Below are 140,407 nucleotides of genomic sequence, written 5' to 3'. Positions count from 1 at the left end.
ACGTGTATATTGTTTCCCACAGTGGCTGCCAGTTGACATTCCCACCAGTAGTCCTTGATGGTCCCATTTTCTCCACATCCTCGCCAACACTTGTTACTCCTTGTGTTGCCGTGTCTTCCCTCCCCTGGCTCGACCCTGGGTCATCAGCTCTGACCTAGACTGTCTGCCTCTTATTTCCTCTCCTTTCAACCAGGCGTCAGCTTGGTCACAGCAAGTCTTTCCCTATTCACCCTTCCCTGGTTCCTGATCCCTAAACACAAACCCCAAAGTCCTCCCTGCCTTCCCAGGCAGGCTGATCCCCACCAGTGCCCCGCCTGTCCTTCCTGGCTGGCCTCCCTGAACACCACACACTGTGTTCTGGCTTTTCTGGAGGTGCAATTCACAGGACATCAGCTCAGTCACGTGCAGAGCATTTAGGATGTACAGGATGTTGTGCACCTGTCACTGCTATCTAGTTGCAGAATGCTGTCATCACCCCAAAAGGAAACCCTCTACCCATGATGCAGTCACTCCCCATCCCCTCTTCCCCAGCCCCTGGCAACCAGCAATCGGTTTCTGTCTCTATGAATTCGCTTGTCGTGGAAAGTTCATCTACACGGGATCCTACAGTATGTGAGTTTGGGTCCCTGGCTCCTTTGGAGATTCAGGCACACAGTGGCGCGTGTGAGTGCTTCATTCTGCTCCGTGGCTGAGTGGCATTCCATCCTAACTGGCCTCCTTCTGTTCCAGGAGGGCACCAAACCTTTTCTTGCCTCCAGGCTTTCACACTCCCGGGCTCTTCCCTCTGCCTGAAAGTCTTCTTCCCTTAGTATCACCTGATAAACTCCTATGCCTTCTCCAGGTTTCTTTCTTGCCCCCTGGGGTCAACAAGACCCCTCTCCCAGGCGCCCTTCACAGCCCCTAAGTGATCTTTCATTTGTGCATGCATGAGGTTGTTGTTCAGGTCTGCCGCTCCCACTTTATCGGGAGCCCGGTGTTGGCAGGAGGTTATTCCTTCTTGTTCAGCCCCGTGACTTCAGTGACTGTAGTACAGTCCCTGGCCCTTGGTAGGTGCTCCATCACATCTCTGGATTAAATGATTGAGTGAATGGTTTTATTAAGCCCCGACTAGGGACTAAAAGTTGTATATCCATCAAGTTCTCTGAGAGTCAGGTGCAGTGGTGGTCAGAGTTGGCATCCAATAACTTGCGGGTCCCTGCTGCCCAATTCTGCACCCTCCTGAGCCTTATCTGAGTTTGGTGGGTCTGGGGGGCCCCTCCCTAGGGCTGCGGTGGCAGCCAGAGAAAATAGCTTAGCCTCCTAATGGGGGCACTTCGGGCATCATGCCTGTGGACAGCGGTATAAGGTCACTTTTGCACCAGCCTGGCTCTTCCTAGCCCCCTGTCCCAGTTCCTCGGGCATCTGGCTGGGTGCGGGGCTTCAGAAGATTGGAAGCAGTTTCCCAGGGGTTAGTGCATTGAACGTTGCGCTCTTCTGTCATCTTGTGGTCATTTCCAGGATAGCAAGCGCCGGTTTCCTTGCCTCCCTGATGCTATGCTAGCCTTGGCCACCAGGGGGCAGGGTTCTCCACACTAGGCCACCAGATAAGCTTCCCCTGTAAAACCCCAGGTTTATAAAGGTTGGTTGAAAAAAAAAAAAAACAGAATAGAGGTATAATTTTTTATTAATTATTTTAAAAATTTCGTTGTTCCGCACATCCTGTGGCATCTTAGTTCCTGACCAGGGATCGAACTTGTGCCCCCTTGCCGTATGAGCACAGAGTCTTAACATCTGGACCACCAGGGAAGTCCCCCTATAATTTTTTTTTTTACTTTTTTTTTTTTTTTTTTGCGGTACGCGGGCCTCTCACTGTTGTGGCCTCTCCCGTTGCGGAGCACAGGCTCCAGATGCACAGGCTCAGCGGCCATGGCTCACAGGCCCAGCCGCTCCATGGCATGTGGGATCTTCCGGGACCGGGGCACGAACCCGCATCCCCTGCATCGGCAGGCGGACTCTCAACCGCTGCACCACCAGGGAAGCCCTAGAATTTTTGTTTTTTAATTGAAGTATAATCGACTTACAATATTATTGAGTTTCAGATGTATAATATAGTGATTTTATACATTGCAAAATGATCACTAGTTGTAGTCTAGTTCCCATCTGTCACCATACACAGTTATTACAGTACTTTTACTCTATTCCCTATGCTGTACATTACATCCCATGACCTATTTATTTTATAACTGGCAGTTTATACCTTTTAATCTCCCTCAGGTGTTCTCCTCACTCCCCACCCCCAACCCCCACCCCGTGGCAATCACCAGGTTTTTTCTCTATATGTATGATTCTGTTTCGGTTGTTTATGTTCATTTGTGATTTTTTTTAGATTCCATATTTGAGTGAAATTAGACGTTATGTTTCTTTCTCTGTCTATCTCATTTTACTTAGCATTATACACTCTAGATCCATCCATGAGGTTGCAAATGGCAAGATACCCTGTTTTTTTGTAATTGAGTCATATTGAATTGTGTATATATACCACATCTTCTTTATCTATACACCTATGGATTGACACTCAGGTTTCTTCCATATCTGTGTTATTGGGAATAATGCTGCAATGAACATAGGGGTGCATCTATCTTTTAAAATAGTGGTTTTGTAAATTTGGTAGGTGGTGCTGTCCCCTAGCCCAACAGCTGCAAGGCCCTTGTATTGAGGCCCTGTTTGTAGGTGGGGATTCGTCACTGTGTGGCTGGCCGTATGGCCTGGGGCTCCAGGGGCTGGTGCTGGCCTGCTTGTGGGTGGGTAAGCTCCTGGCACTAATAGCCTAGTGGGAGGATTCCAAAATGGCACTTGCCAGCACAGTGTCCTTGAGATAGGAGTACTCAAAAATGGCTTTTGCCAGTGTCTACATCCCTAGTTGCCAAGATTAACAAGTGGTCTGATCCAGCCTCCTTTCAAATTACTGCCTGTGGGCTGAAACCACAGCATGTGAGATTTTCCATGTGCCTTTTTTTTTTTTTTTGGCTGTGCCACATACGGGATCTTAGTTTCAGACGGGGGACCAAGGACTGAACCTGTGCCCCCTGCAATGGAAGCACAGAGTCTTAACCACTGGACCACCAGGGAAGTCCCTTGCATGTGCCTTTAAGAGCAGAGTCTCTGGGCTTCCCTGGTGGCGCAGTGGTTAAGAATCCGCCTGCCAGTTCAGGGGACATGGGTTCGAGCCCTGGTCTGGGAAGATCCCACATGCCGCAGAACAGTTAAGCCCGTGAGCCACAACTACTAAGCCTGTGTTCTAGAACCCTCGAGCCACAACTACTGAGCCCATGTGCTACAACTTCTGAAGCCCGCGTTCCTAGAGCCTGTACTCTGCAACAAGAGAAGCCACCACAATGAGAAACCCGCACACCGCAACGAAGAGTAGCCCCTGCTCGCCGCAACTAGAGAAAGCCCACACGCAGCAACGAAGACCCAATGCAGCCAAAAATAAAATAAATAAACTTATTTTTAAAAAAAGTGCAGAGTCTCTGTTTCCTACTGCCCTCTGGCTCTTCAGTACCCACACCCTGCTGGCCTTCAAAGCCAGACATCCTGGGGGCTTGTCTTCCAAGTGCAGTATCCCAGGTCTGAGGACCCTGATGTGGGTCTCAGACCCCTTGCTCCTTGGGGAGAACCTCTGCAATTGTGATTATCCTCCCGTCTGTGAGCACCTACCCTGGGATTTGGGTCTTGCCTGTACTCTGTCTCTATCCCTCCTATCTCATTGTGGTTCTTTGTTTATATCTTTAGTTGTGGAAAATCTTTTCTGCTAGTCTTCAGTCTCTTTCTTAGGTAGTTGCCTGGTAAAAAGTTGTAGTTTTAGCGTACCCATTGGAGGAGGTGAGCTCAGGGTCTTCCTACTCCACCATCTTGGACACTCCTTGAATTATAATTCTTTTTTTTTTTTTTTTTTTTTTGGCGGTACGTGGGCCTCTCACTGTTGTGGCCTCTCCCGTTGCAGAGCACAGGCTCCGGACGCGCGGGCTCAGCGGCCATGGCTCACGGGCCCAGCCGCTCCGCGGCATGTGGGACCCTCCCAGATCGGGGCACGAACCCGTGTCCCCTGCATCGGCAGGCGGACTCCCAACCACTGCGCCACCAGGGGAGCCCTATAATTCTTATATTGTACACTTCACCCGTTCAAAGTGTACGATTCAATATTTTTTAGTATATTCACAGAGTTGTGCAACCATCACCACAATCTAATTTTAGAACATTTCATGACTGCAGAAAGAAATTACCCTCCATTAGCTGTTATCCCTCAATTCCCACCCCCAGCCCCCAGCCCTAGGAAACCACTAATCTCCTTTCTATCTCTATAGATTTATCTGTTCTGGACATTTTACATAAATTGAATCATACAATATATGGTCTTTTGTGATTGGCTTCTGTTATTTATCACAGTGTTTTCAAGGTTCATCCAGGCTACAGTATGAACTGGTACTTTATTCCTTTTTATTGTAAAATCATATTCCATTGTGTAGAATTACCACATTTTGTTTATGCATTCATGAGTTGATGGGTATTTGGGCAGATTCTACTTTTGTCTATTGTGAATAATGCTGCTATGAACATTTGTGTACATATTTTTATGTTGGATGTATATCTTTATTTCTCTTGGGTATATATACTTAAGAGTGGAATTGCTTAACTCTATGTTTAACAATTCAAGTAACTGCCAGACATTTTTTCCATTGCCGCTGCACCATTTTACATTCCTAACCACAGTGTAAGAGAGTTCCAATTTCTCCACATCCTTGCCAGCACTTGTTACTGTCTTTTTTTTTCTTTGTTTTATTTCTCTCTTTTTTTCTGTCATTTTTATTATAGCCATCCTAGTGGGTGTGAAGTGGTAGCCCAATACATCCTTTCTCAAAGAAAAACTTTTTCTTGAAATGCTCCTATTTTCAAATTAGATGCATAAGTTAGCAGTTCTCAGTGTAGTGGCATTGTTCTACACTTTTGCAAATCTCTTTAATGATTGTCTTTTTTAAAATTAATTAATTAATTAATTTGGCTGCACCTGGTCTTAGTTGCAGACGGCGGGATCTTTGTTGCCACGTGCGGGATCTTTAGTTGCAGTATGCATGTGAGATCTCGTTCCCTGACCAGGGATCAAACCCGGGCCCCCTGCATTGGTAGCTCGGAGTCTTAGCCACTGGATCAGCAGGGAAGTCCCTTTAATGATTGTCTTAATAGACTGTTAGATCCTCATATCTGCCTTGGTATTAAGTCTGTTGTGACATGTTAAAAAATTTTTTTTTATTGAAGTAAAGTTGATTTACAATATTATATTAGTTTCCGGTATACAATATAGTGATTCAAACTTTTTATAGATTATACTCCATTTAAAGTTACAGAAATAGGGCTTCCCTGGTGGTGCAGTTGTTGAGAGTCCGCCTGCCGATGCAGGGGACACGGGTTCGTGCCCCGGTCCGGGAAGATCCCACATGCTGCGGAGAGGCTGGGCCCGTGAGCCACGGCCGCTGAGCCTGCGTGTCCAGAGCCTGTGCTCCGCAACGGGAGAGGCCACAACAGTGAGAGGCCCACGCACCACAAAAAAAAATAATAAAATAAAAAAATAATAAAATATTGGCTGTATTTCCTGTGCTGTACAATATATCCCTGTTGCTTAGTCATTTTATACATAGTAGTCTGTATCTCTTAATCCCCTACCCCTGTCTTGCCCCTCCCTCTCTCTCCCCACTGGTAACCACTAGTGTTCTCTGTATCTGTGAATCTATTTCTGTCTTGTTATATGCATTCGTTTGTTTTATTTTCTAGATTCCATATATAAATGATGACTTTTTTTCACTTAACATAATACTCTCCAGGTCCATCCATGTTGTTGCAAATGGCAAATTTTCATTCTTCTTTATGGCTGAGTAATATTCAATTACCTATCTATCTATCTATCTATCTCACATCTTCTCCATTCATTTATCTATTAATAGACAGTTTGCTTCCATGTCTTGGCTATTGTAAATAGTGCTGCTATGAACATGGGAAGCATGTATCTTTTTTTTTTTTTTTTTTGGAGCAGAGAAAGGTTTATTGAAGGGCCATGCAAGGAGAACGTGTGGATCGTGCTCAAAAAATCCGAACTCCAGCATGTATCTTTTTGAATTAGTGTTTTCATTTTCTTTGAGTCTATACCCAGGAATAGAATTGCTGGGTCATATGGTAGTTCTATTTTTAGCTTTTTGAGGAACCTCCATCCTGTTTTCCATAGTGGCTGCACCCATTTACATTCTCACCAACCGTGTATAAGCATTCCTTTTCTCCGTATCTTTGCCAGTGTTTGTTATGTGTGGTCTTTTTGATGATAGCCGTTCTGACAGGTGTGAGGTGTGATATGTTTTTTTTTTTTTTTGTGGTACGCGGGCCTCTTGCTGTTGTGGCCTCTCCAGTTGGGGAGCACAGGCTCTGGATGCACAGGCTCAGCGGCCATGGCTCACGGGCCCAGCCGCTCCACGGCATGTGGGATCTTCCCGGACCGGGGCACGAACCCGTGTCCCCTGCAACGGCAGGCGGACTCTCAACCACTGCGCCACCAGGGAAGCCCCAGATATGTTGTTTTGACTGAAGAAAATCTAGCCTCACACAGTATTTAGCTGGAAAAGAGAGGAGGGTTTTAATAGCCTTTGCAGATAATTTGTGGATTTTCTTCTTTGATGCTACACAGAATTCAACAAGTGGTAGTTTCTTAAAGATTAGTACAATGTGGAATCTGAAACCATACCAATGAACATTTCATACACTCTTACTTTATTAATTTTATTAAAAATATTTATTTATTTATTTATTTATTTTGGCTGTGCTGGGTCTTAGTTGCGGAATGCATGTGGAATCTAGTTCCCCGACCAGGGATCGAACCCGGGCCCCCTACATCGGGAGCACGGAGTCTTACCCACTGGACCACCAGGGAAGTCCCCATACTCTCTTATTTTAATGTTTGGGTCTATTTTGTACTCTAGGTGGATCTTTTACCCAGGTGTACCCTGCATTGGTCATTTGGAAAATTTCTGTTGACTGAATAGTTCAGACCTTCCAAAAGATGACACAGGTCATTAAACAATGTGAAAAATAGCATTTGTTAACGTCACCACTCATCTTATCAGTATAATTTTTGAATATTGGGAAACTGTCAAGCTCATAGTGGTGGATACAGGTTTTCCAAAATTCTGATATCTGCTTGAAAGCTCAAACTTCATCATTAATGACAAATGTGGTCAACTATTTTTCCTTGAAATGACAGGCTCACTTCGCTCATTTTTGAAAAACTGCCAAATAGCCAAGTCTGAATACCCACAGTGTGTCTGTTGGTTGTTCTTTCAAGTAAAAATGGCGTTCCATGGACACAGAGACAAGTCAACTCCAATTCTAACAAGCTCACAAGTGCTTTTCCTCCACAGCCATGTACCTGCCAATCTCATCACACAGAATATTAAAGGTCATATACTCAAGGGCTGACAGTCAATGAAATTTATTATTTGTACTGCTTCATCAAGGGTGCTTTTAAGTGACACTGGCCTATTTTGTCACTGTGAGTGTGTGTCTATGTAGGACACAGCCCAGTTTAGGGCTACTTTCTTGCTTCCTGCTGGGGCGCCAGCAGTTTCACCCACTGTGGCTTTTTCATCATCAAATGTCATCATGGTGACATTAGTACTGCTTTGAAAGAGTCTCAGGAACTCCGGGGGTCCATGGACCTCACTGTAAAATCATCAACAGATAATAAAACTTGCCTACACATATAATTTTTAAAAAACAGTATAACGTCCTAATATTTAAAGGACAAAGAAAGTCATAATAAGCTTATGTGCATCTCAATAGGTACACGTCCACTGACAATTCCACCAGCAGGCACAAGGTGACACAAGGTGGCCAGACGCTCACAGCACATTAGAGTGTCACACGTGCCTGGCTGCAAATGCGGAGGGCCTTACAGATACTGTTTTGGGGACTTGCATCCCGGGAGAGATGTGGCTGTCAGAGCTGTGATTTTCTGAAATGGCTAAAACTCTTGGTAGAGTTTCATACAAAACAAACTGTAGTTTTCCATTAATTTGCATTCTCAGAGTGTGTTTTAAAATATGCAAACTCTCTTGTGTTTAAGTGTGAAATGGAGTCTGGTTTTTTCACTGACTTAAATATCTGAAGGGACATATGAGAATCAGGAGAGGACACGCACAATTTTTCTGTCCTGAGGGACAGCCGTGAGCACTGCAGGATCGGCATCCTCAGCCTCTGCCCCAAATGCCAGCGGCGCCCCTCCCACATCACTGCAGTAACCAAATGTGCCTCCTTGGGTACTGTCAACAAACAGTGACCAATAGTCAAATAAGAAAGAAGTGGAAAATTTTATCTGTGTCAACCTGAGGATTATAACCTGGGAGACAGTCTCTCAGAGAGCTCTGAGAACTGTTCTGAGCAGGTGAGGGGGGAGGCGAGTATACATGTGATTTTGATGAAGGGGCACGTGCAGTCAAGCATACCCCTTCGTAGAAGGTGCTAATTTGTGAGGAACAGCTGTCTTAGTTAATGGTTTTAGTGCTTTTCTAAGTATGGGACGATGCAATTAACTGGGTTCACAATTTTCTCCTGAAAGTATCTAACTACCTGAGGGCCAGTTCTGTCAGGATGAGCACAAAGTCCCTCCTGCTCTTGGCCCTGAACTCCTTTCCGGGTGTACTGTAGGTCAGTGGCTGCAGTGGCTAATGACTGGATGGCGAGCAACATTCTTCCGTTTTACAGATGTCAGAACACAGACCCCCTCCCAGGGAGGGATGAGGCCCAGCGTTCCCACGCTTGGCTCCTGGCCAGTGTGAAGAAAGAGGCGCAGCCGCCTCCAAGCGAGGACAGAACAAGAAGCTGTCACACATGAAGTGCATAGGTCCTAAAATGTCTAAAGTGCTGGGTCCACAGGGACTCTTTATCTAGCCTGCTCGACCATCGTACAGATGGAAAAACCGAGGCCTAGAGTCCAGTGTGACATTTCCTGGGGCAAGGCCAGCCTTTGCCTTCATAGAATTTCTCATCTGTAGAAGATGAGAGCTCCTGACTCCAAAATCCTCCCTCTGTTGTGCTCACCAATGCTCCACTGCTATGCATTTCTTTAGCTTCAAGCAGAAATCTTGGTTTCAAAGGCCCAGAGGAGCTCAGTGGGGCTAGGTGTGGACGCGTCAAAGCCCTCATCTGAATGACTGTGACCCTACAGGAAACTGGCCCAAATTTGACATGTAATCTCTTTATCTTGATTGTTGGCAACTAAATGAAATTATGTTTACAAACCAAACATAATTCCTTCAAGACTGTGCAGGTCAGGGCTTCCCTGGTGGTACAGTGGTTAAGAATCCGCCTGCCTATGCGGGGGACACGGGTTTGAGCCCTGGTCCGGGAAGATCCCACATGCCGTGGAGCAACTAAGCCCATGTGCCACAACTACTGAGCCTGCGCTCTAGAGCCCGCGAGCCACAACTACTATTCCCGCATGTCACAACTACTGAAGCCTGCACGCCTAGAGCCCCTAGAGCCTCTTGTGCTCCGCAGCAAGAGAAGCCTGCACACCGCAACGAAGAGTAGCCCCCGCCCGCCACAACTAGAGAAATGCCACGTGCAGCAACGAGGACACAACGCAGCCAAAAATAAATATATTAAAAAAATAAAAAGACTGTGCAGGTCAAACACATCCTTCAGGGGATGGACTCAGTGGCCACCTGTCTGGAGCTCCTGCTTAGGGACTGACTTCCTCCCTGAAGTGGAAATCCCCCCTGGTCATCCACACCACGGGGACTGTGCTTGGAGATGTTTCCCAATAGGAGGCCTGGATGGGGGCCAGGAGAGGTTGAGGAGGAGGGGGGTTGACAGGGAAGCAGGAGAGGGGGCACAGAACAGAGGGGAAGCTGGGGCTGGGAAGCAAAGATACTTCCTTCAAATGTGGTCAGAGCTGCTGCACAGGCCTCATCATTATTGTTTACATGATAATACTCAATTCCTGAGCTTCTCCAACTCCATTTTAGACTCAGGAAATGAGAGCCTATGAAAGGGTAAACCAGCAGGTCAGTGGCAGGGCCTGAGCCAAGGGAAAGTGGGGTGGAGGTGGGATTCAGGCGTCCAGGCTCTTTCCTCTCCCAGGTGGAGGGCGCGCTACCCCCCCTCGCACCCACCCCATCCTCACTTGGCAGACCAGGAGCCTGCGGCACGAGGACAGGGAGCACTTTCCCAAGAATCCACAGGCAGCGGAAGCCTATAGCAGGGCCGATACCAGCTCCGGCAGGAGAAGCACGGGGGACGGAGAATTCCTGATGAGCTGGGAGAGAAAGGCAGCTTCTTGGAGGAGGTGGTTGAGCCCAAAGGACGGACCGGAGCGGGGGAGTGTGTATTCTTAAAATTAATCAATAAGCATTCGGAAAACTGAGCCCTCCAATTGACTCCCTTCCTAGTTGGACTCCCAGCCCCAACTCCAAGGGCCCACTCGCAGCGCTTTCCGCGCGTCCCTCCAGGACCGGTTTGCGCCGCTGTGTGGATGGATGGATGTCTGCAGGTAGGTACGGGGATGCTGCTAGGCCGTCCGAGCGCCTCGGCTTGGCAAGCGCGGACCTGCTGAGCCCCGCGCCAGATCTGCAGGCGGGGGCGGCGGCCCGGCCGCTTCACCGCCCGCCCCACTGGTCCGGGGCCTCCCCTCCGCGTGGTGCGCGACCCCGCCGCCTTCCTGATGGACCGCTCTGAACCTGAAATCACTCAGCGCGCGGTGTCTGATCCTCTTTCGCTTCTCTTTTTCCGTAAACCTGAAGCTCTGTCCGCTAGGGTTGCATAAAATTGTATTTCGAAAGCGGATGAGCGTTGCGGAGCCCGCCACATGGATCCGTGGGGTCAGGCGGGTCTTGCACAAGCTGCTGGGGCGGAGCGGTTTCTGCAGAGGGAACTGAGCCCTGACGCCGGAGGAACCTTTAAACCCCAACCCCACCCCGACCCCGACGGCCGACTTGAGCTTAAAGTGCAATCACTGCGCCCTATAAAAGTCAGGATAGCGGTTACTGCTTCTGGAGGAGGGAGGGGTGGTGCTTGGGGATGGGCGCGTGGAGGGGTTTGCGGGCGGGCTGGCCACCTTCTTTTTCTTGATCTCGGTGGCATTAACCTTGTAGTAATTGGTTAAGCCATGTATTGGAACCATAGGATTTTCTGTATCTGTTGTTTTATTTTACAATGAAAACATTTAAAAGATATTCAGCCAATTAAAGTTGTAGAAGTAAAATTCCAGTCCTAATTTTCTCCCTCCCTCCCTCCCTCTCTCCATCTCTCCATCTCTTTTTCCCCCTCCCTCCCTCCCTCCCTTCCTTCCTTTTCTTTTTCTTTCCGTCTTCCTGTCTTTCAACAAGTTTTTCTTTTTTGTTTCTCTCTCCATTTTTCTTTCTTTTTTCTCTCTTTCTCTATCGGCCTTTAACAGATATTCTTCTGAGGACCCACCGTGTTCCAGGGAATGGTCTGGGCTCTAGAGATCCAGTGGTGAATAGACATGGTTCCTGCCTCCTAAGAGCTTACTGTCTGGGGAAGGGAGGTTGACAAATACATGGGAGAACAAATACTGCATCACTACACATTGGGTTAAGGATTCTGCAGGTATGGTGTATATCAAAGTTTTTGCATGCATGTGCAAACATACAGACAATTTTGTATATTACATAGATGTAGACTTTTTTAAAGCATAAGGATCATATATAATACATGCTGTTCAGTAAATAGTCTTTCTCACTATAAAACAAAGAATATTGCCCACCATCCAGTTCTACAAGGATCAAGTCATTAATCACCGCAGTCGCCGAGGTACAGAACCCCTGGAAGGAATTCAGGATGAAAAACAGGATGAGGTGCTCTGTGCTCTGGAAAAACAGCCTCCCCTTAGTTAGCGATATCTCAGGGGAAAAAATCATTACATTTTTTCAGATTAAATATCAGATTCTTTTTTTTTGTTTGTTTGTTTGCAGTATGCGGGCCTCTCACTGCTGTGGCCTCTCCCATTGCAGAGCACAGGCTCCAGACGCGCAGGCTCAGCGGCCATGGCTCACGGGCCCAGCCGCTCCGCGGCATGTGGGATCTTCCCGGACTGGGGCATGAACCTGGGTCCCCTGCATCGGCAGGCGGACTCTCAACCACTGCACCACCAGGGAAGCCCCTAAATATCAGATTCTTGAATCTGAAATTAAATTAATCTGAAATTAAATTTCAGATTCTTGAATCTTCCCATACATAGAAGAGTAACCCTTATGCTTGACTGCACTTATTATTCTCTCACTGAAATCATATATATACTGGCTTCTCCCCCTGCCTCTTCAGAGCAGTCCCCTCAGAGATTCTGAGAGGCTGTTTCTCAGGCTATAGTCTCCAGCAGGGTCCCTGAATAAAACTGAAACCCACAGGGACTTCCCTGGCAGTCCACTTAGTCTTAGTGGCTAAGACTCTGTGCTTCCAATGCAGGGGGCACAGCTTCGAACCCTGGTTGGGGAACTGAGATCCCACATGCTGTGCAGCGCGGCCAAAAAAACAAAAAACCCTGAAACCCACAACTCTTATGTCGTACATTTTTCTTTCAGTCGACATCAATGCATTGTGGGAAATTTTCCCAATTGGTACATGCAGGCTACCTTATTTTTGCGGCATAGTATTCCATGCTACACTTATGGTGTTGCTGCATCAGTGACTCTCCACAGATTCTTGAAGTCTGCATGGTCCCGGGAGCAGCCTCAAGGCTGGTTGAGAAGGGGATCGAGTGGGGTTTGTGGCTCTGCCTCGTTTTAGCTGGAGCAGCCCTTGCTTTAATGTGTGTCTTCAACCCTGTCTGCATACAGGAGCCACCTGGAAGGTTTTCAAAACATGGAATCAGGATTTCTACGGTGGTCACTGGGAGTGTGTGTATTTTTAAAAAGTTCTCAACCAAAAAAAAAATAAGTTCTCAGATTTCTCTAGAGTACAGTCAGGATTGAGAAGCATTGTGTTATGGGCTGGCGGGGGATGGGGAGTTTGCATTAAGATTTTGAAAGCTGATGACCTCACCTCAAAGGAGGATGCACAACCCTCACAGCAGGTTAGGAGAAAAACTGGACCAGAGCCGGAACTTTTTTTTTTAATTGAAGTGTAGTTGATTTACAATGTTGCGTTAAATTCTGCTCTACAGCAAAGTGATTCAGTTATACATATGTACATTCTTTCTCTAAAAATCTTTATTTATTTATTTATTTTGGCTGTGCTGGGTCTTAGGTGCGGCACACGGGATCTTCATTGCGGCATGCGAACTTTTAGTTGCTGCATGCAAACTCTTAGTTGCCACATGCATGCAGGATCCAGTTCCCTGACCAGGGTTCGAACCTGGGCCCCCTGCATTGGGAAGGAACGTGGAGTCCTACCCTCTGTACCACCAGGGAAGCCCCTATACATTCTTTTTTATATTCTTTTCTATTATGGTTTATCTCAGGATATTGAATATGGTTCCCTGTGCTATACAGTAGATCCTTGTTGTTTATCTGTTCTATATGTAATAGTCTGAGTCTGTTTCTGTTTCATAGATAGGCTCATTTGTGTCATATATTAGATTCCACATATAAGTGATATCATATGGTATTTGTCTTTCTCTTTCTGACTTACTTCACTTGGTATGATAATCTCCAGTTGCATCCATGTTGCTGCAAATGGCATTATTACATTCTTTTTATGGCTGAGTAGTATTCCATTGTATATATGTACCACATCTTCTTTATCCATTCCTCTGTCAAGGGAGATTTAGGTTGTTTCCATGTCTTGGCTATTGTGAATAGTGTTGCTATAAACATAGGGTTGCATGTATCTTTTTTTTTAATTAATTAATTTGTTTATTTTTGTCTGCGTTGGGTCTTCGTTGCTGCGTGCGGGCTTTCTGTAGTTGCGGCGAGTGGGGGCTACTCCTCATTGTGATGTGCGGGCTTCTCATTGCAGTGACTTCTCTTGTTGCGGAGCTCGGGCTCTGGGTGTGCGGGCTTCAGTAGCTGTGGCTCGCGGGCTCTAGAGCACAGGCTCAGTAGTTGTGGCACACGGGCTTAGTTGCTCCGTGGCATGTGGGATCTTCCCGGACCAGGGCTTGAACCCATGTCCCCTGCATTGGCAGGCAGATTCTTAACCACTGCGCCACCAGGGAAGTCCCTGCATGTATCTTTTTGAATTATAGTTTTGTCCGGATATATGCCCAGGAGTGGGATTGCTGGATCATATGGTAATTCTATTTTTAGTTTTCTGAGGAACCGTCATACTGTTTTCCATAGTGCAGAACTGGAACTTTTGCTGCATCCCACAGTGGAGCATTAAGCAGCCATCAAAAAAAAAAAATGAGACCAATCTACACTCACATGGAGAAATGAATACATTATATTACATGGAAGAAAGCAAGTTCCAGGACTTCCCCAGCGCTCCAGTAGTTAAGACTCCGTGCTTCTACTGCAGGGGGCACGGGTTCAATCCCTGGTCGGGGAACTAGATCCCACCTGCCCCTTGGATTCTTAACCACTCCGCCACCAGGGAAGTCCCACCTACGTGTTAATGTAAGCATTTCCCCCCACCATGAAAAAGCCCTCTCAAACAACACTGTAATTGGCTGTGTGATATTCTATGACTGTCTCAATTTTCTTAATAATTTTCTTATCGTCAGATATTTGGATCATCTCCAACCTGCTACTATTATGACTAATGCTGTGTAAGCATCTTTGTACGTAATGCTTTCTTGCACTTGTGCTTTAGGATCCATTCCCAGTAGTTGCATTCCTGGGCTAAATGGAAAGAACACTTTTAAGTCCCTGGCACTTCTTGCCAAATTGTCTATGAAGGGGAGGAGACTGTCTCCACTACCCCAGCCCTGTAGCAGCCCACCCTAAGGAGGTAATTTTCCATTTCATTTTCTAAGAAGCCCAGTTCCTTTTCTGAATCTTCTCCCTGCAAAGGGACTCAGTTTTCCCCACTCCTGTCCTCCCTCCCCGTGCTTTAGTGGACACAGCAGGGGACTGTAGGTTTTGAAATCATGGCTGGCCCTATGACCAACTGTGTGACTTGAGGAAAATCACTTGACCTCCCTGGGCCTCCATTTTCCTCTTTATTTCCTCCCTTCCTTCCCACCTGGCTTGAAAGCTAAAGTACCTGTCCTTGCTTTCCAGAGGTCAGGCGGGGTTGGAGAGTATTCTTCTCTTTCTTCTCCGGGACAGGATCAAACCTCCAGGGATCTGGCTGGGAATTGTGTCCTCCAGGGATCTGGCTGGGAATTCTCTCTTGCTTTGTAAGGGGCGTGTCCTGGTGTCTTCCTGGCACCACAGCAATTACCTCATACTGAGAGGAAGGTGCCCTATCTTCCTTTCCTTAGTGCTTCTGCCCAAGGTCATCCTCTCCCAGGCGCAGGGACTTGTTGGCTTGTTGGCTCACTGACAGTTCTGTTTTCCCCCTTCTTTCTTTCTTTTTTAAAAAATTAATTTAATTTTATTATTATTATTATTTTTAGGCTGCGCTGGGTCTTCGTTGCTGTGCATGGTCTTTCTCTAGTTGTGTCGAGCGGGGGCTACTCTTCCTTGTGGTGCGCAGGCTTCTCATTGCAGTGGCTTCTCTTGTTGCGGAGCACGGGCTCTAGGCGCACGGGCTTCAGTAGTTGTGGCCCATGGGCTCTAGAGCGCAGGCTCAGTAGTTGTGGCGCACAGGCTTAGTGGCTCTGCAGCATGTGGGATCTTCCTGGACCAGGGCTCGAACCCGTGTCCCCTGCATTGGCAGGCGGATCCTTAACCACTGTGCCACCAGGGAAGTCCCACTGTTTTCTCCTTTCTTGCAAGCCAGTATAGAGACACTGCAAGTGGTGTGAAATATGGTGGACCCATCTGGAGACTAGGGACCAAATCAGCCTGGAGACCTGGGTTCAAATCCCGTCTCTGCCACTTTCTGGCCAGGCAAATCTTTTTAACTTCTCCAAGACTCATTTATTCAACAAAAGGTGTTGAGCACCTCGTGCCAGACACCTCTGAACCCTGGATATTCAGTGACCATCATGGTGGACCCAGGCCCTGTTCTCATAGATTCTTCCTGTTTTTCATAAGCATATAATCTGCAGGGAAGACTATGCCCTGAATGTGGATTATGACTCATAGAATTCTGTTACTTAATGTTCGTTTAAAAAAAAGATGACACATTTAGGCTGTATGGTCTTTGTGAAGACCATCAGAAGGGATGGCCTATATAAAGCCATCTGTGGTGGCAGTGGAGGTGACAATGAAGATGACAGTGATATCTGAGATTTAGGAGGTCCCTAGAGATGGGAGAATGTGGAGGAACGTCATCTCTTGATCTGTGTGGGCTGGAAATATTATTCACAACCTAAAAGTTGAGAGTTATGTTTTATTCGGTGGGAACTTTTAGGATTTCAAGCCTGGGAGGCAGCATGGCAAGTAACCCTGAGAGAACTGCTCTGAGGAAAGGGGGTGGGGAGCCAGGCTATATAGACGTACCGCAAGGGCAGGTGGTCGGGACATCAAAAGATTATTGTTAATTAAAGAAAACCAAATAGCTCAAGTTAAGGAATATAGCACTTTTCTATGTATGGGAAGATGCAAGAGTGTGGGCTCACTGAAATCATTCCTTCGATATGCACCTCGGCTATCTGGGGCCGGTAGCCTGTATTTTCACATCCTGAGTTTCCAGTGGGCTCACGTTGGAGGGCTGCAACTGCTGATGACTGACATCCTTTGTTTACTGACATGACAGGAAATATTCCATTTCTCATTTGCATGGGGCCTCGATGGCCCCCTTCAGAATCTCTTGAGGACAGGGCTCTGCTGTACCCTCCTCTCAGTACGCAGCAGCCGGGCTCAGCCAGGGTGGTAGAGGACATGACGGTCTGCATCCCCATCAGCTGGTCCCTTGCCCAGGGAGAAGGCCTGTCTTGTCTCCCAGTGAGTCCCGTGTCCCTAAACCCAGATAAAGTGGCCTAGGGATAGTGAGAGAACAATGAAGGTTGTTGCAGACTGAAGCACAGCCCCGGGCAGGGATTGGCCTCCCTCTGGCCTCAGGTACCATGCCTGAGTCCCCTTCCAGAACTTCACTGGGCTGAGGCCATCGGGCTTCTCAGGGAGTCAACCACCCCAAGGCCTCTCAGGACCTGATAACACTTATCTGCTGCCCAAGCTGGCAATACTGTGTTATCAGCGGACCCGTGGAGGTCATTCCATGCATCATGGGGGATGCGCTCCCCTAAGGAACTGCGGAAGATTGCAGCAAATCACATAATACTGGAGCTGGATCAGGAAGGACAGAGAGGAGTTTGTCAGCCTGGGAACAGTGCAGGCTCTCACATCCACATTCCTCTGCTCCTTCATTTATTCACTCAGTCATTCCTCAAATACAGTCAGCCCTCGGTAGCCACCGGGGATTGGTTCCAGGACCCACATGGATACCAGGACATGAGGATGCTCACCTCCCTTACATTAGGTGGTGTAGTACAGTTGACCTTTGAGCAACACGGCTTTGAACTGCATGAGTCCTCTTATACGCGGATTTTTTCAATAATAAATACTGCAGGACTACATGATCCAGGGTTGGTTGAATCCTCGGAAGTGGAAACACAGATATGGAGGAACCGCATACCCGGAGGGCCGACTAAAAGTTATATGCAGATTTTCAACTGTGCAGAAGGTTGGTGCCCCTAACCCCCTCCTTGTTCAAGGGTCAACTGTGTTTGCAGATAACCTATGCGCATCCTCCCGTATACTCTAAATCATCTCTACTTATAATACCTAATACAATATAAATGCTATGTGTATAGTTGCTGGTGTGCAGCGAATTCAAGTTTTGCTTTTTGGAACTTTCTAGAATTTTTTTTTTTTTTTAACATTTGATCCTCAGTTTGTTGAATCTGTGGATTTGAAAACTACAGATAGGGAGGGCCAACTGCAATGATTATCTGTGGCCCACACTGGAACCAAACTGACCCCACTTCATCTAGAGAATGCTCTGGAGCATGTTTCCAGAGCACTTACTATGTGCCAGGCCCTGACCTAGTGGCTGGAGATACAGCAAGATGAACTCTCCTGGGCTTCCCTGGTGGTGCAGTGGTTGAGACTGCCTGCCAATGCAGGGGACACGCTGAGCCTGCCGGATACGCAGGCTCAGTGGCCATGGCTCACGGGCCCAGCCGCTCCGCGGCATGTGGGATCTTCCCGGACCGGGGCACGAACCCGCGTCCCCTGCATTGGCAGGCGGACTCTCAACCACTGCGCCACCAGGGAAGCCCCTTGAAGTCTTTTAAATCATAAATTTAAACTTGCAAATGATGCATTTTGTGGCTTTCTGTATGTTGTCAGTGTTTTAAAAATATTTTTTTCACCCAAACTTGGGGCTACAGCTTTAGTGCCTTTGATTTAAGAGGAATGTCTGTCACATCAAGTTCTGTCACCACAGTCAGCCAAGCAGAACTGCTTATTGTCAGAACACATCTGACTTCACTTTTTAAGTTCCAATAAGCATGCGTCCCTACGACAACCTTTTTGTTTCCAAGCTCTGACTGCTGGGAGATGGCAGGAAGTGGAGCCTTGTTGGGACCTGCCTCACGGGTGTGCTCCCCCTGGGGCCTGGGCCTGCCACGGTTCCCTCTTAAACTGCCCCTTCACTGGGTTCCAGGAGGTTGTCATGGGGGTGTCCCACAGAGGACTGGGGTTGGAGGTGTGCCTCTCCTGTGTGGAGTGGGAGAATGACACCCAGGAACAGGGACATGGGAAAGCTAGACGGGTGGACCTCAGCCGTGCTGACATCTTGTGTATCCCAGGGACATTCGTGGGCACGGATGGCTTTAAGGGGGAGTTTTGTCAGATCTGCACTGTTTCACCACACCCACATTCCTGGCACGGAGGATGGAGAACAGGGGGACAAGGGAGGGAAACAGGAGACCCACAGAGGCCACCCTGTGAGGTGGGGAGTGGTCTGGCCTAGGCTGGTAGCAGTGAAGGTGGTGAGAGGTGGTTTTGTTCAGGAAGTATTTGGCTGTCCCCGTGTTCTGGAGCCTGCCACACTTCTTTGGAAAGGTGACTGATCCTGGGCCTAGTATTAAAAGCAAAGGAACTTAAAGCCTAATCCCGCCACTATGCAGCTGTGTGACCTTGATAAGTCACTTAATTTCTCTAGGGCTTATTTGTCACATAGGAAAAGTTAGCCGGGCCTTGCCTGACTCTCAGGGAGTGTAAAGGTGAGCTGGTGAGGGGCTTCGGGAGGTCCAGTGTGCCAGGCTCCTGCGAGACTCCAGACTCAGCCTCAGGCTCACCTTGCTTTGTGCCTCCGGGGATTAGGATCCCAGAGATTCAAGGTTTTTTTTTTTAACCTTTTTTTTAAAAGATTTTTAAAATTTATTTTATTTTTGGCTGCGTTGGGTCTTCGTTGCTGCGTGCAGGCTTTCTCTAGTTGTGGCGAGTGGGGGCTACTCTTTGTTGTGGTGCACAGGCTTCTCATTGCGGTGGCTTTTCTTGTTGCGGAGCACCGGCTCTAGGTGCACGAGCTTCAGTAGTTGTGGCGCGCAGGCTCAGTAGTTGTGGCTCGCGTGCTCTAGAACGCAGGCTCAGTAGTTGTGGCGCACAGGCTTAGTTGCTCCGTGGCATGTGGGATCTTCCCGGACCAGGGCTCAAACCCATGTCCCCTGCAGTGGCAGGCACACTCTCAGGTACTGCACCACCAGGGAAGCCCCCGAGACTCAAGGTTGTTTTTTTTTTTAAATAAATTTATTTATTTTTATTTATGGCTGCATTGGGTCTTCGTTGCTGCATGTGGTGTTTCTCTAGTTGTGGTGAGCAGGGACTACTCTTTGTTGCAGTGCACGGGCTTCTCATTGTGGTAGCTTCTCTTGTTGCTGAGCACTGGCTCTAGGTGCACGAGCTTCAGTAGTTGTGGTGTGTGGGCTCAGTAATTGTGGCTCGTGTGCTCTAGAGCCCAGGCTCAGTAGTTGTGGTGCACGGGCTTAGTTGCTCCGTGGCATGTGGGATCTTCCCGGACCAGGGCTTGAACCCATGTCCCCTGCACTGGTAGGCGGATTCTTAACCACTGCGCCACCAGGGAAGTCCTCCGAGACTCATGGCTTTGAGGGTCAGTGACTCAGGAACCTAGCTGGGCTCTTGTCTTGGCACTGTCTGAGCCTTCTCAGCCCACGCTCACCTCTCAGGGGCATTTCCTTAATTAGTAACGTTGTTCATTACGATCTGAATGGCCCAATTCATAGATCAGAGGAGAGGCAGAAAGGAAAGATTTTCCAATAGGCACCAGGAGCCCTGGCCCAGCCCTGCACAACCTGTTTCCCCCTCGAAGTAACACCTCTGACCTGAGTTTCCCCTCTTGAGACTCCGCTGCGTGCCAGGCTGACCTCTGAAAGTGCAGCTTGGAGTTTCTAATGGTGAGAGTTTAGACCTACTAGGTACCTAAAGCCCTACTATGTGCAGAGCCTGCCTGCCGGTAAAGGGTCTCCTGATCTCCTGGGGAGTGATCTTGAGCCAGGCCGTTGGCCTCGCCAAGCTGCTGGTTTCCCAGTCCTACAATAAGGGCAATAAACTAGACCAGTCTAGAGCTCTCAAAGGGCGCTTTCAGCCTTGATGCTTTCAGTTCTACTTTCCCAGGCTGTGCGCTACTATCTCTTGGGACTGAGGTTTGGCAGGACAGGAACTTCAGCTTCTATTTCCCATCAGGTGTGGAACCCCATGCCCAGTGGGTCCTTAACCCCTGTGTTGATTGACCCTCTAACCCACCATGAAGCTCAGGATGCTAGGTGGGTGGTGTGACCAGAGGACTCTGAAAAGTATCCTAGTCAGGATGATAGATTAGATGGTGCTTCCACTGTAGGCTGTGGGACCCACCCACACCTCACCTTTGAAGGCTTCCAGAAGGCCAGAGTCCAGCGCCATCCCGAATGGGGAAGGGAAATTGAGGGAGGAATGCCAGATCCACTGACTCCTGGGGCACCCAGCCCCCAACACGCCTGTGGGCTCTGACTTCCTGCAAATTAAGCCTTTTCTTACCAGCTGCTCCTGGCCAAGGACGCGGGTGGCTCATATCTTTCTCAGCCCTGTAGAGGCCTAGTCCCTGTCACTTCCAGAATCAAGTTTGATAACCAGTCCTCCTCTTTCCTTGGGCAGGGTTCCTTATGCCTTAGAGATTAAGTGAACTTCCAAATTGATGTATTTAGCAGATTATTTCTAGGGCAAAAAGGCCAAAGCTGTAGAAAAAGCATTGTCCAGGGAGTCTGGAAACTTGGGATTAGCCCCAGCTCTTGCTTTTCTCTGGGTGACCTTGGAGGAATTTCTTGTTTCTGGGTCTCAGTTTCGCTTTCTGCAGAAAGAAAATTTTGGCCTAGAGAGCTCTTTGAGGGACTGAAAATTCTATCTTAACTGGTGTTGGTACCTCAGGGTCAGGGTCTCAGCCCTAGACTGCAGGACTCCACTGTGGCCTTTGCTCATGGCCTGAGGCCAGGAACCAAGGAGGAAGGGAGTTTTGATTGTCACTCATTTTCTGAAAGTGATGACATTTGGTTTGGAGACTTTGGTCCATCTGTGGCTCAGCATATGACCACAGGCCTTCTCAGCCACCCAGGTGGTTCTATGGAGGGATGATCCTGTGGCTGCTGTGACCAGGCAGCTGAGGGCTCTGGCTGGCAGTGAACTTCCTCAAGGCTGTGACTCCAGGTAGGGGTGGAAGAGGGCCCATGAGGGTAGGTGCTGGTCACAGCTCCTTCTGGGCCCCTCTGAGTAAGGCCTTGCTTAAGGTGAATGAAGGTCCTCTCCCTTTTTACTGTCCTCAGGTGATAAGGTTTACAGAAAGCCCTAGAGGGGAAACAACTTTTCCCTCCCTCTTTGTGCTTTCCTGAATTTTCTTAATTGTAGGCAGTGAACATACGTGCTTTGGTAATCAGGAAAAAAAAGCCTGTTATTATTATTTTTTTAATTTTTAAAATTATTTTTTAAAATTAATTTTTATTGGAGTACAGTTGCCTTACAAGCCTGTTATTATTTTTAAATGCCATTCCTAAAGCTATCAGCAGCCTTTCCTCTCACTCCTCCCAGGGTCAGAGAGAGCCATCAGAAACACACACACCCCTGGAGCACTGGGCTTCTGAGCCACTGTGTCACCATGGGGATGAGAACTGGATGGGGCCTGATAGCCTGTGCCCCAGCCTCTCACCGTCCCATTGGTGATGGGGACAACACAGCTGGAGAGGTGCAGTGCCTTGCCCAAGGTTCTGCAGCTGTTGCAATGAGTGGGCAACAGGAACCAGGTCTCCTGACTCTTATCAGGGCCCTCTCTGTGGGGCACAACCTCCTGGACCAGAGAAAGCTCTTTGGGGAAGTAGAAGGCAGGCTCTCACCATCTTGAGTCAGAAGGTCATCAGACATTCTCTTAGCACCTGCCAGCCAGGCTGTGCGTGAGGGTGTGGGCGGCTGTGGGAGCCCCTGAGGGTTGAGGGCAGACCAGAGGAAGCAAGAGCTCCAGCCCACAGCCAGCAGAGCAAGCTCTCAGGCCGCTGGGCGGGGAGGGTTGGTGGCAGCGGGCCAGGGATCTCTCTCCCTCCCCAGCATCGACATCACTGCCACTCCAGCCATCGCAGGCCCCCAGGTTGAGGTGCCCATGGTGCCGTAGGGTGGTTATCCTTGGGGGGACTGTGGCTTTAGGTCCTGGGAGAATCCAAAACTGTGGAGCAGATATAGGCCCACAGAGGGGGTAGGTGTGGGGCGGGTTGGAGAACAACTGTTCCCTGGGACATGCAGCCTCTGGGGCAGTTTCCCTACTTTCTTTGTCCACTTGAGGAAAACTTCTCCTTCTGCTCTTAATAAATGAGAAGGAAGCAAAACCCTCCCACCACCCCTCACCTATAACATCCTCTTGCTCAGGGTTCCCGTTTATGCAGTGCCGACTAACACATGCCAGACCTGTCTGTGTTGGGCTCTTTGAATACCTTGATCTCATCCAATTCTCACAGCAGTCCTATGATAGGTAGGTGCAGCGTTCTCCCCATTTTCTGGATGAGGACACTGAGGCTCGGTAACTTGCCCAGGATTTCACAGTTGGTACAGCAGGTGACAGAGCTGAGATGTGGACCCTGGCGTCTCTTCTCTAGACAGTTTAGGGCCTAGATTAAGTCTTTCTCCCTTCCTTCCTTCCTCCCTCCCTCCCTCCCTCCCCCTCCCTCCCCCGCCCTCCCTTCCTTCCGAAAATATTTTCCGAAAATATTTTTTTAAAAACAGCTTTATTGGGCTTCCCTGGTGGCGCAGTGGTTGAGAGTCCGCCTGCCGATGCAGGGGATGCGGGTTCGTGCCCCGGCCCGGGAAGATCCCACATGCTGCGGAGTGGCTGGGCCCGTGAGCCATGGCCGCTGAGCCTGCGTGTCCGGAGCCTGTGTTCCGCAACGGGAGAGGCCACAACAGTGAGAGGCCCGCGTACCGCAAAAAAAAAAACCAACAAAAAAAACAGCTTTATTAAGATATAATTCACACATCATATGATTTACATATTTACAGTGTATAATACCCTGGCTTTTAGTTCATTCACAGAGTTGTGCAACCATCACCACAATCAACTTTAGAACAATTTTAGAACATCATTAACCCCCAAAAGAAACCCTGTACTCCTTAGCTGTCACCCCCAATTTTCCCATCCCCTTTAGCCTCTGGCAACCGCTCATCTCTATGGGTTTGCCTATTTTGGACATTCCATATAAATGAAAACATGCAATATGTGGCCTTTTGTGACTGGCTTCTTTCACTTAGTGTAATGTTTTCAGAGTTGACCCATGTCGTAGCATGTGTCTGTATTTCATTCCTTTTTATCACTGAATAATATTGCATTTTATGGAGATACCACATTTTGTTTATCCATTCATCAGGTAATGGACATTTGGATTGTTTCATTTTGGGGCCATTATGAATAATCCTGCTCTGAATATTCACGTACAAGTTTTTGTGTTTTTGCGTGGACATTTTGTATATACCTAGGATCATACGATAACTGTATTTTTAACCTTTTGTGAGACTGCCAGACTGTTTTCCACAATGGCTGCACCATTTTACATTCCCACCAGCATTGTAAAAGGGTTCCAATTTCTCCACATCCTCATCAACGTTTGTTATTATCTGTCTTTTTGATAATAGCCATCTTAGTGTGTATGAAGGGGTATCTCGTTGTGGTTTTGATTTCCACTTCCTTCATGACTAATGACGTTGAGCTTCTTTTCTAATAATTAACGATATTGGCCATTTCTTTTTAAAATAGATTTAATCGTCTTTACTTTTTTAAAGTGGGTAATGCCTTTACATGGTTTCTAAATGAATTCTAAAGGCCGTTTGGTAAAAAGTTTCCCTTCCACCTGCCCTAAATTCTTCCAGAGATATTCTATGCAAATATGATAAAATATGTACAAATGTTCTTTTTTTAAACACAAATGGAGCATATTAAACAACTTTTCTGTGCTTTGACTTTCTACTTTAAATCATTACATATTTCAGCGTTGCTCTATAAGAGCCACCGGAGGTCCCAGTGTGTCTGCAGGGTCACGACCCTTTAATTTACCTCTGGAGCAAATCAGGCAGAATCTGGGAGGGCTTTTAAGGTCTGGTCTCTTTGGCAGGGTGTTTTTGCTTGTCTGTTGTGTTTTGTTTTAAATTAATAGACTTTATTTTTTAGAGCAGTTGTGGGTTTACAGAAAATTGAACAACTAACAGAGTTCTCAAATGCTCCTTCTTTCCCCTCCCCAGTTTCCCCTATTACAATCATCTTGCATTGTTGTACATTTGTTACAATTAATGAACCAATATTGATGCACTATTATTAACTAAAGTCCATACTTTACATCAGGGTCCACTCCTGGTGTTACGGTTTTGACAGATGCATAATGTCATGTATCCACCATTTCAGTATCACACAGAATAGTTTCAAATCCCCTGTGTTCCACCTATTCATCCCCTCACTACTTCCCCACCCCAAGCCACAACTTACCTTTTTACTGTTTCTCTAGTTTTGTGTGACAGGGTTTTGAAGGGCAAGTCTGCCCTCTTCCCGGGTGATGGGTGATGCTCCCAGCTCCAGGGAGGGGCTGGAGGCCACTCGAAGGCTAGGGACAGGGGTCTGTTGAGAACTGTCAAATGACAAAACAAAAACAGTTTAGTCATGTTTGATGTCCTTTATTCAAGGGGAAAACGATCCATGGATTAGGGGGACACAGTACCTCACAAGCAGGGGAGCACTCTTCCTGAGGGATTTGAGACAAGAAGGAGTTTTATAGAGCATTAGAAGAGGCGATTTGGGAACAGGACAAGATTGGCTAGGAGGTCAGGGATTTCCTTATAATAAGGCTGGTGGGGCCCATTTTCTAGGGTCAGGTGAGCTAGCTAAACTGAATTGGAGGATTGTGATTGGTGTGTGGTAAGTTTCCTTGACAGGTGTTTCCTATAAGTAAGTAAGTAAGGCTGACTTCAGTGTAGGTTTGTGAAGTGGCGGGGGCAGCCTTCATTTTGCGTGTCTCGATATACACGTGAACTTCACCAGAACTGACCCTGTTGTGCCCTAGGAGAGCCTACGAAGGAGTCAGGTGCTGCATGGGTCTCCTGGGCAAAGGATTTGGGTCATGAGGGGCATAGCTTCCTAATCCCCCATGGAGAGGAGGGGAGAAGAGATCCCTCAGAACTCGGCAGCCATAGTCTCCTCTCAGAAAACGGGGTGTTCACCCATCTGCATCCCCACCCAGACTGCCACCGCCTGAGGACAGGAAGACATCTCTGCCCTTGTATACCCGGTGTCTGGCCCAGGGCTGGCCAGGAATATGCATTAGCTGAATTTGGGGCTGAATGGGCAAGTCTGACCTTGAAACAGGCTTCCGCTTCCCAGGGTTACAACAATCCCTTCTGTGGGCTCAGCTTTTTTCAGTTGGTTTTATAGGGTGTAACAATTTTGATGAAATTACTGCGGTCCAAGTGTCTTAGTCCACCCCACCCAGTGAGAAGTTTAATGTTTTCAGGGCCCAGAGTTAATGAGGCTCACAAACAAACTCACAAGTTCAGTACGAAAGCTAGACCAACAGTCTTTACTGCAAGGAATAGCCCTGTCACCTGAACAGAATTATCTGCCCAGACAAGCAGCATTCTCCCACCGCGATCAGGACCGTCAAGGCAAGGTACAGAGCCTGTTCTGGGCATGTGGAACCTGAACATGGAAAGGTGGTTGTATGATGGCATCAGGCCCTGATGACCCCCATGCCTCGGGCACTAAGGTAAGTGTCCCAGCCGTGTCACCCCTGGGCAATTCTGGGCATTCTCAATGAAGGCTGTGTGGCATAGGCCTCGGCCCCAAACTGTCTTGGGCTTGAATCCTGTTTTGCCAGGATCAGGGATATCCTAGGTAAGTCAGCCTCCCGAGACTCAGTTTCTCTATCTGTAAAATGGGCATAATCCTTGATTTAAAGATTTGAGCCCATGTATGTAGAGGGATCACGAGGGAGCCTGGCATATAACAGGCAATCAGTTAATGCCAGCTGTGGTTGTGGTTGTTGTTGCTGTTGGATAATGCCAGTTTGCCTTTTTGATTCTTCTCTTCCACTTCTAAATTTCAAGTTCATTAGGAAGCTTCATTTGTTAAAGGTATGCTAATGTAGTCAATTTGATTAGAGCCCAGTTCTTGCTCTCCTTTCAGGCTCAGGAACTAACTATTCAGTCTAATCTCATCTTTGTTGTTGTTCACCCTCCAAGCTTGGCCCAGAGCAAGGGCTTGAGGGTGCTCTAGAAGTCAGAGGAAGAGAAACTTGCCTGAGGCTGGAGGGAGGGAGCAGGGAGGCTTCCCAGGAGGGAAAGGGCAGGTGCTTGGGACGGAGATTAAACTGCTAAACCAGGAGGACTGGTCCCAGTTCTGTTCCCTCCTGGCCTTGTGATGTGTTCTGTCCCTTCCCCTCTTTGGGTTGACTGCAGTTCTCATTCTGACATTCACAGATGGACAGCGGAGGTCTGAGAATCTCCTGAAACCAGTGCAGAATGTTGTGTCTGAGCACTTTTTGGCAGAGTGTCCCCAGCTTTCAGCAGATTCTCAAAAGGGCTTTGACCTCACGGACTGGCAGACTTCCTTGCAGTGACTCAGCTGTTTCCTATGGGCTCCGTTGCCCACAGCTGACTCACCAACACGAGCTCTCAGCAGCCCCCGGGGCCAGCTCCCCACAGAGCACCTGATTGGCTCAGCGAGGCACAGTCCACTGTGACTACACCTGGGAGCAGAGCTCTGGGGCCAGGCCACATCGTGGGGGTGGCCAGCTTCCAGAATAGACCGGCTGCCTGAGACTGTGCTCGTCGTCCCCAGCCCAGAAGGTGGCCGGGCCCAAGGTACCAACTGGGACCTGTGCACCAGGAGCCTCAAGGGAGCTGTGGACCTGGTGGGGCACTCTGGCTTCCCTGGAGGGGGTGAGGTAACATCAGAGCTCATGTGTGGCTTTTCTATTAGCCTGTGTCTTTCAATTCAGTGTCCACAGCCTTTGGTACAGGATTTGGCATATATAATACTAGGTGCTCAATAACAGTATTGCTGAAAATAACCAGACAGCTACTTGAGCAGTGAGTAGAGTACAGTAGGGACAAGAGGGAGCCTTGACCATCTCCTAAAACATTGAAAAGGCTTCCCTCTGGGAGGATCATTTTAACTGGGTTTTGAAGGTTGAATAAAAGTTCACCAGGGAAAGAGGTAGAAAAGGGAATTTGAGGTGGGGAAGTGGGTATTTACAGGACACACATGTGAAAACACACAGGTTATTCAGACAACCATAGCGGGTGTGGGGCAGAGTGGCTGGGACCATGAGATGGAGGGGTAAGGCTGGGAGTTCAAGGGAACAGATTGCAGCGTTGGGTTAGGGCCAAGGCCTTGTGTTCTGAGAAGAAATGTCAGAGAAGAAGGAGGACAACTCAGAGCAGAGGTGTTAGAGTGGTGCTGTGCACCCCCAGATCTCCCTGTCAAGATCAAGGAACTGTTAAACACAGGACAGTAGGTCCCAAATGGAATCACCTGTGTTAAGTCCCATGGCCCCAAACTGAGAATTATAGTGTTGGCTCTCCCAGAAATGGATTCTTAAACCAGTCATTCAGGAATTACCTAGTCAGGACTTCCCTGTTGGCGCAGTGGTTAAGAATCTGCCTGTCAATGCAGGGGACATGGTTCGAGCCCCGGTCTGGGAAGATCCCATGTGCCGCGGAGCAACTAAGCCCGTGAGCCACAACTACTGAGCCCACGTGCCACAACTACTGAAGCCCACGTGCCTAGAGCCCGTGCTTCGCAACAAGAGAAGCCACTGCAATGAGAAGCCTGCGTACCGCAATGAAGAGTAGTCCCTGCTTGCCGCAACTAGAGAAAACTTGCACGCAGCAATGAAGACCCAACGCCAAATTAAAAAAATAAATAAATTAAAAAAAAAAAAAGAATTACCTAGTCAGCAATCAGCATTAGTTAGGTTATCTGGCTGACACCTGATATCTGTCTGACCTATGACATCCCTTAAAGGAAAGTGACCTTGCCATTACCGAGCTGCTTGTCTTGGCCTAGTTTTTTTGTTCCTTCTCCCTTCTGTCCATAAAAATGTTTCATTTTGTACAGCTCCTCAGAGCTCTGTTCTATCTGCCAGATTGGATGCTGCCTGATTCATGAATTGTTTGTTTTTGGCCACGTGGCATGTGGAATCCTAGTTCCCCAACCAGGGATCAAACCCGCGCCCCCTGCATTGGAAGCACAGAGTCTTAACCACCTGACCGCCAGCAAAGCCCTCATGAATTGTTGAGTAGAGCCAATAAGATCTTAAAAATTGACTCAGCTGAATTTTGTTTTTTAACAGAACTCATTTCCCTGCTGCCTGGAGGGCAGCCTGCTGAGGACTCACAGCTGTGCACTTGTCCTAGTCAGCTTGGGCTGCCATAGTAAAATACCATAGACTAGGGGGCTTAAACAACAGACATTTATTTTCTCACAGTTCTGGAGGCTGGAAGTCTAAGATCAAGGTTTCTGCTAATTTGCTTTTTGGTGAGGGCTCTCTTCCTGGCTTGCAGATGGCTGCCTTCTCGATATGTCCTCACATGGCCTTTCCTGGGTGTGTGCAGTTGGGGTTGGGGGGCGGGGTGCAGGGAGAGAACAAGCTCTCTGGTGTCTCTTTTTATAAGGACATTAATCCTATGAGATCAGAGGTCCACCCTTAATTACTTCCTTAGGGGCCCCACCTCCACATATAGTCACAGGGGGGATTAAGCTTCAGTGTATGAATTTTGGAGCAGGATACAAACATTCAGTCCATACTAGCCCCCATTCAGGAATTGCCCTCAGCCAAAGGGAGCCCTTGGCCCAAGGTTATGCCCCTCCCCGGGGCACTATTATGTTGCCTCAACTGAGGACAGTTTGGCAGGGCTATCCCTGCAGCATGGGGTGGGCTGAAGCCTCAGTGGCAACTTTACTGCAGTTCAATTTCCCCCTCTGCCCTATCTTGCTACCCTCACTGCCTCACAGGTGTGATCCTGCGAGCATGCGCTAAAAACTTCTGCCTACACATCTCAGTCTCAGAGCATGTTTCCCAGAGAACCTCACCACTTGACAGGTGGCAAATATGTGTCAATCCAAGAGCCAACTTTGATCAGTTGGTCCTAGCAGCTGGAGTACTGAGTGAGGAGGCTTTGAAGTCACGTTCTAGTAGTGATGTCTATCATGGGTGAGGAAGTGGGCATGGGGACTTCGGTGCTGGATGTCCAGCATCCTGCAGAGTGGTGCTGTGTCATGGATACCAAGTGGGAGAGTTGTAGGAAGGAGGAGCAGACCAACAGTATCAGAGGCTAAAGGGAATGAGAAGGTGCTGGTGGACATTCCAAGTAGGAATTTACTATTTACTTTCAAAAAGCTATTCAGTGGAGCTGTGGGCTGGGTTGGGGTGTCTGAAGGGAGAGTAGTAAATATGGTGAGTGTAGGTGACTGTTTCAAGGAGCAGGGCAGTGAAGGGAAGGTACGAGAAAGTAGCTGAAGTGAAAGTCAGGGGTGAGAAGATTTCTTTTAGGATAAGAGAGCCTTGTGTGTGTTTATAATCTGAGGGGGGAAGAGTCAGCAGTGAGGGGGGAGACTGAAGATATGAAAAAGGAAAGGACAATGGATGGAGCAAAGTGCTAGAGGGATGATAATAAAAATATTTAACAACTGGTAAGGCATGGGGAACGAACAAAAAGAATGGACACACCTAAAACTAATATAATATTGTGAATCAACTATACTCTAATTTTTAAAAAAGGAAAAAACATATTAAAAATAAAAAGAATAAAAAAGGGAAAAAACATACTAAAAATAAAAAGAATAAAAAAATAAAAATAAAAAGACCTAGAGGTCACAGGAGCTGATCTACAAAAGCACAGGAGGGTTTAGCAGCTACAGTTTGGCCTCATAAAGAGAAGAAAAGGCATTTCCTCCTCAGAGATGGAAGGGAAGAGGTAAAATAGGAAATGAGCATGAAGAAGACAGAGATGAGGTCGGGGCTTGAGCATTGTTGAGAAGATCTGGAAAGTAACAAAAACTCAAGATAATGAAACCTTAAACAAGATATGGCTGTGTTTACATAAATAGTCTGGAGGTGGACAATATAGGGCAAATAAAATCATCAGGGATCCAGGTTCTTGTTGCTTTGTCATCCTTAACAAGGCTCCTACCTCATGGCCCAGAATGGATGCTTAAGCTCCTGCCATTATGTCTGCAATCCAGCATAAAGAAGAAAAGAGTTTGCAGCCTTAGATGATGTTTAGCTGGTACAAATCAGTAGTGTTGTTCAGCAGTAAAATTATTGAACTACTTCTGTACCACCTGCTGGTAAATAGCTGCTGACTCCCTGGTGCCCATCCCCTGGGACCACCCACCCCTCCAAGACAACAACTTGTCTCAGTTGGGACCTTCCAGGACATACCCCTAACACTATGGTCAGTGTCCTGGCAGTACCATTTGTTAAATATTTGCACTGGCTGTGTCTCTTCCTTTTAAGAGCAGTACCTTAAAGTCACAAAATAGGCACTTGTTCTTTTATTTCATTGGCCAGAATGAAGTCCTATGGCTGCAAGGCAGGTTGTGAAATGTAGTCCTTTTTCTGGGTGGCCATGTACGCAGCCAGAAATAGGGGTTTGATTACTAATTATCAAGATCAAGGGAAAAGAGGTGAAGGATATTAGGAGACTCGGTCACCTGGGAGGGCCAAATGCATGCCAAGTAGCACAGAGGGCTTTGTGAGCCTAGCTGGGATGGTTGATTTCTCCAGCAGCCCAGGGCTGCTGGGAAGAGAGGAAAAGACGGCAGAGGCCAGGAATTGGCAGGTGAGTGACTAAAGTTTGATGGAGAGAGTGGTCCTTGGGAGGGGCTTACTAGAGTGGTTGCCTGAGGGTCCAGACTAGGCAGAAAGGCAAATTGCAGGCAGAAGAGACTGGAGGCTGGAGGTCTTGATGAGGGAGATGCTGGCGGGAGAGGAACCTGAGCTTCCTTCTCTGAGACGCAGTGTGTGTGTTATGGGGGGAGGGGGTGCTTCCAGGGTGGTACCAGGGCGGCTGTTGGGGGAGCCAGAGTGGAGCTTTGGGGCCAGGCATGTGGGCTGGGCCTTCACAGTGGAGGCCTCTGTTCTATCAGCTGTCTTGGCCCAGTGCTCTTTCAGTTGCACAATAGAAGCAGTAACAGATGGAAGCCCTCTGGGGCCAGAAGGGTAATTATTCATCTGACAGGTGGGAGTCTCACAAGATCTCAGGCACTAGAAGTGGGGCCTCGTGAGGAACTGGGACCCTGAAGTGGAAAGTCATCAAGAACCCCGCCAGGGTCTCCAGTATGGCTCACATTTCCAAGGAAAAATATCTTTGCAGTTCCCTGAAAACTTGAGCTCATAGTAGGGAGGAAAAGAAGGGGATTTTCTTATCTTTTAAAATTTTTCCTATAATTTTTTCTTTAAGAAGTATGAAGTAAAATGTGGACATTGCAATGAGTGAAATAATGCAATGACGGGTAAACCCAAAGTCAGAAGACTCTTCTCACTTCCAATTCTTTGTTCCTCTTCTGAAAATCCTGCCACTTCTGAGAGAGAAGGGCACCTTCTGCCTCATGCTTCAAAGCTGCTTCAAGTAATGTTGTTTTGTCCCGGCGCATTTCCTTAACTAGCCCATCATTGTTCAGCATTTGAAATCTTTCCAGTTTCCACTGTTACAAAGGGCTATTCTGTGAACACTTTGGATAAAGGACTTCTTAGCTCTGGATTATTTCTTTGGGGAGGTATATAGCTAGGAATGGTATTATAGGGTCAAAGGGTCCAAATAGATTCATAGCTCTTGTTGCCTACACACAGATGGTTAGGAAGGTATTTAAAGAGGATTGAAGCATCTACTGACTTGGTAAAAAATTATAATAACCCACTTACTGCTTTTATATTCTTTATTAAAATTCTGTCCTTACAGGGAAGGGGTTGGTTGAAGGAACATATTACTCTTGTGTTCCAGGTGTGCAAATAAAAGGTAGCAAAAGTTCATCTCAAAAACACGGACATATCCCTCTAGTTGTGGGGGAGGGTATTAAAGAGTCGCGGTGGGTTCAGGCTCTGTTGTTAAGTAGCTCTGAGAGCTCAGTTACTCCAGCCAAGTGAGAGCCTGTGATCTGAAGGTCTCCAAGTTTCCTTTTGGCTTGGGGTCTTGTAACCTCTGCGTGGGATGCTTTGCCTCCTTCATCGGCTAGGAGCTGGGAACCAGGCTGTGTCCTAGAACCCCACCTCCCTTGCATTTATCTGGCTGTTGGGGTAATCTGCCCCATGCTGTGCCTGGACTTAGGAAGCCTGCAGATAGGGCAGCCATGCAGCCTCTGTCTCACCGTTGAGGCCAACCAGTGAGGCATCCAGTTTAGACCAAATCTTGTTCCAACTTTACTCAGCTCTTTCGCATCACCCGCTGCGGTGCACACTTCCCCATCCAGCTCCCCAGTGGGAAGTAAGAGCCTCACTGTGAGGGTGGTGGTGGAGGAGCTGAGCCAAAGGTGCTGAGACCTCTTTCTGTGGGCTGTTCCTCAGGGAGGATTATAGATTGTCACAAATGGATGGGACCCTGGGTTTGCCCCTCCCTGGTCAGGTGTAACCTTGGATAAATGTCCCTCCCATTCCAGGCCTCAATTTCCCAATTGGTACAATGATGGAATGGGACTAAATGACCTTTAAGGGCCTGCCCTAAAAGTCTGAGGTTTCCTTCCTTTCCTTCCCTTTGGCTTGTAGGTACTTGGCCCTTGGGGGACAGCAAGGTTGGGGTCATCCCTCTGCTTAGAACCAGAGGGTCAACCACAGGTAGAAGGCAAGTGGTTTTGTAGGCCACCCAGGCCTTTCTTATTCTGGAGTAAGATGAGGATTGAGGGCTAGACAGGGTGGGGCAGCTTCCTTCTCCATAAAGACCCCTGGCTGATTTTTAGCCTGATTCTCAAATTCGGGCTTCACTCTTTGTTTCCTTCTCCAATGGCTCAATGGCTCGTTGACTTATGTTTTTTTTTTTTTTTTTTTTTTTTCGGTACGCGGGCCTCTCACTGTTGTGGCCTCTCCCGCTGCGGAGCTCCGGACGCGCAGGCTCATGGGCCCAGCCGCTCTACGGCATAAGGGATCCCCCCGGACCGGGCGCCCCGGACCGGGCGCCCCGGACCGGGCCACGAACCCGTGTCCCCGGCATCGGCAGGCGGGCTCTGAACCACTGCGCCACCAGGGAAGCCCCATTTATGTAATCTTTGATGACCTCTCCATTCCCTTCCGTCTCCTTATTCTCTTCCCATGGTCCTTCAATCCTTTCGGCCTCCACATTCCTCCCTCCTCCCAGCCTTCCTTTTGCGCAGGCGCCCTGTGCGGCGCTGAGTCAGGCTGCAGGAAGAATTCGGGCCGCCCGGCCGGGATGGAGCTTGCGCCTGCGCGGTGGGCGGCTTTGGGGCGGGGCAGGTTTATATTCGCTGAGGATCAGCTGACGCTCTGCATTGCAGACTGCGGAGTCAGGACGCGCCATGTACTCCTTCTTGGTTCTGGCCAGCCTCCTGGGCGCGGGTAAGCCCTGGGACCCCCAGCCTGGGGAAGGGGACCCCGCAGGACGCAGCCCGCTAGTCCCGGAGCTGGCTGTACCTGGCCTCGCCCCTTCGCTCCTCATAGGGATTAGTGAGGGGCGCGCACTGCGCAGGCGCGTGCGCAGAGCCGGGTACCTGCTGGGCGGCGGAGGGGCTGCTGGAGGCGGGGGGCGGTTGGGAGCCTGGCTGCCTAGGGGCTGGGGTCGGGCGTGTGTGCGAGGCGGGCGGGGCCGGGGAAGTAGCGTCTCCCTCACGGCCTGAGTTGGCGGACTGGGGCTCCCTTAAGCTGCCGGTCCAGCTCTCGGGGTGGGCCTGTAGGGTGACCCCTCCTGCAGCTGTGTCGTGCTTGTGCTGGACGCACGTCATGGAGATGGACTGGAGCCCCAACTTCTGGACAGACTTTGGCCCTTGGCCTCACTTGCCCCAGTTTTTAAGAGTATTGAAGTTGCAGAAAGCACATAAGTATATCTTCTGTATTGATGTTTATCTTTGCATATATATTTACTCTTGATCCTACATCTTGAAGATGATGTGGGGTTTTTGTGGTCCTGTTGAGTTTGCAATGGAGCCCTCATTTCATCTTGCACGGCCATTGGCTGGTTTTGGCAGTGGCCTTTATTTTGGGGAAAATCTAAGTACCTGAGAAGTTGTTGTACATAGTATTCTTACCCACTAATTGTCCTGAAATAGTACTGATGGTTGTTAAAATCATCGCAGGTTATGTAGCCAGTGCTTGGGAGCCAGCTGTACTGCCTTCCTGGAATTAGAAGGGGTCCCGTGCCCTTCCCATGTCATCGAGACTAACTCTCCACCCTCAGCTCTTGTCTTCATAGTCTTAACCTCATCTAAATCATCATGGTAAAGGGAAAGGAGTGAGGTTGATAGACTTGGAGCCAGATTTTAATTTAAGTACACAGAGGACCCCAAATCTGGATGTTTTCAGATAATAGCCTACTGAGGGCAATAAACCTGATCTTCAGGCCCATCCTCAATTTCTGTTTCTAGTTAACTGTAATCTAAGGGCTAGCTTCCATTCTAACTCATGCAGCAATCCAAATTTTAATAGACAGTAATGTAATGGATGACAGAGTTGATGGGAATCAAATACGATATTTATAGATGAGATAGATTTAAGGTGTTTTTCTCATGTTAGCTTTCAGCAACTTCCACGAATGTGTCTTAACCTTAAACCAGGCTCCTAAACTTGCTTTACTTGTGGATTATGAAAGGCAATCAACTTGTAAAGAAAGATTTTTGGTTTTATAGTCACCAAAGAAACTTTCTTGCTGGGGTTGATACTGCTTTTATTCCATAGTCAGTATGGTAAACTAATGCTAGTCTCTAAATTTTCTATACTGATTGAAAACGATTTTTTTGTTTTTCACTATCAAACTGTTCTTACTGGCAGTGAGTCACTCCTCACGAGACCCATAAGAGTTCTGAATCACTCAACCCACACAAAAAGGACTTAATTGTTTGTTTGGAAATGTAAAGTCCTCCTCTGGTATATATGGGAGTATGGCTAACCCGACTGTTAAATTAAACTAGATACCCTTTTCCCTGAACACCTGGGTGAATAGGAGTGTGTAATAATGGCCTTGTTCTAATCTTGCTGCCCAGCCTTTAGGATTATGCCAAGGTCATGCTCTGAACACAATGTATGAATGCCTGCTTGCCTTGACAGCTCTGGCCCCAGTGTAGCTTTTTGGAAATGTATTCCTAAAATTTTTAATATTGATAGTGAGCTTGTTAATGAAGGTGCCTAGTGACGGCAGCCATCATCTGCTCCGAGAGCTTAGAACTTGCTGTTCCAGTGTGGCGCCAGAGAGTGTCATCCTGAATCTGGAGAGGCTTTATGCTTTGTGTTTTAATGATGTCCTGGTGGTAGAGACTTTTGCTCTCGAGTTATTTTCCTACTCATCCAGTGTCCCCTCCTTTTTCTCCACCTGGAAAAGAAATGGCAGTGATGGTATACTGAGAGAATTGGAGAGTATCTCCTCTAACCTGTTAGGAGTGAAGACACTGAGGCCCCCCAGAAATGACTCCCCCAAATCGTAGGCCATTTACTGGGGAAGCCAGAATCAGAACCCAGGACTTCTGACAGTGCTTGCTCTTTATCCTTCCGTCAACACCAAGCGCTTAACTTTACAAGCTTATTGGGCTGTAATTTACATACAGAAAACATGCACCTTTTAAGTGTACAAATTGAGGTATTACTGCAGAGTGAACGAGCCCACTGTAAGCAGCCCCCAAGGTAAAGGAGTAGCATCCAGAAGCCCCTGTGCCTCCCCATCCACTTACCCTATCTAACTTGCCCCAAAGGAAACCACTTTGTTAGCTTCTAGCACTGTAAATGTAAAAACCTAATTACTGTTTTTGAGCTTTTTATAAATGGGATCATATAGTAAGGACATACTGTTGGGTGATTCCTCTAGTGGGAAAAGGCAGGCCCAGTGTTAATGAGGTGGTAAGTATAAAACAAGTGGCTTGGTGCCTGGGATGTGGTACCTATTCCTTGAAACTTAGCTGCCCCTGTTACTGCCACTTGTATAGAGGCTAACCAGCTGAATAGTGTTTACCTGCCACTGAGGCAGGTAGCTCTCTAGGGATGCTAGAATGTATTATGTACAAATATATGTATTCATTTGATAGCTTATTTTTATTACGACGCAAGACATAAACTTATAGCACAGCCTGCTGAATGTCAACAACTCCAGTTCTCACCTGCCAGGAATTTGGATAATTCCCCTGTTTATCAATTGTTAGTCAATAATCAACTTTACTCTGAAAATAACAAGGATTTGGTAAGTGGTTTAATTGCATTTAACAAGGTGTATCCAATACCTCCTACGATAGTTGAAGCGTATTAGATCAGGTGGTCTGGATTTTTCTAGATGGGGAAGGAGAACTTGCTCCTCCATTTTCTTGGGCTCTGAAGCTGGAATGGCTAGGCTGTGGCTTAACTGGATGGGGACGAGGAAGGGCGACAGGGTGTTGCTGGTGGGGGAAAGCACCTAATAAGGCATGGGAAGCTCTCAAGGCCAAGACCATGCCACTTGGGCAAGTGTGCACTGCAGCTTCTGGAAGCAGTCTTCTAGCATGGGCATTCTAGGTCACTCTAAGCCTTGCTTCCAGCACCAGTTATTTGGTTCTGCTTCCTGGAAGGAGGGTCTGGATTTTCCTGCCCTGCCTGTTTTGTTTTTTGTTTTTGTTTTTTTAAATCATTTTAAAACTGATGGTAAATACAGTGGGATGAACAGTTTGACTGTTGGCGAAAGCGCTCATTGCTTTACTTTTGTTCCGTGAAGTTCCAGAAAATAACCTGAATTATGGCCTTGGGTAATGGTCTATGCACTGAAAAATAACCTGTCAAAATTCCATGCTTTCTTGTGGAATTTATAATTCTTTATGATGGGAGTGAGATGATACTGTAGAATAGAAGTTTAACTTATCACATCATTGACTGACCTTGGGCAATTTTCTTAAACTGTGCTTCCTCATCTGTACAATGGGATTAATAATGTAGTGATGTAGTGATGCTTTAATAACTTACTGTACGACAAGGCTTAGGTAAATAAGTACTATAGGGTTTGTTGTAAAACCACAAAAAAAAACAATACCATGTTTGTTAATGTTCTTGTCCCACCAGCACAAGGACAAAATCAGTCTGCCCTTGATTTTGTCATGTCTCCTGCCTTCTTTCATTTCATTGGATGTTGTAAATTTAACAACAAACAAAATTAAATTGACTTGTAAATATGTTATGTTGGACATAATTACCAGATCAGAAAACAAACTAGGGGAGGTAGTCAGCCATTAGGAGGGAGGTGGGAAAGAATTTGGCTAGGCAGCCAAACTCTTGGTTTATACATCAGTTTTTAACAGAACAGCCCAGCAGATCAGGGCTGGTTCCCGGTAACCTGACTACTCAGATTCTAGGCTGGTTGTCCCTAACCATGGTACCTGGGATAAGTCTGTTCTCCACTCCCCGCCCCAGTCTGGTTTCCCCATCCCTTAATGGCAGTGAACTGTTCAGATAATAACTGCACACAGTAAACAAGTTCCATCAGTGTATAGTGCATAGAGTAAAAAGTATGTTTCCCTCCCACCACTGTCCCCTGGGCCTTTCCCAGAGGCAGCCTGGTACCAGTTCCTTTAGGAGCCTTCTGGACCTACCTGTAGGCGGCTGTGTGTATGATTTCCCCTTCTGTTTCTCTTTTTAACACAAACACATATTACACTGTTTCACTCCTTGCTCTTTTTTAAAATTGTGGAACATTCTGGACATCCGGAAAAGTGGAAGAGTAATGATAACACCTATGTATATAACACTCTAGTTAAGATATAGAACAGCCCGCCTCCTTCCATAGATAACCACCTTCCTGGCCTTGGTGTTTATCATCCCCCTACAGGTCTGTCTTTATACTTTCATACGTATATGTGTAATCTTCAGCGGTATGTGTAGTATTGTTTCGGATTTTTTCTTTTTTCTTTTTTTAACCTTTTTGGCCACACTGCACGGCATGCAGAACTTCCCCGACCAGGGGTTGAACCCCTGCCCGCTGTGGTGGAAGCGACAGTCTTAACCACTAGACCACCAGGGAAGTCCTGTTTTGGATATTTTAAACATTTTATGAATAATATATATTCTTGGGTTAGTAATTTTTTTTTAAATTTTGCTAGTGAGGTTCATTCATTTTGAAAATGTTTAGATCTGTTTCATTCATTTTCACTACAGTATTACATTTATATCATACTTATTCTCCATTCTGTTGATAGACATTTAGATTATTTCCAGTTGTTTTATTGTTCTGTTACAAACTGCTTCTATAAATACTCTTGTGCACATGAACAGACATTTCCTTAGAGGATATACCTAGGAACAGAATTGCTGAGTTGTGGAGTATATCTGTTTTCACCTTAATTAGAAATTGCTGAATTACTCTCTAAAATGATTTTAGGAAGTTCTGTTCCCACAGACTATGCGGTTTTTAGTTGCTATATTAACGTTTGATGTCAGACTTGAAATTTTGCCATGATAAAAGGGTGAGATGGTTTTCATTTGCATTTCTCCTTTTATTTGTATCTTTAGAGGTTATTTCATGCTAATACAGATAGATCTATACTACTGCCTTTCTAAAAAACATAAATTTTGGAATAATCTTAGATTTACAGAAAAGTTACAAAGCTAGTACAGTGAGTTTCTATACACCCTGCACCCAAACTTCCCTTACTGTTAACATCTTAGATAACCGCTGTACATTTGTCAAAAGTAAGAAATTAACCTTACTGTTAACTAGACTGCATACTTTATTTGGATTTTACCAATTTTCCCACTAATCTCTTGTTTCTGTTCCAGGAGTGGATCCAGAGTACCACATTGCACTTAAGTTGTCCTGTCTTCTTTTTTTTTTTTTTTTTTTTTTTTGCAGTACGCGGGCCTCTCACTGTTGTGGCCTCTCCCGTTGCGGAGCACAGGCTCCGGACGCACAGGCTTAGCGGCCATGGCTCACGGGCCCAGCCGCTCCGCGGCATATGGGATCCTCCCAGACCGGGGCACGAACCCGCATCCCCTGCATCGGCAGGCGGACTCTCAACCACTGCGCCACCAGGGAGGCCCTGTCCTGTCTTCTTAATCACCTTCTACCTCCCAGCTGTTAAAAAAAAAAAAATAGCTGCAGAGTATTTTATTGTATGGATGTGTCAATTTAGTTAAACCTATTGATGGACATCTGTGTCACAGGAAAAGTGAGATGGATTCTAATGACACTTCCAAATTTTCAAATTAAATTTTGGCCACATTTGGATAGATACTGCTTTTGAAAAGAAATTCTTTACATGACAGGAAACTACGTAAATAAGATTGAAGGAGATGTTTTGTTAGAAAGTTCTTTTGGCCAGTCTTAGTGGTGTCACTTATTATAGTAAAAAAACAAAACAACTCCTTTAACAGCTGTGCTGGAATGCTGTCTCCATGTGCAGGCGCTGATGCCAGAGGGTCATGTGGCTTTTCCTGTCTCACTAGGAGTAAAACCTAAAGTTTATTCTGCAAGGTCATGTCATCTGGCCCTCGGCTGCTGTTCAAAGTTCTTCCTCTCCCATCAGGTCAGGGCTGCTTACTTACTGTTGCCCATTTTGTGTTCTACCTGTCTGGGTCATCTTCCTTTCCAGGTAATCATGTAGTTTACTCTCTGCCTAGGTGTTGCCTTACCAGAGTTGCACCCTGCTCTGTCTGAAATGTCCATGCCATTCTGCCCTAGTCTTGCTCTTCCTTGGCTTCATTTTTCTTCGTAGCACTTGGCGCTGCCTGGCATCATATGATGTGTTTTTATTTGTTGTCGTGGTCACTGACTGGATCTGCAGCACGTACAACAGTGTTTGGCCTGTAATAGGTGCTCAGTCCTGCTGAACCGTGGTGTGAGCTGTAGCAAGAGGACTTAATTAAGCTCAGTAACTGCTGGTGGGTCGGTGTGCATGAAACTTAAATGCTGGTAGTGCCAGATCTTTATCACGATTAAACAAAGCATTTTCTTTTATTAACTGAAACGAATTTTAAGAAATTGTGTTTAGGAGCTTGCAAATCAAGAGTGACTTTGGACTCAGGTGAAGTGTTGGCTTTTAATAACAGTTCGTGTCTGGGCTTCCCTGGTGGTGCAGTGGTTGAGAGTCCGCCTGCCGATGCAGGGGACATGGGTTCGTGCCCCGGTCCGGGAAGATCCCACATGCCGCGGAGCGGCTGGGCCCGTGAGCCATGGCCGCTGAGCCTGCATGTCCGGAGCCTGTGCTCCGCAACGGGAGACGCCACAGCAGTGAGAGCCCTGCGTACCGCAAAAAAAAAAAAAAAAAAAAAAAAATCGTGTCCAGGTTAGAGCCAATCCCCCCCCCCCACCCTGAGCCTTTTGGAGAGGATTTTATATAGGGGTTAGGGACACAGGACCCTAACATAACTAAGATACCCCTGGTGGCCCTGATTTGAGGTAAATCTGAAAAGGGAACCAGCTATAATTTGAGGAGTTGTTTCCCCTCTTTTTATTTTATTTATTTATTTATTTATTTATTTATTTATTTATTTTTTGATTTACAACTAAATCAGAATGCTGGGGATTCTAATATCCTGCCCTAATCCATGCTGTGGTCTGAATTTTAGATTTCAGCATTTCCAATGAAGGTGGTATTCCTTTTAAGTATTAAGCACTCAAAAGTGACATTTATAGTAGACACACTTGCATGTATCTGAAACTTTTTACTTAGTAAACAATCATGTGTGACGAGCCCAGAACACTGAATTTCCTTATTAGTGGGTTTGCATGAAATCTTTTTTTTTTTTTTTTTTTTTAATATTATTGTCTTCTTCAAGGGTGCAGAGACCACCCAGCCAGTTAGCAGGGATGGGATAGAGCCTGGGCCGGCTTCTGGCTGGCTGGCTGGCTGAATTGATTCCTGGGCTGTATCCTGGGCCGAGTGTAGAACCATACAGATATGCCTTTGACCTCTGCCTGTACCCATTCACCTGGCTGGACCTTGGGCATTTCTGTCAGGGGCTTCTTCATGGTCCAGTTGTGGAGTAATATTATCTAAGGTGATTTAAGTTTATGTCTGATCATCACCCGATAGGTTGACACTTTGGAAGAAGAGCTTTGCTGACAGGAGTTTATATTGGACTGGAGTGCTCCTTTTTTCTTTTTTTAATTATTTTTTTTTATTGGAGTATAGTTGATTTACAGTATTGTGTTAGGACTAGAGTGCTCTTTTTTAAAAAAAATTTATTTATTTTATTTTTGGGTCTTCGTGGCTGTGTGTAGGCTTTCTCTAGTTGTGGCAAGCGGGGGCTACTCTTCGTTGCAATGCGCGGGCTTCTCATTGCAGTGGCTTCTCTTGTTGTGGAGCACAGGCTCTAGGCACACGGGCTTGCGTAGTTGTGGCATGCGGGCTCAGTAGCTGTGGTACGCGGGCTCTAGAGTGCAGGCTCAGCAGTTGTGGTGCATGGGCTTAGTTGCTCCGCGGCATGTGGGATCTTCCCGGACCAGGGATCAAACCTGTGTCCTCTGCATTGGCAGGTGGATTCTTTTTGGCTGTACGCGGGCCTCTCACTGTTGTGGCCTCTCCCATTGCAGAGCACGGGCTCTGGACGCGCAGGCTTAGCGGCCATGGCTCATGGGCCCAGCCGCTCCGCGGCATGCGGGATCTTCCCGGACCGGGGCACGAACCCGTGTCCCCTGCATCGGCAGGCGGACTCTCAACCACTGCGCCACCAGGAAAGCCCGGCAGGCGGATTCTTAACCACTGCACCACCAGGGAACCCTGGGAGTGCTCTTGAATGAACTAGATAGGAATTTCTCTTCCCCAAATTAATTATGCCAAATTGAATCGTTCTTTTACAATCTAAGAAGATCACACAGCCTTGCCCCTCAGTGTGTGTTATCACACAAGGCAGTGTACCTGAGGATTCTGTTGCTTTCTTCATGTGGATTGATTTCTTGTCCTAGAATGATCTGGCTTGTGAGGAAAATTAAAAAGCAAGGGGGCAGTGCGAGAGGAGAAGCAGGGAAGAAAGAACCTTTGTCTTAAGTAACAGAAATAATAGCTTATCTGAGCCAGAGGTGATGGGATGTCAGCCTAGCAGCTTGAAAGCTTTATTGCCACAGATTCCTTTTGTGATAAGAGGACTGTTTGGACCTTACTTCCTCCAGATCAAGGCAGGCTGCCTCTAAGCGTATGCCATTCAGAATGATTAAATGGGCAGTATTTTTATTCTGCTCTGCAGAATGTTTTCCAAAAGCAAGATCCTCTAAAGAAGGGACAAGTGCTCTTTGTCATCGAAGGTATTTGTGACACCAGCTGTTTCATCGAGTAGTCAGTGTTGAGTGCATTGTGTTATCTCCTGCTCTTAGGGAATCTAAGTGCACAAATTCTCCTGAGAAATGTCTGAATGCGGGGGACCTGAGGTAGATACTGCCTCTCCTGGGGTTCCTGTCTCTTGGTTTCCTAGCAACCTGCTTGTTGCCATGGCAATGCATTACCCAGGCAGCAGATCCACTGCCCTGTGGAATGTGTGCTCTGATTGTTGAGATTGGGAGGCTGCTTGCATTTTCTGTTACCCTTTTTTTTTTTTTTATGATTAGACTCGAACAGTATTTAGCATATGTTACCTGAAATATTTAAAAGGAATAAAAAAGATTTTATATGGCTAAAATAATAAGACTGATTGTTTTAACAAATAGGGCATAAAACACATTCTAGGAATGATTATCCCTTTCATTCTGAGGTTGTTTTTGAAAAGCTTTGTTAATTATATGGTGTACATGGACTTTTAAATATCCGCAGTGGAGGTAAGCCTTAGTACAGACTTGTCATTTGGAGACTATTTTGGTGAATGAGGTAGATGATTAAGCTGGTATTATAGTTAGGCTTAGGTTTGACTGCAGACAACAGAGACCTAGAATAATGGTGTCTTAATTATGATTGAACTGTTCCCATCTATCACAGCGAGTTCAGGAGCCAGGCAATCTAGGGCTAGCATAGTGGTTCTACTTCCAAAAGAATTCGGAGACCCAGGCTCTTCTAGCTCAGTGTTCTGCATCATTGAGGTCTAGGCCCTTTCTTCATGGCCCATCGTGGCTGCCAAAGTTCCAGCCATCACTTGTCTTTAAAAATGCAGTAATGTCTACTAACATCCCATCAGCCGGAATGTGGTTTCATGGCCAGACCCTGCTACAAGGGGGACTGGGAAATGTGGTTTTTAATTTTGGCAGCCATGTGTGTAGCTAAGAATTTGTGGTTCTGTTCCTTTGAAAGGAGTGGAGAATAGATACAGGGAGCAACTTGTGGTCTGTGCCACACTGGGCAATAATTGTTCCCTGAAACAGGTTGTAAGGTTTAACTGTTTTTTTCTGATTTTAAAAGTAACATGAGAAAAAATTAATTTATGCCAGTATACAAAAATTAGAAAGTGAACACCTCCCTTTGTCATCCTTTCCCTCAAGTCCACCATTAACAAGCCAGTGTACAATTAACTGAGCTTCATAAGTACCAGGCACTCTCAGTGCTTTCTGTGCCTTCTTATTAATCTTCACAGAATTCCTGAGAAGAGGGCACTCTTTTTTTTTAAAGGAAGTTAATTAATTAATTAATTAATTTATGGCTGCGTTGGGTCTTCGTTGCTACGCAGGCTTTCTCTAGTTGTGTTGAGCGGGGGCTACTCTTCGTTGCGGTGCACGGGCTTCTCATTGCAGCAGCTTCTCTTGTTGCGGACCATGGGCTCTTGTCACGCGGGCTTCAGTAGTTGTGGCTCGCGAGCTCTAGAGCGCAGGCTCGGTAGCTATGGCACATGGGCTTAGTTGCTGTGCGGCATGTGGGATCTTCCCAGACCAGGGCTCGAACCTGTGTCCCCTGCGTTGGCAGGCGGATTCTTAACCACTGAGCCACCAGGGAAGCCCCAAGGGCACTCTTATTTTCCATATTTTGCAGATAATTGCGGCGTTAGTAAGTTGTCTGAGGCTTGGCTTTAGTAGACAGCAGAGCAGGAGTTTCGTCAGGTCTGTCTACCCCCAACACTCAGGGCAGTGATCATGTTGCCGTACTGCCTCTGTGCCCTTCCAGAGAAGGAGAGGTTTTTGAGGGGGCTTTTCTAAAAGGTGGGTTCCAAACATATTTTGAACAGTGGAGACTTTCTTGGGATTGGAGGGCAATCAGCCTGTAGCTCCAATTACATGAATCACTGAAAGCTTTTCACTGGTGGTGGTACCGGTGCTTCGCTGGGCACCTCTCATGTTTTGCCCACGCAGGGCTTCTTGTTCAGCTCCTAGCTACACAGTATCAACTCCTGGGCTCATGACAGTGGGGCCTGTGCTTCACTCTCCTCGTGATTTCCGGGTCTTGAATTTAGTAACCAACAACTCCTGAGGTTGCTGGGAAACAGCTCTCTAGGTCTTTGAGCTGCCAGTTAATGACCTGATTAAATGTAGAGAAAGCAAATAGAACATCCTTGATTCAGCTATTTGTGGAACACCTGTTCTGGGCAAGATAGCAGACGTGAAAAAGGTCTTCCGGTTGCTGCTGTGGATAATAATAGTAGTACTGCTCACTGGACGTTGGTAGCATGCCAGCACTGCACTGTGTTTTACAGTCGGTTAATTTTTACAAATCCCTTGGAGTGGGTACTAGTAATAGGCCCATTTTGCAAATTGGAAGACCAGAGTCTGAAGGTCACATGACTAGAAGTGGTAGAGCCATGATCTGAACCTTCACTGTCTGATTTCAGAGCCAGTCTGGTAGGGGCGTCGAGATAATGGGGTAGATGAAGATACCAGACAGATAGATGATGATGGTTGAGAGAGTAATACTTTGGCAGTTGAAAGTGCATAATTATGTCATCTCTTTTCTCAAAACAATCCAGTGATCAATGGCTTCATCCTCATTTTACAGATGAAAAACAAGCTCAGAAGGATGGTGATTTGTTTAGGGTCATTTGGACAGGACTTGCAGGCAGATCTTATTTTCTTTTCAGTATACCGTGTTTGAAAAACATTTAACTTGTTAGATGGTGGGTAAGTTGCCTTAGAAGCCTCACTCTAAACTTGGGGTTTAGCTCCTTCTCACTTAAGAAGTCATCGTAAGAGCACCTAAAACACACACGGCTATGGTGAGCTCTCCCTCCTTCCCTCCCTCCCAGGCTCACTGAGGATTTTTGGTAAGAGTCTAGAGCTGCCACAAAGCCCGTGACTGATCCGGCTCATGGCAGCTGTTCTCAAGACAGTAAAATTCCACTACAGCCTATCTATGATAAGTGACCTACATGTGGAGTGGTTTAGAGCACATCTGCTTATTTTCTTCTAAGCCTAGGAGTAAGAAGGGATCAGAGCACCCACCCCTTTCCTAAGGAAATAACCACTGAAGTCTTAAAAAAACAAACAACAAACCTGAAACCCTGTCCTAATAAAATGAAACTTGGTTGTGGGGTTTTAGTGTCTCTGAAGTGATCATTTCTCTGACTCCAGCCCGCCAGCATTTGTCACTGAGGGCTCGAATGCCAGGCCCTTGAACTAAGAAGTGTAGTGCTTGCCTTACCCTGAGCAGTGATCCTTCTTAATAGGACAGATTTAATCAGAAATCTCCAGGGTGTCAGGCAGACATTCTAAGAACTGTCTTAGAGTTCAGCCTGTTGCCTCAGGGAAGAAAGTTGGTTTTTGGGGGCAGTGTGGAAAGATGAAAATAGAGATGAAAGCTTTGCTGGGAAGATGTTTTGAGAAGTAACTCATAAGAAAGTAGGTTAGGGTAATTTTAATATTGGTTATGTGTAAATACTGAAAATGTCATTTGCCTCATTATTATAAGAGCGAAGACTTTTGTAGCCCCTAGAGGTCTTCTAGGCCCGCTCACCACTCAGGATCCCTCTTACACAGAATCCCTCTAGGTTGGGCATTTCGTTTCTGCTTGGTTGCTCCCACTCTTGTAGAGGTCATCACATAACAAGCCAACTCATTCCCTTTTTTTTTTTTTTTTTTTTAAAGCATCAGTTTATTGGTTAGAGGACAGTTCAGGCTTCAGAGTGAGAACTCTGACTTCAAGTTGAGACTCTGCACTTATTAATTAGAACTTGCTTAATCTCACAGGTTTCCTTTATTTTTTTCTTTCTTCTGGCTGTGCTGTGTGGCATGTGGGATCCTAATTCCCCACCAGGGATCAAACCCCACGCCCCCTGCAGTGGGAACGTGGGGTCTTAACCACTGGACCACCAGGGAAGTCTGCGATTCCCCTTTTATAGCCTGTGGGTGTTAAGTATGTTCCTTACCTTGAGCTGTGGTCTGCTTCCCTTCACCTCTACCCACCACTCTGAGGTCTGGGATCTGAAGCCACCACCCAGAGCAGATCCACCCCCATGTCAGAGGTGGAAGGTGTCCTTCACCTGTGAAGATGACTGTGCTTATCCCAGAAACCTTCTCTCTCCCAGCTAAACACCTGCAGTCTCCTAAGGGCCTCCCCTTCCGACCTGCTGCCTTCCCCCGTGCTTGTCCCTGTCCCACGGGAAGCAGGATGCGCAGGTGTGCTCTGCCTACCTGTGTCCACTCACGCCACAGCCTCTGAGCCCCACCTCTGTCCTTGTGCCGTTGGCTCTGGCTGCCCTGCTTTTTCTTGCAGCCCAACAGGCATCACATTTAAATTTAACCCGGAGAGTTTCATTTTCCCAGCTGTCGTCTTCAGCCCTTGCTGCCCCTGCTCCCTGCTCAGCCTTTTTGGGATGAGCCTTCCACTCCATTTAGGTGCCCGTCATCTGGATCTCCCCACCTCCCCCTCGTTTCTGCCACATCACAACTGGGTGACGCTAACACGAGCTGTCGCCCACAGCGTGGACCATGGGCAACACTCATCACAAGGGATGAGTGCCTGGTGGGGTCCTTCCCAGTGGGCCTGAGGTCTGCTGGAGCCCTGCCCCTGAGAAGATAAAAGTGTTCTTTCCCGTCAGCAAAGATGACTGCTCTCCCTCTGAATGTTCAGGAATCCCCCTCCCCCCGCCCCCGAGAGCTTTCAGTCCCCAGCTGGAGTCCCTGGACCAGTGTTGAGAACCCCCTGAAGTGGTGTGAGGGTTTTGTGTATTAGTACGTTTTCTGAGGAAGGGATCTATGTTCCAAACTTGTTCTGACCCACTGTTTGATTCCCTCTCAGGAGACCGGCTCCTGAAATAAGCCCCTGAACCTCTCAGCAGATTCAGGATGATGCGCACTCTCAGCAGATGCGCACTTGGCATCACCAGGCTTGTTAAACGCCTCATTACCAACCCTGAGGACACGCAGTTGCTTCGGGTCATCTTAGGAAATTGCACCACAGACCATTTTAATAACATGCACCTTTATAAATTTGGCTTTAGTTTGGAGGTAAATGAGGAGGTCTTGGTAAGGACTGAATTTCTGGGAGCTGGGACTTCAGTTTTCATTTCTTAGTGTCCCTGAAATCTGTTTTAGGCTTGGGTTGGGTGACCTCTTAGGTCTGCCAGATTGGCCACCAGGCATATATTTTACCTCTAGTTCTGAGGTGGGGGCTTGTTACTATTCAGCAACTGTTAGGATTGGGAAATGACCTTGGGTTCTGCAGTAGCTGGACCAATTTCAGACAGAAGGGGCTACTTTTTTAGTCCAGAATAGCCTGGCCAAAACAAGTAACAAGTCTTTATAGCAGGTGATTACTATTTCAAGTTGCTAGGGGGAGTAAACAAGTTACAAAGTATTCTTGCTGCTTGGGCCTGTGATAGTGCATTGTGTTCCGGAAACCTGGTAGATTTTGGTCAGTTACAGCCAGTTCCTGGCTGGAAGGTTGGAGAAAATCCCTAGACTGAGTATTTGTAAGGATGGAGAGTGGTGGTCAGGCCTTGTGCAGGGAGCCCTGCTTTTATCTGCTGAGGTCCATCCTTCCGGCTTCACTGTGTATCTCTGTATGTTCCTTTGCCTAGAGACTCATTTTGTAGCCTCCTGTTCATAATTCGAGCTCCTAATTCAGATGTAGAAGCAGGCGATGTACTTAGTGGGTACTTAGGTCAGGAGAACTGGGAGGCCAGTGCCTGGGAGGAGCGTGGGAAGTGCTGGTGGGAGCTGCCAGGGCTGGGGCTGTCTCTGCGACCCCCTCACTCCTCAGAGCCCTTACCCTCGTGATGTGACTTCTGCTCCCCTCTGACCTCCCGGGACCTACGGCTGAAGGCCCCAGCCTAGCTTGGCTACGTTATGGTTAACCATCTGGGGAGCGTAGAACTGTTTCGAATCTGGCACATGTTTTCCCACAGAGACCAGACCAAACCAACAGCTTTTGAAATGAGGCCACTTCTGTTGAGTTCATGAACTGGTTGTGAGTTGTGATTTTTTGCTCCCCAAAGGGCAGAGAAGGCTGTAATCTGGGCAGATTAAGAATTCGTTTGGTGGTGTCTGAAGGGGCGCAGATCATCTGGCTTGAGCTTTCTGGGGACCTGTGACTCCGTGTCTGCATGAACAGGTTGTAGAACTATAGCTAGGCTTGAATAGCTAGTAAAGTAATAACAGTATTTCCTTTCCTCCCTTCTCCTAGAGAGAGAACACCCACGGCCCTCCATGTGTTGTAGCCCGTGGTGTGTGTGTGTGTGTGTGTGTGAGAGAGAGAGAGACAGACAGACAGACAGACAGACAGACAGACATGTCCATAGGATTACTGTGTCCTCTCTTGGTTTACAAGGTGACGTAACATGCAGCATGACTCCTGAGGTTCTAAATCTGTTTCTTACGTGGCTGTGGGGTTTTCTTCTCAGACCCAAGCCAAATGTTTTCTGCTTACAGTAGAAGTTAGTTCAACCTTCCTGTGATAGCTGCTGGAGTTTGACCCCTGTGCAGTCATACGTCTGCATGTGGCCTGATGTAATCTGTTGTTTCCTAGTGAAGTGTGAATGTGAGAGTTTTCTTCCCAGTTTTTAGTTCCAGAATCAAGGAATACCATAGTTCTCTCAGGGCAGTTTATAAAATATTCTTTAAAATTACACACAAACAACATGACATGGGGAATTTAAAAAAGTAATTTAGCCAACCACCTTGTTTTGTTTATTTTCTGATTTTTGTACAACCCCAATTTCATATTCTTGAATATTTTTCTGTTTGACATACATCATTTTTATAAGTATATTTAGCAACTGTATAATATTTTGGTAAGAATATCACTAGTTTTTTCCCTCTAGTTTTGACCATTCAGGTTACATCTGCCTTTTTTTTAGTATCGTGAATTTAATTTAATATATATATATACTTAGGCATATTGTATTTTACCTCTTGAATTACTGAATTTCCCTAAAATGTTTTATTAGAAGTGGATTTTTGAAGAGGGATTTTTTTCCCTCAGTTCTTGAAATATATTAATATATTTTGAGAAGTACTTACTAGTCACACTGCTGTCAGCCTTATAAGAATGCATCTTTTTCCACAAATTTATCACTATTTGGTGATAAGGTTTTTTGTTTTTGTTTTCCACTGGCTATTATTTTAATTTTAAAAATATGGTACCTTCTTGCTTTAACCTGCATTTCTTTGGTTCCAGGTGACTTGAACCTTTCTTCTGTTTTTTTTTTCCTAATCCCATTTCTGTGGTTGTGACTTCCACCCGAGTCCTTTCCTTGTTACACCGTAGATGAAACTCCGTGTGTGCAATTGGTTTCGAGTGGACATACCTACACTTTTTGATATCCAGGCTATATAGTTTTGTTTTTTGCTAGCAAACTTGTTTATGTGCAGAAACTCACCCAGTTGATTATAAAAGGTCTCTTCTACTAGAACAACGTTAAAAGCCATTGTTTTATGTAATAAGGATATGACTCTTTGGGTTCTCATTACAATTTTTTTTAACTTTGGCTATTTTTCATTTCTACAGAAGTTAAAATCTTCTATTTTTAAACCTGCCAGTCTTTTGTCTTGTGATTTCTTTCATTACTTCATGGAAATGTAAGATGGTAAAGATTAAAAGGACTGATCTGTCTGATACTGTTTAAAAATAGTGTGAGAGGAAAACGATGAACCAGGTAGATTAGTCCCTCTCAGCCCTGTGACATATGTGACAACGCAGCTCCTTGGCTCTGTGGCTCGTGTCTCATACAGCTGGTGAGGGGCCAGCCTAGTGTCCCGCAAAATGCCAAGGCCCCTGATGCTGGGGAAGCAAGTGAGGGGGGCCTGGTGTGTGGGAATGGGCCGCATCCTCACACTGATTCTGCTTGCAGCTCTCGCCAGCCCCGTCCTGGGCCTGAGAGAATGTACCAGAGGCTCGGCCGTGTGGTGCCAGAATGTGAAGACGGCGTCTGACTGCGGGGCCGTGCAGCACTGCCTGCAGACCGTCTGGAACAAGCCGGCCGTGGTGAGTGCCTCCGACTGCTGGGCCTCTGTGTCATCTGTACCTGCTGCCCTTTACGGAGCGCTCTCTCGTGCTTCCTTTTGTTTGTTCTTCCTGGTGAACCTGAGTCCTGTTTGTGGGTGGGGGTACCCACGCGGAGGAGTGGCGGGCTGGAGTGGGGAGGCTCCATTCCCCCAATGCCGCCCAGTGTCCTGGTGGCATAGATAGGGTGAGGTCCTGCCTGTCCTCCACCGCGTGCCCCATGCTGCCCTCCAGATGCAGCTCCCACCTCTCTACCCCACATAAGGGACCGGCAGGTGCAGCTCCCATTCCCAGGACAGGGCACACGGGTACAGCTCTGTCCTTGGTCACTCACTCAAAGTAGATGCTAAGCTTTTGAAATCCTTTCCCCCTTTTTTGGTATTTTTGTCTTTTAAACAGGCAAATCACTGATTCAGACCCTAGAGCTTGATCGCTATCTAAAATTTTATTTCCAACTATAGCCAAACTGGAAAAGATGCCACTGATTTTTCATCTAAACAGTGATAAATATAGCACATTAATATGGGGAATACTCTTAAGATGACAAACCTCACGTGCATACTCCACGCAACCTGAGTCCTCTCAGGAGACACCCAAGCTCTGCTGGCTGGGCCAGCCGACTACAGGAAGTGCTCTTTGTTTGCTCTGGGATGTGCTTCAGCCTGTGGTACAAGGCAGGTTTGATTGTGTGGAACTTGAGGTCTAAAACTTGTCGGTGGCCACTAGTACTCCTTCAGTAAGAGAAGAAGAATTAATTCAGTAACACTGCTCTTTTAGTTTTCCGAATTCACTGTCTTAAACCACTCTCTGTGGCCAAAATTACTTTCAGATTTGGTTTCTAATTTGCTTCTGATCTTGTTTGTAATCCTGCTTCCTCTTTTGAAGTTTAATGTATCATGGGGGAAGTTTAGATCTTTCTCTCTTGACAGGACAGTCTTATGGATACCTGAACCTCTCGGGCATCATGCACAAATTCAGGATATCATAAATTCACGATACTGAAAGAAAGGCATATGTGACCTGAGTGGCCCCACGCACAGTATTAGCCTGATTAGGTCCAAAGGTTCAAGGCGGTTTCTCTAAATGCAGCTAAATTCACAGGTGTTCCTTAATCTCACCCAGATGTGTTAGTTCCTTCTTCATGGGTTGAAAATTGGTTGACATAAAGAAGGGAGCGCCCCAAGAGCTCTGAGGACTGCCTAGAATTTCCGTGGTCCTGGGCCACGTAGGGATGCCAGGCTTGTCTAGAAGACTCGTGTCAGGTCTCTGAGCTCTGCAGTGGTGGCGTGTGGCCTTCACTGGCACACAGCACTGCCCAGGAGGTGGAAGGCAGACAGAGCGCCGGCAGCACTGCTGGTGGGAATGCGCGGAGGTCTGACTGGGCCTCGCTTCACTGCCCGCACCCTCTTACTCTGTGATGTCCCGTCACATTACCGATCTTCTCTGATTTCTGCTGCCCTGAGTTCCAGCTGATTTTTGAGCCTCAGTTTCTTCACAGAGCTGTTGTGAGCATGAATGCGAAATGTAGCCTGTGCCGTGTGCACTGAGCAAGGCGCTGAGGGGTAGAGGGTACAGGAAAAGGGTTTCTATCCTGTAGAAGCACAGAGTAGTGTGATCAGTCACATCTAAGCCTCCCCCGCGGTGTCCAGTGCTTCTCATCTAGGTTGGGGGACCAGGATGTGCCAGTGTGTCAGCGATGGCCACGGTTAGATGAAACAGGAAAAAGGCCACGGCAGTTTTCAGCTGTGTGCGGTGTGAGTTATGTCCTACAAATACAGATCTCTCTCCCTCGTGTTCCTTCCTCTTAGAAATCCCTTCCCTGCGACATATGCAAAGACGTCATCACTGCAGCCGGTGACATGTTGAAAGACAACGCCACTGAGGTGAGCCGCCACCAGGGTGTGTGACTGCGTGTGAGCGGTGGCCGTGTGGCCACGTGCATCGGTTCCGTACAGAGCTGTGACTGGGGACGTCCAGCGAGGAGTGGTCTAGGCTCAGGTTGGAAATAACTGTCCTGTGGGCCACAGACTGCTTCTGTCATGTAATGTCCCCCACCCCATCCTTTAAAAGTGTAAGAAACATTCTTAGCCACAGGCTGTACAAAAACAGGCCGCGGGCCCTAGTTTGCTGACTCCTGGGCTAGGCGTCAAATGCCCGAGGTTGATTGGGATTTTGTATCCCATGCCGTTAACCTTTAGGTCCATTTTTGGTGATTTCTGCTCAGAATCCCCTGTGCCAGTGAGACCGCAGGTCAGAGGATTTTCGTTTTGAATAGTGCTCGCACTGCTTTTTGCCTCACTGACCTGGCAGGGCCACGGCTCCACACTAGCCCTCTCCCAGGTCCTCTTCCCCGAGGGCCACTGTTTCTAGCCTTCACGTTTCTGGAGTTGTGGAGGGCCTCTTGCTTTCAGCCCGTTTGTGGAGAAGAAGTCCATCCTGGTCCGACCCTTGCCTCTGTCCTCTCTAGCAGGAGATCCTTGTGTACTTGGAGAGGACCTGTGACTGGCTGCCTAAGCCGAACATGTCTGCCTCCTGCAAGGAGATCGTCGACTCCTACCTCCCGGTCATCCTGGACATGATTAAAGGACAAATGGTACGTGATGGAGAATAGATAGACTCTTCCTTCAAGGCACCTCTGGGGCCCAGGGGAGGTTCCAGACCAGATTACACTGACTAAAATGGAAAGTCCGTTCATAGACTGAGATTTCGTCAACAGATCTTTTGTACAGTTTTCGTCCAAAATGGCTTTGGCACAGCAGACCACTCTGCTTGTGACGTTCAAGGGTTGGTTGGGGAGGGTACGGGAAATGGGAACTCAGAGAATTAACGAAGGAATGTAAACTGGTATAACAGTTATAGATGCTGACTTGATAACTCATGTCAGCTACAAGGATGCTGGACTTTCATTCAGTAAGTATCTGTTACGCATAAACCATGTGCCAGAGGTTGGGTTTTCAGCAAGGAACAAGGAGCCAGGCTTGTGGAATTTGGAAGGACCCTAAAAACCTCCAGTGGGGCAGGAGTGTCCTGAGATGGGACCAAGGTTTTGGTGAGGAAAGCAGGGGTCACATCACGCAAGACCTTTCAGGCTGTGTTTCAGGATTGCCAGTGCAATGGGGAGGTCTTGGAGGGTTTCACGGGGAGAGGTGAGATGATCCCTTTTCAAAGGGATTGGTCTGGTCTGGGTCCCACCAACTGGGAGTTGCAAGAGGGGAAGCTGGCAGGATGGTCAGGTGTGAGATCTGATGGGGACAGTGGAGGTGGACAGCTGCACGTGGTCTTAGTGGATAAACGGACTGGACTTGCTGGTGGAGGGGAGGAGTTAGGCATGTCTTCCAGGTTTGTGGCTGGCACCTCCGGGAGGACGGTGGTGGAACCATTTGTTATAATGGAGCCGTGGGGCCGGCCAAGCAGGTTGGGCGGTTTGGTTTGAGATGTGCCTGTTAGCTGGGCGTGCGCACGTGAGTCAAGCCAGGACATGAAGAAAGGGAGAATTTGAAGGCGCCAGGTGGCCTGTTTCCTTCTGGGGAGAGGATTTCCACTTGTGCCTCTTCCCCCACCAGAGCCATCCCGGGGAGGTGTGCTCCGCTCTCAACCTCTGCGAGTCTCTTCAGAAGCACCTGGCAGAGCTGAATCACCAGAATCAGCTCGAGTCCAATCAGATCCCGGACCTGGATATGGCTGAGGTGGTGGCTCCCTTCATGGCCAACGTGCCCCTCCTCCTCTACCCTCAGGACGGGCCCCACAGCAAGCCCCAGCACAAGGTGAGGCAGTGGGCCTGGCCGCCCAGGGCCCCGTCTTTGGTTGGGTTTGAGCCGTGACACAAAAGGGGGCGGCGTGTGCGTACAGCTAGCTCTCAGACTGGGGCCTTATTCCTTTACTTGATTCTGCAGTTCCACAGCCCACCCTTCAGATGGTTGTGCCATGGAGGTTCTGAAGAACCGGGATATCTAACAGACGCAGAGATGGTTCCCCCTTCCCTTTAAGCTTTACTATAATCAATGCCCACTTGATTTTAAACCTGTCAGTCCCTTTAGAGCCTGTAAAAACACATTAGGAACAGTTCAGGGACTCACCCCTGGTGCTGCAGTTACGAGCATGTTGGAATCTGAACACTCTTAGCTGTTTTTAGGAATATGCAGTGTTTACAGACCAACTGCCCCTGTGTCTCTAGGCTAACGGGGACGTTTGCCAGGACTGCATTCAGATGGTGACTGACGTCCAGAATGCTGTGAAGACCAACTCCACCTTTGTCGAGGCCTTGGTGGACCACGCCAAGGAGGAGTGCGACCGCCTGGGGCCTGGCATGGCCGACATGGTGAGCCCTACCTCAGGCATCGGAGGATGTTCTGGGCCAGGGAGCTGGGCTGTGGAGACAGCAGTGGGGGAGCCAAGAAAAGTTCACTTCCTGGGGTGCCATTTTAAGTTCCAGCCTGAGGGCTTTGAGGAAGAGATGTTCAAACAATTCCCAGTTCCCACAAAGCAGCCAGATATGTGGTGGGTACTTAAATACTTGGTTGGTTAATTGAGTTTAGATATGTAACAGAACTCCTGGGACAAAATAGTGGAAGGAGAAGGAGACCACTTTTTTTTTTTTTAATAGTGTTTATTTATTTTTACTTGTTGACAGTTTGCTTTATTTATTTATTTATTTATGGCTGTGTTGGGTCTTCGTTTCTGTGCGAGGGCTTTCTCTAGTTGTGGCAAGTGGGGGCCACTCTTCATCGCGGTGCGCGGGCCTCTCGCTATTGCGGCCTCTCTTGTTGCGGAGCACAGGCTCCAGACGCGCAGGCTCAGTAATTGTGGCTCACGGGCCCAGTTGCTCCGTGGCATGTGGGATCTTCCCAGACCAGGGCTTGAACCCGTGTCCCCTGCATTGGCAGGCAGATTCTCAACCACTGCGCCACCAGGGAAGCCCGAGAGACCACTTTTGTGAAGACTTTTTTTTTTCTCCTCGCAGTTACCACAACTTTAAGAAACAACAGTAGAACCACTTAGAACCCTGTTCCGGTTCTAAGGCCTGGCTGTTGTCTATTCGTAATTCTAGGTGTGCTGTCCCCGCCACCAGCAGGGTGGTTGCCCAGGGAAAGCCACGCGCCTGGCTTGTAAGAGGCTCACCCGGGATGCCTTCCTTATTTTGGTGAATGTTGGTCCTCCAGGCTCAGAAACTCTTCGTTAGCCCCGTGGGGGTTTATGTCTTGGACCCTGTTCCCATTACTCACACTCATGAGATTGATTTCTAAAACCAAAATGCCATTTAGTACCCGACCACTAATAAACCTCTGCAAGACTGGATGTGGGGAGGCCAGCTGTAAGAAGTCCGTGGGTCTGGGATCTAGAGCAACCTTTCTGGGTGGGAATGGCTGGCTCTGGGAGCTAAGGGTTCCTTTCTGTTAACTTTCTTTAAAGCCTGTGAATCTTTTAGCCTCATTGAAGTATCTTGGTATATTTGCTATGTCAGTTGGCTTCCCCAGGTTAACCTCTCTGAGGGCTGTCATATCACCCTCAGTTTTCTCACATGTAGAGGCTCCCCAGTCATGACCAGATAGGGTCTGCAGGAAATACCTAGATTTTTATGAAAATCATTATAACTTAACTGGATTATACTGGATTTAAACTTTATAATCCTGTCCAAGACTGTGTGAACAGATTTGAAAAGTAATCTCGGTTAGATCAGCAGTGTATCTTGTAGCCACACTCACTCTAAATTACCACTGAGTAGTTGCCGTGTGACCTCGGGGAAAGTATGGGCCATAGAAGGAGATTGGAGGACCTCATCTCTAAGGGCCTTTGGAAAACATTTTCAAAACACTTTTGCACACATGTTTTCCTGTAAGGTATGGAGTAACGAAATTGCCTTTTTTTTTTTTTTTTTTTTTTTTTTGCGGTATGCGGGCCTCTCACTGTTGTGGTCTCTCCCGTTGCGGAGCACAGGCTCCGGACGCGCAGGCTCGGCGGCCATGGCTCAGGGGCCCAGCCACTCCGTGGCACGTGGGATCTTGCCGGACCGGGGCACGAATCCGTGTCCCCTGCATCGGCAGGCAGACTCTGAACCACTGCGCCACCAGGGAAGCCCAAATTGCCATTTTTTATCTTATTGAGACTTGCCCAGAGCAGGCATTGATGATTCCACTCTTGGAAACTTGCTTGATACTCACCTGTTGACACTGTTGGAAAGGGTGGGGTTTTGGTATGTTGTTGTAGCAATGAGTTTCACTAACAGTCTGTTTCTCTCTCCCCAGTGCAAGAACTATATCAACCAGTATTCGGAAATCGCCATCCAAATGGTGATGCATATGGTAGGTGGCAGGGGAAGCTCCTTGTTAGCATTTTTCTTTGTCTCAAACTGATTTCTAGGATTTTGAAAATTATATGGTTTCGTTTCCCTTTTACCTTTGAGTACTGAATTGGGCCAAAATGAGCCCTCTTTGACCCTCAGACTGTCCACCTGCAACTCAGTACCTCCCCCTTGCCTTCCCCAGGTAGGGGAAAGGCTGAAGCAGCCTGACCCCCGGGACTGCCCTGCTGGCTTACTGGCGGTTTGTTTGCCAGTGCATATGTGAGCTGGCCATCAGATTTCTAGTATCTGGCTTTCATTATGGGACCCTTGGGAATAAATAGTCTGCTCTGTAGCTAGGCCAGGCCTGAGGATTGCTCTCTTCCAGCCTGAGTTCTGATGGGGGGAGCATCCGCCTCCCAGAGTTGGTCCTGCACTCCGCAGCAGTGTTAGCTGTAGCTCCTGCTTGAGCCCGTAACTCGTGCACTTGCTTCTCATGCATCCAGGTGGTAGGGGCATTCCTTCATTGTTAGAGGTAGAAAATATCCAGAAAGCACAGTGAAGCCAGCTGGATCCATGCAGCAAACTGTACAGGTCAGGGAGGTCTGAAGGCATCCTCACATGGGGAAGATGCACTGGCCTCCTGAGATCTAATCTGCAGTGGGTGAGGGGTGAGTTGTCCTTTTTTCCTCTGTCATGCTGACTTCCTAACTATGTTGAGACTGGCCTACAGTCCTTGAGTTTTTTCTCCTTAGGGCCAAATAGCTACACATGCACATCCCTGTTTTTTCCCTTAAGATAGGTAACTAAGACAGGAATTGCTGAGTCAAAGGGCAGGGCTTTTAATAACACAGACTTACCTCGAAGATACTGCAGGTTTGGTTTCAGACCACTGCAGTGCAGTGAATATCACAATAAAGTGAGTCAAACGAATTTTTTGGCTTCCCAGTCATATAAAAGTTATGTGTATACCACACTGTAGTCTGTTACGTGTGCAGTAGCATTAGGTCTAAAGAAACAATGTACACACCTTAATTAAAAAATACTCTATTGCTAAAAACCATTAACCATCATCTAAGCCTTCAGTGAGTCATAGTAGTAAAAAGTTGCAATATTGTGAGAATTACCAAAATGTGACACACAAACAGGCAGTGAGGAAGTGCTATTTATTGGAACAATGGGGGCCAATAGACGTGCTTGAAGCAGGGTTGTGACAGACCTTCAATTTGTAAAATCTGTGAAGCTCAGTAAAATGAGGTATGCCTGCATTGTCAAACCAGCCTTCCAGGCTGGCATTTGGCCACCTGGGCGCAGATTGCCCTGAGACCTGGGCTGGGGATCCCTGACCCCCCCGCCCCGGGTGTATTTGATATTCTGACACACACCCCTGATTTGAGCAGCCCTGTGTGTTGTTCCCGGCTGCTCATCACCAGCCTGAGGTGAGGGCCTTGCAGGCGTGGTGGGCTTGGCTTCTGAGCCAGGAAAGCCCCTCCTAACATGTTTTCTGGGGACCTGCTGCTCAGTGTTTTGCCGTGGTGTGTTAAGGACATGGGGATGGTGCACCAACAGGCTGGGGGCAGCGTGATCTAACCCTTGAAGGAGAGAGTAGCTTTCAGGGTCCCCATGTGCATGCAATAGTAGGAACAAGGTAGGTTGCTGATAGGTGACTGGAAGGGCATTTCACCTAAACTTCTGGTGACAGACATCCTTATACCTGGTTAACTGCTTGATTATTGTTGTTTTAATTTTTTCTTAACTGTTGTGTCCTTTCCTTTCTCTTATTTTTTTCATCTCCGATTTCCTGTTTTTTTGTTCAACAGCAGGATCAGGTATGTGCTGGGAATTTGCTTGTAGTAGTGGTCTGCTGCTGCTTGTTGTTAATATTGCTCATCTTTTTTTATACGGCATCGTCAGCTCTGACAGATACAAGGAAAGATTGGGAAAGGCAGGCTCCCTCTCTGTGTGAATAACTTGGCTGGCAAGGGGGCTTCCGCATCTCTCCCGTGTGATTCAGCACTGGGAGGGGCCAGGGGCCTCACTTCCCCTTCGGGGGGCCCAGCAGACGAAGCCCACAGAGCCTTGCACTCTGGCCGGAATCAGCGCCCAGCCAGCCACGTGCAGGCCCCCAGTGTGGTGGGGAACCATCGGTGGCCTCAGCTTCCTTCAGTGCAGGCCCAACTTCAGTGGGGACACCTTGTTTCTGTCATGATTCAGGAGAGCGTTGCATGTCATTGGTCGTGTTTTTCATCGCCCCAGAAATGCTTCTGCTGCATGAGCAAGTCATTTGCAGATAGCGAGCAGACTGTTCCCCTGTCTGTTGGATCCAGAGAACTGGAAACAGTCTCTTGATTATGGCTTCTGCCCCTCTGGGTGACGGGGTCCTTTGGGTTCTGGAGCCACACGAGACAACTCAAGAGCCAGGCCATTGGTGGCAAAACATGGGGACCGAGCCCCCAGACTAGACTTACCGAGCTAGTGCCCTTTCGGGGTTGTACTGAGCACTGCCCTCCTTGGAGCACTGCCCTCCATTTTTAGAATTAAAGATTTTCAAAGGTATTTTGAAGTCTAATAGGAGAGGACTTTGGTTGAAATATCTGAATTTTCACCTAGGTCTCCTCAAGGAGTTAGTACAGCAAAGCCGATCTGAGACAAAGCAGCCACACCTCCTGATCTTTGTCCTTTTTCTAAAAAGCTTGCTATATCTTTAACCCCTTTCTGACTTTTGCCCGTTCTTAAAGCCCGCCAGAGATAGGATACTTCTAGGATATACTTTTCAGAATTCTCCAGCCTTATTTAATTTTAGAGGCTTCTGCATATTAAAACAAGATGAACCATGGCCATGAGCTACTCTTTCCCCTTAACAGGGCCCGTTTTAGCAATCCTGTTCCCGCTGCTTTATGGTTTGCCAGTGGGAGCAAATGCCATCAGGCCAGAGCTAGTTGCATTTGTTTACAAAGTATACCAAGTGTGTATACTTCACTTGCTCTTGGCCATTGTCGTAGTGAAATGGTCAAGATGTTGTCCAAACTATCTAGTTCTTCTGTGGTTTGGTGTCTGGAGGGGAAAGGGGATCTGGAGACCTTGTGACTTGAAAAGATTCATGACGTGGGGAGACTGGGTTTTCATGTGTCGTGTGTGTGTGCAGCTGTGAATGTAGAATGTGGCTTTTTAAAAAGCCATTATTTCCCCTTAATGCATCATTTTAAATGGTCCTTCTACTGAAAGATCCGGTGTGGTTTTATTTCTAACACATTTGGCTTTCTGTTAGTTTATGGGCATCGTAGTTCTTCCTCTAGAAAGAACGTGTAGCTTATTACTTCCTCCTCCTGAGGGCGAGCCAGCTCAACTGAAAAACAGGTTCTAGAACAGACCAGGTGTCCTTGGAGTTGATTCGATTGCCCTTGAAAGGTGCCAGGAGTTTTGCTTCCCTGGGTGCTCCCTGGCTGGAGCAGATAGTGGTTCTGTCTGATCACTCTTCAAAGCTTTGCATGGCCGCCTTCCCCATGTGAAACTGGTACATCTGCATTTGCACAAGCCCCTTTAGATTTCATGTGGAATCTTTGCCTGTCTGGGGGGCAGTCAGCTTTGACACTGGGTCTAGGATGTTCCTCCAGCACCCCAACTTAGTGTGTAGAGCGTGGGACAGGGGGTGGTGGGTTTGGACCTGCCTCTCACTGCTGCTTCTGTGCTCTTTTTAGCAACCCAAGGAGATTTGTGGGCTGGTTGGGTTCTGTGACGAGGTGAAGGAGATGCCCATGAAGACTCTGGTGCCTGCCAAGGTGGTCTCGGAGAACGTCATCCCTGCCCTGGAGCTGGTGGAGCCCATAAAGGTACCTGGTGCCATTGGTTTTATGATGCCCCGCCACTCCACATTGTCACACCCTACACGGCACACACTCTTTTGGTTCCCTGCTTGGCTTTTAAAGGTATTTGAGTTTGAGACCATTAGTTTACAGTATCCCCTAAATTGATGCAGCGCCCCTACCCTCGTACATTTATCTCCTTGGTTATAAACCCTAATGCTCATGGGATCAAGTCTACGTTTTTAGCACACCATTCGAAATCATTTTTCAGTGCCCGGCTCCAACCGAACCTTTCCGATGTGCTCTCTGTGGCCTTGCCCACCTCCTTCCCCATGCTGTAGCTGTGGTACAAACTTGATGTTCCCGGAACAGGCGCCCAGCCATGTGATATCTTATCACATGGCACTTGTGTGCACTTCTTGTTCCAGAACTTTCCATGTCCGTGTCACTTGACCTTTAGCTGTCTCGTCTCCTCCTATTGTCTTCCCTCGGCACGTGTACTACGTGGACCACACAAGGGTTGTGTCTGGCAGAGTCGGAAGTGCTGCTGCTGCCCCTCCTGTCCAGTCGAGACGCTCAGAGGCTCTGGCCCATCTTGCTGACTGAATTAGTGGCTGGAGAAGATGGAGAGTTATAGCTTGTACTCTAGCCACATGTGATGCTTCAATTAAAAAAAAAATTCGGTTCCTTGGTTACACTAGCCACATTTCAGGTGCTTAGTAGTAGACTCATGTGGCTAGCGGCTGCTGTATTGCGTGGCACGGCCAGAGAATGTTGCCACTATCACAGAAAATTATGTTCAACAGTATTGTTTTATCAAAGGTAGGCTCTGAGACTTGAAACGCAAGAGCAGACCTGAAACATGTTTAAAACGCTGTCTTCTAAACAGTAGACTAATAGTGAATCCTCTCTCTGTTCCTTCTCCCCCATTCGCCTCCCCAAAATGAATGCTGAAAGATGAGGTGATTGCAACCAAACGGACATTGAATGGACAGCTCTTTGGGGTTGGGGGACAGTTTCACTGCTTCTGTTCCTGGTTTTGGGGTGGTGGTAGAGGATTGGGGAAAGGGATGGGTTTCCCACCGTTTAGGAGCAGCAGGGACTGGGGCTTGGACACTGGGAGGGAGCCACACCCCATTCTGAATGCAGCAGGAAGTGGCCTTTGTGTGACGCTAGCCCGTCCTGGCCTCTGCCCCACTCCTTTAGAGGAGCAGGACCAAGGAGTGAGGCGAGGCCCTCAGTGTTAGGATTCTTCTGCTCTTTCAACAGAAGGATCCGGTCCCGGCAAAGGCTGATATTTACTGTGAGGTGTGCGAGTACGTGGTGAAGGAGGTGGTCAAGCTGATTGACAACAACAGGACCGAGGTACGTGGATTTTGGGAAATGATGCCATTGCAGAGGGAAGCGCTCCTGGCCCTGGAGGCAGAATGGCCTGGTGGGAGGACCCAGCCCGAGAGCTGGGTTTGGCCCTTGTGGGTATGGGACACCAGCCCGGGAGTCGGAACCACCACTTCCCAGCAGCCGATCCCTCTGGGCTGGGGCCGGAGGCGGCCTCTTTGCCCTGCTCGGTAGGTCTAGCCTTTGGGGGAGAAAAGAGCACCTTGCTGTTGGCTCCCCGGTCACAGCCTGTTCAGAGTCTCTCCCACACAGCCTCCCGTCTTCTCACGTGAGCCTCTCTTCTTGTGTGTCAGGAAGAAATAATTCATGCTTTGGACAGCGTGTGCTCGAAGCTGCCCACATCCTTATCCGAGGAGTGCCAGGAGGTGGTGGACACTTACGGCAGCTCCATCCTGTCGATCCTCCTGCAGGAGGCGAGCCCTGAGCTGGTGTGCAGCCTGCTCCATCTCTGCTCCAGCCGGGGGCTGCCTGCACTGACCGGTGAGCCCAGCGCGCGTGAGGCTGGCTGGCCCCTCTCGGGTTAGGGAGGGCCTTGCCAGCACTGAGCCTGTGCTCTCTTGCGTAGCACACGTGATGCCGCGGAAGGACGGTGGCTTCTGTGAGGTGTGCAAGAAGCTGGTGGCCTATTTGGAAACAAACCTGGAGAAAAACAGCACAAAGGAGGAGATCCTTGCTGCCTTGGAGAAAGGCTGCAGATTCTTGCCTGACCCGTACCAGAAGCAGGTACGCTGTGGGCTGCTTTCGGCCCGAATGTCAGAACTTGCTTGGGACACGCAGGAGCTGGGTAGCTCACTGAGTGTACTGCTGGTTGAAGCTTTGAGGGAGAAGCAGCCATTTCCGCCTCTGGCATGGAGTCCACTCAGATTTTCTTAAAGGTGCTCGGTTGGCTCAAGTGGAGCCACTAGGGGGAAAAGAACATGAGCAGGTGTGGGTAAGTGTGTCACCTGGGCAGGCAGGGAGGCCCTGGGCCCATTGGGCTGGTAGAAGAGCATGGCCAGCACCCTGCGCCCTGCTTGGGCCCACCTAGACCCACATTGCTGTTTCCCTGACAGTGTGATGAGTTTGTGACGGCGTACGAGCCCGTGCTGATAGAAATCCTGGTGGACATGATGGACCCTTCCTTTGTGTGCCTGGTAAGTGGCATTGGGCCGGTGTGGGTTCCTGGGCAGTGTGACCTGGGAGGTGCTGCATGGACCCTGGAAGGGTTCCTCTGAGATTTGGGGCCGGGGTCAGAGTCTGGGGATGGTGTGTGGGAGAACCAGGCGTCCAGGCCCCACCCCTTGACTCAGCAACCCTGCCTTTTCTGGAAAGTGCTTATTAGAGCTCTGATTCTAGCTGCTTCTAGAAGCTGATAGTCATCTCAGTTTTGAAAAAGATTAGCTGGGGAAATCTAATTCTTCCCCCTTCTTTTGACCTTATAGGAAATTGGAGCCTGTCCCTCAGCCCGTAAGCCTCTTTTGGGAACTGAAAAGTGTGTCTGGGGCCCGAGCTACTGGTGCCAGAACATGGAGTCGGCAGCCCTGTGCAACGTGAGTAGCTCAGTAACTGCTCCCCAGGCCCCCCGCCAGGCAGGCAGCTCGAGGGAGAATCTGCTCTAACAGGCTCCTCGGCAATCAGCTGTACCCTGTCTTTGGTGGGGAGCTGGGTGGGGAGGGGACACTGAGGCCCAGGGGGGCAGTTAGGCTTACTTATGGCCACCAGCAAAAGCAGGGCTCACTGCATTCTTGTCTTTGAGGAGAGAGCGGTGGCAGTGGATGTTCTTCAGTGTTCTTTGCTTCCACTTTCTTGCTCCTGCCTTCAGTCCCCTGGTGACAGGGTCAGATATGCATGAGGTCACCCGAGGGATTGCACAAAGCCCATCGGATTCTTGCACAAGGCCTCATGCCTCTTGGGTCACTCTTGCCCTGGCTGGCGCCCGGCCTGAATCTTCACCCAGGGCCTAGCGGAGCTCTGCTTGAACGGCCTGGGAGTTGGCTCCTGGCTGGGGGCCACTACCGGGTGACCCATGCTGCTTTCCTGGGTGGGGACGTTTCGGCTCAGCCTCTGTTACTTAATGTTCCTTTTTGTGCAACTTCTGCGTCCTCGTGGGGGTTCTTCGTGACCAATAAGCCAGCATCAGGGCTGCTGCAGGGAGGATGGTGAGGCCCACCCTGCCGAGCCCCTTGCCCCAGCACCCTCACCCTGTAGCATGGTCAGTGGTGGAGTGGATTTCTGTAGCTCTCCTGGGTACCTGGGCCCGTTTCTGAGCTGGCCTGAGCTGGTGTATACCTCTGACTCTTGGGTGAGGAGTTCTGCCTTGGGGGCCTCGATGCAGGGGCTCGGGTGTGTAACCAGAGGAAGGGGGTCCTGGGTCCTACCTGCAGGGGTGCTGTTCATCCACTGCTCTGGACGCTTGCCTTATGAGTCCCCAAAACTCATAGCCACCTACTGTCCCCGAGTTTAAATGAGATGCTGTCCCGGGTCTTTAGCATCTGGTGCCATCCCGGCTGATCTGGGACAGGATAGCGGGTCCCAGTTTTGGGTGCCGGCTGATGCACTAATGGGCCAGGGATAGGGTTTGTCACCTGCAGACTAAACTGTTTCCTCTCCTCTCTCAGGCTGTCGAGCATTGCAAGCGTCACGTGTGGAACTAGAAGGCACGGTCTGTCTTAGAGGGACTGCAGTATCTTTTCCTGCTTGTGTGTCTGGGGGAACGAACACACAGATCTGTTGGCTTTGTTGTAATAAAAATAATAGGAGCCCTCTCCCTCAGCCCCTTTCTTCTCACCCTCATCTTAGCATTGCTGTCAGCATGCCGCTGGCGTAGCTGCTTCAGTGTCCCTTTCCTGTCTGCTAGATGGATGCCGACATGCCGTACACTGGAGGTCTTTTGAGTCTGTCCCTGCATGGTGGTTACCCGGAGGAGGAGAGGAGGCTCTGGCTGTGGGCATGAGCCAGAGCCTCTTGACTGAGGTCCGTCCTCCTGGATGGGCCTTGGGTGCTGAGGCCTCCGGAGGCCTGCTCTGAGGAGGGACCTTCCTGCCTCGTGGGCCTGCTGACTGCCAGACAAAGGCAGTTTTATATGAAAGATAAGAGGCTCAGAATAATTATTAGGCTTTTTAAACAAACAAACAATGTGGTTCTCACTGTAATAGAGCCGCTGGAAGCAGCTGCTCAGGAGACCTGGTGGGGCCGGGCTTGCTACCCTTGGGTCAGCCTTTGATTCGGCTTTCCTGTCTTTCCTGGTTGATGCCCTGTTTGTTTGGAGTTCTGTGGTTTGGGGTGGGAGGGGAAAAAGTCTGCCTGAATGTAACCTGCTAGCTCTTTGTGGAGGTCCTGAGGGCCTGCTTTTGTGCGTGTGGACAGTGGTGACTGTGTCATGCCTGCTCTTGTGTCCACCCTGCTGCCCAGTGCCCCCGTTGCTCTGGGCAGTACAGCTCCCTCCCCTCTGACCCCCTCCTTGTAGATGGTCTTTTTGACCTGCAAATAAATGGATGACAAGCTCCTAAGCCTCTGGCTTCCAGGTAGAGGGGCTGTTGGCCTGGGGCCTCAGCCGTTGCCCTGCCTTCTCTCCTGTTTGGCTGCATCTTCTCCTCCACTTCCAGTTGCCAGGAGACAGCAAGACGTGCAGTTGCTATTAAATGAACTTACCGATTTTGTTTGTTTTACACTAAAATTTCTGTGATTTAACAATAAAGTCTGTCAACCAGAGGCTGAGTGTTTCTGTGGCACCTCAGCCAGAAGAGTTTGGCTGCTGATGAGCTCCGAGGCCGTGAACCTGTAAGTGCCCAGCAGTCCTATGGCCCCATTTGGCCAGAGAAAGAAAATGCCATCTGGTCCTCCCTGACACACCTGGGGCCAGCAGTGGGCAAGTGGTCAGGGGAGTGCCCCCAAAGGTGGGTCCAGAGCTGCCCTGTCCTTAGCCCCCAACCCGCCGGCCCAGCCCCACAGGTAGTTTACCAGAGCCAGAGTGAATTGCCGGTTCCTTGTGACTTGCTTTTTTTTTAAAATTCAGACCGTTCCAGAAACGTTCAGTGCGTAGCAGTTGAACAAAACCAAGGGGAGAATATGGAGGGAATAACTTAATTTAAAAAAGGAATACACACGAACACTCTATATTCAAAACCCAAGGGAACATCAGTCGTTTTATGAGCCCGGCACGTTTGGAAAGCCAGTGAAATGGAGAGAATGCCGTTGGCTGACATTGACCATGTCTGCGTGGGGAAGCAGGTTACTCACTGCCCCCACCTGGATGTCTGGCCAGGGATGTGGCAGAAATGCACTGGGACTTGAACTGGAGTCAGAGAGTCAAGGCCAGGCAGGGTATGCCTGCCGTGGGCTCCTTCCCCAGTGCTGGACTCCTGTGCCGGTGCTGGACTCCTGTGCTGTGAGGCGGGGTGGGAGGGGAAGAGGGCCGGTTTGGCCTCTTTCAGCTCAGCCTGGGCTGAGATCATCCTCAGACTCCTGGGCTCTCAGTGACCCTCCTTACCTCGTTCTTAGATACTCACCCTTTCTGTTTGGTTTTCTTAAAAAAATAACAAATTTTATGAAGGTAGAGGTCAGATGCCGAATGAACGTCTGGCAAAAGTGGAATCTGAGCAGCTGACGTGGGCCCTGCTGCTGGGCCAACCCAAGGCTGCGCGCCCAGAGTTGCCTGGGGAGGCCCCAACCCCGCCCGGAGGTCCTGCCCCTGCTCTTGCCCCGGGAGGGGTGGGGTTGGGCTGCTCATACCCGTCGGGCTCCCCCCATCTAGTCATAGCTCTGTGATCTCCAGGGGGCTCTCCATGATCACGTCGCGAAGCTTGTGTAGGGGCGTGGATTTGGCGGACTCGGTGCGGGCGTTGCGCTCGAAGGCGCTGGCCTCGGCGGTGGTCAGTGTCTCCACTGAGCGGCCCAGACCCTTCTGGTCATCCTCGGGCAGGCTGTTGAGGTCGGTAGCCAGCAGCGTGCCCGTGCTGCCGTGCATCACGTGGATCCCATCTGGCCCTTTGAGCTCCGTAGGCGGCTTGTGGCAGAAGTGCAGGCTGCCCTGGCCGGGGCTGCGCTCCCCTGGCTCCTCTTCCAGCTCAGTCTGGATCAGCTGCAAGAGGCCGGGACCCCCACGTATTCAGGGCAGGGCCAAGCCCTGAGCAGGTGGAAGGCCCTGAGCCCCACCTGCTATGGGCCTGTTGCCTCCCTGCTGCACATGAGGAGCCCTGAGCTCGTGCAGCAGCAGGCCTGTGCGGCCTGTGGCGGTGTTTCTCAAACTGGGTACAAAGGGGAGCCATGGATACTTCTGGTGCTACAGATGTGTTCTCCGGAGCATGGGCTTCCTATGAGAATCTTTCAAATCTCCTGTATTCACTTTGATCTATAAAGACCCTGTGACTGCAGTTGTGGAATCTGGATTTATTACCACGTTGGCCTTAAGCAGGATCAACTCCTAACTGTGGCCAGCCGGAAAGTGTCCACAGTTGAAGCTGGAGGGGATTAATAAGGTAGAGCAGAGACTCACAAATGGCGCTTTTGTCCTTTGTGGAGCTGTTCAGTTTTAGCTACTCCAGTTGGGAATATTGGCCCAGCTGGAAATCTGGGTTTTTAGATATAGTCTGACTTGCTAAGGTGTTGACACATCACTGCAGGCAAATAAATATGTATATCTATTTGACCCTACAGCCAATTTCTTAAAATGACATCACCTCTCAAAGGTATCTTCTTGGGGCTCCTGAAATCTAAGAAACACTGCCTCAACACCCACCCACCCACCCCTGGGGAAGCCCGCTGTGGAGCCCAGAGAGCAGAAGCAGAGCCCGCTGTCTGACTCTCTGAACCCCCACCCAGTGCAGTCTTGGGCCCTAGCTCCTGATCTCCAGAGACTCCGAGGAGGGTGAACAAGAGAGAGAGAGAGAGAGCACCCCCAGGGCTGGGGCACAGCACACAGCTCCCGGCCCACCCGCTACCTCGGAGATGGAGGAGTGGCAGGAGGAGGCTTTTTGCACCATCCGCTGTGCAAAGAGCTTTTTGAGCCGCAGGTAATCCTCCAGGACCACCTTCAGTAGCGAGCCCTGGGGGAGGGAAAGGGTTAACCCCCAACCGAGGCCCTCCCATGCCTGCCCCTCCCATCACTCACTCCCATAACTAACTCAGGTCGGGGTGACGGAAGGCACTCTGGGAGTGTAGGATGTACAGGCCTCTGATCCTAGGGTAGAGGACTGAGCAGAGCCTGGTGACAGCGGCCAGCCAGGACCCACGTGGGCTTGTATCTCAGAGTCCCGGCCTCCAGGACACTGCAGGCTGAAGCAGCTCCTTACCAGCCCGGGGCCCTGGCCCCTCTCTGCCTTGGTGTTCTTGCCCCGTGGAGGGCAGGTCTAGCTGAGTCCCTAGAGGTGGAGAAAGCTGTTTCCCAGGATCCTCCCCACTCCCTGCATCCTCTGGAGTAAGTCTGAGCTCAGCCAGGGGTCTGGGTGCAGGAGCTGCAAGGAGGGCTCACCTTGATGGGCCCCTCCCGAATGATCTGGCCCAGCTTGGCAATGTTGTCATACTCCTGGATGGCCGCCCGCAGGTACCGGTCATCATCAGGCTTGACTGCTGCTGGTTCACGCCCAAAAGTTCCCTGGGGAGAGGGGGTGCATTAGCTGGAGGTGAGGTAGACCGTGTGTGCGCGCACGCACGTGCAGGGCAGTGGACCGGTTTCCCCCCAGCCGCCCAGCTCCTTGGCCAGTGATGGCAAAGAGTGTACGCTACCTCTACCCTGTCCCTCCTGACTGTCCACACCCCATCCCTGCCCCAGCCCAGGCCTGGGCTCACGTGGGTGCGGGTAGGGCTGCTCCACAGGTCGGCAATCTCACTCAGGTTCTCTGGCAGGTCATCCTCGTGCTCTGCCTGGGCAGCCAGCTCCAGGTTCCGGCAGAAAGGATCCAGCCACACGGGGTTGGCCCTGCAGGTGGGGAGTGGGGTTGGCGGGAGGGTGAGGAAGGCAGGCTCGAGTGGACAGATGGCCTTGGAGCCTCGCCCCTAACCCCCCCCCCCCCACCGTTTCCCGGGCCGTAGTTGTGCTTTTCACAGGACTGGGGCTTCAGGGCCGTGAGAAGCAGGGCCCTTGCCTGTGGTACCCGTGGGTGCGTCCTCCCGCCTCAGGATCCTGCTAGAACCAGGACAACATGTCCAGCTGGATCAGCTTTGGTGCAGAGTCCTCACCCTGTATCCGATGCCCAAAGCCTACGCCCCCTGGAACTTGGGACCCAGTCAGGGTGGGGAGCCCAACTCGGTGGAGAGAGAGGGGTACCCGGCCCAGCAGGGGGCGCCCACACCCCAGGTTTCAGCCAGTCCATGATGCCCTCAGTGCTTGAGAGGCAGCGGGGACTTCACCGCAGCTGGGTCCTGGGTGGGTCTCTCCAAAGTGCACCTGGCAGGGTTCAGGGACACCACTTCTCACTCACCCGTCAAAGGAATACTTGTTGGTGTTGGGCATGTCCATGATGTCAACGAAGCCGCGATTCCCTGCAGGAGAAGGGTTGGGGTGTGGGGGGAGGGGTAGACCCTGCTGGGGCTGGGGAGCTGGGCCTGAGCCAGCCCTATGGGGCCCGGGCTGTCACCCTAGGCCCTCAGGGGCCCCTCCTGCCCTCCCACCTCCCCACCCATCACAGCCCTCTGACCTGCCGAGCCAGCCACGATGGCTTTGAGCTTCCTCTTGTGTCTGGAAAGAAGCAGAGGGGCCGGTGAAGGAGGCTGCGGCTGGGCTGGCGTCTCGGCCTTGACGGCCCTGCCTGCCTCTGTGACTGTCCCAGCCGCGTTCTGGTCAGCCCATCTCAAAAGGCAGGGCACGTAGGGGTCACTCACACGGTCCTGTAGTACCAGTTCATGAGGATGAAGAGCATGGCAGCCAGGAAGAGGAGAATGGCCAGGACGATGATCGCCATCTAGGGCAGGAGGGCCAGGCATGAGTGGCTGAGAGCACCCAGGGCAACAAGGGGACGGTGGGGGTGGTGTCACCAGGGGTACCTGCAGGGCGGACATGTCATCGGGCAGCTGGACAGAGATGGCGGGCTGCACGTCTAGGACGTTGTAGTTCCGGAATAGATTCCTCAGCTGCTCCTTGTTTTCATCGATCATCTGGATCACCCTGCGCGAGGGGCAGGGGCCTCAGCTCCCATCCTCAGCCATTCCTCGAGAGCCCGTCCACTCAGGCCAGCCTGCCCCCACATTCACCCCCGACCAAGCCTTGCAAGATTAAGGCCCACCCAGCTCGGATAGCTTTGTATCTTACATGGTTCACCATCCCTTCACACAAGCTCCTGTCTGATGCTCACAATTGCTGTAATACTCCCATTTCACACATGGGGAGAGTAAGGCTCAGGCGGGTGGAGCTCTGCTCATACACCCAGATCGTGTTCTCTCTACCCGCCCTGCCCACGTCTGGGGTAGAGCCCCCATACAGCAGGCCTGATGGCGTTATCCGTGCCTCCTTAGTGGGTCCCCTCTCCGACTTCCAGGGCAGGGAGGCAGACCGAAAGACAGGCTGAGCACAGACGCCCACCCACCGGTCCACGTCCAGGATACGGTTGGTTTCGCGGTTCACCACGTGGATAAGCAGCTCTGTCTGTGCGAAGTTCACCCGACCCTTCTTGTCCACGTGGAACTAGGCGAGAAGGGGCATCATGGGGTGTGTGGCAGGAGCAAGGGATGGGATGGGCGCCTCTTCTCACAGCCTCTCCTGCCCTACCCTGCCAGTGAACCCATCACTACCGGATGCTCACCAGGGGCCAAGCTCGATGCCAGTCACTGAACCAGGCACTATTATTAGCTCCCATTTTACAGTTGAGGAAACTGAGACCCAGAGACCTGGAAGGACTTTCCCAAGGCCATGCATCTAGGAAATGACTGATCCCTTTCATACCCCTGACCTCTCTGCAATGCCCTGTCCCTGCGGCCTGGTCCCCCTTCTCCCTCCACTGCCCCTAGACCCAGGGTGGGTTCCATGGGGTACCTGCACGTCATCAGTGTTGACGATGGCACCGGTGATGTTGGAGAGCAGGCGGATGAACTCCTCCTCGAAGCCACGCACGCGGTCGGGGATCTCATTAATGACGATCTTGACCCGCTGGTCATCCCTCAGGATGTAGATGCCAATGATGGCTGTGTCATTGTGACCTGCCAGGTCCCGGGCCACAATGTCCACTACAAAGTAGCCAGGGCTGTAGGCCATGAAGAGATCGAAGGTGCGCAGGATGCCATCCACACTCCCTGTAGGGAAAGCCCGGGGGTGGTGCACTTTTTCTGGAGAATTCTAAGTTTTTATTTAAACATGCTGCATATTAAAACACAACTTGGACAAGTTTGGGACTCTGCTGTCCCATGCTGGGATGCTATAGAACACTTCTGAGTTCCCTCAGTATCATCTCTCTGTCTCTTACACATACACATGTGCTTCATAATTCCACAACCATAGCTGAGAGATGACCAGCAGTGGTACAGCATAGTCTTCTCTTAAAAGACAGTAGACCTGGGTTCAAAATCTGCCACTTTCTAGCTTTGTGACCTTTAGCAAGCCTCTCTACGCTTATTAAGGTTAAGAGCAGTGCGAACTCAGGGGACAAAGGGATGGTGTCTGGTTGTGTGACTAGAGGTGGCAGCTCATGAACTAGACTTCAAAGGGTGGCTAGCGGGAGCATATCTGAAGGCAGAGTTGAAGGTCAGGGTGGTATTCCAGGAGGTGAAGGCCAGGGGAGGATGGTGTGGAGCAGGCTGAAGGAATGGTGAGCAGGTCAGCCTGGGTGGGCGCAGTGCCCTCAAGGGTAGTAAGGGGCTGTGAAACTAGAAAGAGGGATTAGGAGGAAGACCTGGTGAGCCTTGAAAGCCAGGCCAAGGAGGCTGGATTGATTGCTGTGGGCAGAGAAGAGCAGGGAAGGGGCTGGAGCTGGAGGTATGGTAATGGGACACCCACTGGGACACCTTCTAGAACACCTTCTAGAACCTAAGAAAGAGACGCTCAGCTATCCACACAGGCAGATTCACAAGCAAACATGCATACTTCTATGTACAAGTGTGCTTTGTATACTTGGGGAGAATTCTGTCTCCCCAGTGCCTACCTAGCACAATGCCTGATGCAGGCGAGGGTGAGGTGCACAGATGGAAAGATAGGTGGATATATGGAAAGGAGAATGGGAGGATGGATGGATGGATGGATGGATGGATGGATGGATGGTCGGTCGGTCAAATGGGTAGATGGGTGGGTAGATGGGTGGGCAGATGGATGAATGAGAGGATGGATGGATGGGTGGACAGATAGATGAATAGGTGGGTGGATTGATGGATTGTTCAGTGGGTGGGTGGGTGGATGGATGCATGAGGAGATGGGAAGAAGAAGAGAAGAAAGTGGGTGGGTAGATGTAGAGATGGATAGGTGGATTAGAGAATAGATCGAAAGATAGGTGGATGAATGAAAGGATTAACAGATAATGGCTGGCTGGCTGAAGGATGGATTGATGCGTGGGTGGGTGAATGGAAGGACTGACGTGGCTGGTTGGCTGGCCAGCCACCTATACCCTGGGGTAACCCTACAGACCATATCTCCTCCAGACGATAGTCCACGAAGTGGCTGGAGCCCCTACCCATCGTGAAGACCTGGCCCACATCCTCAGAGTCATTGGCAAGGGCCCGGAAGTAGTGGATGGCCAGGATGCTGTAGAAGACGAGGCTGTTGTTGCCAATATCTGCATCCAGGGCCAGAACTTGGATCAACTCTGAGCCCATTTTAGCGTCGGTGGCCACACCTGCAGGAATGGGCAGGCCGGTGTAAGCGGCAGAGCAGAGGCCATCCCACACCCCAGGCCCAGGCTCTGGTCCCTGCACCTGCAGTGTACTCAGCCTTGGTGAAGCGTGGTGGCTGGTCGTTGATGTCCTCCAGCACGACACGCACTTCCTGCAGGGTAAGGTCAGTGACCAGGTCCAGGGCTGGGGAGTGCCCACGGGGAGGTGTCCAGCTGCGATTGCTTGAGGCCTTGACGATGAAGGAGAAGATAGCTTCGCGCTCCCTGTCCAGGTCCCGCAGCACCAGCAGACGCCCATCGGGCTGCAGCTGGAAGTTCTTCTCTTCGTCGCCGGCTGAGGGGGGGACCATGGCACAGCATGAGGGGCAGGGCGGGGGTATATTTGGGTCATCTCCAGCCCCAGGGTAGGTAGGCACTAGCCCCATCAGGCCTCACCTGCGATGAAGTAGTACACGATGGCGTTGGGGCCCTCATCTGCGTCCACAGCGCCTGTCACGTTGCCCACGAGGGTGCCACGTGGTGAGTGCTCGGGAACTGTCATCAACTGGTACTGGGGGCTGCCTTTCTGCAGGGGGAGAGGGAGGTCATGGGAGGCCAAGGGAAGGCCTGAGCTTCTGGCTCCTGCCAGAAGGCCCTAGGCAGTGTTTTTGTGGGTGCTGAGGGAATTTTTTGCCCAGGCCTTGTGGGGTGAGAGAAATTGCTGTAACCTCAAGGGAGCAAGGGCTGGGCTGGAGACACTCCAGCTCTGCCCTCAGGGAGTGTCACCCGTGACATACGCCATGAGGGCAGGGCTGGGCTTGGCACATTCTCTGAAATCTCCCAGCACTTAGATGGATGTTTGAATGAGGAGGGCATGAGCTTGAGCGAGCGCGCGCGCGCTCTCTCTCTCTCTCTCTGTCTCTCTCATACTCACACACACACACACACACGCACACAGTCTCCAGGGAACATTACATCCTAGGGGCACACAAGAAGAAAAAAACACCAAGTTAGAGAGTCTAAGTCCACATGAAGGGTTCAGCCCCAGCTCGCTAAAGCAGAACTGATTTTCAGGCTTCTTGTGTGAGCGCGTGTACAAACATGGGAACGTCAGCTCCACGAGTCAGGCATTTTTGTCTGCTTTTTTGACTGCTGGATAGTGCCTTGACCTAGTAGCTGCTCAATAAATATTTGTTCTGTGAAGTGCTGTGCAGTTTCCACATGTAACCACGTGTGTCTACGGCACAGTGTGCACAGGAAAGTGTGTGCACGTGTGCTTGCAGGCAGGTGAGTCCCTGTATGGGTGACCAGTGCGGGGGATGGGTGAGCTCACCGGAGGCCTCACGAAGAGGGGTTCGTTGTCATCGATGTCCTCCAGGGCCACCTGCAGTGGCTGCATAGTCTCATAAGGCACTGGCTGGCCCAAGTCACTGGCCACCAGGATGAGCTGGGGGGCAGAGAAGTGCAGTCAGAGGAAGAGACGAAGGGCCCCAGGCAGGCATCCCCAGAGGACAGGTCACTACCCTCGCAGACATTCTAGGTGGGGACATTGTGGTCCTGTGTCCAGAGCAAAGTCTCTTCTTCGGCCCCGCCTCTCACTGGGCCCCGCCCCTCGTGCCATGCCCCACCCCCTTACGCTGTACACTGCCTGCTTCTCTCGGTCCAGGCGCTGTGCGGTCTGGATGAGCCCGCTGATGGGGTCGATGGTGAAGTACTCCCAGTCCCGGTTGCCTGTTGTCTTCAGGAAGCTGTAGCGCACGGCCCCATTGAGGCCCTCGTCCTTGTCTGTGGCATAGACTTCGTACACGTTGGAGCGCAGTGGGATCTCCTGCAGGGGGCACGGGAGGGAGGCTCCTGGGGCATCTTGAGAGAATGCCAGCTCCCAGACCCGATGGAGCTCTTGTTCTTTCTCCTCCCCTAGCAGAATGTCCTCGCCACCTTTCAGCATCCTTAGGAAATGCCTGTCTGCTTGGCTGGACTCCTGGAGTCTGAGCATCTGCTAGAACATCCCTTCACCCCACCCCCAGCTAAGGCCACTGCCCACTGAAAGTCCAGCCTGGGATCCACCATGCTGCAGACTCTCTCAGGGTGACACCCTTCCAGGGGCTATCCCATCCCTCCGATCCCACTGCATGCTGAGGTTTAGAAGACAGAAGGGGAATCCCAAAGCTGAGGCCACAGCCACCCTCTGTTCCCAGGTCTGTCTTGCTTTCTGCTACCCCGATCACAGGAGTTCTAGGTATACCCAAACAACACCATCCACCCAGTGGGGTACCTGAAAATGGGGGGCATGCAGGTAGGGTGACATGGTATGACATGGTGGCTAGAGACTGGACACGTGCATGCTAATCTGTTACTAAATCACCACGTGACCTAGACATGTCACTTCACCTCTCTGTGCCTCAGCCTCCCGAGTTCTTTGAGTTAAGCCTGAGATATCAAAGAGCCCAATTTACGTCAGACATCGACCCATGAAAAGGCTGCCAAGTGCACAAGAAAAAAACAAGTTTCTTTGCTTTTAGTTCAAAAATTATCAGCTCAGCATGGTTTCACTGTTTATCTCATTGATCACGACAATCAGAAACTCCAAATGGCAGTCACATCTAATTGACAGAAAGTGGGATGACAGACATAATTACTAAACAAATGCTGGTTGTTTGGGAGACATGAATCTTTCAAAATAGGGACCCCTTGAAGGGAAAAACACTTAGTAAAAGGGGGGCTTTGGCGTGCAAAAGAACTAGATTATTATTAATTGATACCCTTCCTCACTCTACAAAAAAAGATTTGAGGCAGCTTACAAGAATGTATACACAACAATAAGAGTAAATAAGTTAAAAAAAATCAGGGTAAAGAAAAAACATGGTTGGCAGGAAGATGGAAACTGAGGGACGGGAGATAAGGCGTTGTGTGCTAAGTCCCTGCAACATCATTCACGGTGGACTGACCACTATGAGCTCCCTAGTAGGCAAAGCAAAGAGGGCCACTGCATCATTGCAGTAGACACAGGAAAGGGCAAATCACAAGGTAAAAGCATAGAGTTTCCTAGAGCTCAGGCCTGGGAGAAATTTCTCTTGTGGGACCTCAAAGAGGAGATAGAGTGACAGCAAGGACTTAACACTGACATTCTGAAGTTTGGGGAGCAAAGAACAAGTGGGAGATACCCCAAGTATTCTACCAGGGAGCATTTTGGGCTTGGGTGCTGAGAGGAAGGAGGGGAAGGGCAGGAGTCAAAGGAGTACTTCCCCATCTTTACAAGACGATTGAGAGCAAGGCATGAAAGAAGAATTGGAGATAGTCAGAAGCTCAGCCACTTCCCCTTGTTTCTTATTTTGATGCTCATCCTCAAGTCCCAGGCTGTCTCCACACTGGTATCAGCAGGAACAACAGACAGACGGAAGGGGCTATGTGTTTATTTTGAGACAAGTGTAGGGGAAGTGACTTGCGGGGAGACTGTCCTTCTTGGCAGACATTTAGGAGCAAGAGATGGGGCATCTACTATTATAAGTCCCACTGTGCAGATGAAAAAACAGACTCAGAGAAGTCACTTGCTCAAGGTCATTTGGCTGATAAGCGATAGAGTCTGATGTGAATCCAAGAGCTTTTGCTGGCCCAGCCCTTCTTACTAACGACTGTTCAATACTGCGCTGTGTGGCACTGAGCTGGCCCGTTCCCTACTCTGGCCTCAGTTTCCCTGCTTTTGCAGTGGGGGCCCCTTTACCCTCTCAGGCTGCAGGATGACTGCAGGATGGAGAAGTGGGCTGAATACTGGAAGGGGGTGTAGGTAGCAGGAGGCCCCGGCAGGGCAGCAGTACCTCTCTGATGTGGAGGATGGTGCCATTGGGTGGGCGCACAAAGATGGGGCGGTTGTCGTTGACGTCGATGACCTCCACCAGGAGCATGGCGGTGCCCCAGAGTGGGGGCTGTCCGCCATCCGTGGCCACCACGGTCAGGTTGAACCTCTCGTAGGACTGCAGTGGCCGCCTTGTGGTCACCAGGCCCGAGTCCATGTCCACGTGGAAGGCCTCTGGCAGGTGGGGGCAGGAGAGCAGGGCATGGCTCTGGCTAAGACCTCCTTCCCATCCCTCCTCCTCCTCTTCCGCCAGGCCTGGGGCTGCAGGAAGGCAGCCTGCCCCTCCCACCCCCTAAGGCATCATCGGTGGGGAGCAGGCTACGTACCCACGCCCGGGCCCTCGAGGGAGTAGGCCAGCTCCGCATTGGAGCCCTCATCCTGGTCGGTGGCCATCATGGTGATGACGGAGGTGCCCGCTGGCTCATTCTCATACACGCTCGTGCTGAACTGGGGCTTGGAGAACTGGGGCCGGCAGTCGTTAATGTCCAGCACCTGGATTACAACCTGGAGGGGAGGTTGAGCTCGAAGGTCAGGAGCACACTGGGGGCTGCTTCCGGTGACCCGGTCACACAGGATTAAGCCGCGGTGGACAGTGCCTGCTGTTTAGTCTGACCCCAAACTATTTAACCCCCGACCCTTAGTTTCCTTAGGTGTACGCTGGGGACAATAGGATTTTCTCTCTCAGGGGCTTGTGAGGCTTGTCCATGATGGTATATGTGCAGTCCCTGGCCTGAGTAAATGCTCAGCAACTAGTACTGTGGTTAACAGGTAATCTGTGTCTGGGTCCTGAAGCAGGGACCCCTCCCCACCTAGCTCCTACTCTGTCCTCTGGTCCTTCCCACACTGGCCCGGACTCTAATTTCTGGACCTTAATGCTCGACTGTGATTCCTCCACTCCCAGAGGTCCCTCTTGACTGGGATTTGTATCTGGCCTGGGACTTGGCTCTGTCTGCTGACCCCAGAGCCCAGGGCAGGTCCTATGGATACACCAGGAGGCCCTCTTTCCCTGGCTGCTGTGGCCCTGCCTGACTGCATCCATAACAGAGCCCTTCACAGCCATGCTTTTAAGAACCCCTTTCAGTGCACAAAGCACTTTCCCACCTCCCATCTCCTGGACTCACTACCAGCCTGGGAGGGAGGCATCAACATCACTGCCCCTGCCCTCCACTCCCTGCAGCTTTGACAACCGAGGCTCAGAGAGGTTACATGACAAATGCAGTGAACTCAGCTAGTGGAACCTTAGTCTTCTGACTACAAATGCTGTGCTCTTCCCAATACAGCACACGCCTATGTGACAGGACAGAATGCAGGTATGTGCGAGTGCTCCCAGCCCTGTTGCCTACCTGCCAAAGAGAATTCTTCTTTGCCCACCCAGCTTCTCACCTCCCCACCCTTCAGGAGACTTTTCTTTGGACGGTTAGGTTATTGCTGAGAATTGGAAGAACTGAATACAGAAGGACAGGACTGGAAAGGGCAGAAAGAAGAGGGAGAAAGAAAGAGAAAGCAGAGTCTTGAGGTGTGGGACTCTGGATGGAAATGGGGACAGAGCCTAAAGGTGGGATGCTGGCCCCCCCAGAGCAACTGCGTGGACAGTAGACCTGGAATGGAAATGGGGTTGTGAATTCGATCCCTCATTAATGTTCTTTAAGAGACATAAAGATAAATGCTTTATAATTATGTTTGGTTGCTGGACTGTGTTTCTTTCAACGGGACAGCATGGAGACACTGGGCCATGTGGAGCCCCAGCCTTTATTTGGGTTACACCCAGGTATGTTGAGCTGCCTTAGCAGGGGTTTGACACAAGAAGTTTCTCCTACAGGGTCCCCGTCTCCCTAAGCCACAGCCATCGTGAACCCCCAGCTAAGCTGTTGCCTCTCCTTCCTGCCACCACACCTCTTGAGGGGCCAGGGTGGCTCTTCTCCTGCCCTGCAGCAGCCATTCTCTAAAGGCTTTGCCTGTTGCCTCCACAATGGCAGTCCTTAGCGTCTCTGCTCCACGCAAGGGTCCCTCACCTGCACCGAATTTTCTCGACGGTTGCTGGCTACATCCCCAGGGTTGTCTTTGGCCAAGGCAGTCAGGATATAGTGGGCCTTCTTCTCCCGGTCCAGAGAGGACAGAACATAGATGTCACCCTAGTAGGGGGAGGGAGGAGTCAGGTCCTTCGTCAATTCAACAGGTATTTATTGAGCATCTGCTACGTGCAGTCACTGTTCTGGGCTCTGGAGATACAGCACTGAAGAGACGACAGCCCCTGCGCCCCGTGCAGCTCTCATTCTAGTGGCTCTTCTTGTCCTTACTACCCCAGGTCACCTGGAGATGGGACGAATGGCCCAGGCTGGAGCTCACTACCTGGCCAGGTACAAAGTAGTACTCCATAAGTATTCACTGTTCATAGTGCCAGGCCAGGAGTGTGTTTTATTGTTCACACCAAGAGGAAGGAGAGAAACCCTGCTGAAAGGGCAGAGTGCAGGGGGATGTGGGCAGGCGGTGGGAGGGAAAGTCCAGCTCCAGCCCCACAGCTGGGGAAGGCCCTGCCTGGCCAGCCACCCTCAGGCCACAGGCCTCTCTCGCTGTACTGCAAGAGCAACTTTGAACCAATTTGCCGACATTTAAAATCATCACCCAACTTTTCTCTTGAGCTTCTGCATTCCCACAAGTCTGAGACCCATGGGAGCATGGGGGCTATGTCCATGGGTGCTTCTTCCCTCTCCCAGCACTGAGGATAGGGCCATGTACACAGTAGGTGCTCAAATACTGTGCCCAATTTCTGCAGAGCTTCCTATTTTTGACAGTTTCAAAAACCAGTCGCATGGACTTGAATCAAGTCTTCCAGTCTGGTGGAGACATATCTCAGTTTTTGTCCCACAAGGGACTAGTTCCAAAAGACTTTGACCACTTCCTCCCATGTCTCCTGGGACAGATAGGCCGCAGTCTACAGGATGTCTGGGACTCTGAAAACAGGGCTTGCCAACTTGGCTGAAAGACCTCTGAGGCTATAGATGTCCAGGTGGCAGGACCCAGAAACAGGGGGATGACTGTAATACTTTTGGTGGCTTCTCAGCCTGTGACTCGGGGCCCTTCCCACTTCCCACTCCCCAAACCCAGGCCCCTCCGTTGCCCACTCACTGTGGTGGGGCTGATAGCAAACTTGCCCTCGCCGTCCACAAGGCTGTACTCAATGAGGGCGAAGTTGCCTGAGTCGGCATCAGTAGCAGTGACTGTCAGGATGACTGTGCCCACAGGAACATCCTCAAAGACGGCTCCCTGGAGCCCAGTGAGCAGGGAGAAAGCATGAGCCATGGTCAGTCCTAGAGTCTCAGCCCTTGCCCGAGAAACTCACTGATGCAGAAAACCCGGAGCATCAAGCTACTCATGGGTAGTCATTCCCACGGGACTTAAAGGCTGGCAGGGTGGGAGTGGGAGATGCCCAAAGGTGCCAAGGAATGGATGCAGGTCCCAGACCCAATTTGTTGGCCTGGGCACCCACCTGGTAGGAGAGTTGGTCAAAGATGGGGTTGTTGTCATTGATGTCCACAATCTCCAGGTAGACAGGAATCTCAGCTGCCCGGGGTGGGGACCCATTGTCTGAGGCCCTCACGGTAAAGTTGAGCCAGTGCACTTCCTCATAGTCCACTGTCCGATTGGCGATGACCTTCCCTAAGACACAGAGACACCCACTGCCATTTTGGCCATCCCTCACTTGTGGAAGCTCTCTAAAGTATGATGAGAGGGATCTGGGGCTCTGAGGGATGAGTGTGGTCCCTTGAAGGAGGAGGGTAGCCAGGCAGCACTGCCCAGGCCAGAGGGCTGAGAATAACTGGCATCCAGCTGTTCTCCTCACTGGAGGGGCGAGAAAGCTATTCTCAAGTCAAAGGAATGTACACTAACATGCTGAGGACCTCCTCTGGGACAATTCCCTCTTGGCCTTCTTGCTCCCTAAGTGATACTAACTGTGGAGGTTGGATGGTAGAGAGGGTGATGGAGTATTCCAGGTTTCCAGCAGACACCGAAAGGGGCTTCCATCCCAACCTAGAGCTAGGCACTCTGTCCTTGCCTGTAGTTTGGGCATCTGGGAGTGACTAGAATGTTAGCCATACTGGATCTGGCCTAGCCCACTGAGGGGCCCCAACTGGAGGGTGAGAAGCGAGCCATGGTCCCTCTCGGAGGCTAAGCGGGCACAGACACATGTTCCCCAACCCTCCTCTGGCTGATTTCCCACCTACCTGCTGAGGAGTCTTCCAGCTGGACATAGCCCGGGGGTATCAGGTCCAGCAGGGTGTAGGTGATCAGCCCATTGAGGCCCTTGTCGGGGTCCACGGCTGCCACAGCGATGAGCGTGGTACCTGGGGTGGCCCCCTCCAGGATCCTCTCCGTGTAGTAGGTGATCCCAAAGGGCTTGAATTGGGGCGTGTTATCATTGACGTCCAGGATGTTGACCGTCAGCTTGGCTGTGGTGGAGGCAGGGGGTGAGAGTGGCATGAATGGGCCCCAGTGTGGCTGGGCCAGGCCTTCCTAAGTCTCAGCCAAACCCAGAGAGGATGGCAGCATCTCACAGTCCTCCTGGGGCTCCCTAAAGCTTGCCCCAAGCCTCAGGTGGTGGCATGGCCTGTGACCCTCGCCTCTGGTGTGGCCACTCACTCTTCCATTGGAAAAGGGGCTCGGGTTCTGCCAACTGGCTGGGTAACCCTGGTGGAACCCCTGGCCTTCACTGTGACTCAGTTTCCTAACCTGTCCCGTGAGACGGGACTAAGATGATCTTTAAGACCCTTTCCATGATTCAGCCTTTTGCTTCCCCTCTGAGTTGTTCCCTCTATATAACCAGCCTGGGTTCTTTGCCTCTCTGAGCCTGGGACAAGTATTGGGTTGGCCAAAAAGTTCGTTCGGGTTTTTCTGTAAGATGCCATGGAAAAGCCTGAAAGAACTTCTTGGCCAACCCACAGAAGACCAGGTCTGCCCTTCCTTCCTGAAAACTTGGGCCTCTGGGCTGTATAGATAAGCAGCCAGTATCTGCCAGGCCTATCTCCCCACCCCAGCAGCTGTCCTTGCCTCATGGCAGAGTCCACGTGAGGCCACCCCATCCCTACACCCTCCTCCCCACTCCCTGCTTGGCCCACACAAAATCCAGTGCCTCTAGCAGCCCATCCGGGCTCAGGCTGCAGGCAGGGTGGCCTGTGCCCAGCTGCAGGAGGCAGCATGCGTGCCCCTCTCTTCTCTGCTGTGGTGCCTGCGTCCCCCAGTGTGGTGTCTGTGGCCTCAATTCACCTTTCCTTGCTCTTTGCTTCCTCTGGCCTGACCAGGTGGCTTCTTATCAGACCTGAAGTTCCTATCTCACATCCAACCACACCCATGCTTCCCAGTTCTGACAATGGGATTCCAACTTAAGTCTCTGTCAACCCAAGTCTCTGTCAACCCATCCTTTTCTCAGTCCCCTTCCAGCCTCTACCAAGCCTTCTCCCTACTCTGAGCCTTTGGAGTTCAAGATCACACACAATTCTGGGCTTCTGGATCCCCCACTGCTGAGCTCTGCCTGACAGCTGGGACCCAGGGCCACCCTCAGCCTCACTGTAGCTGCCACCTCCCCCACCCCTCCTGCTGGCCTGACGACTGGCAGCCTGTAGCTGGGTCCCGCTGCTCCCTCCCTGGGGCCAGGCCTGTGCCGGTTCTGGGCCTGTCTCTCTATGGGATCATGTGGGAGATGCCTGTGGGGAGCCTTACCATTTGGCACACTGACGGAGCGCTCTGGTAGGTCGCTGGCTTTGTCAATCACTGAGAGAGTGACCTCATAGGTGGCAACCAGTTCCCGGTTCAGGGGGGATTTCACCATTACAGACCCTGTAGACCAAACCAGGTCAGGTTCAGCCTGAGGGGAGCCCCCTAAAATCTGGGCCTCCCAGGGGTGCTCCTGGCCAATCCCCACCAAGGGCAATGATCCCCAAAGGACCCAGGACTTGCCAGTCTCATCTTTGGCTGGGATGACACCACAGCCATCTACAAGCTGGGGGCACGTCACTCTGCCGCTCACTCACCGCTTACTAGCCAGGAAATTATTTAACCTCTCTACACCTCTGTTTCCTCATTTGTAAGATGAGGATAATTACAGTACCTACCACAGAGGGCTATTTGGAGGATTATAACAATTAACTGAATTTACATTTGTAAAGGGCTTAGAACAGTGCTTGGCACTTAGAAAAAGTGCTATGTAATTGCTTGTTTAAAAAACGCTTGTTGGAATTCCCTGGCTGTCCAGTGGTTAGGACTCCACGCTTTCACTGCTGAGGGCCTGGGTCCTATGCGCAAACCATGTGGCGTGGCCACACACAAAAAAGATGCTTTTATTCCACAACCATTGAACTTACGGTTAAAAATGGTTATGATGGTAAATTTTATATGTATTTTATCAAGATTTAAAAAATGCTTGTATTCTAGGGAGATCAAGCATAAAGGAAGGTCAAGGCAGCTAAAAAACCCTGAGGGAGTTCCCTGGAGGGGACAGTGGTGGCACAGCCTAGACAGTAAGGCCCACCCCTTCGTCTTGATTACGTAGGGCTGGGTTGCCTGGGGCACCGTGAAAGGAGCACCGCCCTACGGCAGTACTAGTAAGGAGCTGTTTCCTTCTCTCCTATCCAACGCCTCCCCAAGCCCCTGCCTGTCCTCCAGAGGCTTGGGTTTGAACTGGACAGATGCAGTTTTGCCCATCTCAGCCTGGTTCTGTTGGGACCTCTCTTCTTCCTGCCAGTTTGAGGGCCTGGTGGCTCTTCCTCCCATTGGCCTCATCCTAGGGTGAAACCTCCTCTCTCTCTCTTTTCCCAGCTCCCTCTCAGGCATTGGGGTGTCTGGGATTCCCGTCCCCCTTGGCAGATCCCTCTGCTGAGCTCCTGTCCTCCTCGGGGCCCCAGCCAGGGGGCAGTCACTTACCCTGGGCCGCCGCCTCCTCCTCCTCCTCCTCCTCTTCCTACTCTCGCTCCCCGTCCCCGAGGCTGGGGAGCGAGGATGGGGAGAGGGTGGCTGCATTCAGTCTGCAAAGGCTGAGCCACGGCCTTGGCGCAGGCCCCACAGGGTGGGAAGGGTGGTAGGGGTGTGGTGGGTATGGAGGAAGGCGATGGGGTGAAGCAGAGAAGAGATGAGGTGGGAGGCGACAGAGAATCAGAGCTCAAACCTGTGGGCCTGCCAGCCAGGAGGAAGAGAGAAGAGGGTCAACATCAGTTAGTTCAGGGTGCAGAGGGGACGGAGCAGAGTAGGACATGGGGGATGGAAGGGCTCAGAGTTGACCAGGGCTGGAGGTTCGGGAGGGGTGGGGTGGACGGGAAGAGGCAGAGGGGCAGGAAGCCAGCGGAGCAAGTGGGAACCCAGTTGGAGAGGTGCACTCAGAGGGCTGAGGCTCTGGCAGGAAGAAAGGAGAGAGAGGTGAGCAAGGGAGGGGGAGAGCGTGAGGAAGAGGGGCAGAGAAGACACTGGAAAGGAAAATAGAAGAGAACAGAGTCAGTCAGAGGGAGGGAGGACAGAAAAAAATGGGCAACAGTACAGCATAAAGTTGGGCTGGGTCATGGAGCAGCTCTCCATGGTCCTGAGAAACCACTGCAGCAGGAGTTTTGCTAACCTGACACATGACTAAGCTACCTAATTCCTCCTAGTGGCTCATGGTTTTCCTGTCTTCCTTTTTCCTCAGAGGCATACTGAGTTAATCATACTCTCCGGTTCACTGCACACTATGGTCACGGGCACTGTTCTTGTTTTATGTATGTATCTATTCCCTTTTATTATCATACTCCTCTCCCCTTGGGCAATGTATTAAAGTGTATTTTTTATTTGAAGCTGTTCCTGAAAATCATGTATTGTTTTTGTGTATGTATTTTACATTTATGCAATGGGATTCTGGTATATATAACCCATTCTATTTCTTATTTTTTTCAGTAAGTACTTGTGGTTTTTTTTGTTTTTTTTGTTTTTGTTTTTGCGGTACACGGGCCTCTCACTGTTGTGTCCTCTCCCGTTGCGGAGCACAGGCTCAGCGGCCATGGCTCAAGGGCCCAGCTGCTCCGCGGCATGTGGGATCCTCCCGGACCAGGGCACGAAACGTGTACCCCGCATCGGTGGGTGGACTCTCAACCACTGCGCCACCAGGGAAGCCCCAGTAAGCACTTGTTTTTAAGGTCTACCCATGTTTCTCTGTGTGCGTCTCATCTGTTGCTTCTAACAGCTTCCTGGTATCCCATGATGTGCACCCACCACATTTCACTCTCCAACATCCCAGGGATGGATGCCTTGGTTGCCTCCAAGCTCCTGTCACCAATAACACTGCAGTGAACATCCTCAGATGTTCCCATTATCGACCTGAGAATTTCCTTGGGACATATACCCAGGAACAGAATTGCTGGGTCATGGGGTATGAGTGTACTTTGTGTTGGATTGCCGTCTAGATGTAAAGTTAGTCGAAATTCCTACAGCAGCATAGGATGTCCCCACATTGTCACCAATACTCAATACTGTCCACATCCTAATGTCTGCTAATCACATACGGAAAACCAATATCTCACTGATGTTTTACTATGCATTTCTCTGAATAACAATGATCTTTAGCCTTTTTTCATAGCCATGTTAGTTTTTCTGTCACTCCTCTGGGCCTTCCAAGAAGGACACCTGTAAGTTTGTCCCATGTCCCCTACTTAACTCCCCAAAGGAGCAAAAACACTGAACTTTTGGAAAAATGGTAAAACCATCAAAATTATAATAAGCTGCGTAAATCATGAAAGATAAGCCACAGTTCCCTTTGTTTTGTGGTAGTGTAAGAAAATCATTAAGGGTATACACACACACATATGTAATATAGAAATATGTGTGTGTGTATATATATCATATATATTTTTCTGTATTATATACATATATATGAAACTTAGAGACAATTTAAATGGCCCAGATATATATGAAGAAAGTGTTCAACCACCCGGTTATTAAAGAAATGCATATTAAAACAAGGTGCCATTTACCTATGAAATTACAAACACGAAAACTGTGTAATATCTAATGCTGTCAAGAGTGTGGTGACATGGGCACTCTCATATAATACTAGTAGAGTAAGAGAATCAGACAGAGAGGGAGCTGGTCAAGGGAGAAGGAAGAAGAGAAGGGAGAGAGGGGAAGAGCCAGGAGAGAGGTGGCAAAGAGAGGTAAGGATGTGCTGTCAATAGTGGGGAAACGAGAGGAGGAAGGAGCAGCTGAGGGAAAGGGAGGAACAGAGCGAGAGAACAGAGAGAAGGAGGGTAAGGGAGAAAGCAGAGAGCCAGGAGACTGGGGCAGGGAGTCAGGAGGAAGGCTGGAGGGGAGCAGGCCCTTGTACCTGTGTTGATATTCACGGCAAAGGCGTCCTCCTGGTCGGGCACCAGGCGGTCAGTGTCATCCTTGGCCACGATGCCGATGATGTGGTACTCCAGCTTAGGGTTGAGGTCACGGTCGATGGCAGTGACGTTGGCAATGACCGTGCCTGGCTCAGCTGACTCCAGCACGCTCACCGTCTGGATGGGGTTGAGGAACTCAGGGCGGGAGTCATTGATGTCATCGATAAGGATAGTGATGATGGCTGTGCCCGAGAGAGGGATGGTGCCCCGGTCGGTGGCCACCACTGTCAGCCTATAGGATTCCTGCTCCTCCCTGTCAATGGTGGCATTGCCGACACGTATGACACCAGTGACTGGGTGGATGATGAAGCGGTCCTGAGCCCCAGCTTCTATTCGGTAGATGAGCTCCGCATTGAGGCCACTGTCCTCATCTGTGGCTGTGACCTGAAGGACTGAGAATCCTGTGGGGGTGGGAATGGGGAGCAGCTGAACACAGTGGCTTCTTCTAAAAACACCACACCGAGCTACTTTTCTTGGTGGTTCACAAGGGCCTCTTCCCACCATAGCCTTGCCAGCATCTATCTTTGTTTTTATTGTTATATATAAAGCCTACTTTATTTTTAAATTTATTTATTTTAATTGAAGTATAGTTGATTTACAATGTTGTGTTAGTTTCAGGTGTACAGCGAAGTGATTCAGATATATATTTCGAGATATGTATACGTATATATATTCTTTTTCAGATTCTTTTACATTATAGGTTATTACAGGATAATGAATACAGGTCCTTGTTGTTTGTCTATTTTACATAGTGGTGTGCATCTGTTAATCCCAAACTCCTAATTTATCCCTCCCCACCCCCCCTTTGCCCTTTGGTAACCATAAATTTGATTTCAAAGTCTGTGAGTCTATTTTGATTTGTAAATAAGCATCTATCTTTTATGCCTTTTGCATGTTTGCAATTTTGTAGGAAAATGGTATCCTATTTTATTTTGCATTCTTTGATTATTTGTGAGACTGAACAATTTTTAATAATTTAATGATTAGTTGCATCTTCTCTCATGCAAAGTGTTGTCCTTTGCCCATTTTTATCAATTTATATAAATTGTATAATTATGATAACTTGTGACAAATACCTTTTTTTTCAGTTTGTTGTTTGCCTTTCAATACTGGTTATAATTATATGATGTAAAGAAGTTTAAAATTCATATGCACCAAAATTTAGTATTTTTCCTTTTTGACGTTCTTCTGTTTCTTATATGCTTAGAACCTTCTTATTCCAAAATCAGATAAATATTCACCCGAAGTGTCTTCTTTTATTTTTTAATGTTTTATACTCTTTTACAGTTCCTTTAGGATGTCTTTGGGTTTCTTTTTGGTGTCTGATATGGGGTGAGAATCTAGACTAAATAAGAAGAGACGTTTTGCACACGAAATAGTTTTCACTATTGGTTTCATTGTTTCCTTTATCACATATTACATTCCTTATAATTTACCGGTATCTGTTGCTGGGCTACTTTGTCCCAGAGTCTTGTGTTCATATCACGTGGTTTTAAATACTGTAGTTTGGTAATATGTTTGTTATAAATATCTGGTAAGACAAATCTGGCTTTATTATACTTATTTTTCAAAATGTCCTTTTTCTTCCAGATGACGATTAGAATCAAATTTATGTCCCCAATCATGTTTGATTTTGATGGGAATCATGTTAATCCTATTTTGATTTTAAAACAGTCAGTTTTTCCATCCAGGAACACGGACGGAACATACCTTAATAATCTCATTTTGCAGACAAGACAGTGTGGGTCCGAGAAGGGAGGTGAGGGGCACTTGGGTCTCCTGACTCCCTCTCCACACACCCTGCTGCCCATCCTTCTCCCCGCTGGACGTGACTTCTGCCTCCAATCCCCACAGACCACCAGCCAGCTCCCGCCTGGGGGCTGGGGCCTGGGGCCTGCCCCTGTGTACCTGGTGGGCAGTTCTCCAGCAGGTGGACAGTGAGGGCGGCAGGGCTAAAGGTGGGCCAGTTGTCATTGTCATCCAGGATGGTGACGAGCAGGTCGGCTGTGTCGTTGAGCAGCCCAATGTCCTCAGCCAGCAGCAGTAGCTCCAGGACGGCGGGTGAGAAGGCCTCCCGGTCAATGGTGGCACCTGACCTCACTGTCACCACGCCTGGCACCCAGCGCCACCAGCCGGGGAGATACAAAGGAAAAGAGATGCAGTGGGAGACCGGGTGAGAACCAACAGGGAGGGGACAGAGAAAGATAAGGCTTGACGGGGACAGATGTGAAAGGGCAGCAGAGAAGGCAACCCAATGACTTTCTTCCCCAAAGGCTCAACAACCATTGTTTAGGGAGGTCCCGTAGGTGCCTGTGTTCCGTGACTGTCTCTTCCCCAGGTGCCCTCAGCAATTCTCCCGAGTCCCGCCTGGGATGAATGCCCCAGGCTGGAGGAATGGCCAGCTCTGGTGAGAGAGGTGCTGGTATATCCCTCCTTGTCACCTGTCACTCAATCGGCCAGGGCCAGACTGATGTAACGGTCTCTGGGGAGCTTTGGGTCTGGTTTGAGGACAGACCATTGGCTTCCTCTGGCAGACTAGGAGCCCCATCCTCCGGGCTGGGGAAGGGGAGATGGGGGAGTGGGTTTGGGGGGGCTCTCTGCCGAGCCTGAGAGCTTATGCACCAGCAGGTCCCTTCTGTTGACCCCAAGTGTCTTCCTGGTTCCTCCCACCCGGCCCCCGGGTGGCCTAATCCAGCTGTAAGATGGGGACTGTGAGGAAGGGGGTCTCTGTGGAGAGCCTGGATCCAGCAATGAGAAAGGAGACCTTAGATCTAGCAGTGGGGTCACCCTAGCAGGAGGACCCGGAGCCAGGGTGGGAGAGCTGGGGTGGTGCAGAGGCCTCACCGGTGCTATTGTCAATATCAAAGAGCCCGCTCTGGGCACCCAGCAGCTGGTAGGTCACCACGGCGTAGACATCCAGGTCTGCATCCAGGGCCAGGATGGGCCCATTGAGCACCGTCAGCGGGGTCCCTGGGCCGGGGGAGAGGGGTCACTGCAGGGCCAACATGGCCCCCCGCCCGCCCCTCCCCCTCCCCAGCCAGTCCCGGTGAGCCATGGCTGACGATGGATGAGAGGGAGGGAGGGAGGTGAAGTGGACGGGGCGGGAGACCCTGGGCCGGGCTGCGGCAGCCTTGGCAGACTGACGCAGATGCCTGGGGGGCGGCCTCAAAGCCCTGCTGGGGAGAAAACACAACAGTGGTGAGCAAGCCCCTCCGGCCCGCCCGGAGCACGCCTGCCTTCCCAGCAGCCTTTGAGGCTGGCCACTCCGAGGGAGGGTCTGGGGACTCCCTGACCTCCCCTCCCTATGTGGGGGCCCTGTCTAGGTATGCACCCCCAACCCAGTCTGTCCATGCATGTGTGTCCACAATGCTCTAACAGCTGTCCGACTATACATGGCTAGGAACCCATATGTGTGTGCAGGACTCCGTGTTCACACGGCCACGAGCACTCACACTGTAGCACTTGCAGGCCTGGGAGTCCCCAGGTTGTGCACCTGTCTGCCTCTGCAGGTGGGCATATTTGCACACGGAGTGCACTGTGCAGGCACCCATGTGCCTGTGTGTGTGTCTGTGCACATGTGTAAGCCCACACATATGCCTTACATGGATGTGCATTGGCACACATGTGAGCATATACACAGGCCGTTTTAAGATTCAAATTCCTTCAGGGGAGACACCCAGCCAGAGACAAGGAGTATCTCAGCTCATCCTTTTCTGACTTAGAATCCAAGCTACGGGGGAGGCTGGAGGAGGAGTGAGGGGACTCCCCTGGGGAGACAGTGAAGAGGAGATTCTGTCCCTTTGAAGGGAGGTGAGGCTGGTCAGTGCATGCATGTGGGGAAAGGGCCACACTGACCTGTGAGGGGTCCCGGCCCCCCACCTGTGATTACAGATGCTCCCTGAGCTTTCAGAAGCCTCTAGGGTGCCCTATGCTCCTGGAGTGGAGGGAACAGGGAGGAGTAGGCTTATTCCCCTCCTGGGTAGTCCTTACACCTTAATGCCCCTTGAGGAGGGGCAGTGGGGCTGTTCTCAGACAGCCTTGGAGACCAATGACCACATCCAACCAGACCCGTGGCCTCTTTGGCGGCCCCTAAGAGGCATGGCAGCCCTGGCCCACCAGCCCTTCGGAGCTGTGCCCCTTTCTCCCCTCCACACCCTTTTGCACTTGCCAGGTCTGTGTTCAGCCAGGCCTCAGCTGGGGCCCCACCAGGCACAAGGGAGGTCCTCAGGCATCTGGGGCCCAGGGGGTGCCTGACAGCAGCAGGAGTCCCCAGGTGGGCCCAGCACCTACCAGCAGGAGAATTCTCCATCACCTCCGCCTGGTAGGTGCTCTCAGTAAAGAGGGGGTGGTTGTCGTTCTCATCCGCAAGGAAGACCAGCAGCAAGTCAAAATCCTGTGGGAGGCACGACAGGGGTGGGGACAGGTTGTGGGCCATGGTCTAGCAAAGCGCTCCAGTGGGAGGAGGACTTGGAAGGAGGGCGGGGGTCAAGGCAGAGAGGTAGATGATAGAAAAGCCTCTGCCACGGGTCCAGGACCTGTGGTTCAAGCCTCTGCTGTGTTAGCAGTTCACAGGGCGGTCTTGGGCAAATCTTTCCCTCTCTCTGGGCCCCAGTTTTCCAATCTGACAAATGGGGATCTTAAGTCCCTTGCAGAGATATTGTGAAGTTCACAGGAGAAGGGAGGTGAGTGGTACTCAATCGTGCTCCATCTCATGGTAAGGAAGGACTGTAGCCAGGAAGATGAGTCTTAGTTTCCAGACCCTCCTGGCTGGCCTGGTGCCCTGGTCAGAGTTCATCCAAACGTCCACCCAGTGCTGCACTTCATACCTTTCAAAAACCACAGTTATCCTATCTCTTAGAACCTCCCAGTGCCCCAGATGCTTCTCCATTGCAGAGGTGGGGGACCCAAGACCCAGAGAGGGGGGTGACTATTCACAGCCACGTGGTAAGTTAGCAGCAGAGTGGTGACCAGCCTCCAAGCTTCTGGATTCCCACCACCCAATGCTGCTGCTTTCCAGGATGACCCAGGCCCTCCTAAAGGACAGGCAGAGGAGGGGGAGTGACAGAGGGAGAGAAAAGAAGGAGGGAGGACATGAGAGAAGGAAGGAAGGCGAGGAGCACAGGATGAGAGACGCCAGCGGCCTGCACCTCCAGCCCGAAGTCTCCTCGGCCTGTACAGATGCAGAAACTGAGGCCCAGAAAGGGCTGAGCCATACAACTAGTCAGAAGCAGAGCTGAGATGAGCCAGACCTAGGCTCATCTCATGGGCTGGGAAGAGGGCTGATTCCTACCCCCAAATGGACTGTTTGCTTTGCAATACCCACTTCCTCTTAGTAAAGAGAGCCAAACTTTTGGCTTTGGAGGGAAAAGCCACCTGGAAAACGCAGCCCTTTCAGAACCCCAGAGTACGTACTTGTGTACATGTGTCCCCCCACTGCCACCCCTGACACCGCTGTCGTGTGTGCCCAAGTATCGGTGGTTTGGGGAGAAAAGATGATAGCTGGTATTTACTGAGCGTTTGCCATATGCCAGGCACTGTGCCGAGGACTTGACAGACATTGGCTCCTTCAAGTCCTCTCCACGATTCTGGGGTAGGTGTGTCTCCATTTGGCAGAAGAGAAAGTGGAGGCTGAGAGACAATGACTTGCCAAAGCCACACACCCACTGACAGGCAGAAATGGGATTTGAACCCACCACTTGCTTACTCCAAAACCTGTGCAGCTAAACCCCGGGCCATGCCGCCTGGGTACATCCAGCACCGGCCCTGCTCCCCAGTATGCCCTCCAGCCTTACCCTCCTGGCTATGCGTGGATTCTCTGGGTTGTCCTTCACGGAAATGGTCAGCTTGTATTCCGGGATCCGCTCGCGGTCCAGGGGCCGGTTCACAGTGACGATCCCTGTCTGGGATGTAGAGGCTGGTGAGCTGAGCAATGACCTGTCCCCTACTTTGGGCTCTGGCCCACGGAGGCCCAACTGCTCTGCCTGTAGGAATGGCCGTAAATGATCTCCCTAAATCACCAAAGATATGGTCTAGAAGGACCAAAATGGATCAGCAGGGCCTTGCCAGAGCAAGAGTGACCCACCAATGCCAGGTCTTGCTGCCTGAAAGGGATGGTCCCTCTGAGGGCCCCACGGTGACAGCAGCCGGTAACGCTCCAAGAGGTCAGGGGAGGACTTCTTGGTGCATCTTGGTACAAACCAAGTGGTACTGAAGCTCTGGTCCCATCCCTGCACATGACAAGCCTTGGGGTGACAGGGACCCCATAAGTGGCTCACCTAGGAATCCAAGATTCCATGCTTCCCACAGAGACCCCACATCCCAGTGGAGGATAGAGACTTGAGGAGGAAGTGGAACCAACAGAAGCCCAGACAGCAGAGTAGAAAAGCCCCTAGGGCAGGGTCATTTTTTTTTAGGAAAAATCCTGGGGGCTTCTCTGGGGTCAGACCCAGCCCTACCGTGGCGTTGATGGAGAAGGCCCGCTCTCGGTTGCCTGCAGTGATGTTGAAGGTGAGGAGGGCGTTGCACCCGCTGTCAGCGTCGCTGGCCAGGATATGGGTGACGAAGCTGGAGACGGGGATGTTCTCACTGATGGTGACGTTCATGGGTAGGTTCAGCAGCACGGGGTCGTTGTCGTTGATGTCCAGCACCCGGATCCCCACCAGCATCTGGGGCGCGTCAGGGAAGAGGGGGAAATGAAGGAGAAGGACCAGGAGAAAAGGGGGCGCGGGGGAGATGGAGGAGAGAGTGGAGGCAGAGAACGGGATGGTGGACATGGCGGCCGAGGAAGAGGCAAGGAGGCAGGTGGAGCGGGACAGCAAAGTGGTGGTAATGGAGGAAGGAAAGGTGCAGCTCGTCGTGGGGGAAAAAGAGGAAGCCCAAGAAAATGACAACAAAAAAGGCAAGAGGATGTAAACGAGGATAAGAGGGAAGGAGGAAAAATAGAGGCAGAGGCGGGATGGAAATGGCAGAGTGACAGGTGCAGAGGCCTGGCTGACAGCACAGCCTCCCCAGGGAGCTCTGTGTGGCTGTGGCTGCCAGGTGCCAGGTCCAGCCTCCATGGGTGAGCCTCACGAGGCACTTGCAGGTCTGGTAGGGGCCCTGAGGGCCTGGACTGACTCCAGAGCAGCCTGAGGCTGTATGGGCATGAAGGTGGCAGCGTTTATAGGAGTCTCTATGGAGAGTTCAGGGAGCAGGGAGGTGAAGCCAGTGGAATGGGGCCCCCAGACTCACCGTGGAGCTGAGCGGGGGCACCCCCCTGTCTCGAGCACAGATGGTCAGGTTGTAGAAGGCAGTGGTCTCCCGGTCCAGCTCCACATCCTTCCGGACCCGCAGCACGCCTTCCACGGGAGAGATCACAAACTCCCCTGGGTGTCACCCAGGAGAAGCCAGGGTTAGCTGAGAATAGCCAAGAGTGGTGGAGAGCCCAGGCCTTTCCCTGTTTCCTCTAGTGAGCCTTACTCACCAGGGTCAGAGGCAGCTGGGGCGTGGGCCCTCCAGCATCCCCCGCTTCAGACCCTCGTGGGACCTGCCAAGGGCTGGGAAGTGCAGGAGGCAGGAGAACAGATAACTCCTAGGGGTACAAGCGGGCAGGGGCCCACTCATGCCCTGATAGGCCTGAGATGCCAGGCCAGGGACCCCCCTTGGGTAAGACGGTTATGTTGAAAAAGTGAAGGCTCCCTTTCTACACAAGCACTCTCTTTGTCACCACTATTGATCTGAAATCAATTAACGAAGGTGTCGGAAGCTTTGTCAGGTGCGATCCTTTCCAGATACCACATCTTGTAAAAAAGAATATTGGGGAAGGGCAAAGCTAACCCCAAAGGGACTCCTTGCTAGTGGTGAGGCACCGGGGCAGGATGGAGCGGGAGGGATTGAGGACAGGGAAGCCCCCAACTGTCTTCCATTCAGCCCTGGTATGCAGCCACGTGGAGCACAGCCAGGGTTCTCCCAGGCCTATGGCCATCCCTTGGCCCCTAGTTGGCCCTGATTTCCTTTCTTTGAGGCTGCTGAGGACCTCAGCTGGCCCTTTGGCTTCAACCCTTGTCTTGACCTAGCTGAGGGGCCAGATGTCTGAGGATGTCTAGAGCAAGGACCTCAGATTCTCAGGCTCTGAACTGGAAGAGACCTCAGAGACTATCCCGTGTCCTTTGGAAAATGAAATGGGAGAGAAGGGTGATGACTTGTTAGAGCCCCCATAGCAAATAAACAGTAGAACCCAGACTCGAACCTAGGGCTCTGCATCTCAGCTTACTACATCCATGGGACTTACCACTCAGAGCTGACCAGGGTGGGAGGGGTAAGAACAGGTAGGGGTGGAGGAGAAGAGCCGTGGGGCAGGATGACAGGGGAGCGAGTGGGGTCCCAGCTGGACAGGAGTGCTCAGGGGGCTGAGGAAAGTGAGGCAAGATGAACGAGGGAGGAGGGGAGAGTGTGAGGAAGAGGGGATCATCTCTCTGCACTCCCCCAGGAACTGGGAACGGTGAGAAAGTTACTTCCTTCACTTTCCCTTTTGGCATCTGGGGGAAAAGGCTTAGAGTGGGGCAGTGACTCGCTCAGAGACACACAGCACGCAAGGGTGCAGCAAGAACAGAGGCCCAAGCTCCCCAACAATTTTCTCTGCCTGCTTCTACCTACCTCACAACTCCCTGCCCCCAGTTCCTACAGCTCTGATTTACCAAAACAGCCCCTCCGCGGCCCAACTGCAACTGGGATTTCCCACCAGCCCTTCCGCTCCCAGCAGTCCTATGGGCTACACCCTGCTTAGAGGGGCGGAAGCCACTTGAAGCAGGATTTCCTGAGGCTGATAATCCAAGGTCTCCAAAGAATGGGGGATTCCCTTTCTAGGGGTTTCCCAGCCCTGTCTCAGCCCCGGCCATGTGCAAGCAGATGGCCAGCTGCCTTCTCTCCGAAGCGAACCACCCCGTTGATGGAAGGGAAGAGGTTCCGAAGGCAGCCTGCCTGAGCAGGCCTGAGGTGCTGGGGGCTGGGCCCAGGCTAGACCCCCACAAGGTCAGCTCAGTGGGGGAGGTAGGCAGGTCAAAGGCCCCAAAACAGCAAAATGCCCTCCTCAGCAGCTTGCCCCGGGGCCTGAACCCCCCAGCACTCCACTCCTTCTGGAGATAGAGGGTTAAAAGCAGAGGCTTCCCATCAGTCATATCCCGGTCTGCAATGCTGACTTCGCTCCTATGTGCCCTTGGGCATGTGATTAAATCTCGCCTTGGGCTTCCCTGGTGGTGCAGTGGTTGAGAGTCCACCTGCCGATGCAGGGGACATGGGTTCGTGCCCCGGTCCGGGAGAATCCCACATGCCGCGGAGCGGCTGGGCCCGTGAGCCATGGCCGCTGAGCCTGCGCGTCCAGAGCCTGTGCTCCGCAACGGGAGAGACCACAACAGTGAGAGGCCCGCGTAACCCCCCCCAAAAAAATCTCGCCTTGATGCTCTCATCTGAAAAATGGGCTAATAAAGAGGTACCACAGCAGGGTTGTGCTGGTACTGGACAAGGCTCAGTTCACCTTGTGTATGCTGGACCCATGGCAGCTCTTTGTATCATTAGGGACATCCTGAAAGGGAGCCCAGGCAGCCCTGTGAAGGAGCTGGGGGCTTACACGGAAGATGAGGATGTAAGAAAGGGGCCCAATGAGTGGACCTGACCAGAAAGGGACGCTGGAGGTTCTGAGAACGCCGGGATAGAGGGGAAGAGGCGCAAGTGACATGGCCTGTTTCCCAGCCGTTCTTTTTTTTTTTTTTTTTGGCCGCGTTGGGTCTTCACTGCTGTGCTTGGGCTTTCTCTAGTTGTGTTGAGAGGGGGCTACTCTTCGTTGTGGTGCGCGGGCTTCTCATTGCAGTGGCCTCTCTTGTTGTGCAGCACGGGCTCTAGGCACGCGGGCTTCAGTAGTTGTGGCACGTGAGCTCTAGAGCACAGGCTCAGTAGTTGTGGCGCACGGGCTTAGTTGCTCTGTGGCATGTGGGATCATCCTGGACTGGGGCTCGAACCCATGTCCCCTGCATTGGCAGGCGGATTCCTAACCACTGCGCCACCAGGGAAGTCTTCCCAACTGTTCTTTGACCACGTGCCTCCTCGCAGCTTAGTGGGGCTTATAAGAGCCCAGGCAGCCCTGATGTCTTCCCACCAGCAGGAGCCCCTTCCAGGTTCAGGCTGCAGTAGTGGGAAGGTGACCTTGAAGCCGGGTGGCTTGGAGTACATCCTTTCACCCGTGGTGTTGCTAAACTGGCTTTCCAGGAAAACAGCCCTGATTTATAGTGTTTGTCAGTTTTTCAAATTACCAACCGGGTTCCCGTGTCAGGGAACCCGGAGGTGAGGAGAGAGGTGGGGAGTGGATGTTGTGACCTGTGCGAGCCGCTCCAGCACAGCACTAGGTCATCCACCTCACCCCGCCCAGCCTCCGCTTATCTCCTCTGGAGTGGGGCCAGTGCTCGGTGATTCCCAAGTTATCTTTGGGCTGTGAGTGTCTACTCTTCCTTTCCAGGGGGAGGGAGCCCCAGGCCAGGTCAGCCTGGAGAAACTCCTGGCCCCTCTCACTGCCCCAGGGGCCTGACTCTCTGCCTGCCCCTATGAGGCCTCAAGTTCCTAGGCTGGCCCCGATCCTGTGTGCACTTAACCTGGCAGGTTCTGCTCAGGACAGCAAAGGCCCGTGGCAGGGAGCAGTCTGCAGTCTGCTGGGCATGAGTGTGAGCCCTGCACCCTGGAGGCGGGTGCAGAGAGGGTCCCTTCCTGGGAGGGGCTCAGCTGCCCACTCAGCCCCCACCTGTCAAGCAGACTTTGGCATCCTCCCGAACAGGAGCAGGACTCCCATGAAATGATACAACCGCTGTGTGTGTGTGTGACAAGAGCACAGGAGAAAGGCCCATGCTCTCCTGGTTGCAGAGCAGGAAGGCACAGTGCTTGGCCAGGGAAAGGACTTTTGGGACATGAGAGGGTGACATGTCAGAACACAGTGACCCACCGCAAGCTCTGGACAGCAGGGCCTCCAAGTCTGGCCCTACAGAAGTGGGTTTGTGTTTTTAGCCTCTTAATTGAAAATTCATCCCAGGTTCTATAACCTCTCCTCTGCCTGCTGTGTCAGTGCGCTCCTCTCATCGCACGCCTTTAAATATCTCTGGGGTGACTACTCCCAAATACCTCTCTCCACTGCAGACCTCTCTCCTGAACTCCTGGCTTGTATATCCAAGGCCTATCTGACATCTCAAACCTAACCTCACCCTCCTCCCCACCGCCCCACCTTCCCTGCTCCCGCTGCAGTCTTCCCATCTGCTAACGGCACAGTTGCTCAGGCCAAAACCTTGGTGTCATCCTTGACTTTAGGTTACATCTCACATCCAATCAGTCAGCACATCCTGTTGGCCGTCTATGAGATATACCAGAACTCACGATCTCCAGTGCCGCTTCCCTGGTCCCAGCTACACCATCTCTAGCCCCAGTGACTGCAACAGGCTCCTATCAGGCATTCCCTAACCTCTATGGTCTGGTCTGAGCTCAGGAAATGGAGTGCTCCTGTTGAAATTTAAGTCAAATCACATCCCTCCTGCGTTCAAAGCCCTCCTACGGTTCCCATGTTACTCGGAGAAAAAGCCAAGTCCTCATAATGGCCTACAAGGCCCAACATCTGTCTCTATTACCTCTCTGATCTCATCTCCTCTTACTCTTCCCCTTGCCTGGCTTCATGCCAGCCACTGGGCCGCTTTGCTCCTCTGTGAACAAGCCAGGCACACTCCAACCTCAGGGCCTTTGCACTTGCTGCTCCCTCTGTCATGCTCATGCTCTTCCCTGGATGTCCACATGACCCATTCCTCACCTCCTTCAGGTCTTTGCTCAAATGTCATCTCCTTGCATAGGTCTTCCTTGAGCACTCTTTCTAAAACTGCAGCCTTCACCCTGGCATTCCCCATCTCCTGGCTTTATATTTCTCCGTAGCACTTAGCACCTCCCAATAGACTAAGTCGTCTGCTTAACCAGTTATGTTCAGCTGGCCAACTGGCCAACTGTATCTTCCAACTGGAACATATGTTCTATAAGGGAAGGGATTTGTATCTGTTTCTTAATATTCTGTATCCTCAGCATCTGGAATGTGGTCAGCAAATATGCTCAATACATACTTATTGAGGGCTCAATTAAAAATCAGGATGTTTCACAGAGATCTGGATTTCCAGCATTTCTTTTAAAAATGGGAAGGGCTCCCCCGCCCCAACCCTGGGGCCTGCATTTCAACCTGACCACAATCGGCAAGAGCGGAGCTGTGGCTGCTGTAGCCCCCACTACTCCCTATCCTCTTGCCCAGACCTTTTCTCCCATGTGTGCTCCCTGCATGGCCCCAGTAGGCCTTGAGTTTGGGATTCCTACTCTACAAAAGTGAGTAAAAACTATCCTGAGAAATTGCTCTGGCCAGGCAAGCCCTGCTCTTCAACTGAGGAGAACAGTCGGGGTAGTTGTGAAGGCTATTAAGGGATGATGAGATGTGCAGAGAAATCTGGGTGCTCCCTGCATGTGTGCATTTGGGGGGTCCTGAAGGTCTGGGGCAAGGATGCTCGTCTTTCCTCTTTTCTCTGGGTATGACACAGGGGTGTTTTCTATCAGATTCTCAAAGGAGTCTGCGACCTTCCAAGGCTACCAGCCTCTGCTCCCAGATTTCAGAGTGTCCTCACCATATTCCTGGGAGAAGATTATTTTCATCATCTTATGGATGGGGAAACTGAGGCCCCATCGCACAATGGTGGGGCTAATTGCCTTGACACCTCCTTTTTCATCCTGCTCCTGAGTGGGGTCGGGGAGAAGCCCACTGGGTCATGCCACCCCCATCACCCAGCTCAGGCCCCACTCACCCAGAGGGTCTCCATCCACGATGCTGTACTCCACCTGCCCATTGGGGCCCGAGTCCCGGTCATGAGCCAGGAAGGTCCACACTCTGGGTCCTGGTTGGCCCTCGGTGACATCAAATGGTCCCTCGTAGTCTCTGGGGAAGGTGGGCACATTGTCGTTGATGTCATTCACGTTCACAAGCACCTGAGATGATGGGTGAGCTTAGTCAGCACTGCACCCCAGCCAGCCCTGCTCATCTGTAAACTGGATCTGATAATCCTGCCTCATGGGATGATGGAAGAATCATACTGGTTAATGGATGTGGGAGGGCTTTTTAAGCTATTCATGTGGATAAGTTATTGTTATTGTCAAAGTCTCTCTATGGTAGCTAGTGGGAAGCAGCCACATAGCACAGGGAGATCAACTCGGTGCTTTGTGACCACCTAGAGGGGTGGGATAGGGAGGGTGGGAGGGAGGGAGATGCAAGAGAGAAGAGATATGGGAACATATGTGTATGTATAACTGATTCACTTTGTTATAAAGCAGAAACTAACACAGCATTGTAAAGCAATTATACTCCAATAAAGATGTAAAAAAAAAAAAGAAAAGTCTCTCTATGGGCATAATAATATTATTAAGAATAATGCTATGAACTTCTCTTTATTGCTGTACTATGGTCATCTTTTTTCTGGTTTCATTTGCTCCTCCCACACCCTGAAACAGTTTTTTATTATCCCCCCTTTACAGAGGAGGAAAGTGAAGCTCAGGGAGGTTAAGTGACTTGCCCAGAGTCACATAGTTAGGAAGTAGAAGATCAGGGACATGAACCCCCGTTGGTTTGACTGGAGTTTGTGCCCTTCCCATGAAGGGGGGAAGGCAGGCGTCATCATCTATGTGATAGCTGCAGCCACACAGAGAGGTTCAGTAACCTCCTCAAAGTCACACTGCAAGCTTGGGTGAGCTGCTGAGATCAGGACAGGGCTCATGGATTTAGGCGTTTCTCCTGGAAACCCCGCTTCCCCACAGGACCTTTCTGTGACCTGTCCTACCCCACCCCCAAGTTGGGGCTCTCTCCCATCTACCCACCCACCCACCGTAGTGGTAGAGGTGAGGCGATGGGACAAGATGGGACACTGGTCCGTGGCGGTGACGATCAGGGTGTAGCGGCCACGGCTGATCTCGTAGTCCAGCTCCTTGGCAGCACGGATGACGCCCTGCAGGATAAGTAGAGGGGACGAGGGTGGATCAATAGGTGGTGGGTCTGGGGCACCCTCTGACCTCCCCAGGAGGGAGGCAGGCCCTGACATCCTGGCCATGACAGGGAGCCCCTGTTGTCCTCTAAACCAGGCCCCACCCAACCTTTTCATCCTCCCACACTGGCTGCCCCCCCAGTTTCTTCCCGGACTCCAGCTTTGCTCCGCTCCCACCCCCATGGCGTCACTGAGCTCCCCTCCAATCCCTTTGGCCAGCTGACCCTCTTCCTGGACCCCGCCACCAGCCACTGACCGTGTGCCTGTTGATGTGAAAGGTGTCGATGATGTTGCCTGCAATGATGGCATAGGTAACTGTGCCGTTGGGCCCCTCATCCGGGTCTAGTGCCTGGATGGTGACGAGGCTGGCATTGACTGTGTCCGGGCCCTCATCCAGTAAGATCTCATAGTGGGGCTGCTGGAACATGGGTGCGTTATCGTTCTCGTCCACGATGGTCACGTACACGTGGGTGGTGGCCTATGGAGAAGAGCGTGATCAGGTTCCTTGGTCACCTGGCTAGAGGGTTTGAGGTGGAGCCAGCTGGATGTATTCCTAGGCTTCACTTACTCAGTGTGATCCAACATGGTGAGGGAAAGGGAGAAGGATGAGAGCGAGGGAAGTCACAGGCTGAGAGAGGAAATCACAGAGGCTCTGTCAAAAGCCAAGCTAGGTTACTGCTTAGGTCCAAGATGGCACTTGCACCACCACTCTTATTGTCCATGACATCACTAATCAATCACAGCACTGCTGAGGCCAGATGCAACCTCAGGATCCTTGCTAGCACACCGATCTAATGATTATAATTGGCATATGAGATGAACTCCAGTAACTGCCTCCAGCCCATAGCTTTTTAAAAAAAATTTATTTATTTATTATTATTATTATTATTATTATTATTATTATTATTTTGCAGTATGCAGGCCTCTCACTGTTGTGGCCTCTCCCGTTGTGGAGCACAGGCTCCGGACGCGCAGGCCCAGCGGCCACGGCTCACGGGCCCAGCCGCTCTGCGGCATGCGGGATCCTCCCAGACTGTGGCACGAACCCGTGTCCCCTGCATCGGCAGGCGGACTCTCAACCACTGCGCCACCAGGGAAGCCTTTTATTTATTTTTTATACAGCAGGTTCTTATTAGTTATCCATTTTATACATATTAGTATATATATGTCAATCCCAATCTCCCAATTCATCACACCACCCTCCTTCTGCGACTTTCCCCCCTTGGTATCCATACATTTGTTCTCTACATCTGTGTCTCTATTTCTGTCCTGCAAACCGGTTCATCTGTACCATTTTTCTAGGTTCCATATATATGCGTTAATATATGATATTTGTTTTTCTCTTTCTGACTTACTTCACTCTGTATGACAGTTTCTAGATCCATCCACGTCTCTACAAATGGCCCAATTTCATTCTCCAGTCTATGGCTTTGACTGGGCCAGGGCCTTACTGACCCTGGACCTCCTTCCAGATCACAAAAAGCAAGAATGTGATGTACTCAGCCCACCCATTTAAGCTTCACCCACTGTTCATGTAAATGGAAGCAATGCCTATTTTCAGCATTTTTGAGAGGAAGGACATTGGGTTTGGGGCTACTACACGTGCAGAATTTGTTGAGCTGTGAAAAATAAAGCTCATAGTGCATGACTCCACTGCAAGGACAATCTCACTCCATATTCTCCTGTGATTGGCCATTTTTGGCTGATGCTTCATCCAATCAGACCACAGGTAATATTTAGCCAATCGAAACTCAGCAAGCAGCACTCAAGAACCATTGAGAAATGGTTGATGTGGCACTTCACAAGCAGAGGAGATAAATGGAAGAAAGAAATTAGCCATGTGCTGGTATTCTGTGTCCCTCAGCTGCCCTCCTCTCTTCTCTGCTTCTCCACCTGGGAGGATATCCTCTGTGGACTGCCTCACCTGGGCTCCCTTGCCATCTGGCTTCCAGATGGTTTGGCCAATGGGAGGTCCCGGCAGAAGACAGGAGGAGAGGTGGTGGGGGCATTTCTCCCTCACTCCCTCCTTTCCTCACTGCAGTTCTGCTGGAGGCTGTGTTTCTCCTGCTGGGTGGCCCCTCTTTCACGCCTCTGGCCCTCACTGGGCTCCAGTCACCTCACGCCCTCTTCTTGTCCTTCTGCACCCGTGGGTGATAATGGCTTCCTGCAGTTTTTAGTCTATGGGTGCTTCACCAGCCCTCTGTAAACAGTCCCTCTATTAAACTTTCTTCAGCTGAGCCCTTTCTGAGTGTGCCTTCTGTTTCCTGCCAGGACCCTGACTGATACAAACTGTAATTAGTGACTAATATAAAATAATAAGGTTATCACAACTTCACAAACATCTGGGTAGAGAGAATCTGACCAGGCCATTGCCAAGGGCAGGGAACAAAAAGCAGGTGGTGCAAAAAGCTGGATGTAGACAACCTGTGTGCACCTTTTCTGGGGTCTGGCTGGCTCTGGAACCACCTGTGGAAGGATGGACAGATGGACAGAAGACTGTCACTGCCCCTGCAGAGGGCATGAGTCCCCTGAGCTGCAGCTCTAGATCTTGGCAGGGGGAGGGGTGGGGGGCGGGGCATGTTAGGTGGTTGCTGGAACTGTTTCCAAAGCAGGTAGGCTTGACAGCCTTGAGATGGGGCTCTGTAACCTTGGACATGTCACAGAGGTCCTTTCTGGACCTTTTCTGTCTGTTAGTAAGGGACTTGACTTGTTCTTTAACAACCCTTCTGGCTCAGACATTCCGAGGATCTGGTCTGCCATCATCAGTCTGAATCCCTCCTCCATCAGGGAGGTATTCCTTTGGGTCTTAGAGTCTCAATGAATCTTCATAAAAATAACTATCACACAGAGAGGGAAAATGCATTAGTTTTACATTGCTCAAACTTTCCCACCGGAGTGGAGAGGGAACCTGCACTGAGTTGGGGAACAGCCTGAAGCATTTGTCTCAAGAATGAAATACCTTTGAAATCTCTCCTGTTATCTTTGAAAGCTCATATAAATTTCGCAATCTTTTCCATAATGTGTTTGCATTAGTTTCCATTAAAAATGGTGGTAGAGGCCCCAAACACTTGAGTAAAGATGACTGTCAAGGAAGGCCACCGCGTTCATCTTGTGGCTCTGCACACAAGATACAGCTCTGAGCACTTGCCACTGGCGAGGAGCCCAGCACTGCATCCTCCTGAGCCCCTTCGGCCACAGCAAGAGCGCACGAGTGCCGCCCTACAGGAAAGGGATGGATTCCAGCCTCACCAATGGGGGTGGTACTGACATTTCCCACTTTCCCAGACTCCTGGAAGTGGGTTTAACCATCGTCCAGTCTGCAGGGGCTGAGAGTGGGGGGCTCTAATAGTGCTGCCCCACAGAGCCCCTTCTCTCTGAGACCAGGACTTGAAAGAGGAGAGAGATACTGCCAGCAGGGCCAGTGCGGGGTGGGGTGCAAGAGCAGAGGATTAGAGGGGGTGTGTGTGTGAGAGAGCATCCTGCAGACATCTAGGGTGCGGGGAGTAGGAGAGGCTGGGGCCTGGGTGAGAGCAGTACTGCTGATTTTCTGTGGGACACACTACCTGATGTTACACACACACACACGCGTGTGTGTCCTAGTGTAGGGGTGTGCCAAGCCTGCTGGGTACTCCTGCACCTGTGCCATGTCTGTGTGTGTGTGTGCACGTGCACAAGGGTGTTGCAGGCTCTGGAATCTACAGTCAAGCCTCCCCCAACTCATTCACCTAGCTCTTTACAAAAGTTACATTTCATTCATCTATCCATCTATTCATTCATTCATTCAGTCATTCCACTACTGGGAGTGCCAGGACCTGGGCTGGGCTGGGCTGGAGGACGTCAGGTACAAGCCTCTGCTGGTGGGTGAGGGCTGATACAATCTATGATGACGACGATGTATCGCGCTAAGTTAGACGCAGATGTACTTCTCAGGCTTTACAACAATACTAATCCTCTGCAAAGAGTAATGGGGGAGAGAAGAAAAGGCTTCAAACGGGCGATCAAGTGACGCTGACTCTTGGCATACTGACTGGCTCCCCCACCTACAAGGCCAGCCGGGTGCGAGTCAGCGGGAAGCCCCTCCCGCGGGGGCCCTTGGAGAGGCAGCGCTCCAGTCTTGGCCGCCCGGGGGCGCTGTGGGCCCCTGGGAGCGGGCGGCTCTCGGGCTGCCGGCCGCGCTCACTTGCTCTGCGCTCACTCGCGCGGAGGTTTCCCCGCCGGCCGCGTCCCGTCCGCTCCCTGCGAACCAGGAGTGCCCCCTGCGCGCCCCCGGGCTCCGCTCCGGCCCGGCTGCGCCAGACGCAGCTCTGCCCGACGGCGACATGGGCGTCCCCCGAGTCCCGGAGGCTGGCACCTGGCGCTGGGGGCCTGTGCTCCTCGCCTTCTTCCTGGCTGCCTCCCGAGGTAAGGTCGGCGGAGCCTGGGTGCTAGGGAGGAGCAACGGGAGAGCACAGCGGGGCAGGGTTGGGGGGGGTCCCAGGTCATATGGGGGCGCCCTGGGAGCCCCCTTCAGCCTGCCGTGACCCCAGCCCGCGGCAGGGAGGCCGCTAGGACGGCTTGGCAGGGGCGGCGGCTCTCTGCCAAGTGCCCTGACTGGGTGGTGGGCACATGTGTATGCCGACAGCTGCCCAAGCAGCTGCCTGTCCAGCCCTTCCCAACCCAGAGAGCCCAGGCACGAGTACCTTCTGCAGAACAGAGATAAACACGGTGGAGACAGCCCAATGTGTTCTAGTGGATGCCACTGGCTTTTGACACCTGTGGCTTCTCCCTGCCCCACCGCAGGGCCCCAGGATCTTACGAGGCGCCGAAGTTGTATACTCTCAGTCAGTGTCCTGTACCCTGGTGACACTCTTGGTTGAGCCTTGGTGGGCACTAGTCAGTGCAGGCACTGGTCCACAGCTGGACATGGGCGCCCTTTGGTCCTTATCCTGAGGGTCTGATGGCTGAGAGTTGAGTGGTCAGCTGATTCCCAGCATCTTAGCAAAGCTGCAGCTCAGGGACTGGTGTAGGACATGCACTGGGGAGAATGTGGGACATTTCCCAGCTTGGCGGTGAGCCCCTTCTAAGTCCTTGGATAAATTATAGCATCTTTCGGGCCTCAGTTTCCTCCGCTCAAACACAGAAGCCATACACAGGGAGGTGTCACTTTCCCCTTCCAAAGTCCAGACTGTCACAACTCTAGGTGGTATCCTGGTCAGGACACAGGGGTTCCTTGAGTCAGGGGCAAAAGTCCCGGTACCCACAGCCTGGCCCCTGCTTCTTGCCTGTCCAGGCCTGAAGCAGTTGGATCTTGAGGGAAGAGGGGGCCGGCAGGCAGCCTATGGAACTAAACTTTAAACTTTTTCCCTGGGAAGGCTCAGGGAAAGTGTGAGTCATGCAGGGAGTCAGAGGGAGGCAGGAGGGAGGTGGGGAGCTTGGCAAGGGACCCAGTGGGTGAGTCAGAAGAAGAGGAGGAAGGGGAAGACAGGGTAAGAGCAAGAGGAGGGTTCGGAGAGAACCTGGAAAACACCTCAGAAACTGGGGAGCCTGCAGGCAGCATGGTATCTCAGCGCTGGAAGGCTGGCCTGGGCCTCCTATAAGGAGGAGGGAGCCCACACCCCACAGACAGAGATGCCTAAGCCCTGAACTGGATGCTCCCCAGGAAGAGCCAAAGGGGGTGGGGGAGCAGTCTCGGCACCAAGGCCATGGCTCATGGCAGACAGGGCTTCCCAAAGGAGCAGTGGATGGTGGCAGGCAGGACCGGCCAGCATCCCACCCACTACAGACCGCCTGCCTTGCCCCATCCTTTCCAAGTGACCCCAAGAGGCCCTTCAATTTTCTTACCCCTACCCTGTCCTCCTCTGGCTGAGCTGCTCTCTGTTCAGCAGCCCCAGTTTGGGAAACTGAGTCCCAGAGAACTAGGGCATAGAGAGCCAGCTTGCACAGAGCCAGTAGCAGAGAGGCTCAGAGCCCCTCACTCCATATTGTCTCTACAGCTAGGAGGCTTCACCCCCAAAGGTCTTGGCTACTTAAACAGCTTGGCACTCCATCTCTTCCTGGGCCCAGCTCAAGGAGATAATTAGGGTTTGAAGCAGCTTTCCACTGAAAGGAGTCAGGAGAATTCTCTTAGTTCTGAACTACTCTGGGACTCCGTGTTCCTAACTGTAATATGGGTGTGCTAATGAATATTCATGCTGCTACCCAGTACAGTGTGCCAGAAGGGGGGATAAGAGATAGGGAGGCCTGGTTGCAGGCATGGTCCGGAGGGTGTCTGAGTTGGAAAGACATGCTCACCGGCCTGCTGAGGTGCTGGGTGGCCCTAGGCAGGATTGCTCACTGTCAAAGCCTTGATGCTTTGGGAAGGTGAGATGGAGGTGGCTAGTGCAGACCTGTTTGTTCTCTAGCTCTTGGGGCTGGGCCAGCACCGTGGAGAATGGTGGTGGTGATAATGGCGCACAGGACCCTAGGAAAAGTTGCAGATACCCCTTTACTGGGCCTGACCCAGGTTGAAATGGGTGGAGGGAAGCACCTAGGGAGCCAGGACCCAGCAGACCCCAAGGGTGGCAGAGCCTCTTCTCCCCCTATTGGCCTTCCCAGGATCTGTGGAAGTTATTGTCCCTGCCACGTCCTCACAGGCTGACCCAAGAGTCCCAAACTCTGGGACTAGCCCATGGAGGCGCACTGGGGCTGGGGAGGTGAGAGCGCATCTTCCCCTGTATGGTAAGCAGGGTTGCAGGGCCTTGTTGAGTAACCCAATGGTGCAAGCCTCTGACGCAGCAATGATCGGCTCTTAGGAAATCCACAGTCTGCTGCCCAGAGGCCCTGAGGTGGAGAGAAGCAGGCTTGAGGCCAGCCCATGGGCATAAGGGAGCCTCTACCCAATGCCAGGCATACGCAGCAATACTGGGGAGCCCCTTGCTGAGTTGGGCTGGTTGCTCTCTCTTTCCCCCAAGTAGGGCAAAGGTTCCCTGCTGGGGCCTGACCTCCGTAGGAGAGGGTGGCCCAGGTGGGAGGTACACCGCTGGAAGGCCACCTCCCTATATGCACACACATATGGGATCTTAGGCCCAAGCAGACAGAGGGAAAGAAGAGAGGAAGAAAGGGGTCCTTGGTGCCCATCAGGTATACTGGCAGTGACCCCTCACCAGCACTGACCAAGCCCCAAAGACTGAGCTTAAGGTGCCAGGTTTTAAGCCAACCATTCACCCAGGAGCAGTCTGGCCTCACCAGGGGAGGGGGCACCAGGGAGCTGCGGTGAAGCTTCTGATGGACCCTTGGATCCCCTTAGCAGCAGCGCGGGCATGCCCAAGGCCTTCCCGATGCCACCCTGTGTGAGAATGGAAGGGACCTGGAGTTGTGTGCCCTGCATGCCAGGGCTTCCCGTTCAACCCTGTCACTTAACAGTCTGGCTTGGGGAGTCAATCTGAGCTCCGTTCAAATCCCAAGATGGTCCTTTGCTGCTCTGTCACTTTGTACAAGTTACGAGCACCCATGAACAAGTGCTATCCTCTCTCCCGCAGGGATGATGACAACACCTCCCTCAGAGGGCTGCTGTGAATACTCGGCGCACACGTAACACAGAGCCTGGTGTAACATAGTGCCTGGCACCTGGTGAACTCTGGCTGTGTAGTAGTATTCTGCCTCTTGGCTTTTGGAGGCCACATGCCATTGGTTTACCACCTTAGCTCCTTGCTTCCTGCAGGGTCTGGTAGAGCGCCCAGAGCATGGGAAGGCATTGACCGGTTTCACTGGGACAGGACTCTCTAGAATCCTGGAGGTCTGAAGTGCTGGGCCCAGCCCTCTGTGGCACCTCTACACACTTAACAGTCTGTAATGCCCATGGAGGTGCCTGTAGATTCTCCTCTTAAAGTTCCCCAGAGATGGGACTTTGCCACTTCAAGGCAAGCCGGGCTCAGGGTTTCCTTGTCTTACTGGGGTCTTTCTTGCAACTGAGCTTAACATTCAGCCTGTTTACTTTGGCTGCCCATCCCCAGAGAGAAAGACAATGGCCACCATTGTGTCCATCAGTAACTCAGTAATGAAGTTGCTCTGCTCGTGACCGAGCCAGCTTAGTCCGTTAACCTTTCTACATAGGATCTTACTTCCCATGGGGACCGGGGGTCAAGCCCTGTGTCTGCTGTTCACTTACTGTGGGACCACAAACACACACTCCGCCTTTATCTGAGCCCTGGGCAGGCTGGGTAACAGGGTCTCGGCAACGCTGACCACTCACTTCGGAAGGGTAATTCCATGATGGTGTTTCCTGACCTTCAGTCCATTTGTTCACCACTTTGGGGATTTCTCCAGTGTCTGCCCATCATTATATGTGCCCTCTTTAACTCTACTCATTCTTTGACTTAAGTAAATAGATTTTAAAAGGAAACTTTGTATCACCGCCATAAATGGAAAGCCTGTGTCACTTGCCATAAATAGAACAAAATCATAAAAGTACATAATAGGAAAACCAAATAAGGTAAATTCTAGTTAGAAACTATAGCCTGGGGAAGGCTCCAAGCCTGCTGTACCTTGCAGGGAAAAAAAAAAAAAAAAAAAAAAAAAAGAAGAGCTTAGCATATAATAGAGATGTTTTGAAGACACACTGGCATCAAACTGGGACTTTCGCTTTGATGTAATCAGGACTGAAGGAGAATCGAAAAGGGAATAACCTTCTCTCTATGCGATTCAGTGTCATTAATACCATAAAACTGAAAGTAAAACCACCTATGTTGTAGGTGCCGTCAGCTCCTCTCCATTGAAAAAGAAAACTCACCACTGTGAGGAGTGGCAGCTGGGGGCAGGGGACAGTTCAGCTCTCCTGGAAGAAGGGAGAGATGGCAGTGCTCATCCTAAGAGGCCAGGCCAGGGTCAGCAGGCCTTTCTGGGCTTCTTCCAGGCCCCAATTCTCCCAGCCCCCGTTGTGTTTCCCAAATAAATACGGTGGCTCTAGCTGGGTCCTCTCCCCGTGCTGGGGCCAACGGGCTGTCCCAACAACTACGGAGAGAGTGGGAGAGGGAGCCTGCAGACTCACTGGCCAGGGCAGCCTGTCCATCTTCAGGAAGGAGGTGGAGCCTCTGGTCAATCCCTGGCTACTTCTACACCCCAGACCCCTGGAGCGAGACGACCTGGGTTCAAATCCTGGCACCACCACTTGCTATTCATGAGACTCTGTACAAGTTACTCAACCTCTCTGTGCTTCAGTTTCCTCATCTGTAAAGTGGAGACGATAATAGTACCTACCTTATAGGGAGGGAGGATTCAGTAAGTGACTCCATATAAAAGTGATTAGAATGATGCCTGGCACAGAGTTAAGAGCCTGCTAACTATATCATTACCACCAAGCCTCCTACACTGAGGGTAGGGCACAAAGAGATTTGAATCTGAACCTTAGGAAGTCTTCACAGCACAGGATCTTGAGGGTAGCTGGCTGGAGCTGGTAGTCTGGGCTACATACAGTTGTCCTCAGGGAGGGCCTGGGAGAGCTGAGGAACGAGTCATCCAGAGACGCATCCACTAGTGTGGCTCTGGCCAACCGCCCAGGCCCTCCCTGGGGAGGTGTGCTGGCCAACAGCCTCCAGCCCCAGATGCACTGATGCTTTCCCAATGTGCTGGAAGTGCCGCTTCCTCCGATAGAGCCTGGCTTCCCCTTCCCAGACTCCCTGGTCCTATGTGAATGGACACTTCCTGCAGGAGCAGGTATCAATAAACACATCTGAGATGCCCTTTGTCCTCACTGGCCGCGGAGCCCCATGGGTGGACCTGCCGGCTTTGGGCCCTCGGCCCTTTGTCCTGGAGGTACTTCCTGGAGCTTAGCACTGGAATCAGGACCAGTCCTGATTGGTCCTTGCCTCTTGCCCTCTGTGCTCTCCATCTTGATAAAGACAGAGCCTAGCCTTTCCTTATACCCTCCATGGACTGTCCTGGAGGACAGGGTCTGGCAGGGAGCTGGAGACGAGGTCCATGTCTGTCTGGGGCCCCCTCTGAGGGCGAGGACCTGGCCTTCTGCATCTAGCACAGGGCCAGCAATAGCAGGCCATCAGTAACTGTTTGTTTACAACCCCTAGCAGCTGGACAGAGTTCAGCTCTTTGGCTGGGGCCTCCTAGGCCTGACTAATCAAGTCAGGGACCCACCTCCAAAGGCTGGGGCGTTGCCTTGGCGACTGTGGACTAAGCTCATGCCGGGTCAGGGTAAATACACAGGCCTGTCTACACCCACACACACCCATCCCATGCACACCCACAGGGTTTCATGAGGTGAAAGCTTATGGGGGGAAAGAGGTCACAAAAAACTAGCATCCTGAGATGAAGCTAAACAAGAACTCCTTTCCCCTACACTGGAGCTTTTACAAGAGGCTGAGGCCCTCTGTGGCTGAGGGTCCCACTGCTAGAAAGTGGCAGAAGCAGGGCTAAATTCTGAGCAGAAGTCCCTTAGGGAACTCTGCACTCCCATGGCCTCTCTGCCTTGGGCCTGGCTCATGTTGGGACCTTAGTAAATATTTGTGGAATGAAAGAATGATGTTTTCGGTTTGGGTCTCAGGCAGAGCAAGGCTGGCTGCGTGGAGAGCACAGATGTCAACCGGAGGTCAGTTTACTCTCTAAGTAGCTGAAGGATGAGGTGTCAGCCCCACCCGCAGGAGGGGTGGAGGGCTCTTGCTGCCTGTACTGGCTTGTCCAAGGTGTGGGTCTCAGTTCAGCCACGTAGGGCTGTGTGGCCTTGGGCAAATCGTTTGACTTCTGATTTGATTTCCTCTTCTTTAAAATGGGGATAATGAGACCTACATCAGGGGCGTTGTGAGACTTAAACGAGTATAAAGTGCTCAGCAAGTCCTAACATGTAAGAGGGGCTCATAAATGCCCGTCATCACCTTTGTAGCCCATTCTTGCCTCCTTCCTCTGCCCTAAGACAGCCCTTCTCACCTGCCACAGGGTTTCAGAGCTAGAAGGGGCCTAGGAATGTGGGGAGTCTCTCCAGATAGGAGGAAGAAAGGGAGGCCCAGAGAAGGATGGGACCTGCCCAAAGGCACAAAGTAAGGGCATGGCTAAGTGGGGATTGGGGCCCTAGGGACCGCCTGCCCAGGCCAGAGTTTTAATTCTGAGACCTCACATTTCCCAGGATCACAGCATTCTTCCTCCAGGTGTTTCTGCCATCTTACCCGGCAGCAGGTGGGGGCTGGGGGTGGTGGTGCAGGGACCCAAGAACAGCACAATGATGGATGGTTCCCACATGGGCACAGGCTCAGCCCAGGGCTGGGGGCCTTTTCCTGTCCTACACGCTCTCGGCCACCCTGGAGCCGGGAGCCTTCCTCCCCAGTCTCCGACAATGCCCCAGGTGTCCAGAAGGATCTGCCCCTGGCAATAAGCAACATCCTCCCGCCAATAATTATGATTCCAGCTGGGCTATTTATAGCCCCTGATAACACACATGCGCACACGCAGTCACGGAAGGCATGGGGCACATGCGCTGTTTTCCCTAACGCCCGTGCCCTTGAGAGTCCTCCTAAGGACAGGTTGCCCGTGGGCCTTGTCCTGGCCGCAGTCTCAGACACCACAAACAAGATGTTTTCTCTACCCCCAGGACAAAACCTGTAGATGCCTGGCCCACTCCTATCTGGCCCTTTTGCTCAAACTGAATACTCTCACCCACGCCCAAACCTAAAGCCCAGGGTAGCTTCTCCTTTTTCTAAAAGGGGAAGAGGTCCTTCTGGGGCGTGTGGGGTGTAAGGGATTGAGCAATGCCCCCTCCCCAACTCTGTCTCTGAACCCGAGTTCTCTGTGTCCCCCACTGTGGGTCTTCAACAAAATCGCTCCTCGGGCTGAAAATCCCCTCTCCACCATTTCCTGGGCAGTTCTGCAGTCATTAACACCACTGCTTGGACCCAGGGGGCTCTGGGCCTGACGTCCTGCTGGAGGCCCTGGGCTGGTGCCCCACTGAAGGCCCTACTGCTTGCTCCCGTCCTGCCCACACCTACCCCGCCCACAAGCTAGCCTCAGGCTTGCCACATCTTGGCCCCAACCCGTCCACACCTCTGTTCACTCAGCATTCCCTGCCCTGCTCAGCTCTGTGCTCCACTTCTTGCGTCTGCCTCTGCCCACCCCAGACCTGCGGCCCTGGCCTCTACTGAGTCAGCTTCCCCGTGGCCCCCAAGGTGTGTGTGCTCCTGCAAATGCTGCTGGATCTGGATTCGGCTCTCACCCTTGGAGATAGTTCTGGGGCTGAAGATAATGTTGGGAAAAGGGGAAACCAGTTACCAGCTGGGAGAGATGCTGCTGGGAGCTGCCCTGTGGCCTGCTGGGGAAAGGGGGGAGTACAGGGCAGAAATAATCCAGGGTCCATTCTCTGGGTGGGTTTTTATGCTCCCTTAGAGGGTCTTTTCTGTAGCTACTCCCCACTTCCATTTACTGGCACAGCCAAAATTTGGCAGTCAGGCTTCCACTGGGGACCCTGGGTGGATCATTTCCTCTCTGAGCCCGAGGGTTTCAACTGTAGAACAGTGGGCTTGGGGAGTAGAATCCCTCCCTGGTTACACCAAGGAGCCACAAGCGTGGATCAGAAACTCAGATGCCCACGGGGCACTTAGGGTGAGGGAATGAGGCAGGCCAGGTGGGAAGTTAGGGAGTAAGTAGGAGGGACCGCCGCAGCTAGAACACCAGTGTCCCACCTAAAAAGGAGGCTGCTGCTCAGATCCAGCGGACGGCTGCCTCATAGGAGAGCTGCTTTAGTGTTGATTTACTGACTCTCAAAGAGAAGCTACAGTCGGAATTTTCATATCAAATTCCCGGTCTTTAAATTTTGGCGATCTCAAAAAAAAAAAAAAAACCAGAGTAAAATACTTTGAGGGTCAAATAACATATGTTTGAAGGCTGAGTATGGCCGGCGGGCTGCCAGTTTCTACAATTTTTTCTTTCAGTACAGAGTCTAAGTGTCTGAGTTTAATTTTGACTCTAGTACTTATTTGCTATGTGAACTTTGTTGAGTTACTTAACATCTCTGTGCCTCTGTTTCCTTATTGGTGAAACAGGAATAAAAAGAACAGCTACCTTACTGGGTTGTTAGACATGCCCATGCTATTCCTTCTTCTAGTTCTAACTAGATCCTGCTTTACCTGAAGCCCCCATGCTCTAGGTTCTGAGCTTATACCCTCTGGAATGTCAGGCAAACAACTTTCCTTTTCTGGTCTTCTATATTTCTGCTGGAAAGGGAGATCAGCATCTCGCTAAAGACGTTCGGAAATCCCTGCTTACCTTGGCAATGACTTTCCAAAAATCTGGGGCTCCCAGACATGGCTCTCTCTCACATGTGGGTGCTGTGAGTGGGATGCTCTGGTGTGTGTCTGTCCTTTTTACCTTCTGGGGCTTAAAACTCCACGCTTGCAGACATATTTTTTGGGGCCGTGGCTTTGCTGCCTCCTCACACTGTGCTTTAAATATGCAGGCGCGCCAAGATTGGACCACAGCTGTTACCACTCATTCACACCTTAGTGGGAGAGAATCTGAATCTGGCTTCTCCATTCTATCGTGCAGAACGGTTTTCACTCTTAATGTCCTAACGTCTCTTGAATTGCAGAAATGAGTTAGAGACCTATCTTTCCCAGATATCAAGCACCAACCTTCAGCGCATTTCATGTAAATTATCTGTAATTCTGCCTCAACTCTGGCAGGTAGCTGTTTCACTTCTATGTTTTATAGTGAGGAGTCTGAGGCTCAGGGTCTATGTAACTCTCAGCGGTTGGACTCCAATGCAGGGTGGGCTAATTCCAAAGCTACACCAGGCTGCCTTTCTCCTGACTGGGCCAGGCTTTCAGCTCTGCCAGGTGAGGGGAGAGGGGGATGGGCTGTAAAATAGGGAAGGGGCATCTGGAGGAAGAAGTCGTGTTGTTATCTTGGGTTCAGGCAACGGCCATGGAAAGGACATATCCATTTTGATCCTGTACATATTTACAGGGTCCTCCTTCCCTGTCTGCCCACAACAGCCCCTGATTTTAGCCAATTGAAATCAAAGTATCACTAATGTGTAATAACTATAGCTATCCCTCCTATGTCTGCAGGGGGCACGAGAGCTCGCATCTCGCGTTCTCCTCTTTTCCTCATTCTGTTCCCTCACAAGGCTCTTGTAGCTAATATTTTCCTCATTGCACACAGGAGGAAACTGAGGCTCATAGCTAGACAGAATTTTCTGTTTTTAACGGACAGTGCTTTGGGGGGTGAACCTGGTTAAATGCTGGGAGGCTGGGGTAGGATAAAGAGGACCTGGGCATGGCTTCATTTGCTTATTGAAAACAAAATGAACTAGAAAATATTTCTAAGAAGACTGGGTGGCAGGCAGGTGCCTGGATGAGATGACCTTTTCTGCATTGCCTGTCCTTGACCCTTAGACACCTTGGGTTTTCCTGCTTCCCTACCACCTTCCACTTGCTGGAATCCTCTCTGTCCATCTACCCCAAAGACCCTCCTTCCTTTAAGAAGTCTCCTGACCATCCCCAGGAAGGTCACGTCCTCTTTTCTCCAAGTGCCCTGAAGGCTGGTACGGGTTTGCCCGTTAGCCTACGGGGTTATTTCGTCAAGAGGCAGGACTTGTCTACCCAGCTAGGCCATAAGCCCCTGGAGAGGCCACATCCAGGTGAGCTGTAGCATCCAGATGAGATGTAGCACCTGGCACAGGCCTCACGCAGGTAGATGCTCTGTTAGTGCTCACGGATGAGGAGACGTGAAGGCAAGGCCAGCCCCAGGAGCCGCTGGCCCCCAGAGGGGCAGTCAAGGGCAAAGCGCTGCTTTTCCCAAACAGCCTTCCTCTCCTCACCCTGATTCCCACCCGACAGCACTGGGCATGGAAGCTGGAAGTGCCAGGGGCCAGGTGTGGGCAGAGCCATGGTGCCTGCAGTAGGGGGATGGGAGCTGGGGCTGAAGCACATGTGCCACCTGGGAGAGGGACACACGCCGGCCGGGCCCAGTCTGCTGCCTGCCTGGAGTCTCTCCTGTGCCTCATCCAGCTACACCTGGAGAAGCTCCTGTGGCTCCTCCCACACAGCCTGGGACGGAGCCGGGTTCATGAACTAAAGAAGAAGCTGAGGCTTGGGGAGGTCAGCTGACTTGCCCAGAGCTTGTGGCTGGGGAACCCGCATCTTTGAAGCCCCAGACCAAGGTTCTTCCCTACTCTGGGGGCACTGGGAGTGGCGCCGGCTCAGGCGGGTGACAGGCTCTCGTCTCTCTGAGCAGGTCTGGTGGCAGCATTCAAGGTCGCCACGCCGTATTCCCTGTATGTGTGTCCCGAGGGACAGAACGTCACTCTCACCTGCAGACTCTTGGGCCCCCTGGCCAAAGGGCACGACGTGACCTTCTACAAGACCTGGTACCGCAGCTCACGGGGTGAGGTGCAGGCCTGCTCGGAGCGCTGGCCCATCCGCAACCTCACGTTCCAGGACCTTCACCTGCACCACAGCGGCCACCAGGCCAACTCCAGCCAGGATCTGGCCCAGCGCCATGGGCTGGAGTCAGCCTCTGACCACCACGGCAACTTCACCATCACCATGCGCAACCTGACCCTGCTGGACGGCGGCCTCTACTGCTGCCTGGTGGTGGAGATCAGGCACCGCCACTCGGAGCAGCGGCTCTACGGAGCCATGGAGCTGCAGGTGCAGAGAGGTGAGGGCTGCCTCTGTGGGACAGCTGGGGTGGGGGCGTCCCGCTGGGGATGGTGCCTGTGCTTGTCGGGGAGGGGGAGCAGAGAGGAGGACAGCAAGGGGCGGTAGACTAGATAGAGGTGTGGGTGTGGGCAGGTATCGACATGCCCCTGAGGGTGTCACGTGTCATGACAATGGGCAGGGCATGCCTGGCTGTGCAGTGAAAATATGCCTCCGTGTGTGCGTGTGTGTGCGTGTGTGTGCGTGCGTGTGTGCGTGCAGCTGGGCCAATGTTGCCAAGGGGACACTAGCCTGAGTACCTGTGAAAGGAGGGGGGGCATGCCAGCCTGGACAAGTCTTCTTGGCCTCCTGGGTCTGACGCCCACCTAATGACCCTTCTCTCTGTTCCCACAGGCGAAGAAGCACCATCCAAGTGCACTGTGTACCCACCCTCCTCCAAGGAGAGTGAAAGTAAGGAACCACCGTCTTGGCTCTTCTGGGTTCTCTGTTCTCCTCTGTCCTCATCCTGGACCCAGACCTCATTCTGACCTCTGACCTCATCACACCGAGCCCACGGAGCCCCCATTCCTCCTCCTTTGTTGCTGCCTCTCCCTTTTGTTTCCTCCTTCACCTGAGCCACGGGGCTGCAGCCCCCAGAAGCCCATGCCCCTTCCAAGGCCCAAAGCCTGAGGAAGGCGGCTCCTGGAGTCCCAGCTCCTGACTCTCTGAGTGGGGCTGTGCCCCGGCAGTGACCTTTGGCCGAGTGCCCTCACGACAGGTACTGGGTGCCACAGGCTGCCGAGCTTGTTTTTAGTGGGCACGGCTCCTATCCACTAGCCCTCTGCCACAGGCAAAGGTTGGATCACTGTGGTGGGGGTCCTCCTGGCTTGGACTCAACTACTTAAAATCTCCTTGTTCTGTGTGGGGAGGGAGGAAGGAGAGGCTCAGGAAGGGGAACAGAACTACCTTTTCTTGAGCTCCTACTATGTGCCAGGACTGTGCTAAGTCCTTCCAAGTACTGGTATCTCAGTGGCTTCTTATAAGAACCCTGTGAAATAGGCATCACCAACTTCACTTTACATACATGGAAATGGAGGCCCAGAGAGGTGACATAACTGCCTCAATTCACACAGCTGACAAGGGAAGTGCAGCTAGGACTGTGCTCACATCACCTTCTTCCCACGTCGGGGTAGGAGACTGGACACACAGTGTGGTGGGTGTCAGTCAGCCCCCTAGTATTTGCCCAGAGGTGCCCTACAGGGGATGGGGGCACTGCTTCAACAGGTGCCCGGGGCTTCCCTGGTGGCGCAGTGGTTGAGAATCCGCCTGCCAATGCAGGGGACATGGGTTTGATCCCTGGTCCAGGAAGATCCCACGTGCCGCGGAGCAACTAAGCCTGTGTGCCACAACTACTGAGCCTGCGCTCTAGAGCCCGCGAGCCACAACTACTGAAGCTTGCATGCCTAGGGCCCATGCTCCGCAACAAGAGAAGCCACCGCAATCAGCCCACACACCGCAACGAAGAGTAGCCCCCGCTCACCACAACTAGAGAAGGCCCGCGCGCAGCAACGAAGACCCAATGCAGCCAAAAATAAATAAATTAAATAAATTAAAAAAAAAAAAAAAAGAGGTGCCCGGGCACTAGAAGGCCAGGCGAGAATGTCCAGCAGCTTGGAGACAGCAGGCAAAGGGGGGACATCTTAGGGACACGCCCCTCTTCTGAGAGGAGGGGTTTTGGCTTCCTCAGCCTTCTCTCTGTTAGTATTTATCAGGCATCCAGTGTGGACCAGCCCCGGCCTAGGCCCTGGAGACACAAAAGTGAGGCCTCCTCCCTGCCCTCCAGGAGGACATACACCAAAACTGAAGCCAGGAATGGGAACAGTTCAGCTACAGCCCCGGCCAAGCCCCCACTCAAAGGCTGTGGTGACTTTCTATTTGAACTACTTATTTTTTTTGAAGCAACAAATGGACCAGCCAGGAACAAAATTAGAACGCACAGTTGGGTCTGAGTTAGACCCACATGGAATTAAGAACAAGCCCCTCTTCCTGCACACCGCAGAGCTCGTGTGTGGCCTCAGCACCAAGCTGCTGCCTTCCTCACTGCCTCCACTGGCAGCTCCCTGGGGAGGGTGGAAAGGGGGCCCCCCCACCCCGAGCAGCCCCTCCCTTCCCATGCAGCAGCTTCATGACTGTGTGCGCACATGCGTGCTGTGCACAGGACAGGGTGAGCCTCACGTGGCGGGGTCCCTGAGTGTTTACTTCCCCATCGCCCCTTCCACTCTGAGCAACCCCCTAGTCCCACTTCTGCTCCCGCAAAAATACCTCCGCCACAGCCGCCATTTCACAGATGGAGAAACCGGGGTTCAGACGGGTGAAGGGACTCGTTCCCAGTCTCCCAGAGCCAAGAGGAGAAGCCAGAGTGCCTGATTCTCAGTGTGCAAACCCTGCCTGGGCACTGGGGCCTTCCCCTCTGTCAACACTCGTTTTCTGAAAATTAGCTTTATGAGTTAAGTCTTGGAGACAGAGACAAGAGATGCCAGAGGGGATGGTGCTAGAGAAACCAGGTGTGAAATGGAGAGGGGGTGCAGATCTGGGTTGTTTTTCTTGATCTAGACTCTAGAGAAGCAGCTGCTGGAATTAAGGGAACAGGAGTCACCTGGGAAATCCCAGGAGTCTGGCTGATGAGAGCCCAAGGGTGAGGCAGAACCTTGAACTTGACTGTTAAGGGTCAGGCTTCCTTGGCTGGGCACCTCTGCTCTCAGGTTTTGACATTTTCCTCCTCTCCAGTTCGCGGGATGTGCAGCCTCACTCTGGTCCCTGCTTCCCTGAACTACTGTCTACAGGGAATTGGCTACTTAAAGACCAAAGGGACATGTTTGCTTCTGTCTCGGCGTCAAGGGCAGGGGGATAGCGTCAATGATCTCTGGAGTCCCCTTTTGATCCCCTTCCAGGCCCTTGGTTCTGGAGGTCTGCAGACTACAGCTGTGGTGGAGTTTTGGCACTAAGGCGGAAGTGGTCTCAGATGAAGAGAAACCCGGCTATGCTTTTGGGTGGGGTGTGTGGGCTTTGGGCAGTGCTTCCGTTCTCCAGGCATCGTGTGTCCTCTGAGCAATGTGAGCAAGCGTGTCCCTTTCCAACTAACAGGGAGGCCCCCTGTGTTATCTAAGGTGCTGAGTCAGGGCTCAAAAACTAAATGCCCGCAGGGCCAGGGAGCTGGTGGGTAGGACAGAAGGGAGGGGTACAGTCTGTGGTGAGCCCCCAGCTGCCAGTCTGTACTTGCAGTTCCAACTGCCACATGCCAGGAAGGGGGCCCAGGGTTGCCAGAGCCACTGACTTTTCAAGCAAAGTCAGAAGTCCAGATTTTACATGAACTCTCTGAATTTTAAAATGTTGGCAACTAATTAAAAAAAAATTAAGTACTGTGTCGGCCATAGTTGCGACCTGAGTCCATTCTAGTGAAAGGCAGTGTGGTAAAGTGGGTAAGAGCACAGATCCTGAAATCAGCCAAGTTGCTTAACCTCCCTGTGCCTTAGTTTTCTCATCTGTAAAATGGAGATGACAGTTATAATCATACATTCCAGGTTGTTATGAGGCTAAAATGAGGTACTCTGTGTAAAGAAAGCGCTAAGAACCACGCCTGGCACGGAGTAAGTGCTGTGTATGTGTTGGCTACTATTACTTCTAATGTGGAATTCTAGGCCTGGCTTCCCAAGTCAGCTCATCCATTCCCCTGTGCCAAGGCAGGATGGCAAGTAGATGGCAGCAGACAGTGGACACATATCCTGTTTTCTAACAGTTCGAAACATTTGCCTCGTGACCCATGTGCTTAGTAGGCCCCAGGGCTGACCGCTGGGTACTGCCCTCCACTGCCACTTGCCTTTGGAAAGATCCCAGTCCCTGCTGTAAGACAGGTGCCCCCCAGCCAGCCTTGGTACCTGATCAGTTAATGATGCTTCCAGCCAAGAAGCTCTTTGAGTTTCCCTTCTCTGGCTGCAGCCCCAGTCTCCTAGCATTCTCTCTGGGGAGGAGGAGAGTAGTTGGTCTATGAAATCCTCTGAACGCTCACAGCAGCTTGAGGTGGCAGGGGAGGTGATAAGAGAGGAGTGGGGCTGAGGAAGGTGGTACCCAAGGAGCCCAGGAGCCCCGAGTTGCTGGGGGGCTGTGGTTTTTCACTGAACCTGGGGAAGGGGGTTGGGCAGCCCATCTCCCTGAGAAGCAACCTCCCTACCCCCCAACACAGCAGGAGGTATGGTTTGCTTTCATCCAGCCCCATCCCCTCCTCCATGAACACCCTCGGGGTACTACTGGCAGGCCCTGGACAAAGACTCGCTGAGCAGGCTGGGCCCCTCCCATCCCACCCCGCTGTGTAAGGCCCTGGCACACTGCTTGCTGCTGGCTAGGCAGGTGCCTCCGCCGGTGCCTGATCACCTTCTAAGCATGAGTCTGGCTCTGGATGGCTACAGAGCAGGAGCCCCCAACCTCACCCCCAGGTACTGGCCACACGTAGCAGGAGGGCTGGGGAGCTGTGGCGAGGCTGTGCTCTGCAGAGGAGCCCATGGTGTCGGAGGGCAACTGGCCCACAGAACTCTCCCCAAACCCTGCCCCCTGGCCCTAGCCTCAACTCCCAGGCCATGCTGTAAGGAAACCAAGTCCTGATCCCCTAGAGGGGCCGAAGAGAGGGAGTCTTTGCTTGGGGACAGGAGTCAGGTAGAGGCTGGGCCAAGCCACCCACAGCCAACAGGGAGCTGGACTCAGTGGTCACTGATGGACTACACCAAATGCTGCCTAGTACCAGTCTGGAGGAGACCTGCTTTGAAGACCAGAAAAGAGCGCTGTGCAGCCGGTTTCTCAGTGCCCACAATAAGGTCCTGTGATGGGGTTCAGAGATACTCAAATGTCTGAATTATAGAACATTTAACTTTCAATACTCTCAAAGTGCAGCCTCGCTAAGATCTGCGGGGAACCTGCTTTAATGTGGAGTCGAACTTGCTTTGTAATAGCACAGCAACTGTTCCTGTACCAGCGGGTACTTCTAGATCGCCTGAAAACAGCTTGTTCTCTTCTGAGGTCTGAACAAATCCCCTGAAAGCTTGTTTACACCGTCAGGTTGTTCAGCAATACAATGAGATAAAAACAGCCTTTCTTCCCAAATAAGTAGTGCAAAGGCAACATTGAGTCCGTTCACCTCCCCAAAGCTCGCTGGAGCCAAGCTGACGCTGTGACAAGGTATCCCAGCCCATGGTTTTTCTGTCAGAGGGAAGGGCTAAAATCGGGAAGGAAATGCATCTATACTAGTTGTGGTTCTGAGGCCACGTCTGTTCCCAGCCAAACTCCTGGAGTCAGCAGATGGACTGAAATAAATCAAACCTCCCATGCTGTTGATGGGATCTTGAAGCAGTACAAGTTTTTTTTAGAGGACAATTTAGCAATAGCCTAAAAGAAAATACACTTACTCTTTGGCTCAGCACTTTCACTACTAGGGTTTTATGTACGGATGTACTTGCCCAAGTGAGCAAAGATGCCTACACAAGAAGTTCATTGCTACTTTACTAGTTATGTTGAAAATGGAAGAAACCTACATACACACCAGTAGGGGACTGTTTCAATAAATTTTGTGTGAGCCACGTGATAAAGCCCTAGGCAGAATGAGGTAGATCTCTGTGCCAATACAGAGAGGTGTCTAAGCTGTGCTAAGTGGGAAAAGCAATTGTCCTGTGATCCCATATATGCGGGGAATATATCTAGACTATACACAAAAAAACTGCTGACAGTGATTATGTCTTTGGAGGGGGCCTGGGTAGAGGGGGAGGAAGAAACTTATGAATTTTTTTTAACTTATAATTTTTTGTGTGTGTAATTTCAAAAGTTTTAAAAAATTTAAATATTGGACAAGGATTCACATTTCCCTAGTTCCTGCCCCAAGATTTTTCCCCATGAATTATACATGTGAGATCAGTTTAGAGGCCCCATGCTGGAGCCAAGGAGTCTCTCCGGGGATAAATAGGGCTTTTTATTCATTTATTTTTCATTGAGATAAAACATACATAAAATTTGCCATCTTTTTTTTTTTTTTTTTTTTTTTTTTTGTGGTACACGGGCCTCTCACTGTTGTGGCCTCTCCCGTTGCGGAGCACAGCCTCCAGACGCTCAGGCTCAGTGGCCATGGCTCACGGGCCAAGCTGCTCCGCGGCATGTGGGATCCTCCTGGACCGGGGCACGAACCCGCGTCCCCTGCATCGGCAGGCAGGTTCTCAACCACTGCGCCACCAGGGAAGCCCCATTTTAACCATTTTTAAGTGTGTGATTCAGTGACATTAATTATGCTCTCAATGTTGTGCAATTATCACCACTATTTCCAAAAGTTTTTCATCTGTCGGGCTCCTTCTGACCTTGAACTCTGTGGCATGAGGTCTGTGAAGGGCCTGCTCTCCCTTTTCAGGGAACAACCTGTCACCCAGGGTGGTCGAGCTGTTCCCAGGGGGCTGGGATGAGGACCCTTCTCTTTCCCCACTTGAGCAGCCTCAGCTGTAAGCGCCTGGCCGGATTTCTGGTGCTCTGGCCCCCCTGGGGTCCCCAGACCTTCAGTGCCTCTGCAAGTCAGTGAGGGTCTGGCTGTGGGGCGTGGGTAAAGGTGGGTCCCCCTGTTGCCAGGCCTTCCCTCTCTGGGCCTGAGTTTCCCCTCCGGAGGTGCAGTGGGAACGGGGCCTCACCTTGGCTGCCTCTGTCCTTTCAGGCATCACAGCTGCTGCCCTGGCTACGAGCGCCTGCATCGTGGGCATCCTCTGCCTCCCCCTCATCCTGCTCCTGGTCTACAAGCAAAGGCAGGTGGCCTCCAACCGCCGTGAGTATCCCTGCCCGCTTGGGCTAGGAGGGTGTGTGAGTGACCTGCCCCAGCCCCCCTCTCAGCCACGGGGATTAGCAAAGGCTAAAGGCGGGCACATTTCTGCTCTTCAAGAGACAGAAGCTGCTACGGTGCTTGCAAGGAGCTGGGCTCAATGGTGGAGAGAGGAGGGGATCCATTAGCCCCTTGGCGCTCAGTTAATAACTGTTGAATGAATGAATAATCATACGGAGTAGCTGAAATCGGTTCATAAAAGTGCTACCACCTGGAGAGTGTTTGGGGCCCTGCTTTAATGTATGGGTAGGCTTGTCTTGGTAGCAATTGTTGGGACAAAATGACCTTTGGATTATCAGAACTGGGAGGGATCTTAGAGATAACTTGATTCAACTCTTTCCTTTTACAGGTGAGAAACCTAAGATCAGCAGGGTTAAATAACTAACCAAATGTTATATAACTTAGTAAGTGGAAGAGCTAAGACTCAGACTCAGAGCTTTTCACCTCACGCTTTTCAGGGAATATAGTCCCATCACATAATGAAAAACGCTCATCAGCATGCGCGTCATAGCAGACGACCCCTAACCAGTAGGATTGCTGTGTCAGGTACCATGCCAAGCTTGCTATATACATTCTCTCACATATTCCTCATAACCCCTCTAAGAGCTTGGTCCTACCATTGGCCCCATTTTACAGCTGAGCAAACTGAGACACAGAGCCGTTCAGTAACTCCCTTAAGGAACCACACAGCGAGTACGTGGTGGAGCCAGGTTTCAAATTGTGACCACAACTACCTTTTCACCCGTCGGGTGACAGTGCCCCTTGCCCTTCCTTTGACTCCACCCATGAGCCTCGTCCAGTCTCAGTCTTCCAAGAGCAGGAGGGTGCGGGCCCTCGCTTCGCCTCCCCCGCCTCTTCCCCTCTTGTCCTCTGCAGGAAGGCTGATTGCCTTCGGCTGGACTGTAACAACTTGACACCCCTCTGTCCCTGGGTCACTCAGAGGCTGTGGCCACCTCTCCCTTCCTCTCAGGACACCCTTATTCCTCTCACGAAATCCACCACAGTCTATCTACACAAATACCCTGGGGTTGGGGCTGGGGTGGGGGAGGGTAAAGGGGTTGGAGCAGAAAGAGGAACCCAGGGGATCAACCAGGGAGAGAAATCATTGCAGAGCTGCCCTCAGCTCCTGCTCGTCTGTGGAGCACTTCCACAAGGGGACGAGGAGGGGGCCACGCTCAGCTAGGCTTGGCTCCCAGCAAAAGAGGTGCTTTCTGTCCCCCTTACTCCAGACCACAGGGCTGTCTCCATCAGGGAACGGGAACTGGGAAACAAATTCCTGGCAGAGGACAGCATTGGGTGGAGGAGGTGCACTGCTGACCCTGTTCTGGTGCCTCACAGCCTTCCTTACAGGGCCCCAAGGGGTTGGCCAAGGCTCTGCCCCTGTCCCGGGCTGGAGGAAGGAAACCCAGAGAGGGGACATCCCCAGGCCAGAGCACTGTGGGGTGTCCTGAGGACACGGGGAGCCGGGGTCAGCCCCCAGTATCTCTTATTCCACGCACTGGGACACTTGCAGACGGAGGGCTTCGCAGAGGACGGGACAGATGAGCTGGGTGCTGAAGAACTGCACTGAAGGGAGGCTCGAGGGGGTGCGCTGGGCCGGTGAGGGCTGTGCCATGACCAGTGTTGAGCACGGCTTCTGAAACTCTAAACGAGCCCCATGTCTGTGATGGGCAGCCACTTCATAGCACCTTTCCCCAGATTTAATATATGCCGTAACAGGAAGGTATCAATCATTTATCTCCTAAGAAAAGTATTTTTGAGGGCTTCCCTGGTGGCGCAGTGGTTGAGAGTCCGCCTGCCGATGCAGGGGACACGGGTTCGTGCCCCAGTCCGGGAAGATCCCACATGCCGCGGAGCGGCTGGGCCCGTGAGCCATGGCCGCTGAGCCTGCGCGTCCGGAGCCTGTGCTCCGCAACGGGAGAGGCCACAACAGTGAGAGGCCCGCGTACCGCAAAAAAAAAAAAAAAAAAAAGTATTTTTGAGGCCAGTCCTCTGTCCTCTCCAAAAAGAAAAAAAAAATGACTTGCATGGTCGAAGGCTTAGAGACAGTCACAAGAGACGCCAGAGGGGACGATGCTAGAGAAACCAGGTACGAAATGGAGAGGGAGTGGAGATTCAGGTCATTCTTCTTGATCTAGACTCTAGAAGCAGCTGTTGGAATTATGGCGACAGAAGTCACCTGGGACATGCCAGGAGTGTGGCCACAGGGCAGAGGCCGAGTGGCCCGGAGTGGGGCAGCGGGGAGGCAGGTCGGAGACAGAGTGCACGGGAGCGTGTGTGGTGCACTTTGGGCAGGATGATGGCACGGAGCCTGGCACAGAGCCTGGAACAGAAAGTATGCTTGGGAACGAGCCAAACTCAGGAAAAAAGAAAGAGAAAGGGTTGGGGGCACTGAGGAAGGCGTGTGCTGCGGAGGCCAATGGGTGTGGCAACCTCTCTAGTATTAGAGCCTCGGTGTCCCCAGGGCAGAGGAGAGGATAAGCTGAGGGAACGCAGAAACCTGCACGAAGCCCCACGCAGTCACTTGGTAAACAAGGAGCCATGATTCTGATACCTCAGAGATTTCAGGAACTTGTGTGCAACTTCCCGTGGGTGTTCTGTTGTTGTGCCCCTCCCCTACCGCTTGTTTCCCCATCGTAATCAGCAGCAAAGCTCGTAAAAAACGAGAAAGATCTGTGGGAGTACATGGGGAGCTGCAAGAAAGAGGGAAGTTGGGGTCACTACATCTGGTTGGTGGCCAGTTTGGGGGGTGGGGAACCCGCACAGTGGGGCAGGGTGGTTGGCTGCAGAGTAGAAAGCAGTAGCATGGCTGAGAAGTGATAGGGTCTCAGGCCCCCTAAGTTTTCTCTAAGAGATGTTACCTTGAAAGCCACCCTATTAGGCAATGCAGAGGATGGGACAGAGAGGACCAGGAACTCTAATTAGGAACTGACCTTGCATCACTCCTGCCCAGTAACTCATGGCTGTCGACCAGAACGTGACAAACGTCCAAATAGGAAACAGCAAGTTCAGGAGCCAGGCCTTTGGTTGATCATGAATGTCTAACATCACCAAGTTAAGACATGGGAGAAATCATTGGCTGCCTTTGGTTTCCTGGCAACAAATGTTGTGCCAGACACTTGTAAAATGCAGCCCAAATTTCATTGATCACCGGTCAAAACGGGCCGCTCACTGAGGCCTCACCTGCTGGGTAGACACGCAGAGCACTGCCTGCCAGACGGGCTTCCTGAGTGAACCGAAGTGGGATCCAGGGCTGAGCACGGCCCTATCCAGGACTGCTCCCGTTCCCCGAGGGGCATCTGCCAGTGAGGGCAGGGATGCTATCTGGGGAAGCCTTCCCTTTGTGACTAGCTTCTCTGTTTGTCCCTAGGTGCCCAGGAGCTGGTGCGGATGGACAGGTAAGGCCCATGGAGACCTTCCTGAGAATACTTCCAGCAGCTGTGCCACCCCGATTAAGAGTCTGGCAGGCTGTCTCTCTTCCCTGGGCTGTTATCTCTGAAGGGCAGTATCTACACCCAAACTGCTTCTGCAGCAGTTAAGGGGGAGGGGGATCTTTTAGCCAGGACAGACTGATTCTCCCAACTTCACCAGGATCTCTTCCCCTCTCCTCTCCGGTCACTGCTTATACCACGACAGGGCTGAGAACACAGGTGTGGCCTCCCTGGTCCTCCCTGTGCTCTGGGCCAGCTGTCAGGAAGGAAATATTTCTGGGCAGTAGGGCCCCTGTTTAGCTGCCTGGCACAGCTGGTTAGAAGAGCATTTGCCATCTGCCACCGAGGCCTACACATCTGTGCCGATTGGCTGTTTTCCCTGCCACCCCTCACCCAGCAGTCTGAGCTCCAGGATGCTTGGATGAACTACACACCCACCTTCGGGCCTCCGTGGTCAGCCAGGCCAGGGTGGGGGAGGGGAGGAAGCAGCTGAGCCCAGGCAGACACTGAAACATGCAAAGGAGGCCAGCACACCTGGAGTTGTGGCCCCTCCCTGCAGGGCACCCCAAGGAGAAGGCTGTCAGGCTACAAGGGCAGAGGCTGACCGGGCTCAGACGGAAGGTGGCAGGTTGGGGATAGAGTGGACAGGGAATGTGTGTTGGTGCACTCTGGGCAGGAAGCTGGCATGGAGCCTGGCACGGAGGGCGTGCTTGGGAATGAGCCACATTTAGAAATTTGGCCCCGGTACATGCAACACCCAATTCAGAGCTCCTCCCTGATGTCTGAAAGGGATGATATTCAAGACGGGTCACAGGAAGTCCTGCTAGTGATCCTGCTAGAATCTCAGAGTTGGAGGGGTCCTCAGAGGTTGTCCCACTCCCAAGCAGGAAGAACGCCACCCTTCAGCCCAAGCTGTGGGGACATTCAGTGCTAATGCCATTAACTCTACTGACCAAAGAGAGACTTGTCCCCAGATTCCTGAGGTGCCTCTGACCCTGGGCTTCCTTCCTGGGCCCGGGGCAGATGGTCAGACCACAGGGTGGAGCTGAGGTCAGATGCCCTTAGCTCAGGGCAGGTGGGGAGGGCAGCCCATGGCCTTTTCCCTCTGGCCCTGGATCCTCCCTTGCTGCTAGGAGAGGCTGCTGAGGCCTGGGGTGGGAAGGCAGGTGAGGGGAAGGGAGCAGAGAAGGAAGGCAGGCGGGAGGGCAGAGGCCTAGCCCCAGGCAGCACGGATGACCTTCAATTCTGATTCTCTAGCAACAACACTCAAGGAATTGAAAACCCCGGCTTTGAGATCCCTCCACCTTCCCATGGGATGCCAGAGACCAAGCCCAGGCAACCCCTGACCTATGTGGCCCGGAGGCAGCCTTCTGAGTCTGGGCGGCATCTGCTCTCTGAGCCCAACACTCCTCTGTCTCCACCAGGCCCCGGGGATGTCTTCTTCCCCTCCCTAGGTAAGTGCTTCTCTGCCCTCACAGCTCTATGGCCTGCAAGGTCATGACCTCTCCATGGCGTGCAGGGCATCAGCCTCACTCCCCGCCCTCCCTGGGGAATCCTCACAGCCTCAGGGTGTGGGGTTGGGGGGATGAAGGACAGAGGAACCCCCACTTCACTCTGCTTCTCTTTTCCTTTGCAGACCCTGTCCCTGACTCTCCAAACTCTGAGGCCATCTAGACCAGCTGGGGGCCGTGGGCAGTTGTGGCCGGGCCTGGGGCAGGTGCATTTGAGCTAGGGCTGGCCCTCTGAGTGGTCCCTTGGCCTTGGCCCTGGTTTCTTTTCTCCTGCTCTAAGCTCAGACTCTTTGAAATACCCCTGATGGCCAGACCCTCAGCCTCTCTGGATGCTACATGGCAGAAGGGAGGTGTTGGATCGCTCAGCCCCTGTCTCAAGGATGGTGGGGTGCTGGGATCCCACCCCAGAGACCTGAAATTCACCAGCTACTGATGCCAAATGACCTCCATCTTAGAAGCCCCAGAACTGCCAGCTGTGTGGCAGCCTCTCTCCCTGGGACATAAGCCTTGGGACCTGACAGCAGAGATGGGCACTGGGCAGACTTCCCAGTGCCACTCTCTAGGCACGAGGCATAGGACAAGATGTGGAGAGACTCCTCCCCACCGTGGTGGACCCAGCTCCTCCATCTCGCCTTAGACTGCTCATCTGTCAAACCTCTCTGTAATCATGAGGCTCTGGGGCTGGGCCTGCATGACCCTGGGCCATGGGAGCCTTCCCCAGCTGCCTTCTAGCAGCCAACTCTGAAGAGCCATCAGCACGTTACACAAATCTGGGGCTCCCACTGCCTGCACTCTGGTCCCCAGAATTCATTGGCCAGAAGCCCCAAAACGGGAAGTATATGCTGCGGCACGGTGGCCACTGTGAGCCAGCTGGCATCTTGGGCAATGGGAACCAGGCCAGAGGTTGCACCACCCACCACAGATGGGAGTGGAGGGGAGAGCCAGGGGCCTGCTGGGAAGGTGAGAGGAGAGGGCTCCACCGCCTGCCCCCTGCGGTCGAGAGAGATGGTGACCACAGAATGTACTGCTCAAACTGTGATGCTCTTGGGGTGCTATTCAAAACTACTTGGGCAACAGTGCAAAACCTGTGGGTGGATCGTAAGAGCTGGGTTTAAATCCCTACCCTGCTTCCGAGGTGCCTGAGGCCCAGGGAGCCCTCTCCCCCCCCACCCCCACCCAGTCAATCTGTGCTGAGCCTTCACTGCAGCGTGATCCTGTCGGGTGGCAGGAGCGGGCGTGTCCCTAGAAAGTCTTATGCCCGCTCTGCTCTGGACCCTCTGCCCCACCTCCCGCTTCAGGACATGACCCAAGTTTGTTTTTATACACATATATGAGGGGAGTCCTTTGTGGAATTTCGATTAAAGAGTTTTAGAGCATGGAGAGGAGTGGGGAGGGGTCTCTGTACACTGTGGGGTGAAAACGGGTGGTGGGGCCCGAGAAGGGGAGGAGAAAGTTTGAGCTGGACAGAAGCCCCGGGCACTGCACTGTGGAGGGTGTCATTTCAACTGGGCATTCATCTGCCAGCGGCCTACGCTGGCTCTGCTGAGCCAGGCCTGGGTGCTGAGAGCCAGGGCTTCAGGCCAGGGTAAGGGCCCAGCAGGCAGGGAGAAGCCCGCCGGGCCTGGTTGGGGACGGGAGTTGGGGTGGGAGAAGGGAACAGCTCAAGGCTCTCCAGCAGCAGTGAGCCCCAGGCCTGCAGGTGAAGCCAGGGAGCCCCTTGGTGGCCTCCAAAAGCTCCCTTCTCAGGCCCAAGACTGTAGGTCAACGTGGGCCTCTAGCTGTGCCTGGGGGCCTTGAGGAGAAGGTGGGCACAGGCCGTGGGCCTCGAGACTCTGCACTGACTCCTCCAGTGGCCAGAATGCTAAACCCTGGCTCCTGCTTTGTCCCTGGGGATCTACCCCTCGGTTTCATCTGCTGCTGGGGACTCAGTGCCAGCTGCTGCAGAAAGAGGGAGCTATTCTCACAGCTTGTGGGGGCCCAGGGAGCAGGGATGGGCAGGGTGAAACCTGCTCGAGGCAGGGCCAGGCTACCCCTAGGGTTGAAGGACAAGCCCACGGACCAGCCTCCTCATGCCCCAGCGCAGAAAGAATGTTCCTGCCCAATGGGGAGGCTGGCCTGGCCCAACCTCAGCTTCTGACCTCAAGGCAGAGACAACGTCTAAGAATTTGGCTGCCAGACCCTAGGGCCAGCTACGCTGTGTGGAGGAGGGCGGAGGCCCCGCAGCAGAAAGACACCACACTTCCTCCCCAGCTTCCTCCTGCATGGCCTCGAGTTCTTCTTCTCTGGACCCTTACTAGCGAACATATCGCTTCGTGGTTTCCTGTTTTCAGTGAAATTTACTCTGAGCTCCAGGCTCCATCTTCATCCATGACAACACGCCCTGCCCCTAGCAACCCTAAAGGCACCCTCCCTGACGCTGTGGGGAGGGGCAGGGCACTAGGGTATCCCTCTGTGCCCGCCCCAGGGTGGTAGTGCCTCTGGAGATGCCAGCTCTGGTGGCTGGTTCCTACAGGCTCAGTGTCTGTGGGCTGGGGTGCATGGAACGGAATAGGGGAGCAAGAACATGGTGCCTGCCTCCAAGGAGGCTGGGAGGAGCCCTGGGGCCTTCTGGGCAGGGTGGGACTGAGGCAGGAAGCTCATGGATCATGGCACTGTCTGAGGCCGTGGGAGGGAAATTTGTGCTTTTAGGCACAAAGTCATTGTTAAGAGATGTATCAGGAATTCTGGGGCCTGTAACCTATGTCCTGATGTTCACATTTAATAAAGGTCTCCTGCCTTTATTTCCGTCCAGTGATGAGCTAAGCGAATGGAATCGACCCTCTCCGAGAACACACTGCAGAAGCCACTGGATAGGCTGCTGTTGGATCAGGCTGGCCCTGCCTGGGGGTCTGTGGTGATGGACTGGGGTAGGTGTGCAGGAACCCCGGGGCCACTTCTCGTAAAGACCGGCCCTGGGGATACCCTGGCTCCTGCCTGGCTAGAGCTCCCTCCTACACGCGGCAGCCTGGGATAGAGGGGCTAATGCATCACCTTCTTCACGGAGTGCTTTGTGGTGGGGAAACTGAGAAGACGAGGTGGGGCTGGGGGTTGCGGAGGCCTTATCACTCTCCACCCCAGCTGGGGCTCTGCGGCCCTGCCTCCTGGAAGAGGCCTTCCTGGGTGACAGCTAGAGCTCTCCAGGGCTGGCCTAACTGTGCTGGGGGCTGGGCTAAGATTTGCTCAGGGAACTCAAAGGGAATAACAATGGCAGAAAGCGGGATTGGGGTTGGCAGCCAGGATGCTAGGTGCAAAGTCCTCTTGAGAAGTTGACACTCACAGCCCCAATGACCATCTGTCCCAGCCCACTGAGAGCACTGACCATCTAGCCCCTTCACTGGGCGTTCACTGTACCCGCTTTGCATGGTCACCTATCCTGCGTGGATGCTGTGTCTCCCTAACTATTCTGTGAGTTCTGTGGCAGAGATCCAGTAACAGCCCGCCCTTTGGACCTGGTTGTAGAGCTGATGACTGAAACGCATCCACTGGGTGATGGGCCGAACCAGGATGCCAGGGTTCTGTCCTCTGGACCACTCACAACCGGCAGGGCCACCTCTGACTTTTGGCTAGCTCGAGTCCCCAGCAGCTTCGTCTGGGCTCTCTCCTCAACAGCAATGATGCCCTGAGCTTTTGCAAGCCAACGGGCATGGGTTTCATTTTGTTTTGCAATTCTGATCTCTTGGTATGGCTTCCTGGAATATATGTTAAGAGGGATTCTGAAGTATCAATATAGTTTAATGAGAAAGTGCTGACATCCGCTAGCAATGCATGCCTTGGGCACAGGATAGGCAAGGGCAGTATATGTTCCATATCTTTGCCTCTTCTGTGATAATACTGTGCTTTCCAAAACGCTTTACCAGGTGTTATTACTTCTTTGGTTCCTACTCCTCCCTACCCCTCCCCTGGAAAAACCTGGAAGGTTTTATTGTCCCATTTAATGCATAGGGAAACTGAGGGTCCAAAAGGTTTGTGTCTTGTCACGATTGAATGTGGAACTGGGACTGAAGCCTGGGTCTCCTGCTTGCCAGGCCTGTGCTCCTTCCTCTGCACTGAAGCGAGTGGCAGTACAGGCCAGGACATGGACTTGCTCACAGTACATACCGGGCCCTGGGGGATGAACCTGTGCCCACAAGCCCGTGGCTGTACTCCTTCCACATCAGTCTTTTCACTCCCCTTCCTGCCTGGCAGCCCTGAAACCAGAGGACTCCTGGTGGGCATGGCGGCCCGTGCACCCCACTTGCTTGCAGGAGGGGAATGGGGAAGGGAGAAACTCATCTACCTGCAGAGCCCCAGGGTCTCTTGGAGGAACTGAGCCAGTTGCGTGTGTAGCATTTGAGCAGAACACTCTCAAGAAGCAGGGCTACAGGAAGGGTCTGAATTTAATCATGCTGGGCCGGAGAAGGCTGGCTTACTTGGTGTGCAGCACAGGGAAGGGGTGGGGCTGGGGTTTCCTGAGCTTGAGCCAGGGGAAGCAGGCTTCACAAACAGCAGCAGGATCCAAGTTTAATAAACAGAGGAGCCTCAGCTCTAAAAATATGAGGTGAGTTGCCAAGAGCAGCATCCCCTGCTCACAGACTTTCATGGGGCTGTTGCTGGCGGCTCTTGTACCAGAAGCGGGTGGTGGGAGATTTTCTGTCTTTCTGCCTGGTCAGGTGTCTTCTGCAGGTCCCCACCAGCCTGAGAAGCCAGGGCTGGTTATCTGGGATTGCTAATCTCTGGCTGTGATTCGCACAGCAGGGAGGCCCCCCTCAGGAACCTCCGTCTCCCCATCCCCCTGCCAAGATGCCTCTGTGCCTGGGGCTCAGCTCCTGACCTCCCAGTTGCCTTCCGTCCTTCCTCCCTGGGCCCAGCCCTTCCTCTTGCAGGGGTCTCCTGACGGCCACTTGGACACCTCCCCCAAGCCTGCCCTCCCTGTCTGTGGCCTGGAGCGAGGCAGAGGGCCAAGGCTGTACTACAACTTCCCCTGCTGGGTGCACACCATTGTGTGACAGGCCGAGGCTGGCCCGGATGCCCCTTGCAGCACAGCTGTTCTGAGCTCTGGGTGATATGGGGCTGAGAGCTGGGTGGGGATGGCCTGGGTTACTTGCAGGAATGTTCTGCTCTCGGGAAACTGTGGGGGAGGGGACCCTAGGGAGAAAAGAAGAGATGGGAGGCCTCGGATATACGATTTCTCTTGGTTTTAGGGAGACTTTGTAGCTGAATCCCACCCCCCCACCCCCGTTTAGAAAGCCTCATCCTTTAAGACATGGATGCAAATGCCTTGTCCAGAACCTTCCCTGGCTCCTGGCTCTGACATCCTACCATTCTATCACATCCTAGAGTGTCAACTCTCTGTTATGTGTCCATTTCCCCCACTAACTGTAGGCTCCTTGAGGGCAGAGCTGTGTCCAACTCATTTCTGACTTCCTGGCCTCTAGCACAGGCCTGGCACATACTTGGTGCTGAATGAATGAATGAATGAATAACTCTTACTTGCCCTGTCCAACAGGAAGGCTGGTTCTGTGCCAGTGAGACCTTGCTTGAACCAGGCAGATACTTGTAGGTGGGAACAAGAGGATGGCGTGTGGGTCTGCCAGGCATCTCTGGACAGATGTATGCCCCCCTACTAAACCACGGTGACCTTTCCTGGAACCTCGAGATGGCTGGTCTGAGGCTTCTCAGGGCTCTGGCTGGTCTAGAAGACGCTGGAGTGATCCTACTTCCTCAACACTCAGCCAGTGAAATCTGCCCAATAGCAGACAAGGTCCCTCCTCTGGTCACCTCTGGCTTGGGGGCACTCATGACCCCAGAGGGTTCACTGCCCAGAAGTAACAGCCTGGTCAGTGGCAGCAAACCTTCAAGGGTCCAGCACTCTTCGGAGACAAATGCCAATCATGGAGGGGCACTGGCTGTAGGGCCCTGGCTTAGCTGAGCCAGGAGGGAGTGGAGGGGGCACTTGGGAAAGTATTGGGACTGGCCCCTGGGGCCTGCCCCAGACAGAATGTGATGGGGAGGATATGTAGATACAGAGCCCTGCTCTGGGCTCTGAATGCTGCCAAGGGTCTAGACTACCTGCAGCTCCCTGGACCCACCCCAGATTATTGCTTGCTCTTAGGCCTTTGTTCAGGCTGATGCCCAGTTCCAGAATATGCTTTCCCCCTTTGCTGTGCTAACTGTGACTGACTGACAAGACAGCCCAGGTGTCACCTGCCCCGGGAAGCCTTCCCCTAGGCCTTCTCAGTGCCCCATCTGCACCTTGGCCCTGCACAGGGATGTCCTCATAGCCTCCCTTACTCAGCTGCACTTCATCGTGGCAGGACCCGCACTGCCTTCATCTCTGTATCTCTGGGGCCTGGCACATAGAGGGTATTCAGGGAACACTGGCTGAATGAATAAATGAATAAATGAACAAATATGATCCAGTGCTAAGTTCTCAACAATGCCCCTGTGGTCCCTGTACTTCTTCACTGTGGTGTCGCCAACAAAAATCAAATAAAAGTGATCTTTTCCCATCATGAAGCAGGAAAAAAATGGAAAGGATGGATACTTTTTGACTTAAAAGTTTTCTCCTTTAAATGTTTTTCCAGCTGGTACCTGATGCTGTTTGTCTGTATTATTATAGTACAGCCCAGGAACCATATACACACATATACATGTACCCCATTCCTGATCTTGGTCATCCTGAAGTTGTTTTCTTGGAGCAGAGTTGGTGATGACCAAGATGAGGAAGGTAGACAAAGGGAGACTGCGTTTCTCACCACCCAACTTCCCACACTCTTACCAGGGAGCTGGAACAGGCCAAGACCTGCTTCAAGGAGGGCCAGAATGTCAGGGGCCCGCGTGTGAGAAGGCAGTGCTCACAGGTCTCCATCAGGCTAGGGTGGATCTCTAAGGAGAGTGTGGTCAACAGATGAAGCTTCTGGCCATGGGGACTAGTCCCAGGTTCTGAAGGGACTGCTTGGGGAGTGGCCCACCATTCGGGGTGGCTAAATGTGGCTAGGGTGATTTCACATTTCTCTAATTCTCATTTCTTCTGGGGACCAAAAGGAAATCAGATGTTGCCTCCCGAACTCAGGGTCTTAGAATATTATGGGTCTCACCATCTGCCTCCCTGGAAAACTCTAGGACTATGGGTTATAGAGAAGGGTGGGGAGTGGGGGTAAGAGTGGTGTGTTCACTAGCCTAGGTCAGGATGAAAAAGAGCAGCATGGCAGATGCTATGAGTTGCCCACCTCTTCTTCACTAACAGAGCCCTGCTTTTATTTGAGGCAGTGTTATACGTGGCCCCCAAGTAATTAACCAAAGGGCAGAGGTGGCTTGCATAGCTCTTTTTTTTTTTTGTCATTTCCTGCCTTGAACTCTGACATGATGGCTGGAGCTATAGCAGCCATCTTGCAACCATGAAGGAAAGGCCAAGAAACATTAGCTCTGACATCACTGAGCATGAAATCAACATTTGTAATTCTCTCTGGAATTGTTGTTATGTGAGAAAAATGCATTCTCATTTATTTATGAATCCATAGTTAAGTTTCTGTTACTTGTAGTCAAACACATCTGTAAATGCTATTGGAGAGATGACCAAGAAGATGATTCACTCTGAAGCTAGGTGCAGGTAGGGAGGAGTTATGTCAAAACTGAGTCCCTCCATGTCACCACAATAAATGATACCCCTACCTATCCTCCTCTCAGTTAGTTACATGTGCCCTGTAAATGTGTCTCCATTTGGCCCACTGGGTATGACTGGCTGAAGTGATTAGTATTATCCTGGGCTTTTCAGACTGTGGTTTCCTGGGATTGACCCAATTCCACCATCCTCCCCAGAGTCACTCCAGATAAAAAGCCCCACCCAGGCCTGCTCTGATCCCACAGTCCACAGTGCCACTGCCAAAGGAGAGGGGTCCAACAGAGTCACCTTTTGGGGGTAGAAGGATAGAGCTGAGGCCTCATTTACAATCAGGGTCCCTAGGGTAGACAGATTATACAAATGTCCCCAATCCTTACACCTCCCTGTATGTATACTCTTTGCAATGTGACTTTGCAGTTCCTTCCTTCAAAAGAAAGAGTTTATTTCCCCATATTTTGAACCTGGGCTGGCCTTGTGACTTGCTTTGGCAAACAGAATGTGGCAGAAATAACCCTGTTCCAGTTCCAAGCCTGGGCCTTGAGAGGCCTTGCATGCTTCTGCTCTTTCCCCCAGACCTTTTCTGGCTCCATGAGAACCAGCACTGACCAGCCTTCTGAAAGGGGAGAGACAGGTGGCCCAGTTGCCCTGTTATCCCAACTGATGGGCAGCCAACCCCCAAAAGAACAGCCATCTAATCGACATACAGCTGCCCATGCACACATTTGGGAGCCCAGCTGACAGCAGAAGAACCACCCAGCTAAGCCTGGTCTCAACTGCCAGCCTGCAGAATTGGAGCTAAGTCAATGGTTGTTTTATGCCTCTCTGTTTGGTTTATAATGCAGGGTTACTGTGGTGTTAGATAGCTGATACAATCCTCCACCTTGTGGTTTACCAAGTGCTTCCACAGACAAGAGCTAACTCAATTCCCCAAACACCACCTATGAAGGAGATATTATCTCTCTCTCTCATATGACAAAACCAGTATTCAGAGAGGTTCTGACTTGCTCACAATCATGAAGCCAGCTTACAGTAGACATCGTCATCCCCCAGCCCATCACCCCACACAGCGGTGTCACCATCCAGCCCTACAGGCCCCGCCTCCTTCTGCAACTTTGTGGACTCTGCACATTGCCCTGGGCAGTGGCCCCACCCATTCACGCATCAGACTGGACCACGGATATCAGCCCTTTCCGACCCTGATGTGTTGCCACAGAGTGTCACACCAACGTGATGCAGGGGAAGAGGCCAGAGGGCACCTTTTCCCATTTGGCACAGACGCCCCACAGGTACATGGCGCAGCTTGGCAGGCGGAGTGGGGGCTGGCCAGGCCCTGAGGTTCAGGCTCAGTCTGTACCATCCCATAGAGCTGCACTGAGCAAGCAAACACGGCTAAATAGAGGCTGAGTGGCTGCAGAGGTGGGTGAACCGACACCCTAGCTTGGCACACACTGGCCTTCCATAAATACTCATAGACTGATGGACTCAAGGTGCAATAAAGGAGTTGTGGAGGACTCATCGGCGCATGGCATTCCACTCCCACCCATCTCGTCCCTGTCACACAGAAGGCGGAGCTGCCCCTCCCCCACCCTTCTCTCCCCAAGGCCACCCCCCATCACTCACCGACAGGGTAGGGGTGCCCTCGTCCTCCACGGTGACCACCAGGTGGTAGAAGCTCTGGCGCTCACGGTCGGGTGGTGCAGGCCGCGTGGCAATCTCGCCACTGATGCGGTCCATGCGGAAGGTCATGTCCTCATTGCCCCCAGTGATGTAGTAGGACAGGATGCTGTTGATCCCGATGTCACGGTCAGTGGCTCTCACCTGGACCACAGCGGTACCCCCGCCCACATTCTGGGGGGAGAGCAGGAAAGCGGTCATTCCGGATTCAAGGCCTTTGTGGCAAAGTCTAGCTCCTGTTCCTGAGAGCCCAAGGGCTGCATCTGGACCTCTAGAAAGCTCTGCTCTGACTACCCTGGGGCAACGATGAGGAAGATAAAGATGCCGGTGGCGAACATTCTGTGGGTATCTACTACATGCCGGGGGCCTGAGTTAACTCATCAAATCCTCTCTATAATGCTACAGATTAGGTCAACCCCCTTTACAGATGAGAAAACTGAGGTGCCAGGAAGGAATGTGTGCAAATCACACAGCCAGTCAGTGGGAGAGCCAGGGTCTGAATTGACGGAGGCCTTCATGAATGTCCAACCGAGCATGATACCCAGCAGTGCCTGGGCAAAAATTCTCCTGACATGACTCAATCTTATTGAGTAATAAATGAGCTGTTTTTACAGATATTGGAAACAAACTTATGGTTGCCAAAGGGGAAATGTGGGGGGAACGGAGAAATCAGGAACTTGGGATTAACATGTACACACTACTATATATAAGCTAGATAATCAACAAGGACCTACTGTATAGCACAGGTTCTCAATATTCTGTGGTAACCTATATAAGAAACTGAAAAAGAATGAATACATGTATAAATGAATCACTTTGCTGTACATCTGAAACTAACACAACATTGTAAATCAACTATACTCCAATACCATTTTTTAAAAATGAGCTGTTTTATTTAAAAGCAGCTCTCCCAGGGTAAACCTCAGTTTCCTGTTGATGGTGAAAGGTCACTTTCTTCTTCCCCTCTCCTTTCCATCCAAACCACAAAAAGTTACCACATTCCAGGACTTGGCCTAGGTGTCAGGGATAGAATCATGAATGAGTAAGCCACGTCCCCATCCCTGTGATCTGAGAAACTATGGGTCAGGCAGATATTTATGCGTTTTTTTTTCTTTTGGCCACACCACGTGGGATCTTAGTTCCCCGACCAGGGACTGAACCTGCGCCCCCTGCAGTGGAAGCATGGAGTCTTGACCACTGGACCGCCAGGGAAGTCCCCAGGCAGATATTTAAACAGGTGCTTCACGGTCGGCTCACACCCACTGTCCACTCCAGACGTCCAGCTCTATGGGCACCAGAGCCACCCTTACCTCGTTGACGCTGACATTGTATCCAAAGGGGCTCTCGATCACCGGGGGGTTGTCATTGACATCCAGGATGGTCACCTGCAGGATGTGGTCCTTCTTCCGTGGAGGGGTGCCACAGTCGGATGCCACAACCTGCGAGGAGGGGGATGACTGGAGTCAGGGCTAAAAGGATCAGGAATATGGAGTCCAAATGGGCTGCCTGCTCAGTGGGCGGGGCGGGGGTGGACTGAGAGGCCAGAGAGACTTGCTGGCCCATCCCTGCCCCCTGCCCCTTGGGGTTTCCCCAAGGCTTTCGCCTTCTGCCCCATGCTGCAAACAACCGTTGCCCAATACTTGTCTGTTTGGTAACTGTCCTTTGCAATCTGACTCCGATGTGCACGGTCTTTACCTCCCCATCCTGCCCGACTGTGACCCTGGGCCTGCAACCAGACCCAGGGCTCCTGCCTTTAGCTTCAAGGCCTCTGTTCCATGAACTCTGACCTGGTCTCTGGCAAATAGAGGAACAGTCTCAAATAATCTTTTTGGCAATGAGCTGGAGTCCTAACCATAGCCTAAGCCTGCCCCTAGGAGCCATGATGTTTCCTGGAGGCCTGTAGAAAGTGTTCTAGAGCTCAGATGCCTGCACAAGCATGGCCCTGGGGTCCCCAGAGACCCCTCAGGAAACATGGTAGCCTCAGCAATTCAGCAATAGTGGTGGCCTTCGTTATTCCTCACCTCAGCAGAGGAAGCCAGGTTTTTCTGCCCACTGCACAAGAGGGGAAACTGAGGCCCAGACAGAGTAAACAACTTGCCCAAGGTCACACTATGTCTGTGGAGGAGTCGGCTCTATCAGCTGCCAGGCTTTCTCTCCTGGCTCCGGCAGCAGGCACAGACACCTCTGCTGTTTCCTGCTCTAGGTCCAGGAACCCCTTCCAGGATGCCATTTCCAGGTCAGCCTCACTCACGCTCTTGGTCCTAAGGGGTGCTGCCTGCCCACGGCACTTGGTGACAACAGGAAGCTGACAGCCAGGGCGTGCTGATGGGCTGAGCTCTCTTGGGATGGAAGGCAGTTGGCGCTCACCTTGAGGATGTAGTGGTCCAGCTCTTCTCTGTCCAGGGGTCTGGCCACAAACACTTCGCCAATGGAGTCGTTGGTGGTGATGATCTCAAAGGCCCCGGCAATGTTGCCAGAGACCAGGGAGAAGATCACCTGTAAGGGAAGAGAGAGGATGAGGGGCGAGGGGTGAAGGAGTGGGGAGGACAAGCAGCTGGCCAGGCCAAGGAGCACTCTCCCGCCCACCTGAGCCCTCCGCTTAGCCTGGGAGATTGAGAAGAATGTGTTTTATTCAGAAGTGGTTACATCCTTCAAAGTGGGGGTGGCAGGTCCACAGAGCGGGTGCAGGGCCTATGACAGGCTAGGGGTGGGGGGGGGATGTGAGCATACTGGCCTGGGGCCAGGTGCGAGTCCCACCACATGGGATTTCCCAGGGCGGGGAAGCACTGAGCCCCCCTGCGAGGAGCAGGCATGGCCCTGGTGTCACATGGGCTCTGTTCAGCTCTCACAGCAACCCTGTCAAAGGGAGCTGTTCTCTTCAGCTCAGAGAGGAGGTTCAGGAACAAGAAGTCAATGGCAAGGTCACACAGCTTGCAAGTGCCCAAGAGAGCAAGGATTTGAGCCCATAGGCTTCCAACTCCAGAGGCAGCATCTCTCGGCCCCCTAGAGGTGTGCAAGCATTTAAAAACCAGTGGAAACCTCCTGAAACACACCTCAATTTGTAGGGCAGATCAAAGTGGTGTGATGACTGGTGTGTTCTGTCACCCCTCTTCCTTGTGCTCAGGGGGTGGGTGCCCAAACCTGCAGTGGTGGGGAGCACTTCTTGCCAGGGGACAGGGAGGGGGGCCTG

The 140,407-nt window shown here is 51.4% G+C and overlaps 3 protein-coding genes across 6 annotated transcripts; 2 read left to right on the top strand and 1 right to left on the bottom strand.

The window, feature by feature from the left end:
* Nucleotides 1–33,976: 33,976 nt before the first annotated feature.
* Nucleotides 33,977–66,153, top strand: PSAP (prosaposin). Of its 2 annotated transcripts, none has more exons than XM_082610994.1 (14): nucleotides 33,977–34,102; nucleotides 50,834–50,967; nucleotides 52,794–52,868; nucleotides 53,456–53,578; nucleotides 54,549–54,749; nucleotides 55,160–55,303; nucleotides 57,228–57,284; nucleotides 60,961–61,092; nucleotides 62,335–62,430; nucleotides 62,757–62,943; nucleotides 63,029–63,186; nucleotides 63,516–63,596; nucleotides 63,885–63,992; nucleotides 65,061–66,153. In XM_082610994.1, the coding sequence occupies exons 1-14, from the start codon at nucleotides 34,063–34,065 to the stop codon at nucleotides 65,094–65,096; spliced, it is 1,572 nt and encodes a 523-aa protein (XP_082467120.1). In that variant the 5' UTR covers nucleotides 33,977–34,062; the 3' UTR covers nucleotides 65,097–66,153. The 2 variants fall into 2 exon arrangements, with proteins under 2 accessions (XP_082467120.1, XP_082467119.1); XM_082610993.1 differs by having other exon boundaries at nucleotides 53,453–53,578.
* A 124-nt stretch (nucleotides 66,154–66,277) lies between these two features.
* On the bottom strand, nucleotides 66,278–138,664 carry LOC309797909 (cadherin-23). Of its 3 annotated transcripts, XM_082610990.1 has the most exons (34): nucleotides 138,528–138,664; nucleotides 137,164–137,391; nucleotides 100,734–100,955; nucleotides 100,322–100,441; nucleotides 99,251–99,431; nucleotides 93,645–93,778; nucleotides 92,870–93,079; nucleotides 92,207–92,314; nucleotides 90,705–90,807; nucleotides 89,259–89,384; nucleotides 88,323–88,526; nucleotides 86,357–86,815; nucleotides 82,738–82,854; nucleotides 81,246–81,470; nucleotides 80,510–80,679; nucleotides 80,149–80,286; nucleotides 79,035–79,154; nucleotides 77,349–77,526; nucleotides 76,985–77,196; nucleotides 74,806–74,997; nucleotides 74,503–74,616; nucleotides 73,626–73,755; nucleotides 73,273–73,524; nucleotides 73,032–73,193; nucleotides 71,408–71,664; nucleotides 70,962–71,059; nucleotides 70,423–70,543; nucleotides 70,261–70,340; nucleotides 70,077–70,117; nucleotides 69,861–69,921; nucleotides 69,229–69,358; nucleotides 68,912–69,034; nucleotides 68,382–68,486; nucleotides 66,278–67,522 (listed from the first exon to the last, which is right to left on the bottom strand). In XM_082610990.1, the coding sequence occupies exons 2-34, from the start codon at nucleotides 137,287–137,289 to the stop codon at nucleotides 67,196–67,198; spliced, it is 5,346 nt and encodes a 1,781-aa protein (XP_082467116.1). In that variant the 5' UTR covers nucleotides 137,290–137,391; nucleotides 138,528–138,664; the 3' UTR covers nucleotides 66,278–67,195. The 3 variants fall into 3 exon arrangements, with proteins under 3 accessions (XP_082467116.1, XP_082467117.1, XP_082467118.1); XM_082610991.1 differs by lacking the exon at nucleotides 68,382–68,486; XM_082610992.1 differs by lacking the exons at nucleotides 137,164–137,391; nucleotides 138,528–138,664 and adding an exon at nucleotides 109,837–110,265.
* Nucleotides 104,634–130,678, top strand: VSIR (V-set immunoregulatory receptor). The gene is made up of 7 exons (XM_082611000.1): nucleotides 104,634–104,878; nucleotides 115,664–116,089; nucleotides 116,482–116,538; nucleotides 122,801–122,908; nucleotides 126,333–126,360; nucleotides 127,651–127,847; nucleotides 128,030–130,678. The coding sequence occupies exons 1-7, from the start codon at nucleotides 104,797–104,799 to the stop codon at nucleotides 128,065–128,067; spliced, it is 936 nt and encodes a 311-aa protein (XP_082467126.1). The 5' UTR covers nucleotides 104,634–104,796; the 3' UTR covers nucleotides 128,068–130,678.
* Nucleotides 138,665–140,407: the final 1,743 nt, after the last annotated feature.

Source organism: Mesoplodon mirus (genome assembly GCF_964341445.2).
Source record: "Mesoplodon mirus genome assembly, chromosome: 2".
Classification (NCBI taxonomy): domain Eukaryota; kingdom Metazoa; phylum Chordata; class Mammalia; order Artiodactyla; family Ziphiidae; genus Mesoplodon; species Mesoplodon mirus.
The sequence above is the reverse complement of the archived record's forward strand: the minus strand, read 5'-3'. Positions and strand labels throughout refer to the sequence as shown.

Coding starts and splice junctions, on each gene's coding strand:
- PSAP (XM_082610993.1), top strand. CDS start 34,063: ATGTACTCCTTCTTGGTTCTGGCCAGCCTCCTGGGCGCGG. Junction 61,093..62,334: donor AGCTGGTGGAGCCCATAAAG/GTACCTGGTGCC, acceptor CTCTTTCAACAG/AAGGATCCGGTCCCGGCAAA. Junction 63,187..63,515: donor CTGACCCGTACCAGAAGCAG/GTACGCTGTGGG, acceptor TTTCCCTGACAG/TGTGATGAGTTTGTGACGGC.
- VSIR (XM_082611000.1), top strand. CDS start 104,797: ATGGGCGTCCCCCGAGTCCCGGAGGCTGGCACCTGGCGCTGGGGGCCT. Junction 104,879..115,663: donor CTTCCTGGCTGCCTCCCGAG/GTAAGGTCGGCG, acceptor CTCTCTGAGCAG/GTCTGGTGGCAGCATTCAAG. Junction 122,909..126,332: donor GCAGGTGGCCTCCAACCGCC/GTGAGTATCCCT, acceptor GTTTGTCCCTAG/GTGCCCAGGAGCTGGTGCGG.
- LOC309797909 (XM_082610990.1), bottom strand. CDS start 137,289: ATGACCTTCCGCATGGACCGCATCAGTGGCGAGATTGCCACGCGGCCT. Junction 100,442..100,733: donor TTCACATCAACAGGCACACG/GTCAGTGGCTGG, acceptor CTTATCCTGCAG/GGCGTCATCCGTGCTGCCAA. Junction 86,816..88,322: donor GCTGGAGAACTGCCCACCAG/GTACACAGGGGC, acceptor CCACCCCCACAG/GATTCTCAGTCCTTCAGGTC.